The 144,179-nt window shown below is 45.1% G+C and overlaps 3 protein-coding genes across 5 annotated transcripts in view; 1 reads left to right on the top strand and 2 right to left on the bottom strand.

Annotated features, from left to right (window-relative positions):
• The window catches only part of LOC137350646 (zinc finger and BTB domain-containing protein 47-like), a 298,101-nt gene extending 288,463 nt beyond the window's left edge, over positions 1-9,638 (top strand). For all 3 annotated transcript variants that reach the window (XM_068015458.1, XM_068015450.1, XM_068015441.1), the window contains exon 6: positions 4,134-9,638. In XM_068015458.1, the coding sequence (XP_067871559.1) occupies positions 4,134-4,522 (389 nt within the window). In that variant the 3' untranslated portion in view covers positions 4,523-9,638. The remainder of the gene's footprint in view (positions 1-4,133) is intronic.
• Positions 9,639-26,515: 16,877 nt separating this feature from the next.
• klhl40b (kelch-like family member 40b) lies at positions 26,516-38,537 on the bottom strand. The gene is made up of 6 exons (XM_068052183.1): positions 37,404-38,537; positions 35,837-35,997; positions 32,964-33,071; positions 30,437-30,622; positions 28,267-28,413; positions 26,516-26,627 (listed from the first exon to the last, which is right to left on the bottom strand). Exons 1-6 carry the CDS (start codon positions 38,535-38,537, stop codon positions 26,516-26,518), a joined length of 1,848 nt encoding a protein of 615 aa, XP_067908284.1.
• Positions 38,538-63,274: 24,737 nt separating this feature from the next.
• On the bottom strand, positions 63,275-120,086 carry hhatlb (hedgehog acyltransferase like, b). Its single transcript, XM_068052169.1, has 11 exons — positions 119,981-120,086; positions 115,956-116,023; positions 106,687-106,800; positions 103,142-103,336; positions 99,402-99,611; positions 97,064-97,235; positions 96,214-96,358; positions 91,532-91,567; positions 88,727-88,928; positions 72,065-72,209; positions 63,275-63,387 (listed from the first exon to the last, which is right to left on the bottom strand). The coding sequence occupies exons 1-11, from the start codon at positions 120,084-120,086 to the stop codon at positions 63,275-63,277; spliced, it is 1,506 nt and encodes a 501-aa protein (XP_067908270.1).
• Between the last annotated feature and the right edge of the window lie 24,093 nt (positions 120,087-144,179).

The raw sequence follows: 144,179 nt of genomic DNA, 5'->3' as shown, positions 1-144,179 counted from the left end.
GGGAAGGCCAATAAATAAAGAAAAAACAAGTCTTGTGTTTATAGAGTGCCTTTTACGTCCCAAAGTGTTTCATAACCAGTGGAATATTTTTTGAAATGTATTCACTATTGTAATGTCGGGAAACACTGCCGCCAGTTTGAGAACAGCAAGCTTCCACAAGCAGCAATGACCAGATGACCTGTTTTGTTGATTTGGTTGGTTGGTGAGATCCTTATAATTTTTGGCCGCGTGTATTTCATTTGAGATTGTTTTGTTCGTCTAGTTTGATGTTGGTTTCTCATTTTCCTGTCAGTATTGTTATGAGCGGCTTCTATATTTTTAAAATATGTTTTAACTTGTGGAAATGGATACATTTGGAAGCCTGAAGAAAATCTGGACTTTGTTTTTTCTTTCGGGTCATTGAAAGGACACTTGACTGAAAACACTTACTGGAAGAATCAAGGAGTGCTTAAAAACAAGCTCTACTGGAGATCACCTGCTTTAAGATAAATAAACAACAGGAACCTTAAACTAAGGGGCGATGTTTATAGAGAAGCCACATGTCAAGGTTTATGGAGGTCAGGAGGTTGACTTTCTGTTTTGGGGTTTGGCTTGTTTTCAGTTCAGGTTGGGGTGTGAACTGTTTTGAAGACAGTTGGTGGTTTGGCCTGCCAGGAAAAAAAGAAACTCCAGCTCATTTTGCCTGCACCTCTCTCAGACCCTGAGAGGTCCAGTGTGTCAGCTTCTCTTTCTCCCTGTATTTGGAAAACACTGCAATTCAATTGTGTGCTGGCTGAAACCCCTGATGCCGCATTTCTCCTGGGAAGCCTAACAAACTATATCTCAACATCTCCAGAACGAACTGCTTCTGAAAAGATCCCAGTGACCTGTCACCGTATACCCAGATGCCAGACCAAAATGGACAACTGACATCTTATCTCTTTTTTTTCGTAAAGAATTAGCAAGTATTTGGCCACAGTATTTTTATTTTGTCTTTTCCTTGTAACAGACTGCTGCAGAGAAAATTTCTGTATTTTTTTGCTATGTTTGAGAGTTTGTGTGTGGGGGTTTTAAAAGGGAACTTTCATATTTCAATCTGTTAATGCTTTGCTTCATTGCTGGATAAGTCTTGTTTTATAATAAACTGGTAACTTTGTTATTTATTAAAGAAACCTGGTTGATATAGTTTATTCTGGGATAGAGTACAGCGTATGATTGACTGCATCGGTAACTGGGTATACGTTTAAATATATGGTGTGACCTGTGGAGAAGTGGAACTAGAAAAGACAGTGTACTTCTCCCACCTCAGTCGTAACAGTATGGTGAACTGAGAAGATTATACTTCTACTTACCATCTTGTTTGCTGGAACAACAGACAAACCCTGCAAAATGTCCCGTTTAACCTTCCGCTTGACCACCAGTGTAGCACTGCATTCCCAGTTCCCTGTCTGCCCTGTTAGATGAATGCATTGCACTATTTTGAGAAAGAGCAGGAAGTTTTTCCCAGTGTCCCAATATTTATCCCTTAACCAACATAACTTTTTTTTAAAAATTGGTCAATATCTCATTGTGGGATCTTGCTATGTACAGATTGGTGGCCACATTTCCTGCATTACAACAGTGATTATGCTTCACATGTACTTCATTTATTGTAAAGAGCTTTGGGATGTCCTGAGGTCGTGAAAGGTATAAATGCAAGTTCTTTATTTCTTTCCTCACTAAGCCACCAGAGAGAGATACACAGCTCAGTGTTGCACTGAGACATTCGCACCAGTTTGTCAGCTGATCTCAGCCAGACTTGCATTGAGGAGTTAGTGATGCTTTACTCCCACATTTGCTTTTCTATGCTGGAAATTGTCGCTGAGAAAGCAACACTTACTGGATGTGATGCCTCACAGTGTTGAATAGTCAGAAGTTCATTATGAAGACTTTTTTTAATTACTTAATGGGATATGGCCATTGCTGCCAAGGTCAGGATTTATTATCCATCCCTAGTTGCTCTTGAGAAGGTGGTGTTGAGCTGTCGCATGGAAAAGCTGCAGTCTGTGTGATGAAGGTGCTCCGATAGTGCTGTTAGGAAGGGAGTTCCAGGTTTTTGACCCAGCGGCAATAAAGGAACAGCGATGTATTTCCAAGTCAGGATGGTGTGTGACTTGGAGAACTTGCAGGTGGTGTTCCCATGCACCTGTTGCCCTTGACCTTCTAGATGGTAGAGGTCGCGTGTTTGGAAGGTGCTGTTGAAGAAGCCCTGGTGAGTTGCTGTAGTGCATCTTGTAGATGGTACACACTGTAGTTGTAGTGCACTAGTGGTGGAGCGAGTGAATGTTTAAGATCTGATTTACCAGGGTAACATTTTTTTAAATAAGAATTGTATAAAAGTCTGACATTCCAGAGCTGCTGATGGATGAGGCAGAGTGGCCATGATGAGATTTTACATTAATCGCTACAGCAAGTGTTATCTTCCTTAAATAGATTTAGGCGCAATAAGGGATGGTAAGCTACCCAAGCTCTTTGCTAGATTAAATGGTTAGCAGAAATGTTTTTTTATAGAAAAAGAATGTGACACTTCTGTTGCATGGAGACAAGCTGGGTTGTTCTCAGGGCAAAGAAGGTTAAGGGAAGGTTTGATGGAGCTGTTCAATATCCTGAAGGACTTTGATAGGGTAAATAAGGAGGAACTGTTTCCAGTGATAGAAACATCAGTAACCAGATAATTGGTAAAAGAACCAGGAGGGAGATGAGGAGAATTTGTTTTCGCACAGTGAGTTGCTGCCTGAAAGGGTGGTGGAAACGGATTCAGTAATAATTTCCAAGGGAATTGGATAAGTGCTTGAAAAATAAAAGATGCATAGTTGTGAGGAAAGCACAGGGAAGTGCGACTAATTGGATAACTCTTGCAAAAATGCAGCATAGGCATGATGGGCCAAATGACGTCCTTTTGTGCTGTGTCATTCTGTGATATAATTAATAACTATGTAATGCTGGGTCATGATGGAGGTGGTTTATCACTTCACAGTGCTGTTTAATCAGTAATCGTGTACTCGCCATGTTGAGCCCTTCAGTGTTTGAATGCCAGTGAATCCAGAGGCAAGCTCAGTCTGCTGTTTCTGGTCTAACAATCCGTCTTACCTCATGGCTACTTCTGATCCACTTTGCTTAATTGTATTAGATACCTTTGGTTCATGTTTTTAGTACCCATTCTTGGGATGTGGCCGTCACCAGCAGGGCCAGCATTTATTGTCCATCCCAAGTGCCTTAAACTGGTAGTCGGCCTCCTTGATCTGCTGGGAACAGTAGACCACTTCGGAGGGCAGTTATAATTCAACCACAGTGGTGTGCGATTGGACTTGTGTCTTGGACAGATCAGGTAAGGATGGCAGGTTTCCTTCCCTAGAGGATATTAGTGAACCAGTTGGCTATTTATGATAATCCACTAGCTTCATGGCCACCTTTACCGACACCTTTTTATTTCCAGCATCTTTTAACTGCCACGGTGGGATTTTAACTCGTTCACAGGAACGAGCAGAGAAGGCTGAGGGGAGATATGATTGAGGTATACAAAATTATGAGGGACATTGATAGGTTAGATAGGAAGATGTTTTTTCCCTTAGCGGAGGTGTCAATAACCAGGGGGCATAGATTTAAGGTAAGGTGCAGGAGGTTTAGAGGGGATTTGAGGAAAAATGTTTTAACCCAGAGGGTGGTTGGAATCTGGAACGCACTGCCTGAAGAGGTGGTAGAGGCAGGAACCCTCACAACATTTAGGAAGTATTTAGTTGAGCACTCGAAACACCATAGCATATAAGGCTACGGGCCAAGTGCTGGAAAATGGGATTATAATAGTTAGGTGCTTGATGGCCGGCACAGACACGATGGGCTGAAGGGCCTGATTCTGTGCTGTATAGCTCTTATGACTCTAAGGGGAAAAAATTATATGACAATGGGAAAAGACTAGGGGAGTGGGACTAGTTGGAAATCTTTCGAAAAGCTGCTACAAGCATAATGAGCCAAGTGGTGTCCTCCTGTGTTGTGTCATTCTATGTTCTCTGGATGATTAGTCCAATAATTTAACCACTATGCTACTGTACTCTGGCAGTAACAGATCACTGATTGCTGACCTTAAACCCAAAAATGAATCTTTCCTTTGCTTCCAGGGGAGAAACCGTACATCTGTGAAATCTGTGGCAAGAGCTTCACCAGTCGACCAAACATGAAACGCCATCGCCGGACGCACACAGGCGAGAAGCCGTACCCGTGCGACGTCTGCGGTCAGCGCTTCCGCTTCTCCAACATGCTGAAGGCGCACAAGGAGAAGTGCTTCCGGGTCACCAACCCCATCACTGCAGACAGCAACCCCCTGAGCCTCACTTCTGCCACGCCTCCCAATTCCAGCAACCCCCTCATCTCCCATCCCCAGTCACACCCTCACTCCCTTCCTCTACCTCTCCTCCACTCCCTCCCTTCAACTCTCCCCCCTCCTCCACACCTCCCGCCACCACCTCCCCTCTTTCCAGCCGGACGGATAAATGCCAACAACAATTGAATGGCTGTGGTGTTTTTTCCTCTCCAAACGAAAGAAGAGACAAGTGACTGTAGCAAACAGTCAGAAACGCGCACCAGGTGTGACGCTGAATATATTCTGTTACCTGGAAGGAATATAACCAAAGGGGCGTACTTAACAGATGGGGACTAAGAGTCAAACAACCTTGAAAAAAGATCATGACTGATTTATGTAACAAAAAAACTATTTTGGTGTATTATTTACAGTAAGGATGTAGACAAAGGATTTTTGTTTTTAATGTCATATAGGACTAAAGGCTGTTATCAAGTAGTCTGAACGATTTTTAAAGGCATCTATAGACTTAAACCGCTCTCACTAAAAAAAAAAAACTTTTGTGTTCAAATTTTCAAATATCCCTGCAGCATATAATGCAAGAAGGACATGTACAGATTTAATGCAGAGTGCAACCGGAGAGCAAAGAAGTTAAGCAAACGGCCCTTCATAAATGTATTCATATACTTAACTAGCAAGGTATTGTGGGATTCTTCCCCTTCCTGCTCTTTCTCCCCCCACCCCCCAACTACCTCCCCATCCCTTCGAGCCTCCAATCTGTAACTTGCTATTTTTTTAAACAAGTGTTTAGTTAAGTAAAGCAAGCTGTGCTTGTGTGTAGCAAGTTTAACCATATACTGCGGCGCGCCTAACAAATTTGACGTTTTAGCAGCCATTGTTGTGTATAAGTGAACCGGAACAGTGTTTATTTTACCATGGACTGTTGGCCTACCACAGTAGCAACTGCGGTGAGAAGCTAAGAATTGGTGGAACCGAGAGGTTCCAGCTTGTGGTCAAGTACAGAAACCAAAGAGAGGAGGACTGGCAAGATCAGTCACAGAAGTAGGGCTTCTCCCTTAGGCTGTTAGGGACCTGGATGGATTGTAAAAATGTGCTTCCCTCCACCAACACCACCCCGTTTCCCCCAACCCCACCTAGGCCAGTTCACCTTACTGTCTGTTTTGCCTCCAAAATTTGTGAACATCTTTGGGGAACCCTTTCTACTTTCTTCAGAAGACCAAGTTAGCACTTGATGATCATAAGCACTGTAGCTTTTAATAGGAAAGCAAAGCTAATAAATGTGGAAACAAACCTTTTCTTTCAATTATTTGAAGTGTAGTGGAAGGACAGACCATTCCAATAGATCTCTCAGAACTGATCAGAGGAGTTTGAGGCCTATTAGTCATAAAAAGGGCGGCGCAGTGGTTAGTACCACAGCCTCACAGCTCCAGTGACCCGGGTTCAATTCTGGGTACTGCCTGTGTGGAGTTTGCAAGTTCTCCCTGTGTCTGCGTGGGTTTCCTCCGGGTGCTCCGGTTTCCTCCCACAGCCAAAAGACTTGCAGGTTGATAGGTGAATTGGCCACTATAAATTGCCACTAGTATACGTAGGTGGTAGGGGAATATAGGGACAGGTGAGGATGTGGTAGGAATATGGGATTAGTGTAGGATTAGTATAAATGGGTGGTTAATGGTCGGCACAGACTCGGTGTGCCGAAGGGCCTGTTTCAGTGCTGTATCTCTAAATCTAAATCTAAAAAATGAAATTAGTTATTGCCGTTCTGGAGGAAATGCAGTAATTCTGTGCTGCGCCAAATAGGAATGGATGTAATGGACTGGTCTGAAAAGCAGCACGCAGTAGAAGTCCAACAAGGAGCATCAGGGTGTAGAAACGACAGCAACAAGAAATATTGGCGAATGTTGCAGCTGGTGTCAGGGCTTTTGTTCTGTTCATCGCCCTTAAACCTTGAGAGATCCGGGGGAAAAAGAAAGACAAGATGATGAAGTTCTCTTGCAATTTGTTGCCTTAAAGGACTCGTGTATTGAGTTGCAAAGTTAGGTAGACATGGTCGAGCTAATAGTACATATGGTTGCACAGCACAGGGATGTTTCTATCCCTCGTCCTGCTACCATCATCAAATGTAGCTGAAGTTCAGTCATCTAAACCATATGATGGGTTTAGATCTAAGGTCTGGTCAAATTAGAAGTGTGACTTGGTGCCAGAATTGGGAGTTCTCTTTTGTGTTTGGAACTAAGGGATACCAGTAGCCCAGTTACATCAGTGGCTTGCACTGTGTCTGATGTAGGAGTTTCAACACATACTTCAGTGAGTATTTCAGATAGTGCCTTCGTCATTACATCGCTAATCTAGGATTAAAACCTCCTTGATTTAGTTCCCCCCTGACCAAGGCCTTTTTTTTTTTTTACTGGCAAAGATCCAGTATACTTGTAACCCTACTTACAAGAGCGAGTGAACACTTGTGATTGATGGTTGACAGGTGCTAGACCCTAGTCGAGCTTTTGATTTGGTAACCCTTCCAGTAACTGTTCAGGTGGGTTGTACGATAAATCTAGGGGTATGAACTGCATTGCTGCCGCATCCTTCCTGTTACAGAATCCTGTTTGCCTGCGACAACTTGACTTCAAAATTGGTGTGGTTCTGAAAAGTGCACTTTTGTAAGAAGTATTGAGGGAGGAGAACAGATAGGTGCAGTCTTCCATTGGCAGGCCTGATACTGCTGCTGCACATACCTTACCGGAACAGTCTTATGCTTGACACAGCTCTCTGGTTGTGGGAGGTTTTCACAATCCACGTGTAGCTCTTTCAGAGGAGTCCCTGAAAACCTAACCATTTCCATGTGCTGCCATTTTAATTTACTTCTGTTCTGCTGGTCTAATGGGTATTGGCATCCCTTCAAACTTGAACACTAATCTAGATTTTTAAAGCATTATTATGAGGAGAGTTGTGGGCAATCTCACTTACTTCAATAGGCCCAACTAAAGCTGCAGTAATTGCTTCCTTTGGGGCTTACAAGAGGCCTTGGATTTCAGAACGACTTTGAGTTGAATCAGGTGCACACTACACTACATCCCTGTCACAGGTTAATCTTTGTGCAATTATTAAATCTCCCACCCCCAGACTTCTCTACCCACCCTTAAGACCGACCAAGTGGGTCATGAAGCAGGATTGAAAAATAATAATTCAATTGAAATAATTAAATCAGGAATGATTACTCAATTTAATTGATGGTAGGCTGCTTTAACAATATAAATCACTATTTTGCACCCGGGTGGGAGCTTGGGGGTAAGAAATTCTCTGTTTCTGAACTGCAGATGTTAGAAAAATCATTACTACATTTAATGGTAAGTACCAGCGGAGCAAAGTATGTTTGCAAGTGCACTGTAAGTCACAAGCTATTTTTGTCACAGAATTTAAAGTGCAGTATTTGTCATTGTACAGAGGAGAGGAGGAATATGTCAGTTTAAGCATCGCAGTATTTTTAATGTGCTCTTATCGGATACAGACTTTAAAATATTAAATAAAATAAAAAGTTGGTTATTGTAAAGACATAGGACTTTTTTAATATTAAATGTTTTTGATACTTTTGAATTCTGCCTATTTTGCTCATCAAAGAGAAAAAGGAAATTAAGGACAACTGCACCTTTTAGCAATAGCAATCTATGGGATGGGCGTCCTTCTGCTTATTTCAGTATTGATGATTCAGCGCTTTTTTGCCGATTTTTTTTTTTTTAATTGCAATTTAACGTTCTAACATAGGAGCCCTCGGCTGTTTATTAGTTTGTAAACCTGCTAAATCTCAGTCTCATCAGTGCAGCGCAAGGTTGTAGAGTGCTGGCCTGTTATAGGATCCACCACAGTGGCTGCAGACTTTCTTCCAAGTTTGCAATTTGGGACAAAGCTATGAACGAAGGAGAATTGTGGGATCCTTTGCACAAAATGGTACAATGTGAATCATTCAGTTCCGCTGTTCCTTTTCCTTCAGATCCTGGAATTTAATTTGTATGGAACTTTCACTTATATATAATATATATACATATATTCACTAATAGCCACATGCTATTCCGCCAGAGGGAGTGGTGATATTCTGTGCTTCCTTTTGCAGTCTTCATCTCTATTAACTTTTTTTATTCCCTGCAATACATATCTCAATTATTTTTTTGTTTTTTTACAAATGTTTTGACAATTATCCCAAAGAAAGCAAAAAAATGACCATTGGCCGTTACAAAGCAAGAGAAATCTGTACAGGCAAATTATGTATTGTACCCAAGCGCAGTTACCAAAACTGCAGCTGTGTGAGTCTCAGTGACACCTTAAAGAGGACTTCATTGGTCTTTTCAGAGGCGCTACCTGTGAACATCACATTTTTGCCACAATTGATTTTTTTTTAAATAACATTTTAAGCACCGGTTCCAATTGCAACAAGTTCTGGAACCCATCCCACTGTTGATGAGGCTGTATTATCATTCCGTTCTTATGGAAGTACTTCAAGTTGACATGCTTTGTCCTGCCGAACTCCTGAGGCGATATTGAGTATAGGTTTGGTCTCCAGCTTTGTTCGTGAAGGTATTTTTTGTTAAAAATAACATTAAGTTCAAAGGCTGTTATTATGGTCAGCGTTTGAGAAGGCGGGGTTAACCAAAACCAGGTTAATGGCGAATTGGAACCTTTTAACCCTTTGTTGACATCCTTATTTTGCAGTGAATGTTACTTTTGCTGTACAAAACAAAATCATGGGTGAATTGATAAGCTTCGTTTAGGTAAGCTGTAATTACTCTGAAATCTTGCACCTTATCCCTAATACTCCTTCCTCCAAAGGACCACAGACGAGGGGGAAAAGAAACACTGCTTCATGCTGTAGTTATTCCACTATCTTGCGGAAAGATTTTCTTTTGAAGCGAGATTGTACTGATTTAGAAGGCTGCGTAGTACTACCTCATTCAGGTAGTGTTGTACAGCTTGTTGAATAGGGGAAAATGCTACAGTTAATATTCAGTGGATACATGGCCAAAATTTAGCTTGGCCCATTTAGTAAAGCATTAGGTTTAAGAAAAAAAAATAAAATCAAATTTGTGTATCAGTCATAAGTATGTTAATTCTATATTTTACTACATAAACACAACGTCTTAGTTATCTTGTGTACATAGCATTAATGTAGAATGTTGTAGTCTTGTGGTTTAAAGGAAGATTATGTCCATAGGTGCTACAATTACTAGTCTATATCTGTCATTTATGTATTGCTTAGTGCATAGTGTAGTCAGGATTTGCTGTCTAATTCCTGAGAAATAAATTCTTTCATTATAATAAAGTATGGTTTATGACTTGTATTTTAAAAATTATAGTTGTCAATCAACTTGGAGCTTATCGCAATCTTTGCACATTCTACCTCTAATTCAAAAGCCACTAATTCATCCTTTCCTGGGAGCTTGAAACTATAGATTTCCTTACCTCCCTCAGTCTTTTCTCCTTTCTTCAATCTTCAGTGTTTTTAAAACCCAAACTAGCCATATACTAATCATTAACGCAACAGCAAAACTTAGTGGATGCTGGAAATTTGAATTAAAACAGAAAATGCTGAAAGTACTCAGCAGGTTAAGCAGCATTTGTGTAGAGTGGAACAGTTAACATTTCAGGTCAATGACCTTTCATCAGAGCAGGAAGAAGTTGGAGATGTAACAGATTTTTGTTCTACATTGGAGTCTAGGGTAATGGGGGATAGACAGGAAAGTGGATTTGAGGCCACAATCAGATCAGCCATGATATTCTTGAATGGCAGAGCAGGTTTTGAGGAGCCAAGTGGACTTCTTCCTGCTCTTATTTCTTGTGTAGTAGGTTTAATGCAAATACAATGCAGGGAAAAAGGGAGGGGAGGAAAGAACAAAAGGGAAGGTCTGTGGTAGAGTGGAAGACATACAAATTAGGAGCAGGTGTAGGCCATTCCGTCCTTCGAGCCTGCTCCGCCATTCTATGAAATCATGGCTGATCAGAAGATTTTAAATGAGAAAATGGATATTGGTGCAAGGCAACAGGAGGTGGTAAAGGGACAAGTAAAGAAACGTCTGGAGGAGGTGTAAATGGCAACAGCAGGTTCTTTACCAGAAGCTGCTTTCCAAAAATATGGGGGCAGTGTTTATGATCAGAAATTGTTAAACTGTGCTGTGGCTGGAAGATTATAAAGTACCTAATCGAAAGATGAGGTGCCATTCCTCAAACTTTCATTGAGCTTCATTGGAACAGTGTTCCAAGGCCGAGGTCAGACTGGGAGTGGGACGGAGAATTAAAATGTCAAATAACCAGAAGATCGGGGTCACACTTGTGGACTGAAGAGAGGTGTTCAGCGAAACAATTCATCTTCTGGTCTTCCCAGTGTAGAGAAAACAGCATCGTGAGCAGTAAATGCCATATACTAAATAGGAAAGAAATACCAATACATTAGTAATGGTGGAAGCAGATGTGGTGAAAGGGCGGATGTTGCTTCTGTGTTTGCATAAGAAACTATCAGGTGTGATTAAGGAGTGGATTCATGCATTATGGAGGGAATGTCATCCTGTTGAATCTGGCGGAAATGGTGGAGGATGATGCGTTGAATATGGAGTGCTGATGGGGTGGTAGGTGAGGATAAGTATTACTGTGCTGGAAGGAGGGGAAGGGCTGAGGCCAGAAGTACAGGAAATAGAAATTATGTATTGAGGGCCCTGTCGACCACCATGGAGTGGAATCCTTGGTTGAGGAAAAAGAAAAACATATCAGAAGCACTGGAGTTGAAGCTGGAATCGTCAGAACACGTGACACAGGCTGAGAAATTTTGAGAATAGAGTCCTGAGAAGAAGTTGGGTGGGAGGAAGTAGCTGTGGTCAGTGGACTTATAACATACTAATTCTCAGCCTATCCCCAGAAACTAAGATCAAGAAATTGAGGAAGGGAAGGAAAGGGTCGGCGATGGACCATGTGAAGACGAGTGATGGAAATTGGAAACTAGTTGAGATTTTCTAGTTTAGAGCAAGAGCAGGAACAGGCACTGATACAGTCATCAATGTAACAGAAAAAGAGGCGGGGTGGGGGGGTGGGGGGAACCTGAGTAGGACTGGATCAAAGAATGTTCCACATATGCCATGAAATGGCAGGTATAGCTAGGACTCATATGGGTTCCCAAAGTGGCACCTTTTGGAGGAAGTGAATGGAGTCAAAGGAGAAGTTGTTCAATGTAACAAGTTCAAACAGGTGGAGGGGGGTGGTGGTGAATGGGAACTGGTTGGGTCTTTGTTCAAGTAGGAAGTGGAGAGCTCTCGGGCCATCCTGATCGGGGAATTGAGGTGTAGAGGGAGTGGACATCCATAGTGAAAAGGAAACTGTTAAAAGTGGCAGAGGGCCAAAGTCAGAAGAATTGCAGATGTAGGTCCCAATGCACTTTTTTCCCCTGTAGTTGCTGGGATTTTCCCAAGCTGCTGTTCTTGAGTTTCGGCAGTGAGCTTGGGCAGGCAGTATATCTGAACCTTATTCTGATCTTTCCAGATGTCTTTCACTTCCCAACAGTCATCACTGGACGACGATCAGAAGTGGAAACCCTGACTTTCACAAATTTGTTAGCTCGGTGATACTGAGGTCAATTGTGTCACTACAGCCACCCCAGCTCAGATCAACTAATTCTGCGGGCCTTCCTTATCTGTCCTCAACTTCTAAAAAGAAAAAAAAGTGTATTTTTCAGGGACTCCTGCCAATATCTGTGAGGGTTGTTGCCCTTGATCACGATGAATGACACCAACTGGATCGAGCACCTGTGCTCCAACCCCTTGGTCAAATAGCTGACTGGCAATCACTTTGTACATGCCTCATTTTGGTAGCCAACCCTTCGATTCCGATTGGACTGTGTGAACTTGCTGTGTTGTGTCCTGAAGGTTTGTTCTGGGTTCTGCGAAGCTGAGGAAGGAGTCGAGCCACATTGAGCAAACATAAAGGAACCTGATTAGCTAATTCTTGCAGGATTTAATCAGAAAGTGCCATTCCCTTGATTTTTTATTTTGTTACTTTGTACAGAGCTGTTCTGAAGGTGGGAAATGGTGTTCCTCAGGGATCGTCGCTGGGACCACTGGTTCACCGTCTACATCAACAATTCGGACTTGGGGAATTTTGAATACAATTTCAAAATTTGCAGGTGACACCAAATTTGGGACTGTACTCTATACTGAGGAAGACTGCAATAGAATACAAGACGACGTGAAAAAAACTTGCAGAATGGGTGTGTAATTGACAAATGAATTTAAATGTAGATAAGTGTGAGGTGGTTCAATTTTGTAGGAAGAATAAGGCCACGTACTGCTTGGATGTTATCTATATGGACTTTAGTAAAGCCTTTGACAAGGTCCCGCATGGCAGACTGGTACAAAAGGTGAAGTCACACGGGATCAGAGGTGAGCTGGCAAGAGGGATACAGAACTGGCTCGGTCATAGAAGACAGAGGGTATCAGTGGATGGGTGTTTTTCTGAATGGAGGGATGTGACTAGTGGTGTTCCACAGGGATCAGTGCTGGAACGTTTTGCTGTTTGTAGTATATATAAATGATTTTGAGGAAAATGTAGCTGGTCTGATTAGTAAGTTTGCGGACGACACAAAGGTTGGTGGAGTTGCGGATAATGATGAGGATTGTCAGAGGATACAGCAGGATATAGATCGGTTGGAGACTTGGGCGGAGAAATGGCAGATGGAGTTTAATCCGGACAAATGTGAGGTAATGCATTTTGGAAGGTCTAATGCAGGTGGGAAGTATACAGTAAATGGCAGAACCCTCAGGAGTATTGACAGGCAGAGAGATCTGGGCGTACAGGTCCACAGGTCACTGAAAGTGGCAACGCAGGTGGATAAGGTAGTCAAGAAGGCATACGGCATGCTTGCCTTCATCGGTGGGGGCATAGAGTATAAAAATTGGCAAGTCATGTTGCAGCTGTACAGAACCTTAGTTAGGCCTCACTTAGAATATTGCGCACAAATTTGGTCGCCACACTACCAGAAGGACATGGAGGCTTTGGAGAGGGTACAAAGGAGGTTTACCAGGATGTTGCCTGGTCTGGAGCGCATTAGCTATGAGGAGAGGTTGGAAAAACTCTGATTGTTTTCACTGGAACGACAGAGGTGGTGGGGTGACATGATAGAGGTTTACAAAGTTATGAGCAGCATGGACAGAGTGGATATTCAGAAGCTTTTTCCCAGGGTGGAAGAGTCAGTTACTAGGGGACGTAGGTTTAAGGTGCGAGGGGCAAAGTTTTTAGAGGGGATGTGCGAGGCAAGTTCTTTACACAGAGGGTGGTGAGTGCCTGGAACTTGCTGCCAGGGGAGGTGGTGGAAGCAGATACGATAGCAACGTTTAAGAGACAACTTGACAAATACATGAATAGGAAAGGAATAGAGGGATATGGGCCCCGGAAGTGCAGAAGGTTTTAGTTTAGGCAGGCATCGAGATCGGCGCAGGCTTGGAGGGCCGAATGGCCTGTTCCTGTGCTGTACTGTTCTTTGTTCTTGATAATGGTTTAAATGTGCTGGAGGAACAAAAGCATCGAGGGGTACAGGTGCACGAATATTAAAAGTAGCAACGCAGGTTTAAAAAAAACTAGCACTGGTGTTCATTTCTAAAGAAGTAGAATTGAAAATCAGGCTACTCTTGTTAAACTTGTATCTATCAAACCTTGGTTAGGCAACACTGAGTGCTGTGCAGAGTTCTGGTCTCCATATTAAAAAAAGATAGAGGCATTGGTGAAGGTGCAAGAAAGATTTACAAGGATGATGCCAGAAATCAGAGATTATAATTATCAGGAAAGATTGAACAGGCTAGGCCTTTTTATCTGTAGAAAAGAGAATGCTGAGGGGTGACCTGATCGAGGTCTCTAAAGTTACAAAAGGGTTTGATAGGGTACACATAGTGGTGGTATTTCCAGTTGTGGGTGGGTGGTAAACCTGGATCCATAAATATAAGATGGGCACTAAAAAGTCCATTGGGGAATTTGGGAGAAGTTTCTTTACTCAGTGTGGTGAGAATGTATCACAAGGGGTAGTTGAGGCGAATAGCATAGATGCATTTAAGGGGACACTGATATGTAGGAGAGAAGGCAATGCTGATTGGGTGAGTTAAAATAGGGTGGGAAGAGGCTCGTATGAAACATTAATACCGACAGACCAATTGGATCGAATGGCCCATTTCTATTCTGTAAATTCTGTGCAACACTTTTCACATCCTCAGGGTGACCTAAAGTGCTTTACAGTCAATGAAATACATTTGAATAGTCATGGTTATAATGCAGCAGGCAAATTTGTGCACATCAAGGTCCCACAAGCAGTATTGTAATAATGACCATATAATCTGTTTTTGTTGATGATTGAGGGGTAATTATTAGCTTGGGCGTCAGGAAGAACTCCCCTGCTCTTCGAGTAGTGATGTGGGATCATTTACCTTCATCTGAGAGGGAAGACGGGGCCTTGATCTAATGTCTTATCCAAAAGACTGAACCTCCAACAGTGCTGCACTCTCTCAGTACTGCACTTGGAGCATTGGCCTAAATTTTATGCTTCTGTCAAGAGTGGAACATGAAGCCCTTCTTACTCAAGTGAGAGGACTACCCATTGAGCCATGGCTAGCACTAGCCATTAAATTACTTTGAAAGTACATATTCCTTTTAAACACTGACAGCCTTATTTCAGCTGTGTATACTTATCTGCGTTCCTTAGACCACTGAACTCCAACATCTCTCAGATTGTTTGTGGCTCAGTGTCTTTTTATTTATTTACGTGGGGTTGCAATGCATGTTGTATTCAGTTGAGAAGTGCAAGTGAATTCACTACCATGTGGCTGTACGCACTTACACTGTTTAAATATTAGTCTAATTTCTGACAGGAAAGTATCACTCGTTGCTCATAACAGCTCCTTATAAATTCTACAAGATTTCTTTGCTGACTTCTATGACCATATCCAGCATGGTAACTGATTTAATGCATTGAACTCATGACTATGGCAGAGAAAACAAATGTTCTGTTTAATTCATTGTTGGGGCAAGTAGTTTGGGCAGTGCGACATTTGGCAATCCAACCCGAGAAGTCTGTTTCCTGCCCAAGTACACCTATTGGCATAACTTGTACTAGAGGCTATGTACAACCCTGTGTTTGTGCAGTTGGTCACTTGATCTATTCATCACCAGTGCTGTGACTTTTTTTTAAAGTAACAATTTTTAGAAAGTGTTTGGAAAACAGCATGAACAATATATTTGAGGTATACAAAATTATGAGGGGCATAGATAGGGTAGATAGGAAGAAACCTTTTTCCTTAGTGGAGGTGTCAATAACCAGGGGGCATAGATTTAAGGTTAAGGGGGAGGAGGTTTAGAGGGGATTTGAGGAAAAATGTTTTCAGCCAGAGGGTGGTTGGAATTTGGAACACGCTACCTGAAGGGGTGGTAGAGGCAGGAACCCTCACAACATTTAAGAAGTATTTAGATAAGCACTTCAAACGCCATAGCATACAAGGCTACGGGCCAACTGCTGGAAAATGGGATTAGAATAGATAGGTGCTTGATGGCTGGCATGGACACGATGGGCTGAAGGGCCTGTTTCTGTGCTGTATAACTCTATGCCTCTATAATGACTTAAATTTATATAGTACCTTTATTGTAAAACATCCCAAGGCACTTCATAGGTGTGTTATCAAATAAAATTTCATACAAAACCACATGAGATATTAGGACAGGTGACCAAAAGCTTGGTCAAAGAGGTTGGTTTTAAGGAATGTCTTAAAGGAGGTAGAGAGGCATAGAATCATAGAAAGTTTAAGGCACAGAAAAGGCCACTTGGCCCATCATGTCTGTGCTGGCCGAAAAACAATCCACCTGTTCTAATCCCACCTTCTAGCATTTGGTCTGTAGTCCTGCAGATTATGGCACTTTCAGGTGCATATCCAGACTCCTTTTGAATGAGTTGAAGGTTTCTGTCTCAACTACCCTTTCAGGCAGTGAGTTCCAGACTCCCACCACCCTCTGGGTGAAAAGGTTTTTCCTCATCTCCCCTCTAATTTTTCTACCTATCACTTTAAATCTATGCCCCCTCGTCATTGACCCCTCTGCTAATGTAAATAGACCCTTCACATCCCCTCTATCCAGGCCCCTCAAAATTTTGTACATTTCAATCAGATCTCCTCTCAGCCTTCTCTGTTTCAAGGAGAACAACCCCAGCCTCTCCAATCTTTCCTCATAGCTGCAATTTTCCAGTCCTGGCAACATCCTCGTAAATTTCCTCTGTACCTTCTCTAGTGTAATTACATCCTTTCTGTAATGAGGTGACCAGAACTGTACGCAGTACTCAAGTTGTGGCCTAACCAATGAGTTGTACAATTCTAGCATAACTTCCCCACTCTTATATTCTATACCTCGGCTAATAAAGGGAAGGATTCCATATGCCTTCTTAACCACCTTTTCGACCTGTCCTCCTACCTTCAGGGATCTGTGGACATTCATTCCAAGATCCCTTACTTCCTCCACACTTCTCAGTATTTGCCCATTAATCGTGTATTTCTTTACCTTGTTTGACCTCCCCAGATGCATCACCTCACACTTGTCCAGGTTGAATTCCATTTGCCACTTTTCTGCCCATCTGACCACACCTTCAATATCTTCCTGCAGCCTACAGCTATCCCTCTCGCTATCTACCACACCATGCCAATCTTTGTGTCATCTGCAAACTTCTTGATCATGCCCCCTACATTTACATCCAAGTTAATACCACACAGGGGACCCAGGACTGAGCCCTGTGCGACACCACTGGAAACAGCCCTACAGTCGTTAAAACAGCCATCAACAATTACCCTTTGTTTCCTGCCACTGAGCCAATTTTGTATCCACTTTGCTGCATTTCCCTGGATCTCATGGGATTTTATTTTTTTAACTGGTCTGCCATGTGGGACCTTGTCAACAGCCTTGCTAAAAATCCATGTAGACCGCATCAACTGCATTACCCTCATCTATCTTCCTTGTTATTTCATCAAAAAATTCAATCAAGTTGATTAAACAAGATCTTCCCTTCACAAATCCACGCTGACTATCCTTGATTAATCTGTGCCTTTCTAAGTGACAGTTTATCCTGTCTCTCAGAATAGATTCCAATAATTTGCCCACTACTCAGATTAGACTGACTGGCCTGTAATTATTCGGTCTATCCCTTGCTCCCTTTTTAAACAGAAGTTCAACGTTAGCAATTCTCCAATCCTCCGGCACCACACCTGTATCCAGTGAGGACTGGAAAATGATGGTCAGACCTTCTGCTATTCTTCTGCAGAGGTTTAGGAAAGGAATTCCAGAGCTTTAGGAGCTAGGCAGCTGAAGGCATGGCAGGCAATGTGCAATGATGAAAATGGGGGATAGACAAGAGGCCAGGATTTGAAGAGCAGAGAGATGTCAGGATTCTGACAAAAAGTAATCGACTTGAAATGTGAACTCTGTTTGTTTCTGTCTTCACATGCTGCCAGACTTGCTGATTATTTGTTTTTTATATCTTGGATGGTTGTAGGGTTTGGAGGAGGTTACAGATACTGGGAGGGGTGAGGCCACGGAGGGATTTGAAAATAAGGATAAGAATTTCTAAAGATGCAGACATCCTCTGCATTGGGCACGCGACAGTTTTACATGGAGGGTGGGCATGATCTCAAAGCTCTATCAAATTCAGGATCAGAACAATCCAACGGTTAAGCTGGTGGCTGGAACTCCAACAAAGAGATTTGGAGAGTTGCAATTTCACTCGAAGCCCAAGTTGGGTGAGTTTAGTTTAATTTTGTCAATTCCTGAACCAACCTGGAGGGGAATAGGAAGAAAGAAATATCGTAATCTCCATTCAAATTGTTACGGATGGTCAATTGTCAATTTGACTTCTAATTTTTACTTCAAGACCGTTCTCCCCGGTGTCCTCGTCAATATTTATCCCTCAATCAACATCACAAAAGCAGAATTCCTGGTCATTATCACAATGCTGGTTGTGGGAGCTTGCTGTGCGCAACTTGGCTGCTGCATTTCCTAAATTACAGCAGTGACGACACTTCAGATCTACTTCATTGGCTGTAAAGTGCTTTGAGACATTTGGTGGCCATGAAAGGTGCTATATAAATGCAAATCTTTCTATATGTCTAAGATTTGGCCTCTAGCTCCGTTAAATCCAGTATAGAAACCAAAGTTTAAATTATTCCCTTTCCTTTCTTTCTATTCCCTGTCTGTAAAATAAACGTCAACCCACCAAAGACCTAAATGTTCATTCCTATCATCTCTGATAATAGTGACGCTACTTTCCACAATTAAGTTTCCAAAATGTTCTTTACTCGCGACTGAGATTTTCCCACTGCTGTGACTGACTAGTCCCTTGACTGTGTTCACCCAATTCCCCAGCCCTCCACTTATTGCCATTCAGTAGGTCAGTTTGTATAAGAGCGTGGGTGGGGAGATGGTGGCGTAGTGATAATATCCCTGGACAAGTAATCCAGAGGCCCAGGCTAATGTACTGAGACATGGACCGGGATTTTACCTTTGGCGGAAGGCAGCTGTCCGCTGACTGAAAAGTCGGTTGCAGACCCACTTCCACCTGGCCTGGGGATCCGACCCGCATTTTGCGGGTCCCCGGCCTCTAACTGTTCTGAGGCGGAACTTACGCTTGAGGCAGGAAGTCCCCAATTGGCGGGCTGGCAGCTCTTAGTTCCAGCAGCGCCACTGGGAGCAGTGGCCACTGCTGGGACTGCAGCCCTGCTTCATGACAAAGATGTCAGGGAGCCTGGGACCAAGGTAATTTTTTGTTGCCTCACTGGGGGTGATCAGTCAGGCTCCAGCGAGGCAAGGGTGGTCAATTGGGGGTTGGGGGGACGTGTTGGGGCAGCAGAGGAGGCCCTCTGTCAGGCACAAGGTGCCCGATCATGAGGGCCCCCCACAGGCCGTCGGAGAGCTGCCTGCTTTTAACGGGCAGCTTTTCTCGGGCCTGGGCTGCCTGCTTAACACTGGTGAAATCCCCGTGGCTGCGGGCGGAGACCCCAAAGTGGCCACTTAAGGTCCTTGATTGGACTGGGGCGGGCGGGCTGTTATTTGCCGCCGCCGCCCTGCATAAAGTGGCAGGAGCGGGTTGGAAGGCCCCCCCGAGCTTCCCGTTCCATTTTACCCCCCACCTCCATCTTCCTGCTGTTTGGGGGGACTTAAAATTCCGGCCATGGGTTTAACTCCCACCATGGAAAATGGTGAAATTTGAATTCAATTAATATACCTGGAAATAAAAGCTAGTCTAATGATGGCTATGAAACCATTGTCAATTGTTGTAAAAACCCATCTGGTTCACTAATGTCCTTCAGGGAAGGAAATCTGCCATCCTTACGTGGTCTGGCCTACATGTGCCACCAGACCCACAGCAATATGGTTGACTCTTAAATGCCCTCTGAAATGACCTAGCAAGTCACTCAGTTGTATCAAACCACGAAAAACTCTAAGAAAAGGAATGAAATCACATGGATCTAGGCACTGGAAATGACCATATCATCCCTGCAAAGTCCTCCTTACTAACCTCTGGGCTTGTGCCAAATTGGGAGAGCTGTCCCACAGACTAGTCAAGCGGCAGCCTGATAGTCATACTCCAGAATCATACTTAACAAACAATGTCCCAGAAACCACTATCACCATCCCTGGGTACGTACTGTCCCACGGGCAGGACAGACCCAGCAGAGGTGGCGGCACAGTGATACACGGAGTTGCCCTGGGATTCCTCCGGATCCCATTAAGTCTCAAGGCATCAGGTCAAACATGGACAAGGAAATCTCTTGTGGATTACTACCTACTGCTGCCCCACTGGCTGATGAATCAGTGCTTCTCCATGTTGAACACTAATTGGAAGAACCACAAAGGGTGGCAAGGGCACCAAATGTACTCTGGGTGGGGGACTTCAATGTCCATCACCAAGAACGGCTTGGTAGTACCACTACTGCCCAAGCTGGCTGAGTTCTAAAGCACATAGCTGCCATACTGGGTCTGCGGCAGTGGGTGAGGAAACCAACAAGAGGGCAAAACCGACTTGACCTCAACCTCCCCAATCTACCTGTCGCAGATGCATCTGTCCATGATAGTAGCGGTAGGAGTGACCACCGCACAGTCCTTGTGCAGACGAAGTCCCCTTTTCACAGTGAGGATACACTCCATCGTGTTGTGTGGCACTACCACTGTGCTAAACGGGACAGATTCAGAACAAATCTAGCTACTCAAAACTGAGCATTCATGAGATGCGGTGGGCCCTCACCAGCAGCTGAATTGTATTCAACCACAATCTGTAACCTCATGGCCTGGCATATGCTCCACTCTACCATCACCATCAAGCCAGGAGACCAACCCTGGTTCAATGCAGGAAGGCATGTCAGGAGCAGCACCAGGCATACCTCAAAATGAGAAGTTAACCTGGTGAAGCTACAACACAAGACTACTTGCATGCCAAACTGCGTAAGCAGCACGCGATAGACCGGGCTAAACAATCCCACGATCAACAGATCAGCTCTAAGTTCTGCAGTCCTACCACATCCAGTCATGAATGGTGGTGGACAATGAAACAACTGACAGGAGAAGGAGGCTCTACAAATATTCCCATCCTCAACGATGGCGAAGCCCAGCATATCAGTGTGAAAGACAAGGCGGAAATATTTGCACATATTTTCAGCCAGAAGGGCTGAGTGGATGATCCATCTAGGCCTCCTCTTGAGGTACTCAGTATCACAGATGCCAGTCTTCAGCCAGTCTGATTCACACCACGTGCTATCAAGAAACGGCTGAAGGCACTGGAGACTGCAAGGGCTATGGCCCCTGACAACATTCCGGCAATAGTACTGAAGACCTGTGCTCCAGAACTAGCCGTGTCCCTAGCCAAGCTGTTCCAGTATAGCTACAACACTGGCATCTACCCTATATCTTGTACACAAATATCAGGACAAATCCAACCCAAATTACTGCCCTCTACTTCCGATCATCAGCAAAGTGATGGAAGGGGTCGTCAACAGTGCTATTAAGCGGCACTTGCTCAGCAATAACCTGCTCACTGACGCTCAATTTGGGTTCCACCAGGGCCATTCAGCTCCTGACCTCATTATGGCCTTTGTCCATACATGAATAAAAGAGCTGAACCCCAAAGGTGAGGTGAGAGTGACTGCCCTTGACATCAAGGCAGCATTTGACAGAGTATGGCATCAAGCAGCCCTAGTAGGTCAATAGGAATCAGGGGGGGAAACTCTCTGCTGTTTGGAGTCATAGCTAGCACAAAGGAAGATGGTTGTGATGGTAGGAGGTCAATCATCTCAGTCCCAGGACATCACTGCAGGAGTTCCTCAGGTAAGTATCCCAGGCCCAACCATTGTCAGCTGCTTCGTTTTCCCTCCATCATAAGGTCAGAAGTGGGGATGTTTGCTGATGATTGTGCAATGTTCAGCACCATTCATGGCTCCTCAGATACTGAAGCAGCTGTATCCAAATGCAACAAGACCTGGACAACATCCAGGCTTGTGCGGATAAGTGACAAGTAACATTCGTGCCATACCAGGGACAGGCAATGACCATCTCAAACAAGAGAGAATCTAACCATCTGCCCCTGATGTTCAACGGCATTACCATCGCTAAATCCCTCACTACCATCATCCTGGGCATTACCAATGAACAGAAACTGAACTGGACCAGCTACATAAATGATGTGGCTACAAGAGCAGGTCAAAGGCTGGGTAACTCACCTCCTGACTCCTCAATACCTGTGCACCATCTATAAGGCACAAGTCAGGAATGTGATGGAATACTCTCCACTTGCCTGATGGGTGCAGCTCCAACAACACTCATGAAGCTTGACACCATCCAGGACAAAGCAGCCTGCTTGATTGGCACCCTATCCATCACCAATATTCACTCCCTTCACCACCGACGCACAGTGGCAGCAGTGTGTACCATCTACAAGATGCACTGCAGCAATTCACCAAGGCTCCTTAAATAGCACCTTCCAAACCCATGACCTCTACCACCTCGAAGGACAAGGGCAGCAGATGCATGGGAACACCACCACCTGCAAGTTCCCCTCCAAGCCACACACCATCCTGACTTGGAACTGTATCGCCGTTCCTTCACTGTTGCTGGGTCAAAATCCTGGAAGTCCCTTCCTAACAGCACTGTGGGTGTACCTACACCCCAAGGACTGCAGCAGTTCAAGAAGGCAGCTCACCATCGCCTTCTCGAGAGCAATTAGGGATGAGCAATAAATGCTGGCCTAGCCAGCGACGCCCGCATCCCATGAACGAATACAAACGTCAGAAAGGGCCATTAGGCACATCCGACCAATTTCTTCCCCAAGCCACGTACACACTGATCTATCATGGTTTCTATCTAACTCTCATTAATCTGTGAAAAGGTTCTGGAGCACTTCTTCCTGTCTCGGTTTGGGCTGAAGGAGTTAGCCGTGTAATATGGGCCAACCCCTGAAGGGAGGATAGAAGTGCTTATAAAAGGAACACCTGTAATCTGGTGGTTGTGGTTCTGGATTAGCTGCATAAAGGCTGCAAAATTCAACTGCCAGTGTGGCAAGTTGTGAAATTGAACTAAATGAATCTTGTAATCAGAAAATGACCTTGAAAGCTGCAAGGTTGTTGTTAAAAACCCAACTGGTTTATTAATGGTCCTTCGTGCAAGGGAAGCTCCCACTCTGGCCTCTATTTGACTCCAATCGACTCCTGTGGTGAACTCTTAATGCCCTCACACATCTTGGACACGGAAATAAATACTGCCTTGTTAGTGTCATCCAACAAATTTTTAAAAATCTCCAATACCTTTTAAAATGCTCATGCTTGTTTCTAAACCCCTCTGTGGGCTTTGCCCTGCCTATCTCTGTAATCTCCGATGACCTTCTGATATCTCTCTGCTCTTCCAATTCTGACCTCATGAACATAAGAAATAGCAGCAGGAGTTGACCATTCGGCCCCTCAAGCCTGCTCCGCCATTCAATAAGATCATGGCTGATCAGATCATTGCCTCAGAATCACAGAATTATTACAACAAAGAAGGAGGCCATTCGGCCCATCATTTCTGCACTGGCTCTCCAAATGAACAATTCACTTAATTCCATTCCCCTGCCTTCTCCCTGTAACCCTGCACATTCTTCCTTTTCATATAACTGTCTAATTCCCTTTTCAATGCTTCAATTGAACCTGCTTCCACCACGTTCTCAGACAGCACATTCCAGACCTTAACCACTCGCTGCATGAAAAAGTTTTTCCTCATGTCACTTTTGCTTCTCTTACCAAATACTATAAATCTGTGCCCCCTTTCACGAGTGGGGACAGTTTCTCTCTGTCTATTCTGTCCAGACTCCTCATGATTTTGAACACCTCTATCAAATCTCCTCTCAGCCTTCTTTTCTCCAAGGAAAAGAGTCCCAACTTCTCCAATCTATCTTCGCAAATAAAGTTCCTCAACCCTGGAACCTGAATGCCTTTTGAAAGTCCATGTACACCACATCAACAGCATTGCCCTCATCAACCCTCTCTGTTACCACTCAAAAAAAACTCCAGCAAGTTAGTTAAATATGATTTTCCCTAATGAAATCTATGCTGGCTTTCTTTAATTAACCTGCATTTGTCCATGTGACTATTAATTATGTCCCAAATTATTCTTTCTAGAATTTTCCCCACCACTGAAGTTAAACTGATTGGCCTGTAGTTGCTGGGCTTATCTTTACACCCTTTTTTGAACAAGGGTGTAATATTTGCAATTCTCCAGTCCTCTGGTACCACCCTCAAGTCTAAGGAAGACTGTAAATTTACGGCCAGTGCCTCTGCAATTTCCACCCTCACTTCCCTCAGTCTCCTTGCATGCATCTCACCCGGTCCTGGTGCCTTATCCACTTTTAAGTACAGATCGCCTATCCAATACCTCTATCAATTTTAAACTCTTCAAGTGTCTGAATTACCTCCTCTTTCAACATTGCCTGGGGTTGCATCTTCTTCCTTGGTAAAGACAGATACAAAATATTCATTTAATACCTCAGCTTTGCCCTCTGCCTCCATGTGTAAATCCCCTTTTTGGTCCCTAATCGGCCACACTCCTCCTTTTACCATCTATTTATATGTCTATAGAAAACTTTGGGATTCCCTTTTATGTTAGCTGCTGGTCTCTTTTGATACTCTCTCTCTTTGCTTATTTGCTTTTTTACTTCCCCTCAGAACTTTCTATTCAACCTGTTTCTCAATTGTATTTTCTACCTGGCATCTGTCATAAGCACACTTTTTCTTCTTTATCTTAATCTCTATCTCTTTTGTCATCCAGGGAGCTCTGGATTTGTTTACCTTTCCCCTTTGAGGGAACATACCTCGACTGTGCCCGAATTATCTCTTTTTTGAAGGTAGCCCATTGTTCAGCTATCGTTTTTTTTGCCGACCTTTGACTCCAATTTATTTGCCCCAACTCCATTCTTACCTCATTGACGTTGGCCTTCCCCCAGTTAATTATTCTTACTCTGGATTGTTCTTTGTCCTTTTCCATAGTCAGCTTAAACCTTATGATACAATGATCGCTATCCCCTAAATGCTCTCCTCCTGCTACTTGATCCATTTAGCCCACCTCATTCCCAAGAACCAGGTCCAGTTGTGCCTCCTTTTTCATTGGACTGGAAACATACTGTTGTAGAAAATTTTCCTGAACACGCTCTAGGAACTCTTGCCCTTTACACTACTATTATCCCAGTCTATGTTTGGATAATTAAAGTCCCCCAATATAACTACCCTATAATTTTTGCATGCCTGTAATTTCCTTGTAAATTTGTTCCTCTACATCCTTCCCACTAGCTGGTGGCCTATAGACAGCACCGAGCAACGTAACTGCATCTTTTTTTGTTCCTTAGCTTTAGCCAAATAGATTCAGTCCTCGACCCCTCTGGGACATCCTTTTTCCCCAGCACTGCAGTGTTCTCCTTAATCAATACTGCCATCTCTCCCCCTTTTTTCCCTTTCCTATCTTTCCTGAACACCTTGTATCCAGGAATATTTAACACCCAGTCCCGCCCCTCTTTGAGCCAGGTCTCTGTTATAGCCACAACATCCTATTTCCACATGGCAATCTGCGCCTGTAACTCACCAGTCTTATTAACCACACGCCGTGCATTCACAAACATGAACCCTGATTTAAACTTCATTACTTTCTCCCTTACTCTGACCCCACCTGATAACTTACTATTCCCTATTCTAGTACTATCTATCTCTCCCAGTATTCTGTGCACCTTGGTATTCCTCTCTGATATTTCCTCCTGGTTCCCACACCCCTGCCAAGTTAGTTTAAACCCTCCCCATTAGCACTAGCAAATCGCCCTGCACGGAACTCAGTCCCAGCTCTCTTTAGGTGCAACCTGTACAAGTTCCATCTCCCCCCTCGACTCCACCTTTCTACCTCCCTCCATAACCCTTGACTGCCTTGAGCATTTTGAGCTATTTTGATCGCTCCAGCATTGGCGGCCGTGTCTTCAGCTGTCTCGGCCCTAAGCTCTGGAATTCCCTCCCCAAGTCTCTCTGCCTCTCTACCTCTCTCTCCTCCTTTAAGACACTCCTAAAAAATCTACCTCTTTGACCAACCTTTTGTTAATCTGTTCTCATCTCCTCATGTGGCTCGTTGTCTAATTTTGTTTGGTAATACTCCTGTGAAGCCCGCTGAGACGTTTTACTACATCAGAAGATGCTATAAAAATGCAAGTTGTTCTTGTTAAATATTAAGTTCTACATTAATCAACTTGTTTGCTTTCTTCTGATGACACTTACAGGACCTCACCGATATTAGGACAGAACTGCTCCATGTAGCATTCCCGACATTAACTAATATATTTTACCGATATATAATCTACTACTCTCTGAAAAGTTTTTCTTTTTGCAAAATAATTCTACAATCATCATCACTGCAAAAATTTCACTTAGACATATTCAAAAATTATAGGAACAAATGTTTGTTGGAGAGTAGTGTATTTAATAACAGAACATCTTTGTTACCAGTTTAGCAATACAGATATAAATCAGTTCTAAAATGGCTTAGCTAATTGTTTTTTTTTTAAAAGTGCATTATCCCCATCTTTCAAAATTCAGTTAAAAATGCCTCATGCCCCTTCAATTTTAACCCAGCTGCTACATTGGAGTAGCATTGAGTTTATAACTTGTTCATTCGTAAAATATTTAGTCGTACTGGAAGGAAGGTTGCTGTTGCAGCATAGGGGATCTCTCTGAGAATACCAAACCACTCCTCCTTATCGTCATCATACCTGAAAACAAAATAAAAATTAGTATCTTTAGCGGAGAAGAAGACCATTCAACCCACTGTGCTAGCTCTTTGGAAGAGTTATCCAATAATCCTGCTCCCTCCTCCTCTTCTTTCCCCATAGCTCTGCAAATGTTCTCCTTCCCATTTAAAATATTGCCAATGTGAAATGGGGAGAGGGCAGTGTCTTTCTCCCCACCCAATCCCCACCAGCCACCATGACGTTGGAGATGTCATATTAATATTTTCCAGTGCCCCGCTCAGCTCCCAGCTTGGGTACGGTTTTGATCTCCAGAACATAAGAGAAATAGTCTTGCCCTAGAGGTACAGCAGAGAAAAACCATGAAGTTGATCCCTAGCATGAATATAGGAACAGGAGGAGGCCATTCAGCCCTTCAAGAATCTTCTGCCATTCAATGAGATCATGGCTGATCTGCGACCTAACTCCATATACCCGCCTTTGACTAACAAAAGACTATCAATCTCAGATTTAAAATTAATAATTGATCAAGCATTAACTGCCACTTGTGGAAGAGAATTCCAAACTTCTTCCAGCCTTGGTGTGCAGAAATGTTTCCTGATTTCACTTCTGAGAGGTCTGGCTGTAATTTTTAGACCATGTCCCCTAGTCCTAGACCCCCAACTAGCAGAAATAGTTTCTCTCTATCAACTCTATCTGTTCCCCTTCATATCTTGAAAACTTCAATCAAATCACCCCTTAACTTTCTAAATTCCAGGAAAGAATAAATGAATGGTTTAAGTCACCAGGAAGAAATGAAAATCTGGGCCTTGAAAGGAGGCGATGAAAGAATGTCGATAGAAATATTGATAAATATTAATCCAGAACAGTACTTCATGATATGCCAAGATACCAGAACGGAGGCACAGGATAGAACTAGAAAAAGGAAAGCTTGGAGTTGATGGGAAGAATTCCACCATGGATAAAGTAGTTAATAATAGGAATGGGCTTTCGATAGGGTCGAGAAGGGCCTTACACTCATTCAAGAGACAGATAATAGGGTGGAGAGGGGTGAAGGAATGTAACTTGTTCTGGATAGCTGAGCTGAATATGGGTCATTGTTATGTTAATAAATCTAATAAGGAATTCGGGGGCAACTTTTTTACCCAGAGATTGGTTATAATGTGGGACTTGCTACCACATGGAGTTGAGGCAAATAGCATAGATGCATTTAAAGGGAAGATGGATAAATACATGAGGGAAAAAGGGATAGAAGGTTACGTTGATAGAGCTAGATGAAGAGGGGTGGGAGGAGGCTCGTGTGGAGCATAAACACCAGCGTAGGCCTGTTCGATCAAAGGGCCTGTTTGTGTTGTAAATTGCAGGTAATTCTATGAATGATCTCACTCACCTCTGTATTTTGTGATATGTCTGACTGACTTGTAAGTGAAGTCTAGAAGGGATGGAGGCTATTCCTTCTCTCTTCCCTCAGTCTTTTGGAGAGTCAACCTCGCACTCAACATTCATCATATAATCAGCTTCAAAAAGCTAGAAGGTGGAAATGCCATTTGCCAAGTTAAGGAACTTGGGGAGGAATATCCTAATTCTGCTTGGGTGTAATGTAGATGGAATCTTTGAGGGGGGCACATTTTGTAAGTTGTAGTGCATGGTGCTTTAAACTTACTTCCATATGTCATTGATTTCAGTTGGGACAAAATCTCCCGATTCAGATTGCACCATAGTAAATCCACCAATTGCATACAGGCAGTTCGACAGGGTGACCAGGCTCAATGAGCTGCGCTCCTGAGGGAACTCCGCCTCCTCTTTCCACCTAGAACATAGAGAAGGGGCCAGTCAAACAGAAAGCAGCATAATGCCCAGAAAATGCCACCTTTACCCTTTTCAAATCAACTACAGTGCAAATGAAAGACTTCTTAGTGTCGGGGTGTTCTAGGGCAGCAGCTGGATTGAGTGGAGTCTCACAGATCAGCCTTCATTCCCTCTCACTGCAACACCTAAATTCCTAATCTTAGCCAGGCTACTGGACGGATGGTTCTGCTTGGTTTATTTGGGAGGAGTCGGGAAAGTCACCACCAAACACTTACTGGTATCAGCCAGTAGCCTCAGAAGGTTGAGGGTTCAAGTCCCACTCCAGAGACTTGAGGCCACAGGCCAGGCTGATGCTCCAGTGCAGTACTGAGGGCGCACTGCACTGTCAGAAGTGCCATTCTTCAGATGGGATGTTAAACTGAGGCCCTGTTTGCTCTCTCAGGTGGACATAATAGATCCCACAGCATTATTTCACACCTCATCCTTTCCAATGTTTATCTCTCAACCAACTTCACTTAATGGTCAGATAATCTGCTTATTTTTAATCACATTGCTGTTTGTGGGAGCTTGCTGTGCACAAAGTGGCTGCCACATTTCCTACGTTACAACAGTGACTACGCTTCAAAAGTATGTTATTGGCTGTAAAGGGCTTTGGGAGGTTGTGAAAGACACTATATAAATGCAAGTTCTTCCTCTCTTGTTGAGGTCTTGAAGTGAATCTTGCGGAGCAGCTCAGCATTGCTCTCTCCCCCTTCGTCTTCAGTAGTACAAGGCCTGTGAGACCTGCGTGGAGTGATATCTCGATGACCCAGTGTATTTGTCCCTGTCTGCTGCGGGGTCATATACAAAGCAGGAAGGCGACTGTTTGTGTGAGTTAGCCAGGGTGGCAGCTGAGTGAAGCTACATGACAGGTTTTAGCACCCATGCGACTTTGGAGAAGGGAACAAAATCAGCCTGGGTTTCACTAGTGGTGCCGACTGTGGTTGGAGACATTCCTTGAGTTTTCATCACATCACCTCCCACTTTGAATCACCGCCCAGTCAACAGCCTTTTCCACATATCTCCAAGATTTTTGTAACTAATCGTCAAATCCCCCATCATCACCATTGACCAGAAACTGAACTGGAGTAGCCATAAAAGTACTGTGTACACAAGTGCAGGTCAGAGGCTGGGAATCCTGCAGCGAATAACTCACCTCCTGACTCCCCAAAGCCTGTCCACCATCTACAAGGCACAAGTCAGGAGTGTGATGGAATACTCTCCACTTGCCTGGAATGGGTGCAGCTCCAACAACACTCAAGAAGCTCGACACCATTCAGGACAAAGCAGCCCACTTGATTGGCACCCCATTCACAACCATTCACTCCCTCCACCACTGAAGCACAGTGGCAGCAATGTGTGCCATCTACAAGATGCACTGCAGCAACACACCAAGGCTCCTTGACAGTACCTTCCAAACCTGCGACCTCTACCACCTAGAAGGACAAGGGCAGCAGATGTATGGGAACACCATCACCTGCAAGTTCCTCTCCAAGTCACACACCAGCCTGACTTGGAACTATATCGCCGTTCCTTCACTGTCGCTGGGTCAAAATCCTGGAACTCCCTTCCTAACAGCACTGTGGGTATACCTACCCCACAATGCAGCGGTTCAAGAAGGCAGCTCACCACCACCTTCTCAAGGGCAATTCGGGATGGGCAATAAATGCTGGCCTAGCCAGCGATGCCCACATCCCATGAACATAAATAAATAAAGGGGTTCAAAGAAAATGAGAAAGAAATCCTTTTGTAAATTCCCTGACAATACTTCTTCTGGGTTCAAGCAGCGGTGACCAGGAGATTAATTTCAGCATTCCTGGTGATACCAGGGAAATCCTGGATTGGCAGCCCCAGTTCCCAGTGCTGGTGAACATTGAGCTGGACTGTGAGAGGACTGGATTGGATTCAGCTTGGAATTCCCTTTGGGATGAAAGTCTGCTATTCTGCAGTCTAGGTGCTAAGATACAGTACAAGAAATCTCTTACTTGTTTGCAGTTATATCGTACACCTCGATGCTTCCAGTCAGCCCACTGTCCGTGACCCCTGTTGCCACCCAGATTTTGTCTCTGTGGACTGATGCTCCAAACAAGGAACGGGCTGTCTTCATGGGGGCCAGCTCCTTCCATTCGAATCTCTGGGGGTTATACACGCACACCTTGTTCAAGCACTTCCTGAAATCAATAGATGTAGAGTCAGCAAAACATCTAGTTTACGCCCTTACTGTATCAACCTGTTTATCAGCACGGAAACAGCCCCATTGATAGAGGTATTCAAAATCATGAGGAGTCTGGACAGAGTAGACAGAGAGAAACTGTTCCCACTCCTGAAAATATTGAGAATGAGAGGGCACAGATTTAAATTATTTGGTAAGAGAAGCAAAACAAACATGAGGAAAAACTTTTTCATGCAGCGAGTGGTTCAGGTCTGGAATGCGCTGCCTGAGAACTTGGTAGAGGCAGGTTCAATTGAAGTATTCAAAAAGGAATTAGACTGTTATATGAAAAGGAAAAATGTGCAGGGTTACGGGGAGAAGGCGGGGAAATGAACTGAAGGAATTGCTCTTTCAGAGAGCCAGTGCAGACATGATGGGATGAATGGCCTCTTTCTGCACTGTAACAATTCTGTGATCCATCCTGGTGTCAGTTGTGGCTTAGTTGGCAGCACACTTACCTCTGAGTCAGAAGGTTGTGGGGTCAAATTCCACTCCAGGGAGTTGAAAACAAAATGTAGACATCACTGACAAGGCCAGCATTTATTGTCCATTCTTATTTGCCCTTGAGAAAGTGGTGGTGAGCTGCCCTTCTTGAATGGGCGGCACAGTGGCGCAGTGGTTAGCACCGCAGCCTCACAGCTCCAGGGACCTGGGTTCGATTCCGGGTACTGCCTGTGTGGAGTTTGCAAGTTCTCCCTGTGTCTGCGTGGGTTTTCTCCGGGTGCTCCGGTTTCCTCCCACAAGCCAAAAGACTTGCAGGTTGATAGGTAAATTGGCCATTATAAATTGTCACTAGTATAGGTAGGTGGTAGGGAAATATAGGGACAGGTGGGGATGTTTGGTAGGAATATGGGATTAGTGTAGGATTAGTATAAATGGGTGGTTGATGTTCGGCACAGACTCGGTGGGCCGAAGGGCCTGTTTCAGTGCTGTATCTCTAATCTAATCTAATCTAATCTAATACAACATTTCAGAGGGCAGTTCAGAGTCGCCCACATTGCTGTGGGTCTGGAGTCACATGTAGGCCAGACCGGGTAAGGACGGCAGATTTCCTTCCCTAAAGGGCATTAGTGAACCAGATGGGTTTTTACAACCATCCAGTAGTTTCATGGTTACCATTAGTAATACTAGCTTTTTATTCCAGATTTATTTAATCAAATTTAAATTCCCCAGCTGCCGTAAACTCATGTTTCCAGATCATTAGACCAGGCCTCTGGTTTACTATTCCAGCAAGATAATCACAATGCCGCCATACCACTTGGCGGAATGCTGCACTGTCAGAGGAGGAGTGTTGAACCAAGGCCCCACATCCCCCTCTCAGGTGGATGTAAAAGATCCTAAGGTTCTATTTCGAAGAAGAGTAGGGGAGTTCTCCCCAGTGTCCAAACCAATATTTAACCTTCAATCAATATCTAAATACAAACTATCACAGTGCTGTTTGTGGGAGCTTGCTGTGCGCAAATTGGCTGCTGCATGATCACACTTCAAAAGTACTCAGTTGGCTAAAATGTGCTTTGGAATGACCTGAGGTCCTGGAAGACACTGTATCTGTGTGTTTTTCTCCTCATCCATGCCCGTTTTGTTCCTCTCTTTCAAGCCTCTTTGAAAAGAATTGATCTGCTTCAACAAGTGAGCAGTCTACATTCTAACCAGCCTGTGTAAGGAATCGTAAGTCTTCCTGTGCAGTGCTGAATTAGCCGATCTCAGCAGGTGGGGAGTTTGTAGTCTGAGAGAGAGGACGATTTACCACCCAGACCAAGCACAGGAAACCCTGGCTGCCATTTTCACTCAACTGAACAGTAGAGGGATTCTGATCCTGTCATCCTCAGTGTGAAGTTGCCAGTGGAACTCTTGTAACAACCTCTTTGTATGTTACTGTGAGGTCAACTTTAATAGACCAGAACAGCCTGTAAACCACTGAATTCAGCAATAAAATAAATTCCTTTTCATGAGATAGCTGGGAAACAGTGATGAGGTGGTCCCAAAAATGGGTATTAAAAGTCTGAAGAGATCGTAGGAGTAAGCGAATTGAGGAGGCTGGGAGGTCGACAGTTTTGAAGTCTTGAGGAGGAATGAATGGTCGGAGAAGATGCGATGAGGTTAGACCTCAACATAGTGATCTTCTTTGAAGGAAGAATTTCTAGATTGTGTTGTCCATCTCGTTGAGTGAAGCTGCTGCATTTCAGGAGCTCATCGTACAGATTAGTTAAAGGCAGATATGGACTGAGCTCTATCTTATATCGACCTCAGCTTTGCTGTGTTATTTGAAAGGAATATTTAATGAGAGATACTGTACTTACTTATCTTTTCCTTTCCCTCCTATTACATACACCAGTCCATTGTGAGACACCACAGAATGGCCGTACACTTCATATGGAAGTGGATCCGCTTCTCCCCATTTAAACGTGCTACCAATAGAAAGAGATTGTATTTAGCAACATGTATAAGGAATCTTCTGCGAAGAAGCTTTTCCTGGGGAGCATGCCTGTAATAACAGGGGGTCTCTGAGGGTCTGTCAGTATTTACAGAGGGTCTCTGGGAGTGTGTCTGTATTTACAGGGGGTTTCCAGGGGTTTGTCTGTATTTACGGAGGGTCTCTGGGAGTGTGTCTGTATTTACAGGGGGTTTCCAGGAGTTTGTCTGTATTTACGGAGGGTCTCTGGGAGTGTGTGTGTATTTACAGGGGGTTTCTGGGAGTGTGACTGTATTTACAGGGGGTCTCTGGGAGTGTGACTGTATTTACAGGGGGTCTCTGGGAGTGTGACTGTATTTACAGGGGGTCTCTGGGAGTGTGTCTGTATTTACAGGGGGTCTCTGGGAGTGTGACTGTATTTACAGGGGGTGTCTGGGAGTGTCAGTATTTACAGGGGGTCTCTGAGAATGTGTCAGTATTTACAGGGGGTGTCTGGGAGTGTGTCAGTATTTACAGGGGGTGTCTGGGAGTGTGTCAGTATTTACAGGGGGTGTCTGGGAGTGTGTCAGTATTTACAGGGGGTCTCTGAGAATGTCTCAGTATTTACAGGGGGTGTCTGGGAGTGTGTCAGTATTTACAGGGGGTGTCTGGGAGTGTGTCAGTATTTACAGGGGGTCTCTGAGAATGTCTCAGTATTTACAGGGGGTCTCTGGGAGTGTGTCAGTATTTACAGGGGGTGTCTGGGAGTGTGTCAATATTTACAGGGGGTCTCTGAGAATGTGTCAGTATTTACAGGGGGTCTCTGGGAGTGTGTCAGTATTTACAGGGGGTCTCTGGGAGTGTGTCAGTATTTACAGGGGGTCTCTGGGAGTGTGTCAGTATTTACAGGGGGTGTCTGGGAGTGTGTCAGTATTTACAGAGGGTCTCTGAGAATGTCTCAGTATTTACAGGGGGTGTCTGGGAGTGTGTCAGTATTTACAGGGGGTGTCTGGGAGTGTGTCAGTATTTACAGGGGGTCTCTGAGAATGTCTCAGTATTTACAGGGGGTCTCTGGGAGTGTGTCAGTATTTACAGGGGGTCTCTGGGAGTGTGTCAGTATTTACAGGGGGTGTCTGGGAGTGTGTCAGTATTTACAGGGGGTCTTTGAGAATGTGTCAGTATTTACAGGGGGTCTCTGAGAATGTGTCAGTATTTACAGGGGGTGTCTGGGAGTGTGTCAGTATTTACAGGGGGTGTCTGGGAATGTGTCAGTATTTACAGGGGGTCTCTGGGAGTGTGTCAGTATTTACAGGGGGTCTCTGAGAATGTGTCAGTATTTACAGGGGGTCTCTGGGAGTGTGTCAGTATTTACAGGGGGTCTCTGGGAGTGTGTCAGTATTTACAGGGGGTCTCTGGGAGTGTGTCAGTATTTACAGGGGGTGTCTGGGAGTGTGTCAGTATTTACAGAGGGTCTCTGAGAATGTCTCAGTATTTACAGGGGGTGTCTGGGAGTGTGTCAGTATTTACAGGGGGTCTCTGAGAATGTCTCAGTATTTACAGGGGGTGTCTGAGAATGTGTCAGTATTTACAGGGGGTGTCTGGGAGTGTGTCAGTATTTACAGGGGGTGTCTGGGAGTGTGTCAGTATGTACAGGGGGTCTCTGAGAATGTGTCAGTATTTACAGGGGGTCTCTGGGAATGTGTGTATTTACAGGGGGTCTCTGGGAATGTGTGTATTTACAGGGGGTCTCTGGGAGTGTGTCAGAATTTACAGGAGTTCAGCAGGATTTTGTTAAACAGTCCTGGGTGTATTTTAGTATCTGCATGTATGTTTCGGTGACTGTCTGGTCTTCTATCTTTTAAATGTATTCAGAGTAGACCACATCTCCTATGGTTCTGGGTGTGCTTACTGCTTTTCCTCTTATAGTTAATGTTTCATAAGAAAGCTAAAAGGAAACTTAACAAAGGTTTTTAGTAATGAACAGTTTTGCTCGAGGTAACAGGTCGCAGATTCTCTCTCAAATGGAGGACCCTGAGCTTTGTTTAAAGTTTTGCCAGCTATTTATTCAGGTTAAAGTAACAGGTGGAGCTCCCATGTGGCTTAACAAAAGCAGTGTGAGCCTGAGGCCTGCAGACCAGCAACATCGCAACGGAGGGACCAATTGGTACATTTTTATAGTTCCTATCACAACCGCCAGACGTCCCAAAGCATTTCGAAGCCAAATAAGTATTCTGAAATGTGGTCATTGTTGACATGTAGGAAAGGTGGTCATTAATCTGTACACACAGTCCCACACACAGCAATGAAATTCATGTCCAGAATATCTGTGTTTTTTTACTATAGGTGTTGGGTGATGGGTTAAATATTGGCAAAGTACTCCCTCTGCTCTTATTCGAATTGTGCCATGGGATCTTTCAGACAGCCCTTGGACTGATCGCTTCGTCCGAAAGGCAGTATCTCCAACAATGCAGCACCCCCTCGGTACTGCACTGGAGGGTCAGCCTGGATTATGGGCTCTAGTCTCTGGAGTGGGGCTCAATCTCACAGTCTTCTGATTTAGATGTGAGAGTGATACCAAGTGAGCCACAGCTGACACATGTATAACAGACACATCTATGTGACTCAGCCAAGCATCAGTTTCATTGAGTTATGCCACTGGGGGATCTGTGCCTGTTATTTTAATCGCAATGAAACACTGGTAATGTTTTAGCCAAATGCTCAGGATGTTCCTCCATGGAGAGTCCATTACCTTGTATTTCTGCCCTGTTCATATAAACCTACTGTCGGTCATAGCACATCACAGTGTCCAGCATCTTCTCCCCTTCATTCACTTCCTTCCCTCCAATAACGTAGATGGCGTTTTCAGCTTCACCCAGACCAAAGAGACACCGTGGAGAAGGCAAGGGTGGCATTCCCAGCCAATCAGAGTCCAGATGATCAAACTGCTCACGGGTCAAGATACAGTATTAGAAAGAAAGAGCAAATTTGCAGTTACATAACGTGCCTGAGGGCACTCAGAATGTCCTCATGCCCAATAAATTACTTTTGAAACACACTTGTTTTTGTTTTGTCGCCAAACACTTCAGCCGCCTTGCCCACAGAAGGCAGGAGAAACGTTTTTATCCAGAGAGTGCTGAGAATGTGGAACCCACGACCACAGGCAGTGGCTGAGGTGGACAGCGTTGATGATATCACATCGTATCCATCATCAGCTCCAGATCTCTTGGAAACTCCTCGTGAACACTGACCTCACTTTGAGATGTAGGATTGGGCCCTGGAGCTAACACTAACTGCCTCACACCCTCTGTCCCATCCCCTTCCTCCCCCACACCCCCTCCAACACCCCTCTGTCTAACACCCCCACTCATTCTCCACCTGCTCCTATACCTTCCCCCCCCCCCCCCCCCCCAATCCCCATCCCCCTCCCCACAGCTTCCTCGGCTGTTCACCTGTTCTCTTTATCTTTCACTTCTCTCATTATGCCTCCTTATATCTCAGGCTAATATTACTTCTGCCATTTAACTATCTCCTTGTTTCCACTTTAAAGATCATTCAATCACTTTTCTTTTCTGTGTAATTATACTTTTTAAATATAAATACAATTTAGATTTTAGCCTGTTAATGATGTATTTCTGAGAGATCTAGAACAATTGATGAACTGTAGGAGGCGTCACTATTTCCCCCAGATTAACCAGTTTTGCACATAAGGAGAGATTTTAATCAGAGGCTTGTCTCTGGAAGCTTTGTTGAACAGCAGTTAAAGTATTGTAACAAATACAATCCTGAGCACAGAGGAAGCACAATTCATTGTTAGGGGATTGAATTTCATCTCAACTTGCAGATCAAGTTTAAGAACTAGAACTAAGTCCCTAGCTCAAAGGCACTGAGGCCAGTTGCAGCAGTCCCCTCAGCGCAGGCTGGGAATCAAACCTGGGATCTTCCCTAACATAGCAAACATTTACCCACTGTGGGAGTTGCTCACAATCTTTTCTCAATTGCCTTCCCCTTTATGTGCAGGCTTAAATTCATGTCTTAGTGTTAGATAGACTTTACAACGCAGAAACAGGCCATTCGGCCCATCAGGCCCATGCTAGTGTTTATGCTCCACACGAGCCTCCTCCCATCCCTACTCTAACTCTTTTAGGATAACCATCTGTTGCTTTTCTCCACTTGTTATTTTATCTAGAGCCCCCTTAAATGCACCTTGGGTATATTTGAGTTAAATTCTAAATATCACTTTTCAAAGAACTCCCTCCCTCCTCCCTTTCCCTGCCCTGTGCACTTTACATATCACCAACATCACAGACAGGAATGAAGTGAGTTCAAAGCAAAGCTTTGACTTGCCTACCTGTAAGAAGTAGGAGTGGAGCGGGTTTTCCTTATTGTCTTCAATGTAATAGAGGCCACCGGTGACAAAGATCTGGTTCTGCTTGGTCACTATGCTGACGTGGTTTTTGGGAATCTTAGTTGAGATGGAGGCAAAATAGCACTCGTTGGTGGTGGGATCATAGGCCACGGTAGCCTCATCATTGATCATGAAGATCAAGTCTTTCACAAACATGCCAAACCGTAGGTTTTCATTCAAGATGCCGGGGGCCAGCTCTTCCTCTTCCTCCTCGGCCTCACCGCCGGCTGCGTCTTCTCCATCTTTCGTTCTCGTGGCAGTTGCCTTCTCTTTCTTGGTCTTTGCCGGGGGCAGTCTGCCCTCCTGGGCGTCTTTCACCAACTGAATCTTCTTGACGAGCTCCGGGTTTGACTTGACCATTTGGTTCGCCTCGACGTGCTCCTTCAGGTACTCCTTGGGCATCAGGCAGAAGCGTATGCAGTCGAACAACTCCGGCAAGGCCTTGACGTGGCTCTCTTCATGGGCTGCCCAACTTATCACCGCCTCAAAGACCACCTCTTCCTTTTCCACATTGAGGGAGTCGCTGGCAATGATGGCGATCATCTCGTTGGGGGTCAACTGGAGAAAGTCCTGGTCCTTGCTGATCAAGTTGAAGTGCTCGCAGGCAAAGTCCCTGGCTGCCACAGCCAACCTGGGACAGTCCAGCATCAGCCCTAGCCTGAAAATGGCCAGACAGTTGCTGAGCCCCAGACGTTTCTGCAGGTAGGAGATACAGACGGTGAAGATGGACGGGATCTGGAACATGTTGGCCGCCGTGAAGATGTCCTGCACGTTGTTGTCACTCAGCTTGACCTCAGACGTGTAAATATAATGCAGGAGAACCTCGACCATTTCTGGTTCCACATCCTCCAGGGCGATCTCCCGCTTCTTGCTCTCCTCAAGGTCCGAGAGGAACATGGCTCGGAAGTAGGGACTGCAGGCTGCCAGCACCAGCCTATGACATGGAAACTCCTTGCCCTTAACCTTCAGGATACAGTCCACAAACTTATTGTCCTCCAGCAGGTCCCGGAGCCCCTCCTGCAGCAGAGTCTGCTGGTAAATACGTGGCTCCTCTACTGGATCTATAGGAATCGCCATGGCCGATAGTGAAAATCTGGGAGAGACGAGACTGATCTGAAGCTGTTCCCACCAGCCTGCGTGTGGTTGATTTGATTGCCTGCCCAGCTGTCCCACTCACCACACATTCCTGTCGGGGTTATATATAGGAGCATCAGCACAAAGTTCAGGAATTCAGTCTGGGGGTGGGAGGTGGAAGATGATCCCAGTCCCAATCAGCAGAGGGACCTGTCAATCAGTCAGGCTGAACAACTGCAGGACCCCTGACTGGGACAATCTGTCCAAAAGCATGAGTCATTTTCATCCCTGCTTCCCTCCACCTCATCTTCCCCAGCCTCATTGTGCTTATTTCTTATTAAATCACTGAAGGTTCTAGTAGAGAGGAACATGGTGCGAAATACAAAAAAAAACTTGAATTTATGTAGCGCCTTTTCAAGTCTCATAGTGATTTACAGCCAATAAAGTACTTTTGAAGTGTAGTCACTGTTGTAATGTAGCGAACGCAGCAGCCAATTTGCGCACAGCAAGCTCCCACAAACAGCAATGGGATAATGACCAGATAACTTGTATTTTGTTAGCGATGTTAATTGATGGATAAATATTGACCAGGAAACCAGGGAGAACACCCACCCCCCTCACCCCCCACCCCCACCGCTCTTCTTCGAAATGCCATAGGACTTTTCTGTCCACCTGAGAGGGCAGATGGTTTAATATCTCATCCAAAAGATGGCACTTCTGACAGTGCAGCACTCCCTCAGTCCTACACTGCAGTGTCAGCCTGGATTTTCATGCTCAGGCCTCTGGAGCGGCACTTGAACCCATGACCTTCTCACTCAGGGGGGATGGTTGGTATCCTTCCATCTATGAAAGACGAAGGACACGCAGCCAACAATCCATTGAGGTGGGGTGTCTTCTCTTGGTGCACCTTTGCTGATGGCTGTGAAGCTCGATCCGTGAGAGGCAAGTTCTGACACAAGTGCCGCACGTGAAGCTGCCAAGTGACGTTGGTGCCTGTTGCTAAGCTGCTGTAGCAACTAGTCACCGTGGTAGTGAACACCAGTCCACAGGATGTGTCGCCATTTCCCTCTTTCACCAGCTCGTGACTCCCAGGTGCAATAGTCACCATTTAGGGCCTTCATGTCAGGCTTGCAGGCGTCCTTAAAGTGGAGCTCAGGGGGTAAGTGTGCGACCAGCTGAACCACCGTTAACTTCACTTGGCGAAAGCTTTTCACCTGTGCTTAGTTTTTAATTCTGGAATCCTGATTTTTGTATGAGAGAAACACTGATTTGTGTAAATCAACCAGTCTTTCTACTCTGGATCTGAATTGAATTTTCCTGATGAATATCTGATCCGGTGGAAAACTGAGTTGGCTGGTTCTGGATGGAATGTTCTAGAAAATTAGCCATTAGCTTATTTGGCCTGCACGTTGTTTATGAAGATTCTCTGACTCACTGTTTGCTCTTTTACATTTTACGAGGCAGAGTAATTAGAACCAAGCTAAATCCCTCCAGTGACAATGTATTGTTATTATTAATCTTTATTTTTAGTGCTTGAGAGCAAGCATAGCCATCTGGGACCTCCTGTCATACATTTATAACAGAGTTTCTCTGTCATTTGGGTCATTAGCCCTTGTTATGAGTACACCCAAAGTTAATGAAGTAAATTAACCTTTTTTTTATTACCTCCCATTTTTGCTGGGCCTCTTCACTTGAAGATATTTCCTCTTACTGGAATATTGTACCATAGGCCCCTGTGTGGTGGGGGCTGAGGGCTATTCCACTGCAAAGGCCATCACGATTCAAGCATGCCCTCGCCTGGCCGGTTTCAGTTTCCATCAGTCAAGAGTAAGGACGTTTAGGAATTATTTTTCCCCTTCATAACTTGAGGGACTGAGGCTCATTGTTACCACATCAACTGCTGCCCTGCCTAAGATCAGCTAACTCCACATAGACCCGAAATTCAGCATGAGGTTGTACGGTCTAGTGTTGCCAAGCCTCAAGGATTGTCCTGGCGTTTTCAGAAGTTAAAGATATATCTCCAGGGCACTGCCACCAGAAAGTCAGGACAAAAATCATTAGAAATATAAAAACAAATATTGTTTTCTTCCATTTTCTTTGAACAATTGTGCATTTTATTAATTATAAAAATATAAACAATGGGGAGAAAATAATGTCTGACACAGAGTCAAAAATCGTGCAACAGAAGAGTGTTTGCTTCCCATTGTTCACAACGATGGACTCAGCACCTAGGGATGATTTACTACTTTAAAGGTGCTACGTAATTGTAAGTTATTGTTGTTGTGTCGGTCAGCCAGAGTTAAGGGTGGGGTAGTCGGAGACAGGAAGTCATGTGATGAAGCCTCCACAAATAGACCCAACCAGGGTTAGCCTCTAGTGTGGCTAATTCTCACCCACTTCCTGTTTGGGCCTTGAATTCCTTGGTTCACCCCCATAAAACAACTCTGGATATTTCATTGTGTGGAAGATGCTTTAAGGCGAATTAATACCTGTAAACCTTGGAAATAGACAAAATTCTGAAAGCACGCAACAGGACAGTCAGTGAAATGAACTGGAATAGACTGGTTACTGTCTCACCTGAAATATTAACCTCTCTTTCCTCTTTCAGGTGCTGAGGGACATTTTCTGTTGGAATGGCAGTTAGTTGCACCAGTTCCAAGCTGTGTCTATGTGTGTCTATATGTCTGTTTGTGTGTGTCAGTATGTATGTGTCCATGTGTATCAGTGTGTTTGCCTGTGTGTCAAGGTGTGTGTTTGTCTGTGTCAGTGCGTGTGAGTCTGTGTGTATGTATCAGTGTGTGTCTGTATATGTCTGCATATTAGTGTGTGTCAGTGTCTTTGTCTGTATCTGTATGTCAGTGTGTGTGTCTGTGTGAATATGCCTATGAGTATATCCGAGTCTGTGTGTGTCAGTCTGTGTGTGTTTGTCTGTGTGTGTGTGTGCTTGTCTGTGTGTGAATATGCTTGTGAGTGTGTCTGTGTATATGTCAATGTGTGTCTGTATGTCAGTGTGTGTGACTTTTTATTATTCGTTCATGGGATGTGGGCGTTGCTGGCCAGGTCAGCATTTATTGCCCATCCCTAATTGCCCTTGAGAAGGTGGTGGTGAGCTGCCTTCTTGAACTGCTGCAGTCCATTTGGGGTAGGTACACCCACAGTGCTGTTAGGGAGGGAGTTCCAGGATTTTGACCCAGTGACAGTGAAGGAATGGCGATATAGTTCCAAGTCAGGATGGTGTGTGGCTTGGAGGGGAACTTGCAGGTGGTGGTGTTCCCATGCATCTGCTGCCCTTGTCCTTTTAGGTGGTAGAGGTCACAGGTTTGGAAGGTGCTGTTGAAGGAGCCTTGGTGAGTTGCTGCAGTGCATCTTGAATATAGTGCACACTGCTGCCACTGTGGGTCGGTGGTGGAGGGAGTGAATGTTTGTAGATGGGGTGCCAATCAAGTGGCTGCTTTGTCCTGGATGGTGTCGAGCTTCTTGAGTGTTATTGGAGCTGCACCCATCCAGGCAAGTGGAGAATATTCCATCACGCTCCTGACTTGTGCCTTGTATAAGGTGGACTGGCATTGGGGAGACAGGAGGTGGGTTACACACCGCAGAATTCCCAGCCTCTGACCTGCTCTTGTAGCCACAGCATTTATGTGGCTGCTCCAGTTCAGTTTCTGGTCAATGGTGACCCCCAGGATGTTGTAGTGGGGGATTCAGCGATGGTAATGCCATTGAATGTCAAGGGGAGTTGGTTAGATTCTCCCTTGTTTGAGATGGTCATTGCCTGGCACTTGTGTGGCGCGAATGTCACTTGCCACTTATCAGCTCAGCCCTGGATATCCAGGTCTTGCTGCATCTGGACATGGGCTGCTTCATTATCTGATGAGTCGCGAATGGTGCTGAACATTGTGCAATCATCAGCGAACATCCCCACTTCTGACCTTATGACGGAGGGAAGGTCATTGATGAAGCAGCTGAAGATGGTTGGGCCTAGGACACTACCCTGAGGAACTCCTGCAGTGGTGTCCTGGGACTGAGACGATTAACCTCCAACAACCACAACCATCTTCCTTTGCGCTAGCTATGACTCCAATCAGCGGAGAGTTTTCCCCCTGATTCCCACTGACTGTTGTTTTGCTAGGGCTCCTTGATGCCATACTTGGTCAAATGCTGCCTTGATATCAAAGGCAGTCACTCTCACCTCACCTCTTGAGTTCATGTTTGAACCAAGGCTGTAAAAAGGTTAGGAGTTGAGTGGCCCTGGTGGAACCCAAATTGAGCATCAGTGAGCAGGTTATTGCTGAGCAGGTACCACTTGATAGCACTGTCGACAACCCCTTCCATCACTTTGCTGATGATCGGGAGTAGACTGATGGGGCGATAATTGTCCTGCTTTTTGTGCACAGGACATAACCTCCCCGGCAATTTTCCACATTACCGGGTCGATGCCAGTATTGTAGCTGTTATGGAACAGCTTGGCTAGAACAGGGTTAGTTCTGGAGAACAAGTCTTCAGTACTATTGCGGGAATGTTATCAGGACCCATAGCCTTTGCTGTATCCAGTGCGTTCAGTCGTTTCTTGATATCACGCTGAGTGAATTGGATTGGCTGAAGACTGGCATCTGTGATGCTGGAGACCTCAGGAGGAGGCCGAGATGGATCATCAACTCGGCACTTCCGGCTGAAGATAGATGCAAATGCTCCAGCCTTGTTTTTTTTGCACTGATCAGCCATGATCTTATTGAATGGTGGGGCAGACTTGAGGGGCCGAATGGCCTGCTCCTGCTGATATTTCTTATGTTCTTATGTGCTGGGCTCCTCCATCGTTGAGGATGGGGATATTTGTAAAGGCTCCTTGTGTTAGTTGTTTAATTGTCCACCACCACTCACGACAGGATGTGGCAGGACTGCAGAGCTTGGAGCTGATTAGCTGGTTGTGGGATCACTTAGCTCTGTCTATCACATGTTGCTTCCACTGGTTGGCATACATGTAGTCCTGTGTTGTAGCCTCATCAGGCTGACACCTCATTTTGAGGTATGCCTGGTACTGCTCCTGGTAGGCCCTCCTGCGCTCTTCATTGGACCAGGTTGGTCCCCCGGCTTGATGGTAATGGTAGAGTGGGGGATATGTCGGGCCATGAGGTTACAGATTGTGGTTGAGTACAATTCTGCTTCTGCTGATGGCCCACAGCACCTCATGAATGCCCAGTTTTGCATTGCTAGATCTGTTCTAAATCTATCCCATTTAGCATGGTGGTAGTGCCACACAACACGATGGTGTGTATCCTCAATGCGACGACGGGACTTTGTCTCCACAAGAACTATGTAGTGGTCACTTCTAACAACACTGACATGGACAGATGCATCTGCGACAGGTAGATTGGTGAGGACGAGGTCACGTATGTTTTTCCCTCTTGTTGGTTCTCTCACCACCTGCCGCATACCCAGTCTAGCAGCTGTACCCTTTAGGACATGGCTACCGACCCACTCTTGCTGATGGACATTGAAGTCCCCCACCCCGAGTACATTTTGTGCCCTTGTGCCCCCTCAGTGCTTCTACCAATTTGTGTTCAACATGGGAGAAATACTGATTCATCAGGAAGTTTCTTTGTCCACGTTTGACCTGATGCGATGAGACTTCATTGGTTCCAGAGTCAATGTTGAGGACTCCCAGGGCAACTCCCTCCCGACTGTATACCACTGTACCGTGGCCACCTCTGGATATACCCAGGGATGGCGATGGTGGTGTCTGGCACATTGTCTGTAAGGTATGATTCTGTGAGTATGACTATGTCAGGTTGTCAACTATCCATGATAATTTCATGATCACCACTAGACTAGCTTTTAATTCCAGATTTATTAATTGAATTAAAATTCCACCATTTGCCATAGTGGGATTCGAACCCATGTCGCCAGAAAATTAGCCTGGGGGTGGGGTGGGGTGTGGGGGGGGGGTGGCGTTTGGGTTGCTAGTGATATTACTACTACACCACTACCTCCACTGACTGGCAGTGTCTGTGTCAATGTCTGTGTAAGGTGGGATAGGTACAATTCAACAGTTTCAATAGCATGTAATCTGACTGTTGAGCTGAGATTTTCTAAGAAGCTGCTCACCAATTGTGTGGGTTATAATTGTATCTCATAGAGACCTATTTCTAATTCCAGTGCAGCCTGAGGTAAATAATTACTCATTTCCAAAAATATATCCCAGTTTCTGACAGGCACAATATGGTAACATTTCAATGTGTAAATACAGATTTTCTTCCCTTAGTTTCTAGGATCACTCACACATGTGGCCAACTTTGTGTGTCAGCCTAAACAGTGAGGGCCATTTCACCATGGGAGGCATCATATGCACACTGATCCTGTCCTGGAGTTAGTGGACAGAACAGGATTCCCAGCCAGTTTCCACCTTCCATTCTAGGTCAATAACAGTGCCCCTGTTGCAGCATTCTTGGTGCTGCAGTATCTGTGACCTGCTTACCCAGCACAAACCAGGGATTCAGTCTGAACCCTGATGTAAGGCTCAGTGTTACACTACATGCTTCATTCACACATCAATGTAACTTATGCAAGCTACACATTTTTTCAATGAGACACTAAACTGAGGTACTCTCTGCCTTTTTAGGGGTGAGTAAATGTGGTGGTCTAGTGGTATTGTCACTGGATTAGGCACCCAGAGATGTAGGATATTGTTTTGGGATCATGGGTTTGAATCCGGCCATGAGAGAGGATGAAAATTAAATTCAACTTAAAAATCTGGAATTAAACACTAGTTAGTGTTACAGAACTGTATTTTGTGACCATGATACAGTAGGTTTTAGCATAATCATGGAAAAGGACAAAGATAAAACAGGAGTAAAAGTTCTAAATTGGGGGAAGGCAAAGTTTAAGAAACTGAGAGGCGACCTGGCGAAAGTGGACTGGAAACTGTTATTTGAAGGAAAATCAGTGGCAAGCAAGTGGGAGGCATTCAAAAGTGTGATATTTCAGGCACCTTGTAGGCATGTACCCACTCAGGGTGCGACTGCCAAATTGAGAGCCCCCTGGTTCTCTAGAAGCTTGCAGGGTAAGTTAAAGCAGAAAAAGAAAGCTTATGATAATCGCAAAAGTCTTAATACTTTAGAAAGCCTAGTGGAGTATAGAAAGTATACAAAATTATGAGGGACAGAGATAGGGTAGATAGGAAGAAGCTTTTTCCCTTAGCAGAGATATCAATACCCAGGAGGCATAGATTTAAGGTAAGGGGCAGGAGGTTTAGAGGGGATTTGAGGAAAGATTTTTTTCACCCAGAGGGTGGTTGGAATCTGGAACGCACTGCCTAAAGAGGTGGTAGAGGCAGGAACCCTCACAACATTTAAGAAGTATTTAGATGAGCACTTGAAACACTTGAAACAAGGCTATGTGCGAAGTGCTGGAAATTGGGATTAAAATAGATAAGTGCTTGATGGCTGGCACGGACACGATGGGCCGAAGGGCCTTTTTCTGTGCTGTATAATTCTATGACTCAATAAAATGCAAGGGTAAAGAAAAAAAAGAAATTAGAAAAGCAAAGAGCAGACATGAAAAATTATTGGCAGGTAAAATCAAGGAAAACCCAAAGATGTTTTATCAGTACATTAAGAGCAAGAGGATAACTAAGGAAAGGGTAGGGCCTTTTACAGATGGACAAGGGAACTTATGCATGGATGCAGAAGATGTGGGAAGTGTTCTTAATAAGTACTTTGTCTCTGTCTTCACAAAGGAGAGGGATGATGTAGACATTGTAGTTAAAGAGGAGGAGTGTGAAATATTAGATACGTTAATCATAATGAGAGAGGAAGTACTAGAGGGTCTGACATCCTTGAAAGTGGATAAATCACCAGGGATGGATGGATTGCATTCCAGGTTGTTAAAGGAAGCCAGGGAGGAAATAGCGGATGCGCTGAGGATCATCTTCAAATCCTCACTAGATACAGGAGGTACCAGACGATTGGAGATCTGCGAACGTTGTACCATTGTTTAAAAAGCGTGTGAGGGATAGGCCAAATAATTATAGGCTGGTCAGTCTGACCTTGGTGGTGGGTAAATTTTTAGAATCTATTCTGAGGGACAGGATAAACTGCCACTTAGAAAGGCATGGATTAATCAGGGATAGTCAGCATGGATTTGTTAGGGGAAGGTCGTATCTTACTAACTTAATTGAGTTTTTTGAGGAAGTAACAAGGAGGATTGATTAGGGTAGTGCAGTGGATGTGGTTTACATGGACTTTAGTAAGGCAGTTGACAAGGTCACTCATGGCAGACTGGTCAGTAAAATGAAAGCCCATGGGATACAGGGGAATGTGGCAGGTTGGATCCAGAATTGGCTCAGAGACAGGAAACAAAGGGTAGTAGTTGACAGATGTTTTTGTGAATGGAAAGCTGTTTCCAGTGGCGTTCCACAGGGCTCAGTGTTGGGTCCTTTGCTGTTTGTGGTACATAGTAATGATTTGGACTTAAATGTGGGAGGCATGATTGGGAAATTTGCTGATGACACAAAAATTGGCTGTTGATAGCGACAGTGAAGAGGATAGCTGTGGACTCAAAATGATATTAATGGTTTGGTTGAGTGGGTGGAAAATTGGCAAATGGAATTCAATCCAGAAAAGTGTGAGGTAATGCATTTGGGGAGGGCAAATAAAGTGAGGGAATACACAATTTTGATATTGAGAGGGGTAGAAGAAGTGAGAGACCTTGGAGTGCATGTCCACAGGTCCCTGAAGGTGGCAGGACAGGTAGATAGAGTGGTGAAGAAGGCATATGGAATGCTTTCCTTTATTGGCCGAGGTATAGAACACAAAAGCAGGGATGTAATGCTGGAACTGTATAAAACACTGGTTAGGCCACAGCTGGAGTATTGCGTACAGTTCTGGTCACCACATTACAGAAAGGATATAATTGCTCTGGAGAGAATACAGAGGAGATTTACAAGAATGTTGCCAGGGCTTGAAAATTGCAGTTATGAGGAAAGATTGGATAGGCTAGGGTTGTTTTCCTTAGAACAGAGGAGGCTGAGGGGTGACTTAATTGAGGTGTACAAGGTTATGAGGGGCTTAGATAGAGTACACAGGAAGGACCTGTTTCCCCTAGTGGAGAAGTCAATTACCAGGGGGCACAGATTTAAGGTGATTGATAGAAGGATTAGAGCGGACATGAGGGAAAACATTTTCACCCAGAGGGGGTGGAATTCGCTGCCAGGAACGGTGGTGGAGAGAGAAACCCTCAATTCTTTTAAAAGGTACCTGGACATGCACCTGAAGTGCTGTAACCAGCAAGGCTACGGACCAAGTGCTGGAAGGTGGGATTAGATTGGGCGGCTAGTTTTTTTGGCCAGCACAGATATGATGGGCTGAATGACCTCCTTTTGTGCTGTAATTTTTCTATGGTTCTATGAGGCCCTGGAGGGATTTGAAATCAGAGATGAGAATTTTAAAATTGAGGTGTCACTTAGCCAGGAGCCAATGTAGGCCAGCGGGCACAGGGGTCATGGGTGAACGGGACTTGGTGCGAGTTAGGACAAGGGCAGCAGAGTTTTGAATGACCTTAAGTTTATGAATGATAGAATATGGGAGGAGTCAGGAGTGTGTTTGAATAGTCAAATCAAGAGGTAACAAAGCCTTGGATGAAGGTTTCAGCAGCTGATGAGCTAAGGCAGGAGTGGAGTCGGGCGATGTTAAGTGGAAATAGGTGATCTTAGTAATAGTGAGGAAATGTAGTTAGAAGCTCACCTCGGGGTTAAATGTGACACCAAGGTTGTGAACAGTCTGGTTCAGCCTCAGACAGTTGCCAGGGTGACAGATGGAGCCAATGGCTAGGGAATGGAGTTTGTGCTGGGACCAGTAGCTTCAATCTTCCCAAAATTAATTTGGAGAAAATTTTTGCTCATCCAGTACTGGATGTGAGACAAGCAGTATAATGGTTATATCATTGCTGTTTGAGGGAGCTTGTGTGTGCAAATTGCGTGCTGCATTTTCGACATTACAACAGTGGCTACATTTGAAAATATACTTTAATAAAACACTTCGGGATGTCCGGAAGTAGTGAAAGGCGCTTTTATAAATGCAAGATCTTTCTTCTATATAATCTAGATATAAAACTGGTAATCTAAGGACAATACCATTAGCAGGTTGTGTTTGGGAAAGAGGGTCTTTTACTGAACTAAACTAAGGATGTGGTTGTTGCTATTGATAATTCAGGAATATCTCCGTGATTTATCATTTTTCAAAGTAATTGGTTTGCAAATATTGCAAATATGCCTGGGTTTATAAGATTTCATTTTGAATTTATTCACAGGATGTGGGCGTTGGAGCAAAGCAAAACGTTTGTTCTTCTCCAAAACAAAGCTGTCTGTTTAGTTATGCTAATATATTCATTTACTTCTTTCCACATAACGCACAGAAAACTTGCTAAAAATAAATCGGTGTAATTGTCACATGCTTTACTTTTCCATTTTAATTAACTTAAGCTGCAACACAAAAAAAAATCAAGCGGCGCCATTATAAATTGATGGGTTACCATGGATACTAAGCAAAAAATGTCAATTGTATTAAGATACTTAACACCCAGGATTGGCTTTATTGCCTCATTAACTCTGCAACTCTGACAGATATTGCTTAATTAGAAATGTAAAAAGAGAATCTGATGTTTTCTGAAAGGCAAGGTGGATATATTTTGAAAGCTGGGAATTCTTCCTCTCGAAGAGGTCGGCTAATTCTAAGACAAAGCTCTGGGGAGCTTTTATTTTTCCCATTTATCTGAAACATTCCATATTTTGCCAGAAGGCACTGGTAGACTAAATAGTCACAGTGATGGACCGCTCCCATCCATCCAGTCATGTGGCTCTGGGAGGATAGGGTACTAGGGTGGGGGTGGGGGAGGGGAGCGTGCAGAGTAACACCTACCTGGTTTTAATTGGCACATCCTGACTTTAAACAGTGTCGCAGAGAAAGGTGGCAGAGGTGCCCCTGGAACTGTGCCCTCGCAAACAAGGGAGTCACAGCATTCCAGAGACGAGGGGGGATAATTAAACTGAGAAGCAGCAGCAACAGCAGTTGGTGGAGACTGAATCTACCTGAGTTGCACTGGGGGAGTCACGATCCAATATCATGGATACAGAATATTGCAACCAGATTGATTGAGGTGACAGAGGGACTGGGTAATGAAGAGCGATGATGTAATTAGCTACATTCTCACTGGATAAAGAACGTTGCGAGGTGATATGATTGTTTTCGGATTCCGAAGGGATTGGATAATCTAGACCATGACAAGCTATTGTCCAGAACAGCAGAACCAGCGGACATCACTTACACATCAATAGAGGCAACTTCAAAACTCATCTGTGGAAAGAATATTTCAGTGAGCGAGTGGTCAATGTATGGAACAGGTTGCCTGGGAAGATGCTGGAAGCAGCTCAGATTGATTCATTCAAATGCAAATATGATAAATTTCTTTCAGAAAATAATACTGTGTGATACAATGCATGAGTAATTTGAAACGTGACTTTAGGTAAATATTGCAAGCTCTCCACCACCAGGGAGTTTACATCACCTCATGTCTGCTTTTCTTGTAGACTAATTGATGCAGATCGATTGCTGTGGTTAGTCAACAACTCCCATTATTGTTGTATCATGTGATAATCAGGATAGTAGAAAGTGAAATCCATGAACCTTAGTTTTTTTTATGTCTAACAATCCTTATGTTTCACTGTGGAATTTTGTAACATGCTGGTCACAGTAACTGGATCAACTCATAAATTCCATGATCCATTTAACGCCGATTTCCTCAGTGGTGACGAAACTCAAAAGGAAAGATTTACGGCACTAAATCAAACTTTCTCAAAAACATCTTTGAACCCCTAGCTGCCAGTTCCAGCAGAGATCACTGGATAGTCATCAGGAGTGTAAAACCTGACTTAATATTATTCTTCCTATCTCAGGGACAACAGCAACTTGACTTTATATAGCGCCTTTAATTTAGTAAATCATCCCAAGGTGCCTCACAGGAGCGTTATCAAACTAAATTTGACCACTTTCCCAGCAGGACATTTTGGGGTTGCTGCATTCTCTTTGCCACTCTTTGCATTTGTTATCATTCCTCCAACATCCCACAACATAGTTTGTCTCACTCAGGCCACCATACCATCCCCTTTGCTGTGAGAGTGACCAACATGAACAGGTGTCGATAATCCTTCTACTGGAGGAAGGGAAACCTTGGAAATTTCTCCTTAATGAGCAGTTAACCAGCAAAAAACATGAATCCAGAATTAATGTGCATTACATTGGGCAACAGTTAGTACTAGCTTCATTCGCACTAACACACAGAATTACTATACTGTAGAGCACACTTACACTAGCTTCAAAGCACAAAGCAAATTAACCCCCTCCCCCCAATATATTAGGAAGCTCCTTTCACTGACAATGGAGGGAATTAAATTGTTTTCTTTGTAATTATCTTACACAAGTTATGCTTTCATAGCTCAGGTTACCTTGATGGGTTGCATTACATCGTAACATGTTTAATTAATCCAGTAACAATGCTTTTTTAAGTCTTCAGGGAGCCAAAAGTAATAACAAATCTCTCTTTTAAATTTGTTTAAAGATGCAAGACTAAACAATTTAACTCATCTCATCACATCACTTGCATTTGGCAGCATTATAACAAAAATGAGATAGTCCTACTAATTATTCCTCCAATCAAAGAGAAGACGGGAACAGGAGAAGGCCATTCAGCCCCTTGAGCCTGTTACGCCATTCAAGGAGATCATGGTTGATCTGCGACCTAGCTTCATATGCCAACCTTTTCCTCATATCCCTTAATACCTTTGATTACAAAAATCTATCAATCTCAGTTTTAAAATTAACAGTTGATCTGATATCAATCACTTTGTGGAAGAGAGTTCCAATCTTCAACCTCTCTTTGCGTATAGAAATGTTTCCTAATTTCACTCCTGAAGGGTCTGGCTCTAACTTTTAGACCATGCCACCGAGTCTGAGACTCCTCGACGAATGGAAATAGTTTCTCTCTATCCACCCTATCTGTTCCCCTTCATATCTTGAAAACTTCAATCAATCACCCCCTAACCGTTTAAATTCCAGGCAATACAACCCTGGTTTGTGTCATCTCTCCTCATAATTTAACCCTTGGATTCCAGGTATCATTCTGGTAAATCGATGCTGCGCCCACTCCAAGGCTAACATATCCTTCCTAAGGTGTGATGTGCTGGAGAAGAGGTTTGGCAAACTCTTGTTTTTTTAAAATCATTAAGGCATCACTCCTGAATGCTTGCCTTTTAGTTCAGGCTGATTATGTAAATATCAATTATGATGCATAAGTCTAATTTTTCACTGCAGTCTTATGCAAATTCAGAACTACCTTGATAAATTCTCCGGTAACTTGCATCATCTTAACTGAAACTCCATTAATTCATTCCCTTCTTAGTCTGAACCTTGACCTCGGCACAGGCTGAGCCTAATCTCTTTGACAACATCCATTATCTAGGCTCGGTTTGTAGCCTTCTCACCACTGAGTCAGAAGGCTATGGGTTCAAGCCTCATTCTAGAGACTAAAGCACCTTGCTGTATGCAAATTGATTGCCATGTTCCTACATTGCAACAGTGGTTACACTTCAAAAACTGCTTCATTAATTTTGGGGCTTTCGGAGGTCATGAAAGACACTGTATAAATATAACTAACTTTTCTCTTCCTCCCTATTTCCATGCAACCTTAATTTTTTTTAATCCTCCTCCCCAAAAGATGCTGACACATGCTGGAGTTCTGGGTGTGAACTGCATTCCAATACCACATCAGAATGGTCTCATGACTGAGATCAGGTCGTGTCTGACAGCAGGCTCTCCATCACCCAGCTTTTATCCAATTCATTCAGCTCCCTCCGTTCCTCCAACCCTGTCATGTACACTCCTCAGTAATTTACACATAACTAGGTGGGAATCTGTGTTGTGAGGAAGATGCAAAGCAGCTTCAAGGGGATTTGGACAGACTTAATGAGTGGGCAAGAACATGGCAGATGGAATATAATGTTGAAAAATGTGAGGTTATCCACTTTGGTAGGAGGAATAGATGTGCAGAGTATTTCTTAAATGGTAAGAGATTAGAAAGTGTCGATGTACAAAGGGACCTGGGTGTCCTTGTCAATAAGTCACTGAAAGCTAACATGGAGGTGCAGCAAGCGATTAGGGGAAGGCTAAAGGTATGTTAGTCTTTATTGTAAGAGGATTTGAGTACATACGAATTAGGAGCAGGAGTAGGCCACTCGGTCCTTCGAGCCTGCTCTGCCATTCAATAAGTTCATGGTTGAACAGATCACTCTACATTTCCACCTACCCCCGATAACCTTTCACCCCCTTGCTTATCAAGAATTTATCTACCGCTGCCTTAAAAATATTTAAAGACTCTGCTTCTACCGCCTTTTGAGGAAGAGAATTCCAAAGACTCACGACCCTCTGAGAGAAAAAAGTTCTCCCCATCTCTGTCTTAAATGGGCGACCCCTTATTTTTAAACAGTGACCCCTGGTTCTAGATTCTCCCACAAGGGGAAACATCCTTTCCACATCCACCCTGTCAAGATCCCTCAGGATCTTATATGTTTCAATCATATTGCCTCTTACTCTTCTAAACTCCAATGGATTCAAGCCTAGCCTGTCCAAATTTGGACAGGAGTAGTGACGTTTTGCTTCAATTGTATAGAACCTTGGTTAGACCGCACCTGGAGTACTGTGTGCAGTTTTGGTCGCCTTACCTTAAGAAGGATATTATTGTCATAGAGGGAGTGAAACAAAGATTCACCAGACTTGTTCCCGAGATGGTGGGACTGTCCGATGAAGAGAGATTGGGGAATCTGGGCCTGTATTCTCTAGAGTTTCGAAGAATGAGAGGTGATCTCATTGAAACCTACAAAATACTTAAAGGGATAGACAGGGTAGATGCAGGTAAGATGTTTCCCCTGGTTGGGGAGTCTAGAACCAGGGGACACAATTTCAAAATAAGAGGGAAACCACTTAGGACAGAGATGAGGAGAAATTTCTTTACTCAGAGGGTTGTGAATCTTTGGAATTCTCTACCCCAGAAGGCTGTGGAAGCTCAGTCATTGAGTATGTTCAAAGCAGAGATTGACAGATTTCTAAATACAAATGACATAAAGGGATATAGGGATAATGTGGGAACAAGGCATTGAAGTGAATGATCAGCCACGATTACATTGAATGGCGGGGGAGGCTCAATGGGCTAAATGGCCTACTCCTGCTCTTATGTTCCTATGATGAACATATGATTTGTTTCTGGATCTTGACTGATGCTTCTTTCATCCATTTTTGAGGTGTGGGCATTACTAGTAAGGCCCATCTAATTGTCCTTGAGAAGATGGTGGTGAGCTGCCTTCTTGAATCGCTGCAGTCTGTATGGTGCGGGTACACCCACAGTGCTGTTAGGAAGGGAGTTCCAGGATTTTGACCCAGCGACAGTGAAGGAACGGTGATATAGTTCCAAGTCAGAATGGTGTGTGACTTGGAGGGGAACTTGCAGGTGGTGATGTTCCCATGTTTCTGCTGCCCTTGTCCTTCTAGTTGGTAGAGGCTTCAGGTTTGAAAGGTGCTGTCGAAGGAGCCTTGGTGAGTTGCTGCAGTGCATCTTGTAGATGGTACACACGGCTGCCACTGTGCATCAGTGGTGGAGGGAGTGAATGTTGAAGGTGATGGATGGGGTGCCAATCAATTTGGGTGCTTTGTCCTGGATGGTGTTGAGCTTCTTGAGTGTTGTTGGAGCTGCTCCCATCCAGGCAAGTGGAGAGTAGTCCATCACACTCCTGACTTGTGCCTTGTAGATGGTGGACAGACATTGGGGAATCAGGAGGTGAGTTACTTGCCGCAGGATTCCCAGCCTCTGACCTGCTCTTGTAACCACAGTATTTATGGTCCAGTTAATTTTCCGATCAATGGTTACCCTCCAGGATGTTGATGGTGGGGGATTCAGTCATGGTAACGCTGTTGAATGCTGCTCTACAATAAGAAAGATAATAGTGGCTTACACAGCCTCGGAATGGGCCTCATAGCCAATAACTCTATTTTGAAATGTGGCTTTTGTTAGGTTAGGCAAACTCGGCTTGCAACTTGCAACACGGAAATGTCCTACAAATAGAAAACGAGGTCAATCGTCAGTTAATCTGGTGATAGCTGAGGGATGCATTTGAACCAGGGGTTCTCCATCATTGTCTTTGAAGAGTACCTCAGGATCTTTTACACCCACTGCAACTGGAAGATCTTGTTTGAAAGATGGTACCTCCATTTCAATGTGTTCCCTCAGTACTGCACTGGAGTCAGCCTAGAACATGTGCTCAAATCTTGCAGTGGGGCTTCAAGCTTTAGCCTTGGCAGTGAGAGCACTATCACAACAGTTGTAATGAGGAGGTAGAAGGTGCTTAAAGGAACCGGGTTAATCCAATTGCCCATTTTCCATCCCTCCCTCAGGTGAAAAGCCTCATGCCCATCTGACACAGCCCATCTCAGAAGAAAAGCTTGCATTTACATAGCGACTTTCACAACCTCAAGTGCTTCACAGCAATGAAATACTTTTTGAAGTGTAGTCATTGTTGCAGGAAACACAGCAGCCAATTTAAGCACAGCAAGTTCCCACAGATAGTGTCGTGATAATAACCAGATTTTGTTTTGTGACATTAGTTGAAGGGTAAAAATTAGCCAGGACACCGGAGAAAACTGCCCTGCTCTTCAAAATAGTGCCATGGGATATTTTACATCCACCTAAGAGGGCAGGCAAGGCCTTGGTTTAACATCTTACTTGAAAGATGCACCTCTGACTGTGCAGCAGTCCCTCAGTACTGTGTAGGTAATGTTGGCCTGGTGTTGGTGCTCACAATTGTGACTGACTGGACAATTGAGAGATGTGAGAACATTGTGACATTATGTTGTCGATTCAGCAGACAGCCTTATGCTAAAATATCCAGACCCATTCTATCATCACACCTCAGGACTGTTTCCTTTTATTGTGCTGAGTTTGCACAACTTGTACTTTGCCAGGTTTACTGACACTCCCTTATTTAGTAGGTCTCTCCTCTGGCTTGGCAGCATTGTTGAGTCCGAGTCAAGCTTACTCCAGCCAGACAGTAAAAATGTGATGAAAATGGGGCTATCTCAACAATGGTTGTCCATTTTATTAACAACAACTCACGTTTATATAGTTATATAGTGCCTTTAATGTAGGGAAACCTACAAACAAGGTGCTTCATAGGAGCATTATCAAAATAAATTTGACACCGAGCCACATAAGGAGATATTTGTGGAGATGCACAGAGTTAACGTTTCAGGTCAATGACCTTTGGTCAGAACTAGTGAAGGGTCATTGACCTGAAGCATTGGCCCCGATATTGGCTGGGGCGGGTTTTCTGAGCCGGAGGTGGAGTTTCAGATGGATATTTGGGGCCCAATCTCCGGAAGGCCGATCCTCAATCCCAGCAGGGCTCCAATCCCCAATTCAGGGTGTCTTTGAGAGACTTGCAGCTAATATAAAAGGGAATCTAAACATCTTCCATCAGCATATAAACAGTAAATGTGTGGTAAAAGAAGTGGAGCCAATTAAGGAGCTAAAAGGGGATTTGAGGCAGAGGGCATAGCTAAGGTACTAAATGAGTACTTTGCATCTTGGACCAAGGGGAAGATGGGCACAAATCATTGAAGGTTGAGAAAGCAATTAATAAAACATACGGGATCATGGGGTCGACTAATAGGAGTATGGAGTAGAGAGGAGAAAACACTAGTTCAGCCTCACCTGGAGTATTGTGTCCAGTTCTGGGCAGCACACTTTAGGAAGGATGTGAAGGCATTGGCGAGGGTGCAGAAAACTGATGACACAGTACTCCTCCATGTTGAACACCACTTGCAAGGGCACAAAATGTACTCTGGGTGGGGGACTTCAATGTCCATCACCAAGAGTGGCTCGGCAGCACCACTACTGACCGAGCTGGCCGAGTCCTAAAGGACATAGCTGCTAGACTGGGTCTGCGGCAGGTGGTGGGGAACCAACACGAGGGAAAAACATACTTGGCCTCGTCCTCACCAATCTGCCTGCCACAGATGCTTCTGTCCATGACAGTATTGGTAGGAGTGACCACCGCACAGTCCTTGTGTGGACGAAGTCCCGCCTTCACATTGAGGATACCATCCATCGTGTTGTGTGGCACTATTACTGTGCTAAATGAGATAGATTTCGAACAGATCTAGCAATGCAAAACTGGGCATCCGTGAGGTGCTGTGGGCCATGAGCAGCAGCAGAATTGTACTCAACTACAATCTGTAACCTCATGGCCCGGCATATCCCCCACTCTACCATTACCAACAAGCCAGGAGACCAACCCTGGTTCAATGAAGAGTGCAGGAGGGCATGCCAGGAGCAGCACCAGGCATACCTCAAAATGAGGTGTCAACCTGGCGAAGCTATAACCCAGGACGACTTGCATGTCAAACTGCGTAAGCAGCATGCGATAGACAGAGCTAAGCGATCCCATAACCAACGGATCAGATCTAAGCTCTGCAGTCCTGCCACATCCAGTCGTGAATGGTGGTGGACAATTAAACAACGAACTGGAGGAGGTGGCTCCACGAATATCCCCATCCTCAATGATGGGGGAGGCAAGCACATCAGTGCGAAAGATAAGGCTGAAGCATTTGCAAAAATCTTCAGCCAGAAGTGCCGAGTTGATGATCCATCTCAGCCCCCTCCTGAAGTCCCCAGCATCACAGATGCCAGACTTCAGCCAATTCGATTCACTCCATGTGATATCAAGAAATGACTGAAGGCACTGGATACTGCAAAAGCTATGGGCCCTGACAATATTCCGGCAATAGCACTGCAGACCTGTGCTCCAGAACTTGCCGCACTCCTAGCCAAGCTGTTCCAGTACAGCTACAACACTGGCATCTACCCTGCAATGTGGAAAATTGCCCTGGTATGTCCTGTACACAAAAAGCAGGTCAAGTCCAACCCGGCCAATTACCGCCCCATCAGTCTACCCTCAATCATCAGTAAAGTGATGGAAGGTGTCATCAACAGTGCCATCAAGTGGCACTTGCTCAGCAATAACCTGCTCACTGATGCTCAGTTTGGGTTCCGCCAGGGCCACTCAGCTCCTGACCTCATTACAGCCTTAGTTCAAACATGGACAAAAGAGCCTAACTCAAGAGGTGAGGTGAGAGTGACTGCCCTTGACATCAAGGCAGCATTTGACCGAGTATGGCATCAAGGAGCCCTAGCAAAACTGAGGTCAATGGGAATCAGGGGGAAAACTCTCCGCTGGCTGGAGTCATACCTAGCACAAAGGAAGATGGTTGTGGTTGTTGGAGGTCAATCATCTGAGCTCCAGGACATCACTGCAGGAGTTCCTTAGGGTAGTGGCCTAGGCCCAACCATCTTCAGCTGCTTCATCAATGACCTTCCTTCAATCATAAGGTCAGAAGTGGGGATGTTTGCTGATGATTGCACAATGTTTAATCCTCAGATACTGAAGCAGTCCGTGTAGAAATGCAGCAAGACCTGGACAATATCCAGGCTTGGGCTGATATGTGGCAAGTAACATTTGTGCCACACAAGTGCCAGGCAATGACCATCTCCAACAAGAGAGAATCTAACCATCTCCCTTTGACATTCAACGGCATTACCATCGCTGAATCACCCACTATCAACATCCTCGGGGCTACCATTGACCAGAAACTGAACTGGAGTAACCATATAAATACCGTGGCTACAAGAGCAGGTCAGAGGCTAGGAATCCTGAGGCGAGTAACTCACCGCCTAACTCCCCAAAGCCTGTTCACCATCTACAAGGCACAAGTCAGGAGTGTGATGGAATACTCTCCACTTGCCTGGATGGGTGCAGCTCCAACAACACTCAAGAAGCTCGACACCATCCAGGACAAAGCAGCCTGCTTGATTGGCACCCTATCTACAAACATTCACTCCCTCCACCACCGGCGCACAGTAGCAGCAGTGTGTACCATCTACAAGATGCACTGCAGCAACGCACCAAGGCTCCTTAGACAGTACCTTCCAAACCCGCGACCTCTACCAACTAGAAGGACAAGGACAGCAAATACATGGGAACACCACCACCTGCAAGTTCCCCTCCAAGTCACACACCATCCTGACTTGGAACTACATTGTCGTTCCTTCACTGTCGCTGGGTCAAAATCCTGGAACTCCCTTCCTAACAGCACTGTGGATGTACCTACCCCACATGGACTGCAGCAGTTCAAGAAGGCAGCTTACCACCACCTTCTCAAGGGCAATTGGGGATGGGCAATAAATGCTGGCCTAGCCAGTGACGCCCACATCCCATGAATGAATAAAAAAAAAAGATTCACGAGAATGGTTCCAGGGATGAGGAACTTCAGTTACGTGGATAGGTTGGAAAAGTTGGGGCTGTTTTCCTTGGAGAAGATTAAGAGGAGATTTGACAGAGGTGTTAAATATCATGAGGGGTCTGGACCGAGTAGATAGAGGGAGAAATTGTTCCCATTAGCGGAAGATCCTGAACCAGAGGACACCTATTTAAGATGATTAGCAAAAGGACCAAAGGCGACATGAGAAAAAACATTTTTTATGCAGTGAGTGGTTACGATCTGGAATGCACTGCCTGAGAGTGTGGTGGAGGCAGATTCAATTGAGGCCTTCAAAAGAGAATTGGATGATTATCTACAGCAAAAAAATTTGCAGGGCTACAGGAACAGGCCGGGGGAGTGGGAGTAGGTGAGTTGCTATTTTAGAGAGTTGGCATGAACACGACAGGCCAAATGGCCTCCTTCTGTGCGATAAGCATGTTATGATTCTATGGCGGGCTCTGACCCCAGGGATGCAAGTAGCTTTGGGGGTGTTGAGGGGGAGGTGGTTGAGAGGACATCTCCTGACCCGGAAGCACTGCTGTAAGGTCACTTGCCTTCTTCCTGAAGCCTCCCTTGAGCTGCTGGGTTTTACAAAGCCTGGGAAACTGGACAGGTCAGGGTTAAAGCTGTATGGAATTTAACTGTGAGGCTCCCAGCATCATTATAACAATGGTCAACCTGCCTCCTGAGAAGTGGGTGGTGACTGCCTGCCCCTTGTCCCACCTCCGTTAAACCCAGACGTTAGAGGTTGCGTTTGAGATTTAAAAAATTTCTTACATCTCACCCAACACCAACCCACCCATTTTTGGGGATTAAAATTCACCTCATTATCTGTGTCACTCGCTTCACAGATGCTGCCTGACCTGCGGAGTATTTCCAGCATTTCCTGCTCGTTTCAGATTTCCAGCATCCGCAGTATTTTGCTTTTGTGTGAGGAGATATTAAGATGTGATCAAATGCTTAGTCAAACAGGTCGGCTTTCAGGAAGGTAGTTCTAATTAAAACTATAGGGAAGCATTAGAGCAAGGGCAGCCCCCCCTACTGGCTGCATGAGGGACCATTTTACCTACATTTGGTTCAGGGCTATGAATTCTGACTGAAATGGTCACCATTGTGGTCAACTCAGTGGCGACAGCTTTATTCTCTGCTTGGACAAGCCAAGGTGTCTGAAGGAAATTAAAGTTTCCAGCCCCTTGACTGATCTCCAGTTTGGGTCTATTTTTATCTGACTAGACACCACTTCTATTGGCCTCGGTCCTGAGTCCCACTTTGTTTAAGCTCCGATGTCTGGGAGCAATGTTTATCTTCTATAATCCTCTGTTGTCAGAAGTGCCCTTTCAGAGGTGAAAATGATGAGTATCTGACCAAACTTAACCCGTTATAATTGTGGGAAAGGCATCAGTCCTTTCTAGCGTGTCTTGCCTTTGTCACTCGGCTCTCTCGGATTATGACCAGCTTCTGAGACTCATCCAAATGACTCATGGATGGGTCTTATTCCCTGACAAACCATAACTGTATTATTACACAATCACATTCCGTACATTTTAATCTCAAGGCAACACCAGCCTCACTTCATGTTTAGCCTCGTGTGTGAGACTGAGACTGAAAACTGTGACTGGAGATGAGGAATGAGATTGAGGCCTGGGAACTGGACTTGAGACTGGGGAATGAGAACTGGGACCATGACAGAGACTGAGCTGAAGACTGCGAAACTCAGCCTGTCCTGCAACCTTCAACTCCCTGACTTGTCCTGCTTTCTCACCCTGAGTTAGTTCTAGTACTGCATCCCTCCATGAACACCTCAAGGTTGGTAGAATTTATCATGGCATAAATGGATGCCTGAGATCAGGCCTATGCTATTGGCTGGGGATGATGCACATCATTTTTAGTTTTTTTTTTAGTTTTAGAGATACAGCACTGAAACAGGCCCTTCGGCCCACCGAGTCTGTGCCGACCATCAACCACCCATTTATACTAATCCCATATTCCTACCACACCTGTCCCTACATTTCCCTACCACCTACCTATACTAGTGGCAATTTATAATGGCCAATTTACCTACGGACTTGAGAAAATGAAAGGGGAGAAAATACCTTTAAAACCAGGAGCTCTTGGTCATTTCTCAATTAACTGGCTGCAGAACCAGTAATAGGACATTGGAATTAGCCGTGTGTGATGAGGTTGATAAATTGCCTAATGAGAATTAAAAACTGCTCATAGCTTCCTGGGTGGCAGTGTTAAGGTATCAGCAGTTAATCAACTGGTAGTACTCTTCTTTCTCAATTAGAAAGTTGTGGGTTCAAATCCCACTCCAGGACCTGCGTGCAAAGTTCTCGGCTGGTGCTCCAGTGCAAAATTGAGGGAATATTGCACTGTCAGAGGTGTATTGTAAACCATCTGTCCTCTCAGGTGGCAATATTTTGAAGAGCACCAAAGTTCTCCTTAGTGACCTGTGAAAATATTTATCACTCACCGAACATCTCTATACAGTTGATTTGTTCATTATATCATTGCTGTTTGTCGGAGCTTGCTGTGATTAAATTGGCTGTTGTGTTTCCTACATTATAACAGTGACTGCATTTTGAAAGCACTTGTTCAATTGCAAAGGGTTTTTCTTTGTAAGTGGGATTGGTCCTATTAGGAGAGGAAGGGAGAACACTGGGGGGGAAGGGGGGAATGGAAGGGATCGAGGTCAATATAAAATAAACAAATCAAGGTGAATCTTGACATCTTGACAAATACATGAATAGGAAGGGAATAGAGGGATTATGGGCCCCGGAAGTGCAGAAGGTGTTAGTTTAGGGGGGCATCAAGATCGGCGCAGGCTTGGAGGGCCGAATGGCCTGTTCCTGTGCTGTACCATTTTTTGTTCTTTGTGAAGGGTGAGGTGTTTGGAGGTGAAAGGGCTCAGAGAACTCAAGAAAGAAAAGACACACACTGAAAAACTAAGGATTGAATCCAATTTTACATTTATTTCTCAAGTGTGTGAAGTGCTTATAAATGAGTTTATTAACCAGTGCAGTCTAAAGGAACAGTGAGACTGGGAGGAATAGGTCATGCTCATAGTCCGTTAGCTACAGTTATCCTTCACACACACCTGAGGCACAGTGGATTTGTCTTACAGAAACTTCAGGATTGAATAGAATAAATTAAATCTTTGACAATAATTAATTACTTGCATGCTGCAAACACTTGGACAGAGGAAAAGCTCACAGTCAAATAACTAGAAGCAATTATCTTTCACCAACTGCTTTCGTCTTTTGATCGACTCCATCGCTGTCGTTCAACACCCATAAATTTCCAAGTGGCCTTCCCAGCAATTGTGTGTGTGTGTGCCGTTTCCCCACTGCGCCCCTGAAAACAGGCTATGGGGGTGGGATGGGGTAGAGTGTGGGAGTCACCCTGGATCACCATGACTGACGAGCACTGGAGAACCCACTGGAAAATGCCTGCAACCTGGTAGTGCGTGTTTCCAGGATTTTCCGCCGCCTGAATTCTTTTTTAAAAACTCAGCAAGTTGTGATCTGGGATGCGCTGCCGGACAGGACCTGGGGGGGGGGGGGTGGGTGGGAGCAGATTCAGTAGCAACTTTCAAAATCGAACTGGATATATACTTGAAACGGAAAACAAAATTCAGGGTTATGGGGAAAGATCGGGGGAAATGGGCCTAATTTGATAGGTCTGTTGAAAGAGCTGGCAGAAGCACGATTGGCCTCCCTTTGTGCCATCTTGTTCTCTGTCCAGTGAGCAGGCGGTGGATGGGTGGGGTGGGGGGGGAAGCAGAACTCCTTACAAGGCCACTGTTGCCTGGGAGATGGGAAGTTCTAGTGAGAATCTTGACACGAGACCAGCATGCCTGAGTCAGACAGGCCCCAGCCTATCTCCGGAGCCCAATGCGCAAGGGCAGGGGAGGGGAGGCAGACTGACATTCGGCTGAGTGAGGCCTCACTGGTTGGGATAGAGTTAAGGTACAGATCAGCACCCAGTCCAACTGAATGGGGGGAAACAGGTTCAAAGGGCTGAATGGCCTCCTCCTGCTGCTATGTCCAGGTCAAAGGTGCTGCTAAAAACAGGGCCCCAGGACCTGGAGGCTCATCCGTTCCAAGCAAGAGATACACAACAAATTGAGTCTTATACAAACACTGTGGAATTGAGGGAAGGAGAGGAATTGATCTCTTTGGCGATGTTAACAGTTTAATTGGATAATTGCTTGTTCCTAGAATCAGAAACTTCGTTTTCTTTCTGCATCTGATGAATGGTCTATTTGACAGCTGATTCTCTGTTGTTTGAAGCTTTTCTCTATTGTTTTCCTTTTCACTTTTGGTGAGTCCTCTAGTCCACCTTCTCTTTGTCAGCTTCCAGTGCCAGCTGACGTTCGTTCTCCTTGATCAACTGGACTCCACAGTAGGTCACAAACAGGATACTCAACGGGCTCACGGGAAATCCTGACATTGTATTTTTGAAGAAAAACAAACACAATTTCGAAAGAGCCTCAAGTTGGGTTATAGAAAATGAGCTATTTTACTAAAAGCCTTCAGCTTGGAGCGGGACCAGTCACATTGGTTCCTTCAAGAACTCTTGGGCCTGGTATGGCAGGATCCAGCACAGAAGGCCATTTGGCCCTATGCACCTTTACTGGAATTGGGACTGACTGCAGAGTACAAGACGGAATCTTTAAGGCTAACACTGATTTATTTAAAGAAATACGCACGGACAATGAAGGAGAGGGAATGGAGAGCGAGCACATGCAATACCAGCTGAAATCATTCTTTAAAACACAGACATGTCATTATTACTCTCTTCCCCTTGCCTCCTCTCCCAGTCATCAATTCCACACTTACTGGCATTCCACCCACACCCCTGCCCCCAATTACCCCATATTTTATTCAAATGGGCATTAGTCTCGTGGCAGCCTAGATAGTGAGTGCAGGCAGGCTATTGAACTAGGGAAGGTATCACCCCCCTTCATCACCCAACATCCATGCACATGTATTTTCCAGCAGGGCTTACTCAAAAACAAGAATGGAAAGTGAAGCTCAACATTCTACCCTAATGTTACAACTACAGGCTGCACACCCATACGAGCCACATTAATTCATTCAGTTCGAGTAATGCACCAATAGAGATCTCATGCCCAGCCGCAGCATTACGAATGATTAAACCAAATGTTTCATAGAAGATTTGATGAAAATTCACTTCTGAATCAACTCAGAGTGAAGCCACCACCTCTAGGGGATAATCTCCAAGTTAGATTTGATCAGAATCATTCTTCCCTTGAATTCTCTGATGTAAATTGGCTTGCAGTTTGTAGCCCAAGTCAACAGCTGTGGTGTAAGTAGGAGACAAGACAAGAGGGAATCATTGAGATAGATTCAATTGTAAAGGCTAATAAGCAGGATATTTTGGGATATAGTATATGAATACTTGGGGACATGGTATATGTTAAGTGTAAGATGCTTGGGAGATTTTGGACTTATGGTTCCGAAAGCTCTCCACCACTGGGCTTTCCTTACCTCATGCCTGGGTCCCTTGTAGACTAATTGATAGAGACTGATTGCCATAATTAGTCAACAACTTTCATTATCATTATATCATATGACTACCCGGATGGTAGGTGAACTTGATGAACCTTTCGTCTTACAATTGCTATCATTTATACCATAAGTAACCTGATAGAAGCTATGGTCGAGTTGGAAGTGATTCACAGACACTATAGGATGTCAATTTTGTCTCAGTGGTATCACTCTCTCATCACTCCAACTCATTTGGAGTCAAGGGGATTCAAATCCTACTCCAGAGATTTGAGAACACACGAATTAGGAGCAAGAGTAGACTACTCAGCCCTTCAATCCTGCTCCGCCATTCAATAAGATCCTGGCTGATCTGATTGTAACCTCAACTCCACATTCCCACCTACCCCCGATAACCTTTCACCCCCTTGCTCGTCAAGAATCTATCTACCTCTGCCTTAAAAATATTCAAAGACTCTGCTTCCACCGCCTTTTGAGGAAGAGAATTCCAAAGACTCACGACCCTCTGAGAGAAAAAAATTTCTCCTCATCTCTGTCTTAAATGGGTGACCCCTTATTTTTAAACAGTGACCCCTAGTTCAAGATTCTCCCACAAGAGGAAACATCCTTTCCACATTCACCCTGTCAAGACCCCTCAGGATCTTATATGTTTCAATCAACATAATCTATGCCAACAGTCACACTGTAGTACCGAGGGAGTGCTGCACCTATGGAGGTGCCGTCTTTCAGGTGAGACGATAAACCATTGGCCTGCTGCCCCTCAGATGGACATAACAAATCCCACGGTATTATTTTTAGGAAGAGCAGGGCAGTTCTCTGTCGTGTTCCAGCCAATATTCCTCACCCACCATCACAAACAGATCATGTGGTCATTGTCACATTGCAATTTGTGGGAGCTTGCTGTGCAGAAATCTGCAGCCACGTTTCCTACATTAGAATGGTGAGTAAACTTGAAAGGTAATTCATTAACTGTAAAGTGCTTTGGGTCATCCTGAGGACGTGAAAGGTGCTATATAAATGTAAGTTCTTTCTTTCTATCATATAAAACATCCTTCAGTACTCCTGCCCGTTTCTCTTCTCCCTTTATAAGACAGCCTGCAGGTGTTGCTCTGGGAAAAGAATGTCAAGCACCTCCCCTCAGTGGCATCAGAAATTTCTACTGGATCTGTGCCAGGCTTATTTCAGGACCAGCTTCTCCCTTAACATCTGCTGTATCCTTCACCTCAACCTCCAACCACAATCTCTCGTGCTCTCCATTTCGCTGTGATCCCTCCCGGTGGGACAATCTCTCAGTCCTTGTACAAATAACAGTCAGGATTTTACCTTCGCCCCTATTATTGACTTTGGGAGGGTCAGTTAGAAGGACAAGCAACCTTGGAGAGCGGCAAGGAGAGGGTAAGGAGGAGCTGAGGGTAGGCTCACCTCTGTAGCTTTTGCCCTGCCCACTTGGAGATGTGATTCCTGTCACCTTGGAGATGGCTTCTGATGATATGTCGCCATGGAGATACCTGACAATTGTGCCAGCTTCATGATTATCCACACATAACCTATCATTGCCCAGTGAGGCTCTTGCCTCCCAAAGCTACCCATTGGGAGGTCAGTTGTCAATGGTGAATAGTGGCAGTTTCAGATCAGCAAGAAGTCGAGAGGAAGCACAGTCCAGGTTTGTGAGTCTGCTTGATTACCAATGAGAGCGCGCAGGTCAAACCGATCAAAAAATTCTCATGATTTGTCACAATTTCCTCCTGGAAAATCTCACACCCAACACTCAAAATATGCCACCGTACCACACATTGGAATGATGCGTTTTCCTGGGTTGCAATTTGCAATAAATAAATTCTGTCTTTCCTCCCTAGGTTTAAAATTCTGGAAAATTCTTCCCCGACCTCCTCAGGTGATTGAAACCAGTCTAGGAGGCTAACTTGATGATGTCTGTGTCAACATTTATCACTGCCCTCAGCCGTGGTCTACATTGGGCCATCTGCAGCTTCATGCCCCAGGACAAACCAGTTGGTGGATGAGCAAGGAGGGCTGTCCCTCCTCTATCGTTAATGTTTTGCGATGCCAATGCTGTGTTGCTGTGCTGCACGCAGGGCTAATCCTTTCTCTTTGCTACCTTAATAAAGTGGTGCTGGGTCAAAGCAGAAAAGGAGTTGCCATTGTGGATTGTGAGGCGTACAGCACTCAGCCATGGTCCCGGGTAGCTGGGGTTGATCTGGCTGAGGCTGCATTGCGTTAGGAAAGCATGGGTAGGGTGGATATCCTGCTGAAGGTGGTCCTGGAACAAAGAGGGAATAATGATGGGGGTGGGGAAGGGGTGCAGCAGCATGTTCAGGTATATAATTTGAAAGAAAAAAACATGATCTCTGGGATCTGGTCCAAATTGGGTGAAGGGACTGGATCTCTGGTTCTAGAATCTGATTTGTTAGAGTACAAATACATTTTAGGGGGGGTGCATACTCACAAATCTTTGAAGATGGCAGGGCAAGCTGAGAAGTCAGTAAATAAAGCATAAGGGATACATGGCTATGTTGATGTAGGCAGTGAATACACAAACTGAGCAGTCATGCTAAACCTTTATAAATCTCTGGTTAGGTGTTCACTGGAGTATTGTGTACAATTCTTGGCACCACACTTTTGCAAAGATGTCAAAGCCCCAGAGAAGGTGCAGAGGAGGTTTAGCAGGAGGATACCAGGGATGAGGGAGTTCAGTTATATGGAGAGACTGGAGAAGCCGAGACTGTTCTCCTTAGAGCTGAGAAGGTGAAGGGGAGATTTAATAGAGGTGTTCAAAATTATGGGGGGTTTTGATAGAGCAGGTAGGGAGAAACCATTTCCTCCAGCAAATGGGTCAGTATCTGGAGGACACAGTTTTAAAATATTTAGTTAAAAGAAATGATAAATTTCTTCACAGTGAATTGTTAAGATCTGGAACACACTACCTGTACTCAAGATGTGGTCTAAATAAGGCTTTGGATTGCTATAGCAAAACTTCTGCCTCTTTATACTCCAGCCTTCTAGTTTTAAAGGCTATCCTTCCGTTAGTCTTTCTGATTGTTATCTCGACAACTATATTTTAGTGATTTCTGATTACAATCCCCTAAATCTCTTTGGCCTTTTACTGTTCCTAGCTTTTCAGCATTTAAAATATTCAGGTTCATCCTCTTTGATCCAAAAGGGATGAATCACACTTACCTGCATTGAAATCCATCTGCCACAGGTTCACTCACTCGCTAAATCTGTCAATGTTCCTTTGTAATTTTATGCTCCTGTCTACGCTACTTACTATGCCACCAATCTTTGCGTCATCGGCAAACCTGGACATATGGTTCCCTATTGTGTTTCTGTCACTAATAAAAGTAATGAATAGTTGAGGCCCTTGCACAGATCCTTGTGGAACACCACTCGTCACTTCCTTTCAATTAGAGTATACATCCATAATCCCTACTCTCGGTCTCCTACCACCTCGCCCTCTCCCAACGAGGCCAATGGTTTGCCTTCAAGGCCATGAGGATTATGGATATTACTCTGCTGGTATTATATGTACAGTCAGTCATTCATCTTTCAATATCAAAGGTGGTGGTCAGAATGTCAGCTCAATTGTTGCAGTAATCACATCATATGGAATGCAAGTGGTTTAACAGAAAAAAAAGTCAGGTTTCAATGACTGACCAGATCTATTTTCCTGGGATTGAGCGTCTGCAGATTGAGCAGTGGATCCAGGAAATGGCAGGCTGGAGATGTTGATTTTTCAGGTGACACTTCCTCAGTTGCCATTTATATTCAGCACCAGCCATGAGACGGCCCTCATAGTAGAAGGTGCCTCATACAGTCGAGACCATCTACATCAGCTACCATAACCAGATTCTGAGGATTTGTTTGCTCCATGGTGTTTGAACAGTCCCCAGTTATTTTCTGGATACCTTTCTGTTCTGCTCGATTGAACCCATTGGGTTATACACAGCTCTTTGCAGCTTTCAGACAACTTGTCTGTTTTCCTGGACAGTTGCATACTCATGGCTTTTCTTGGCACCAACGATCATTCATTGAAAAATATCAAACCAACAGGAAGCAGTTGGCAATGCGGTGAATCATGTTTTGGGATATAATAGGCTCGAATTCCAAATAAAGCCATTTGCACTATGTCAATTAACCGTGCTAAACATGGCAATTTCTTTTTTATTTATTCATTCACAGGATGTGAGAATCACTGGCAAGGCCAGCATTTATTGCCCATCTCTTATTTCCCTTGAGAAGGTGGTGGTGAGCCGTCTTGTTGAACCGCTGCTGTCCATGTGGGGTAGGTACACCCAGAGTGCTGGTAGAGAGGGAGTTCCAGGATTTTGATCCAGTGACAGTGAAGGAACGGCGATATAGTTCCAAATCAGGATGGTGTGTGACTTGGAGGAGAACTTGCAGGTGGTGGTGTTCCCATGCATCTGCTGCCCTTGTCCTTCGAGGTGGCAGAGGTCGTGGGTTTGGAATGTGCTCTCTAAGGAGCCTTGGTGAGTTGTTGCAGTACATCTTGTAGATGGTACACACTGCTGCCACTGTGCGTCGGTGGTGGAGGGAGTGAATGATTGTAGATGGGGTGCCAATCAAGGGGGCTGCTTTGTCCTGGACGGTGTCGAGCTTCTTGCATGTTGTTGGAGCTACACCCATCCAGGGAAGTGGAGAGTATTCCATTACACTCCAGTCTTGTGCCCTGGAGATGCAGAATTCCCAACCTCTGGCCCACTCTTGTAGCCACGGTATTTATGAGGCTGGTCCAGTTAAGTTTTTAGTCTATAGTAACCTCAATATGTAAATGGTGGGGGATTCAGCGATGGCAATGCCATTGAATATCAAGGGGAGATGGTTACATTCTGGGCTGAATTTTACCACCCCTTGGATATCGGGGGTCATGGCAGGCGGGGGCGGGGCCCAGAAAATACTTCCAGAAGAGGCCCGCCACGACCCCCAATGCTGGGAAGGCTCCGCCATATTTTACCGGTGGCGGCGAGGCCTCGGTGCGTCTCCCCTACTGCTCAGCGGCGTCTTAATTTTAATATTTAAATAAATTTTAATTAATTCAAATCAAATTACCTTGTCCCAATAGTCATCCCAAGTCAATATTCCAGCCAGTGGCCGGAACTCCCGCTCCTTTAGAACGCCGTTCGGAGATCCGAGGCGTGAGACTCGTGGGGAGCGGGAGAAGTGAAATTATCAGGGTGGGTGGGGGTGCAGGGAGACCTATTATTAGTTGTGGGGATGATGGTAAGGGGTTGAGGGTCAAAAGGTGCTGAAGTTGGTGGGTGGGTGGGGGGCGGGGGGGGGGAGGAGGAAAAGGAGTTAAGAAAATCAAAAAGGTGCTTTTTGGGGGGGGGGGGGGGATATATCCATTTATTACATGAGGACTCAGTAGTGGGGGAGGTGGGCGAGGGCAATCAAAGTTGAAATCAAATTTTTCTGCAGGCTTTACTGAAACGGGACCTTTAAAAATTTAAATGAGTCTGAAGGACCTGAAGCCATTTAAAAATGATGCCGTTGCCGGGGACAAAGTGCCCGCCCCCTTTATATCATCAGAGATGGGCGCTCCTCTCCCCCCAAGCTAATGGAGATACCGTGTGTAATATAGCGGGGTCTCAGCACGGGCAGACTGCCATCTTCAAAGCATGGCGCACTCATCAAATTCAACCATCTCGCCGGTTGGAGGTGGTAATTGCCTGGCACGAATGTCATTCGTCACCAAGGCTGAATGTTGTCCAGATCTGGCTGCATGCGGCTTCAGCAGCTAATGAGTTGCAAGTAGAACTGAACATTGTGCAATCATGAACAAACATCCTCGCTTCTGACCTTATGATTGAAGGAAGGTCATTGATCAAGCAGTTGAAGATGGTTGGGCCTAGGACACTACCCTGAGGAAATCCTACAGCGATGTCCTGGGACTGAGATAATTGGCCTCCAACATCCACAAACATCTTCCTTTGTGCTAGGTATGACTCCAACCAGTGGAACGTTTTCCCACAGGTGGGAAATTGTTAGAGGAAGAAGGACGAAGGTCTGCCTAGTTCACCTTCAAGCATCCTGATAGTGATATTGGGGTTGTTGACTAATTACAGCAATCAATCTCCATCAATTGGTCTACAACAAACTCACTGGATATTATCTGGTTAGAATGTGATTGAGGATAGTAGGGGACAAGATCAGAGACCAATTAAAAACTGTGGACATGATGGTCCATGGAAACACGATGTCAAGGATATAAGGTTAGACAGGAATTTAGGGCAATGCTCAGTTTACCTTTGTGGAGCAGGGGAGTGAGTGATGGATTTAGGAATTCCCTACACCAGCAGGTTAAATGGGTTGGGTGGAGTCATGTGTGTGCAGATTTCACAGAATCTACAGAAGGAAGACACTTAACAGCAAATGACTTTCCCATTCTGTACCATCTTGTTAAAGTTTGTTGCATGGAACCAAAACAAATGTTAATACCATGTGACCAACAATTGCAGCTCCATCCAATCAAAATGTATTTTTAATTGTGTGCCATCGCCTGCGGGGTTCATTTCTTTAACATAAGTGGCTCCTTTTTGCCCACTAAGGTTGGACAGTGAAATAATCTCAATTGATCTCCAAGCAGTAGACTGACCAATCACAGGCATTAAGTTTAGCCTGACCTACCAGAAAACAAAGTGTTGTGACTGTGCTAACTTCAAGTGGTTTAATCTCCAGCAGTCTGAAGTTAAAGCTGTGTGCTTGAGCAAGAGAGGGAGAACATGCGAGGGTGGGTGGGGGTGTGGTGGGTGGGCGGGGCAGGGTGGTAGGTTAGGGGGTGGAAAGCACGTGCAAGTGTAGACAGAGACAGAGAGAGAGACAGAGAGAGAGACAGAGAGAGAGACAGAGAGAGAGACAGAGAGAGAGACAGAGAGAGAGACAGAGAGAGAGCAAGTAGCAAGAGAGCAACTAGCGAGAAGACAGGGGAAGGATTTAAGGAGAGGACCCTCAGCCATATGTTCAGCTTCAACAGCAGAGACTGCTGCTGGAAACTGGCATGTGAATGCCAGGAGGAGACACAAATAGGCTCGTGTCTTACACCCTCCCACTCCATTTCATCTGTCTCACCATGGCCAGCTGGGTGAAGTACTGCAGTGGTGTCTGCTGCCTGTACAACTGTACCATGCAAGGTAGTGATAGGAGTCAAGGCCAATTGGTAGAGCACCAAATGAACAGCACCACCAGACTCAATCTACCAGCTCAGCCACTGTGCTCTGGAGAGGTACTACTGGATGTCTTTGGTCTGGAATGGATCAACAAATGTGGAGTTTCTATTGTGCCACCTTTGTCTCTCTCTTGGCATCCTGGCAAATGCCTGGGAGCAGACCATCCACAGAACTATAGAAGCTTAAGCCCATCCTGTCTACAACAGCTCTTTGCTACAGTAACCCAATACTGCAATCCACTACCTGACAGGATGATAGACATTTGCAGCACAGAATCGAACCCGCCTGATACAGGAGGTGGATCCATGAGAAAATGGGTGATGATATATAGCAGCCTAAATAACTTAAATGAAATGCTGTTAATTACCTCACTCCACAATAAAACTTACCAGTGAGGATCAACCTTCTAGCAACCAATACAGCAAAGTCAACACTGTTCAGTGAAAGGATGTTGTATAAAATAATAGCCCAGAAGTTTGCAGCACCAAATAGTCCTCTGATTCGTCGTGACATTGCCTCAGACATTTGGTTAGCCTGGGGGGGCAAAGAACAACCACATCAGATCACAACAATGGCAAAAACCAATTGACTGTTCAACTGAGGGTGCTGGACACACTACACAGTCTACAGCCACTGGGGTCTAAGGTTATGGTCACAATGGCAATGATGGCAATTGTCAAGTAGTTTTTATTTCATTTGTGGGATGTGGGTGTCGCTGGCTAGGCCAGCATTTATTGCCCATCCCCAATTGCCCTCGAGAAGGTGGTGGTGAGCTGCCTTCTTGAACCACTGCAGTCCTTGGGGTGAATGGCTCTCTCTAACAGAGATTATGCCTGTGAAATGTCACTGTGTAGTGTCATGATTGAGCTCATTCAAATCCTCTGCTGCCCCTGTCTTTACTCACACCAGGTTCAGTTTACCCATCTCCCCTGTGTCGCTGACCTACATTGGCTCCTGGTCAAGCAACATCTCAATTTCACAATTCCCTCTTTTTTTTCCAAATCCCTCCGTGGCCTCGCCTCTCCCCATCTCTGTAATCTCCTCCCACCCAACAACCCTCTGAGGTCTGTGCACACCTCCAATTCTGGCCTCTTACGCAACCCCAATTACCATTGCTCCACCACTGGTAGCCATGGCTTCAAGTTGCCTCGGCCCTAAACTGTGGAGTTCCATTGCTAAAACTCTCTGTTTCTCTATTTATCACTCCTCCTCTAAGATGCTTCTTAAAACACATTCTGTCACCTGTCTTAATGGCTCCTCATGTGGCTCGGTGTCAAATTCTGTTTGATAACGCTCCTGTGAAGCACCACAGGACGTTTTTCTACATTAAAGACGCTATATAAATGCAAGTTGTTGTTGTTATTGGACTAATAATCCAGGGAATGAGAGTTCATATCCGACCATGGTAATGAGAATTTGAACTCAATTTTTTAAAAAAGGTTAATGTATCACGAAGCTGTCAGATTGTTGTTAAAGACCCATCTAATTTACTAATGTCCTTTAGGGAAGGAAATCTGCCAGGCCTCAACTATTTACTATCGATATTAATGACTTGGAGGAAGGGACAGAGTGAAGTGTATCCAAATTTGCTGATGATACAAAAATAGGTGGGAAGACATGTTGTGATGAGGACACAAAGAATCTGCAAAGGGATATAGATAGGTTAAGTGAGTGGGCAAAAACTTGGCAGATGGAGTTCAATGTGGGAAAGTGTGAGGTAATCCACTTTGGTAGGAAGAATAAAAAGGCAGATTATTTAGATGGAGAAAGACTACAAAATACTGCAGTACAGAGGGATCTGGGTGTTCTTGTACATGAAACACAAAAAGTTAGCATGCAGGTGCAGCAAGGAATTAGGAAGGCAAATGAAATTTTGCCATTTATTGCTAGGAGTTATTTATTGCTAGGAAGTCTTGTTACAACTGTACAGGGTATTGGTGAAGCTGCACCTGGAGTACTGTGTACAGTTTTGGTCCCTGTATTTAAGGAAGGATATACTAGCATTGGAGGCAGTTCAGAAAAGGTTCACTAGGCTGATTCCTGGGATGAAGGGGTTGTCTTATCAAGAACAGCTAAACAGGTTAGGCCTTTATTCATTGCAGTTTGGAAGAATGAGGGGTGATCTGATTGAAATGTACAAGATTCTGAGAGGGCTCGACAAGGTAGATGTTGAGAATATGTTTTCACTGATGGGGGAATCTCAAACGAGGGGACATAGTTACAGAATAGGGGAGCACACATTTAAAATTGAGATGCAAAGGAATTTCTTCTCAGAGGGTGGTAAATCTCTGGAATTCTCTGCTCAGAGTTGTGGAGGCTAGGTCACTAAATGTATTTAAGGAGGTAGATAGATTTTTGAAATCTCGGGGAGTCGAGGGGTATGTGGAACAGGCCCAAAAGAGGAGTTGAGGCCTGGGACAGATCAGCCATGATCTTATTGAAGGCAGGGCAGGCTTGAGGGGCTGAATGGCCTGCTCCTATTTCTTATGTTCTTGCCCAGTCTGGAGTGTGTGACTGCAGACCCACAGCAATGTGCTTAACTCCTAATCACCCTCTAAGTGACCCAGCGAGACAGACACTCAGTTGAGCAAAGTGTTACATGAAGCAGTTCAAGAAGACAACCCACCACCAGCTTCTCAAAGAAATCTAGGGACAGTCCCCCCTGGTGAGTGGGTCAGTTATCAGAGGTCATTGATTGAAAACCATTGGCAAAAGATCTAGAGGGGAGATGACCATCATTTTCCAATCTCCCTGATTACGGGCATGGTGTAGGAGGACTGTGGACTGTTGTTTAAAAACAGAGAAAGGGTTAAACCGATTAATTACAGGCCAGTCAGCCTAACCTCAGTGGTGGGCAAATTATTGGAACAAATTCTGAGGGACAGTGTTAATCTTTATTTAGAAAGATTAATCAGTGGCAGTCAGAGAAGGTTGTGGCTAACTTGATTGAATTTTTTTGAGGAACAAGGGTGGTTGATCAGGGTAGTGCGTTTGATGTTGTCTATATGGGTTTTAGAAAGGCTTTTGATAAGGTGCCTCATGGCAGACTGGTCAACAAAGTAAAAGCCCATGGGATCCAAGGGAGAGTGGAAAGTTGAATCCAAAATTGACTCAGAGGCAGAAGTTTGAAGGCTGTTTCCAGTGGGGTTCCGCAGGGCTCAGTATTTGTTCCCTGTTTTTTTGTGGTATATATCAAACATTTGCACTTGAATGTAAAGATGTTAAGAAGTTTGCAGATGATACAAAAAAATGACCATGGGTTGATAGTCAGGAAGAAAGCTGTAGACTGCAGGAAGATATCAACAGACTGGTCAGGTGGGCAGAAGAGTCACAAATGGAATTCAGTCTGGAGAATTGTGAGGTGATGCATTTGGGGAGAAGAAGCAAGGTGAGTGAAAAATAGTAGGATACTGAGAAACAAGGAGGAATAGAGGAACCATGGAATGCAAGTCTACAGATCCCTGAAGGTAGCAGGACAGTTAGAGAAAGGTGGTTAAGAAGAATATTTTCCTTTATTGGCCAAGGCCTACAATATTAGAGCAGGGAGGTTTTGTTTGAACTGTATAAAACACTAGTTAGGCCACAGCTAGCGTACTGCATATTGTTCTGGTGACCACATTACAGGAAGGATGTGATCGCATTAGAGAGAGTATAGAGGAGATTTACGAGGATGTTGCCAGGAATAGAGAACTTTAGTGATGAGGCTGGGGTTGTTTAATTGCGGTGTATAAAATTATGAGGGGCCTAGATAGAGTGGATAGGAAGAACCTATTTCCCTTAGCAGAGAGGTCAATAAGCAGGGGGCATACATTTAAAGTGATTGGTAGAAGGATTAGAGGAGAGTTGAGGAGAAATATTGAGGTTATGTGGCATAGAGGGCTACAGACCAAGAGCTGGAAGGTAGGTCTAGACTGGATAGCTCTTTTTTCAGCTGGCACAGACATGATGGACTGAATGGCCTCCTTTTGTGCCGTAAATCTTTCTTTGATTCTATGAGCGCAAATCTTTTTACTCAAAGTTGTTGGGATCTGGAAAACTACCTGAAAAAGTGGTGGAAGCGGATTCCACAAATAATTTTCGAAGGAGTTGGACAGATACTGGAGGATGAGGAACTTACACAGTTAGAGACAAAGAGCAGGGGTTGTGGGACTAAGCATGATTACTCTTTCAAAGGCACAACTGCTCGAATGGCTTCCTTCTTTGTGAAGTCTGGTCTCTAATACAGGCTTTGCCAGTGACCTCCCCATATCACTGAATGATTTTTTTTTTAAGAATTAGAATTAGAACATTACAGCGCAGTACAGGCCCTTCGGCCCTCGATGTTGCGCCGACCTGTGAACCATCTGACCTACACTATTCCATTTTCATCCATATGTCTATCCAATGACCACTTAAATGCCCTTAAAGTTGGCGAGTCTACTACTATTGCAGGCAGGGCGTTCCACTCCCCTACTACTCTGAGTAAAGAAACTACCTCTAACATCTGTCCTATATCTATCACCCCTCAACTTAAAGCTACGTCCCCTTGTGTTTGCCATCACCATCCGAGGAAAAAGACTCTCACTATCCACCCTATCTAACCCTCTGATTATCTTATATGTCTCTATTAAGTCACCTCTCCTCCTCCTTCTCTCCAATGAAAACAACCTCAAGTCCCTCAGCCTTTCCTCGTAAGACCTTCCCTCCATACCAGGCAACATCCTAGTAAATCTCCTCTGCACCCTTTCCATAGCTTCCACATCCTTCCTATAATGCGGTGACCAGAACTGCACGCAATACTCCAGGTGCGGTCTCACCAGAGTTCTGTACAGCTGCAGCATGACCTCGTGGCTCTGAAACTCGATCCCCCTACTAATAAAAGCTAACACACCATATGCCTTCTTAACAGCCCTATTAACCTGGGTGGCAACTTTCAGGGATTTATGTACCTGGACACCAAGATCTCTCTGCTCATCTACACTACCAAGAATCTTCCCATTAGCCCAGTACTCTGCATTCCTGTTACTCCTTCCAAAGTGAATCACCTCGCACTTTTCCGCATTAAACTCCATTTGCCATCTCAGCCCAGCTCTGCAGCCTATCTATGTCCCTCTGTACCCTACAACATCCTTCGGCACTAACCACAACTCCGACCTTAGTGTCATCCGCAAATTTACTAACCCACCCTTCTACACCCTCTTCCAGGTCATTTATAAAAATGACAAACAGCAGTGGCCCCAAAACAGATCCTTGCGGTACACCACTAGTAACTAAACTCCAGGATGAACATTTGCCATCAACCACCACCCTCTGTCTTCTTTCAGCTAGCCAATTTCTGATCCAAAGCTCTAAATCACCTTCAACCCCATACTTCCGTATTTTCTGCAATAGCCTACCATGGGGAACCTTATCAAACGCCTTACTGAAATCCATATAGACCACATCCACGGCTTTACCCTCATCCACCTGTTTGGTCACCTTCTCGAAAAACTCAATAAGGTTTGTGAGGCACGACCTACCCTTCACAAAACCGTGCTGACTATCGCTAATGAACTTATTCTTCTCAAGATGATTATACATCCTGTCTCTTATAACCTTTTCCAACATTTTACCCACAACCGAAGTAAGGCTCACAGGTCTATAATTACCAGGGCTGTCTCTACTCCCCTTCTTGAACAAGGGGACAACATTTGCTATCCTCCAGTCTTCTGGCACTATTCCTGTCGACAATGACGACATAAAGATCAAGGACAAAGGCTCTGCAATCTCCTCCCTAGATTCCCAGAGAATCCTAGGATAAATCCCATCTGGTCCAGGGGACTTATCTATTTTCACACTTTCCAATATTGCTAACACCTCCTCCTTGTGAACCTCAATCCCATCTAGCCTAGTAGCCTGAATCTCAGTATTCTCCTCGACAACATTTTCTTTCTCTACTGTAAATACTGACGCAAAATATTCATTTAACACTTCCCCTATCTCCTCCGATTCCACACACAACTTCCCACTACTATCCTTGATTGGCCCTAATCTAACTCTAGTCATTCTTTTATTCCTGATATACCTATAGAAAGCCTTAGGGTTTTCCCTGATCCTATCCGCCAATGACTTCTCGTGTCCTCTCCTTGCTCTTCTTAGCTCTCCCTTTAGATCCTTCCTGGCTAGCTTGTAACTCTCAAGCGCCCTAACTGAGCCTTCACGTCTCATCCTAACATAAGCCTTCTTCTTCCTCGACAAGCGCTTCAACTTCTTTAGTAAACCACGGCTCCCTCGCTCGACAACTTCCTCCCTGCCTCACAGGTACATACTTATCAAGGACACGCAGTAGCTGCTCTTTGAATAAGCTCCACATTTCGATTGTTCCCATCCCCTGCAGTTTCCTTCCCCATCCTACGCATCCTAAATCTTGCCTAATCGCATCATAATTTCCTTTCCCCCAGCTATAATTCTTGCCCTGCGGAATATACCTGTCCCTGCCCATCGCTAAGGTAAACCTAACCGAATTGTGATCACTATCACCAAAGTGCTCACCTACATCTAAATCTAACACCTGGCCGGGTTCATTACCCAGTACCAAATCCAATGTGGCATCGCCCCTGGTTGGCCTGTCTACATACTGTGTCAGAAAACCCTCCTGCACACACTGGACAAAAACAGACCCATCTAAAGTACTCGAACTATAGTATTTCCAGTCAATATTTGGAAAGTTAAAGTCCCCCATAACCACTACCCTGTTACTCTCGCCCCTGTCGAGAATCATCTTCGCTATCCTTTCCTCTACATCTCTGGAACTATTCGGAGGTCTATAAAAGACTCCCAACAGGGTGACCTCACCTCTCCTGTTTCTAACCTCGGCCCATACTACCTCAGTAGACGAGTCCTCAAACGTCCTTTCTGTCGCTGTAATACTCTCCTTGATTAACAATGCCACACCCCCCCCTCTTTTGCAATCTTCTCTATTCTTACTGAAACATCTAAATCACCCTTGTGGGAGAGCTGACCTCACAACTAACATCACACAAAGTGGTGAACTGCCTTCTTATAAATCACTGAAGATTAATTATAATCAACTAAACTGCTGGTTCTTAAATGTGTACACACTGTCACATTTCACAGGTGCCACTCCCGTCCAGGGATGGACACGGTTAAGAAAAATTTTAAAGTGGCGAATTAAAAAATTTTTTTTAATAAACCCTTAAGCCTTGCTCAAAGAATCAAAAATATAGTCTAATATTTAATATAATTCAAACAACAGCTTTGCAAGATAGCACTGCCATTTGACGTGATGACATCATCCAATGATTTCATTCAGCAAATGAAAACACTAAGTTTCTTTTATTTGATGTCCCAAAATGTTTTCTCGACTGGCATTCTCTTCCTCCTCCTGTCTTTCCTCTCTTCCCAATGGAAAGGCTTTGGGCTCTATCCCTCCCCCTCCTCCAGCATGACTATTACTACCTTCGCCCCGACTCTCCCAGAAGAAAACTAAAGCTGTTTTCCAATCAGATTTTGATGGTTGTGAGTGTGCATTTCTGTATTGTGTAGGGGAGCACAGTGATTACATTACTGGACTAGTAATCCAGTGACCTAGACTAACAAGCTGGAGACACGAGTTCAAATCCCACCACGGCAGCTGGGGAATTTAAAGTCAATTAACTAAATAAATCTGCAATAAAAAGCTGGTCTCAGTAATGATGACCGTGAAACTATTGGTAAGTTGCAAAAACCCATCTACTTCACTAATGCCCTTCAGGGAAGGAAATCTGCCATCCTTACCTGGTCTGGCCTTTGTGATTCCAGATGTACAGCAATGTGGCTGACAGAACTGCCCTCTGAAATGGCATTCAGTTGTTTCAAGGGCAATTAGGGAAAGACAATAAATGCTGGCCTCGCCCATATCAGTGACAGAATAAAAGCTTGTAACTCAGCAAGTTCTGAGCTTTCTTTTTGATTACCATTTCCCCACCCCTATTTTCTCCCCCTCTCTGCTGTACGCCATGGGCACTTTGGTATGTTACATTTCCATAGGACTCTGCAGCCCTCCTGTTCCTCATCCAAGTCACTGTTCTTTACAGGTGAGTAGGTGGACCTGTGAGTGGCTCTCTAGCAGAGCAAGACTACACCTTCTTCTGGCAGGGCAGGGATCCTGAAGAACCAAGACAGCATGGAGTGGGCTTCGCCATCAGAAACTCCTTGCTCAGCATGATAGAGCCTCCCTCAAATGGCTCGGAACGCATACTGTCCATCCGACTGCTCACCACCTCTGGTCCAGTACACCTACTCAGCATCTATGCTCCAACACTCTGCTCCGCACCTGAAGCTAAAGACCAGTTCTATGAACAACTCCATAACATCATTAGCAGCATCCCCAACACCGAACACCTATTCCTGCTGGGGGGCTTTAATGCCAGGGTTGGGGCCGACCATGACTCATGGCCCTCCTGCCTTGGGCGCTATGGCGTTGGAAGGATGAATGAGAACGGGCAGAGACTGCTTGAGTTGTGTACCTATCATAACCTCTGCATCACCAACTCGTTCTTTCACACTAAACCCTGTCACCAGGTTTCATGGAGGCACCCAAGATCACGTCGTTGGCACCAGCTAGACCTCATTGTCACAAGGCGAGCCGCCTTAAACAGTGTTCAAATCACACGCAGCTTCCACAGTGCGGACTGCGACACCGACCACTCCCTGGTGTGCAGCAAGGTTAGACTCAGACCAAAGAAGTTGCATCATTCCAAGCAGAAGGGCCACCCGCGCATCAACACGAGCAGAATTTCTCACCCACAGCTGTTACAAAAATTTCTAAATTCACTTGTAACAGCCCTTCAAAACACTCCCACAGGGGATGCTGAGACCAAGTGGGCCCACATCAGAGACGCCATCTATGAGTCCGCTTTGACCACCTACGGCAAAAGTGCGAAGAGAAATGCAGACTGGTTTCAATCTCATAATGAAGAGCTGGAACCTGTCATAGCCGCTAAGCGCATTGCACTTTTGAACTACAAGAAAGCCCCCAGCGATTTAACATCCGCAGCACTTAAAGCAGCCAGAAGTACTGCACAAAGAACAGCTAGGCGTTGCGCAAACGACTACTGGCAACACCTATGCAGTCATATTCAGCTGGCCTCAGACACCGGAAACATCAGAGGAATGTATGATGGCATGAAGAGAGCTCTTGGGCCAACTATCAAGAAGATCACCCCCCTCAAATCTAAATCGGGGGACATAATCACTGACCAACGCAAACAGATGGACCGCTGGGTTGAGCACTACCTAGAACTGTACTCCAGGGAGAATGCTGTCACTGAGACTGCCCTCAATGCAGCCCAGCCTCTACCAGTCATGGATGAGCTGGACATACAGCCAACCAAATCGGAACTCAGTGATGCCATTGATTCCCTAGCCAGCGGAAAAGCCCCTGGGAAGGACAGCATTACCCCTGAAATAATCAAGAGTGCCAAGCCTGCTATACTCTCAGCACTACATGAACTGCTATGCCTGTGCTGGGACGAGGGAGCAGTACCCCAGGACATGCGCGATGCCAACATCATCACCCTCTATAAAAACAAAAGGTGACCGCGGTGACTGCAACAACTACCGTGGAATCTCCCTGCTCAGCATAGTGGGGAAAGTCTTTGCTCGAGTCGCTCTGAACAGGCTCCAGAAGCTGGCCGAGCGCGTCTACCCTGAGGCACAGTGTGGCTTTCGTGCAGAGAGATCGACTATTGACATGCTGTTCTCCCTTCGTCAGATACAGGAGAAATGCCGTGAACAACAGATGCCCCTCTACATTGCTTTCATTGATCTCACCAAAGCCTTTGACCTCGTCAGCAGACGTGGTCTCTTCAGACTACTAGAAAAGATCAGATGTCCACCAAAGCTACTAAGTATCATCACCTCATTCCATGACAATATGAAAGGCACAATTCAACATGGTGGCTCCTCATCAGAGCCCTTTCCTATCCTGAGTGGTGTGAAACAGGGCTGTGTTCTCGCACCCACACTTTTTGGGATTTTCTTCTCCCTGCTGCTTTCACATGCGTTCAAATCCTCTGAAGAAGGAATTTTCCTCCACACAAGATCAGGGGGCAGGTTGTTCAACCTTGCCCGTCTAAGAGCGAAGTCCAAAGTACGGAAAGTCCTCATCAGAGAACTCTTCTTTGCTGACGATGCTGCTTTAACATCTCACACTGAAGAATGCCTGCAGAGTCTCATCGACAGGTTTGCGTCTGCCTGCAATGAATTTGGCCTAACCATCAGCCTCAAGAAAACGAACATCATGGGGCAGGATGTCAGAAATGCTCCATCCATCAATATTGGCGACCACGCTCTGGAAGTGGTTCAAGAGTTCGCCTACCTAGGCTCAACTATCACCAGTAACCTGTCTCTAGATGCAGAAATCAACAAGCGCATGGGTAAGGCTTCCACTGCTATGTCCAGACTGGCCAAGAGAGTGTGGGAAAATGGCGCACTGACACGGAACACAAAAGTCCGAGTGTATCAGGCCTGTGTCCTCAGTACCTTGCTCTACGGCAGCGAGGCCTGGACAACGTATGCCAGCCAAGAGCGACGTCTCAATTCATTCCATCTTCGCTGCCTTCGGAGAATACTTGGCATCAGGTGGCAGGACTATATCTCCAACACAGAAGTCCTTGAAGCGGCCAACACCCCCAGCTTATACACACTACTGAGTCAGCGGCGCTTGAGATGGCTTGGCCATGTGAGCCGCATGGAAGATGGCAGGATCCCCAAAGACACATTGTACAGCGAGCTCGCCACTGGTATCAGACCCACCGGCCGTCCATGTCTCCGTTATAAAGACGTCTGCAAACGCGACATGAAATCGTGTGACATTGATCACAAGTCGTGGGAGTCAGTTGCCAGCATTCGCCAGAGCTGGCGGGCAGCCATAAAGACAGGGCTAAATTGTGGCGAGTCGAAGAGACTTAGTAGTTGGCAGGAAAAAAGACAGAGGCGCAAGGGGAGAGCCAACTGTGCAACAGCCCCAACAAACAAATTTCTCTGCAGCACCTGTGGAAGAGCCTGTCACTCCAGAATTGGCCTTTATAGCCACTCCAGGCGCTGCTTCACAAACCACTGACCACCTCCAGGCGCGTATCCATTGTCTCTCGAGATAAGGAGGCCCAAAAGAGGTGGAGAGTGCTGGTAAGGTGAAGCAATTACAGGAGGGGGGGGGGGGGGCATCAGAGCCTAATCCTTTCCCCTCCCCTCCCCTCCAACTTACCAACACCCCCCGCCCTGACACACACACACACTTTCCAGACCAAATCAAGAACAACTTGCATTTATATAGTACTTTTAACATGGTAGAACATCCCTAGGCATTTAGCATGAGCGTTATAACAGGACGGGTCACTGAGCCACTTAAGGAGCTATTAGGACAAGTGATCAAAAGCTTGGTCAAAAGAGGCAGATTTTAAGGGCGCTTAAAAGGAAGAGAGGGAGCCAATGGAACAGCACCATTCCCTTTGGATGGCCATCATGGGAATCCTACTGCTGAGCCCAGTCATCTCAGAACAGCCAATCAAAATCTGGAACCTTCCAGTCAGTCAGACAGAAAGGAAAAGAAAGGAAAAGAAAGGAAAAGAAAGGAAAAGAAAAGAAAAAGAAAGGAAAAGAAAAGAAAAAGAAAAGAAAAAGAAAAGAAAAAGAAAGGAAAAGAAAGGAAAAGAAAGGAACCAGTACATACGACATAAACACTAGACACAGCAAGCTCCCACAAACAGCAATGTAATAATGACTCAATAACCTGTTTTTTTTTAAATAAAAGTATCAGTTTTACAGCACAGAAACAGGCCTTTGGCCCGTCATGTCTGTGCTGGCCATCAAGCACCTATCTATTCTAATCCTATTTTCCAGCACTTGGCCGTAGCCTTGTGTTGTAGCTATGGTGTTTCAAATGCCCATCTAAATACTTCTTAAATGTTGTTAGTGTTCCTGCCTCTATCACCCCTTCAGGTAGTGTGTTCCAGATTCCAAAAACCCTCTGGGTGAAAAAAAACTTTCCTCAACTCCCCTCTAAACTTCCTCCCCCTTACCTTAAATCTATGCCTCCTGGTTATTGACCCCTCCGCTAAGGGAAAAGGTTTCTTCCCATCTATCCTATCAATGCCCCTCAATTTTGTACTTCAATCAGGTCCCCCCTCAGCCTTCTCCACTCCAAGGAAAACAACCCCAGCCTATCCAGTCTGTCTTCATTGCTGAAATGCTCCAGCCCAGGCAACATCCTGGTGAATCTCCTCTGCACCCTCTCCAGTGCAATCACATCCTTCCTATAGCGTGGTCATCAGAACTGTACACAGTACTCCAGCTGTGGCCTAACCAGCATTTTATTCAGCTCCATATAACCTCCCTGCTCTTATATTCTATGCCTCGACTAATAAAAGCAAGTATCCCATATGCCTTCCTAACCACCTTATCTACCCGAGCTGTTGCCTTCAGTGATCTATCTATACAAGCACCCCAAGGTCCCTCTATACTTCCTAGCGTCCTACCATCCATTGTATATTCCCTTGCCTCCCAAAATGCATCACCTCACACTTCTCAGGATTAAATTCCATTTGCCACTGTGCTGCCCATCTTACCAGCCCATCTTTATCATCCTGTAATCTCAGGCTTTCCTCCTCACTATTTACGACACCACCAATTTTCCTGTCTGCGAACTTACTGATCATACCTCCTGTTTTCACGTTTAAATCATTAATATACACTACAAACAGCAAGGGTCCCAGCACCGATCCCTGCGGTACACCACTGGTCACAGGCTTCCACTTGCAAAAACAACCCTTGACCATCACCCTCTGCCTCCTGCCACTAAGCCAATTTTGAATCCAATTTGCCAAATTGCCCTGGATCCCATGGGCTCTTACCTTCTTAACCAATCTCCCATGTGGGACCTGATCAAAAGCCTTACTGAAGTCCACGTAGACTACATCAACTGCTTTACCCTCATCTACACATCTAGTCACTGCCTTGAAAAATTCAATCAAGTTAGACACGATCTCCCCCTGACCAAGCCATGCTGACTATCCCTGATTAATCCTTGCCTCTCCAAATAAAGACTAATCCTGTTTCTCAGAATTTTGTCCAATAATTTCCCTACCACAGACGTTACAGGCCTATGAGTCTAATTACCTGGTTTATCCCTACTACCCTTCTTGAATAATGGTACATTTGCTGTCCTCCAATCCTTTGCTACCTCTCCTGTGGCCAGAGAGGGTTTGAAAATTTGTGTCAGAGCCCCTGCTATCTCCTCCCTTGCCTCACCCAACAGCCTGGGATACATCTCATCTGGGCCTGGGGATTTATCCACTTTTAAGCCCGCTAAAACCGCTAATACTTCCTCCCTTTCAATGCTAATTTGATCAAGTATATCACAATCCCCCTCCCTGATCACTGCACCTACATCGTCCCTCTCCATAGTGAACACAGATGAAAAGAAATCATTCAAAGCCTCACCTATGTCCTCCAGATCCACACACAGATTGCCTCTTTGATCCCTAATGGGCCCCACATTTTCCCTGGTTATCCTCTTAATATACTTAGAAAAAGCCTTGGGACTTTCCTTTATCTTGCCTGCCAGTGTTTTTCATGTCCCCTCTTCACTCTCCTAATTACTTTTTTTTTAGTACCCCCCTACACTTTCTATACTCCGCTAGGGCCTCCGCTGTTTTCAGTGCTCTGAATCTGCCATAAGCCTCCTTTTTTTTCCTGATCCAATCCTCTATATCTCTTGACATCCAGGGTTCCCTGGACTTGTTGGTCCTACTCTTCACCTTTACGGGAACATGTTGGACCTGAACTCTCACTATTTCCTTTTTGAATGACTCATAGGAACATAGGAAGATAGGAACAGGAGTAGGCCATTCAGCCCCTCGAGCCTGTCCCGCCATTCAATGAGATCATGGCTGATCCGCGGCCTAACTCCATATACCTACCTTTGGCCCATATCCCTTAATATCTTCGCTTAACAAAGATCTATCAATCTCAGATTTATAATTAACAACTGTTCTAGCTTCAACTGCTGCTTGTCGGAGAGAGTTCCAAACCTCTACCACCCTTTGTGTGAAGAAGTGCTTCCTAACATCTCTCCTGAACAGTCTGGTCCTAATTTTTAGACTATGTCCCCTAGTTTTAGAATCTCCAACCAGTAGAAATAGTTTATCTTTATCTAGCCTGTCTTTTCCTGTTAATATTGTGAAGACTTCAATCAGACCACCTCTTAACCTAGCGAAAACAGGCCTAATTTGTGTAATCTCTCCTCATAACTTAACCCCTATAGTCCAGGTATCATTCTTGTAAACCTACATTGCACTCCCTCCAAGGCCAATATATCCTTCCTAAGGTGTGGTGCCCAGAACTGCTCACAGTACTCCAAGTGAGGTCTAACCAGGGTTTTGTACAGCTGCAGCATAACCTCTGTGTCTTTATACTCCAATCCTCTGGATATAAAGGATAGCATTCCATTAGCCTTTTTGATTATTTTCTGCACTTGTTTGTGGCATTTTAAAGATCTATACACTTGAACCCCCAAGTCATTTTGGAAATCCACTGTACTTAATCTCTTCCCATTTAGAAAGTACCCTGCTCTATCCTTTTTTGGTCCAAAATGGATAACCTCACACTTGCCCGCATTGAAATCCATCTGCCACAGTTTTGCCCATTCACCGAGTCTGTCAATATCTCCTTGCAATTTTATGCCATCATCCAGACTGTCTACAATGCCGCCTAACTTTGTATCATCAGACTCCCACTGGTCTGATGTAGACTTTCCTACAAGAAGCTGCTCCCAGTCCACTTTGGCCAGATCCTGTTTTATCATACTGAAATCTGCCTTCCCCCAATTCAGTACTCTTATTTCCAATCCCTCTATGTCCTTTTCCATAAGTACCTTAAATCTTAGAGTTATGGTCACTATCCCCGAAATGCTCCCCCAGTGCCATTTTACCACTTGTCTGGCTTCATTCCCTAGGATTAAAGTCCCGTACCACCCCTCCTCTTGTAGGACTCTCTACATACTGGCTCAAAAAGCTCTCCTGAATGCAGTTGAAGAATTCACCCCCTTTAAGCCTTTTGCACTAATACTATCCCCTCTATTATAGGAGAAGTTGAAATCCCCTATTATTACCCTATTATTTTTGCACCTCTGAGATTTGTCTACATATCTGCTCCTCTACCACTGCCTGACAGGAGGCCTGTAGCACACTCCCAGCCAAGTAATAACCCCCTTTTTGTTTAAGTTCTACCTAAATGGCCTCATTAGAGGAACCCAAGATATCATCCCTCCTTACTGCAGTAATTGTCTCTTTAATCAACAGTGCAATGCCACCTCCTCTTTTACCCCCTCCCCTATCACATCTGAAGATTCTATATCCTGGGATACTGAGCTGCCAGTCCTGCCCTTCCCTCAACCATGTCTCAGTGATAGCAATAATATCATAGTCCCATGTGTTAATCAACGCCTTCAATTCATCTGCCTTACTAGTAAGACTCCTTGCATTAAAATAGATACAATCCAGCCTTTCATTATTTGCTTGTGCCTTAACAGGTCTATATTCACTCTGCCTTCCAGACTGACTTAGTTACTCTTCTATATTTGACTGTGCATCACCCCCTACTGTAACTCCACTTTGTATCCCATCCCCCTGCCAAATTAGTTTAAACCCCCGCCAACAGCACTAGCAAACCTCCCAGCAAGGATGTTGGTCCCGTTCGGGTTCAGGTGCAACCCGTCCAACTTGTACAGATCCCAGAAACAGGCCCAGTGATCCAAAGAATTTAAAGCCCTCCCTACTGCACCATCTCCTCAGCCATGCATTCATGTGCTGTAACCTCCTATTCATATACTCACTAGCCAGTGGCACCGGAAGAAACCCAGAGATTACAACCTTTGAGGTCCTACTTTTTAATCTGCTGCCTAGCTCCCTAAATTCTTTTTGCAGGACCTCATCCTTCTTTCTACCTATGTCATTGGTACCAATATGGACCACGACCTCTGGCTGTGCACCCTCACCCTCCAGAATACTCTGTAACCGCTCGGTGATATCCATGACCCTTGCACCAGGGAGGCAACATACCATCTTGGAATCACATCTGTGACCACGTCTGTGACCATGCCTGTCTGTTCCTCTAACCACAGAATCCCTACTACTATTGCCCTCTTGTTCCTTTTCCCCCATCCCAGCACAGCTGAGTCATCCATGATATTCCAGTTATGACTCTCAGTGCACTCTCCAGAGGAACCCTCTCTCATCAGTACTCAGAACTGAATACTGGTTAGAAAGTGGGATGTCCTCTGGGAACACCTGCACTACCTGCCCTGACTTCTCTGTTCATCCGGCAGCCACCCAGTCACCTCCCCGACTGTGCTCGCCTAGGCACTGGCTTGACTACGTAGTCCTCCACCTCGCGGATGCACCACAGTGACACCAGCCACCAGTCGCGCTCCGAAACCCGAAGCTCAAGCTTCTGCAACCAGAGACACTTCCTGCAGACATGTTCGGCAAGGTCACATGGCATGTCCACGACGTCCCACATTGCACTTGGCCAAGCTGCCCTGCCATTACTTAACTTTACATTGAAAACTTGCTAGTGTAATAACTTACCAGCTATTTACAATCAGCTTTTATCCCCTTTTTAAAAAAAGTGATGTGGGTTGAGAAATAAATATTGACCAGGACACCAGGGAGAACTGCCCTGCTCTTCTTCATAATAGTTCCATGGGATCTTTTGGTCCCACCAAGAGGACAGAAGGTGCCTCAGTTTAGCATCGCATCCGAAAGAGGGCACCTCTGAAAATGCAGCATTCCCTCAGGACTACATTGCAATGTCAGCCTAGACTTTTGTGAAGTGGGATTTGAACCTGCAATTACCTGAGTCAGAGGTGAGGAAGCTACCCACTGAGCCGCAGTAAATACCAGATCTGAAAGGCTCATCTCCACACTGGACAGTGCATGTGCCAACGGAGCCAGGATTTCCCAGCTTCAAAGAAGCAGGGAAAAAATATTGCTTCTCAACACACTAGCGAGTGTTCCAAACTCGGGTCTTACCTCAACTGATGCAAATGGTTCACGCTGGAAGAACTTTTGCACCCAGAGTTCAAAGTTGAGGCCAAAGCAGTTACACACGGACCAGATATAGACCACACTGCCTGGGCCCAGCCACAGTGTAGTGACTAAGAAGGTGCAGACCGTTGCCAGCAGTTCCTTCAGAATGTTGTCGTGGTCTTCTCCCAAATAATCATAGACGTACCTGGGAAAAAGGAAAAATCGGACGTGACGGTGCTCTGATCCAGAGATTTCCCTGCCTAATCTTCCTGCTCACTAGGGCAGACCACCTGTATCTCAACCAAGTGGCCTTGGCAGCAGGCATCAGCAACCCATTCAACCATGGGGGGCATCCAGTGTAGCCGAGCACTTTACAGGAAAGACGGTTGGGAGTAGAGGGGAACGGTTGTGGGTGTCAGGGTTCATCACTGGATGGAGAGGAGCACTGGCTGGAATTTCACCACCACATCATCCCAGGGCCACCCATTCCAGCTGTAGCCCCAACTTGCTGTCCGAGCAGAGCCCAGCCGACCAAGGGATCAAACCTGGCACCTGCCACACCAAGTGTGGTGTGTTTAGATATTCCATCTCCAAGGGAAGCCATACCAAAGCTATTAACTCCAAAAGAAAGACTTGCATTAGTACAGTGCCTTTCAAAACCTCGATGTCCAAAGTGCTTCACAGCCAATGAATTAGTTCTGGAGTGTAGTCACTGCTGTAATGTAGGAAACACTTAATTTGCACACAGCAAGCTCCCACAAGCAGCAATGTGACGATGACCAGATAATCTGTTGTTTTTAAAGTGATGTTGGTTAGGCTATAAATATTGCCCAGGACTCTGGGAAGACCAGCTCTGCTCTTTTTCGAATCGTGCCCAGGGATCTTTTACATCCACTTGTGAAAATAGATGGGACCTCAGTTTAAGATTTTATCTGAAAGAAAGCACCTCTGACAGTGCAGCACTCCTTCAGTACTGCATTGGAGTGTCAGCTTTGATTTTCTGCTCAAGTCTCTGGATTTGAAGCCACTACCTTCTGACTCAAACATAATAAACAGCAATTAAATCTTCCAGATGGTTTGGTATGAAGGATTTCTAGATTGTGTGTCAGGGGTGGAGTGTGATGTGTCACAGGACTTCTGTTTGTCACCAAAAAAAGTTTAGAGAAGGTGCAGAGAAAATCAAATAGAATGTTACCAGGGATGAGGGACCTCAGTTAACCTCAACTTTGTGGAGGGACTTCAGAAGCTGGGATGTTCTCCTTAGAGCACAGAAATGTTCAGAGAAGAATTAATAAAAGGTGTTCAAAACTGTAAAGGTGTTTTGATAGAGTCGATAATGAGAAACTGAGTAACCAGAGGGGGGACACACACACGCACGCACACACAAATTTGCAGGGCGAAAGAATGTGACGAACTGGATAGCCCTTTCAAAGAGCCAGCACAGGCATGATGGACCAAATGGCCTTCTTCAGTGCTGTACACTTCTATAAAAGTACCCAGACTCTGATGATCGGACATTACTGTCTTTGATGTCTCACCTTTCTGTAACCCCCCCCACCCCCTCAACTATCTGCTCCTCCTGTAAGCAAATAAAGTACCTGTTCAGTTTGACTATGAATTACACAGCTGCACGCTGATCCCTCTAGAGCACGGTTGTCCAACCTTTTCGGGCAGAGGGCCGCATTACGAGTTTTGCTCAGCCCGGAGGGCCAGTGAGCAAATTTCAAAAGATAAAGGCATTAAAAATTTATCTTACAAATAAAAACATAAATGAGAAGACTAATTTATTGACTTACTTTCTCGTCACTATACTGAAAACTGATTTAGTAACATACCTGTCAATATTTTTGCTTGCATAAGTAGTCAATCTCTGCCCGCATACATGATGTAGCGATTCAGAGTATTCTGGATAGATCTGTCACGAGAGACCTTGATCTCTCTCCCCACTCTGAGTGTGTCTGTCTCCGTTCCCCCTCTCTCTGCCCACCTTCTCTCTCTCCCTCTGCTCCCCCCTTTCCCCCCCTCTCCCCTCTCTCTCTGGCCCACCCCTCCCCCCCCCCGTCCATTGCAGAGAGTGGGAGCGCTCAGCAGATAGTTGATCAGTTTTTAAAAAAATCACAGGTCAGTTTCACAGCTGACAGATCCGGACAGCGGGAACAGCAGTTTCTGAACTCTGGACAGATTCAGTGTTTTACGGCAGCCTTTTAAAAATATTCCACATCTGTCTGAAGTTCAGAAACTGCTGTTCCCGCTGTCAGGATCTGTCAGCTGTGAAACGGACTTGCGATCTTTTTTCAAAACCGGTCTAACAATGCGGAATTTCTCATTTCCGGTCATGGAACCCCAGCGAGGATGAGGAACAGCCTGGGAACAGTTTAGAACCGTAGGCCGAATGTTGGACAACCCTGTGCTAGAGGGTTTTGTAAGGAACATGCGGTGTTCTCTGCAAACCATGATGAGCTCCTGGTCTCTCAAGTTGAGACTTCCACAAAGAGTTTACTTAGACAGCATCTAACAGCCCTACAACCCCCAGCAATAAGAGCAGGGGAACACCAACACCAGCAGCTCACTCACCATCCTGACTTGGACATATCTCGCCATTCCTTTATGGTTATACTCCCACAATCCTGGTGTTCCCTACCTAACATCATGATGACACCCTCGCCATAAATAGTGGCTCAAGAAGAAACTTCACCATCTTCTCAGGTCAACTAGGAACGGACACTAAATGTGGCCTTGCCAGTGTCACCCACATCCTGGGAATGAATTTAAAAAAACGAAGAATGAAAACAAAAGTGCGTTACTTACTTGCACAGCCAGTCATTTATCCCTCTGTCAAAGTGCCTGAAATATAAATCATACAATTAGTGAATGTTATGAAATATTTTTAATTTGTTCTTTCTCCCACCCACACATTCTCATTTGTATTCTTGTTTCTTCAAGAAGACATAAAAGCAGAGCGACGGAAGCTCTGCTTAATGGGTTGCACCTATTCCACATGGACTAGCCACAATTTATTCTATCTACCCAACCCATTCCACCTGCTGAGGGAACGCTCTGCAAAATGCTTTTGAAGTCAAGAAGTAGTCAGTCTGGCGGTTTCACCTTGTACCGTTCCTGTATCATCACTGGATCAAAACCTTGGAACTCCCTCCTCAAGATCACAGGAGGAGGGGTCTTCACCATGCTGTCCGCAGCCAGTCAACAAAGAACAAAGAAAATTACAGCACAGGAACAGGCTCTTCGGCCCTCCAAGCCTGCGCCGATCCAAATCCTCTATCTAAACCTGTCGCCTATTTTCTAAGGGTCTGTATCTCTTTACTTCCTGCCCATTCATGTATCTGTCTAGATACATCTTAAAAGACGCTATCGTGCCCGCGTCTACCACCTCCACTGGTAATGCGTTCCATGCACCCACCACCCTCTGCGTAAAGAACTTTCCACGCATATCCCCCCTAAACATTTCCCCTTTCACTTTGAACTCGTGTCCCCTTGTAATTGAATCCCCCACTCTGGGAAAAAGCTTCTTGCTATCCACCCTGTCTATACCTCTCATGATTTTGTACACCTCAATCAGGTCCCCCCTCAACCTCCGTCTTTCTAATGAAAATAATCCTAATCTACTCAACCTCTCTTCATAGCTAGCGCCCTCCATACCAGGCAACATTCTGGTGAACCTCCTCTGCACCCTCTCCAAAGCATCCACATCCTTCTGGTAATGTGGCGACCAGAACTGCACGCAGTATTCCAAATGTGGCCGAACCAAAGTCCTATACAACTGTAACATGACCTGCCAACTCTTGTACTCAATACCCCGTCCGATGAAGGAAAGCATGCCGTATGCCTTCTTGACCACTCTATTGACCTGCATTGCCACCTTCAGGGAACAATGGACCTGAACACCCAAATCTCTCTGTACATCAATTTTCCCCAGGACTTTTCCATTTACTGTATAGTTCACTCTTGAATTGGATCTTCCAAAATGCATCACCTCGCATTTGCCCTGATTGAACTCCATCTGCCATTTCTCTGCCCAACTCTCCAATCTATCTATATTCTGCTGTATTCTCTGACAGTCCCCTTCACTATCTGCTACTCCACCAATCTTAGTGTCGTCTGCAAACTTGCTAATCAGACCACCTATACTTTCCTCCAAATCATTTATGTATATCACAAACAGTGGTCCCAGCACGGATCCCTGTGGAACACCACTGGTCACACGTCTCCATTTTGAGAAACTCCCTTCCACTGCTACTCTCTGTCTCCTGTTACCCAGCCAGTTCTTTATCCATCTAGCTATTACACCTTGGACCCCATGCGCCTTCACTTTCTCCATCAGCCTACCATGGGGAACCTTATCAAACGCCTTACTGAAGTCCATGTGTATGACATCTACAGCCCTTCCCTGATCAATCAACTTTGTCACTTCCTCAAAGAATTCTATTAAGTTGGTAAGACATGACCTTCCCTGCACAAAACCATGTTACCTATCACTGATAAGCCCATTTTCTTCCAGATGGGAATAGATCCTATCCCTCAGGAAGCTCATCACCATCCTCTCTAGGGATCACATCCCATGAATGGATACAAAAAAAAGATTCTCCTTTGAGCAGAGAAATCCAAGGGGAGATTTGATGGAGGTGTTTACAATCATGAAGGACTTGTATATAGTAAATAAATAAAGCGGCTGAAAGATACAAATTTAAGATGATCCAGTTGTGAATGGTGGTGGACAATTAGATAACTGACAGGAGGAGGCTCCACAAATATCCCCATCCTCAAAAGATGGGGGCGACCAGCACATCAGTGCGAAAGATAAGGATGAAGCATTTGCAACAATCTTAAGCCAGAAGTGCCAAGTTGATGATCCATCTCGGCCTCATCCCGAGCTCCCCAACATCAGATGCTAGGCTTCAGCCAATTCAATTCACTCCACAGGCGAACGACTGAAGGCACTGGATACTACAAAGGCTATGGGCCCTGACAATATTCCGGCAATAGTACTGAAGACCTGTGCTCCAGAACTAGCCACGCCCCTAGCCATGCTGTTCCAGTACAGTTACAACACTGGTATCTACCCGGCAATGTGGAAAATTGCCCCGGTATGTCCTGTACACAAAAGGACAAATCCAATCTGACCAATTCCCACCCTATCAGTCTACTCTCGATCATCAGCAAAGTGATGCAAGGTGTCATTGGCAGTGCTATCAAGCACCACTTAAGCAGCGTAATCTGCTCACCGATGCTCAGTTCAAGTTCCACCAGGGCTACTTGGCTCCTGACCTCATTACAGTCTTGTTCCAAACATGGACAAAAGAGCTGAACTCAAGAGATGAGGCGAGAGTGATTGCCCTGGATATCAAGGCAGCATTTGACCAAGTATGGCATCAAGGAGCCCTAACAAAACAGGAGTCAATGGGAATCAAAGAAAACTCTCTACTGGTTGGAGTCGTACCTAGCACAAAATTTTGGTGGCAGAAACAGAAAGGCAGATTATCTGAATAGCGATAGATTGGGAAAGGGGGAGGTGAGGTGAGACCTGGGTGTCCTTGTCCTGGGTGTCACTGAAAGTAAGCTTGCAGGTGCAGTAGGCAGTTAAGGCGGCAAATGGTATGTTGGCCTTCATTGCGAGAGGATTCGAGTACAAGAGCAGGGATGTCTTGCTGCAATTATACAAGGCCTTGGTGAGACCACATCTGGAATAGTGTGTGTAGCTTTGGTCTCCTTATCTGAGGAAGGATGTTCTTGCTATGGAGGGAGTGCAGCGAAGGTTCACCAGACTGTTGTATGGAGAGATTGGGTCAATTAGGCTTGTATTCGCTAGAGTTTAGAAGCATGAGAGGGTATCTCACAGAAACCTACAAAATTCTAACAGGAGTGGGCAGACTAGATGCAGGAAGGATGTTCCCAATGGCGGGGGAGTCCAGGACCAGGGATCACAGTCTATGGATAAGGGGTCAGTCACTTAGGACTGAGATGAGGAGAGATTTCTTCACCCAGAGTGATGAACCCATGGAATTCTCTACCACGGAAAGCAGTTGAGGCCAAATCATTAAATATTTTCAAGAAAGAAAGAGTTAGATATAGTTCTTAGGGCTAATGGGATCAAGGGATACGGGGAGAAAGTGGGAACAGGTTACTGAGTTTGGATGATCAGCCATGATCGTATTGAATGGCAGAGCAGGCTCGAAGGGCCTAAGGGCCTACTCCTGCTCCTATTTTTCAATGTTTCTAAAGGAAGATGGTTGTGGTTGTTGGAGGCCAATCATCTCAGTCCCTGGACATCACTGCAGGAGTTCCTCAGGGTCGTGTCCTGAGTCCAACCATCCTCAGCTGCTTCATCAATGAGCTTCCCTCCAATATATGGTCAGAAGTGGGGATGTTCGCTGATGATTGTACATTGTTCAGCACCAGTTGCGACTCCTCAGATACTGAAGCAGCCCGTGTAGAAATGCAACAAGCGCTGCACAACATTCGCAAGTAACATTCGCGCCACTAAAGTGCCAGGCAATGACCATCTCAGACAAGAGAGAATCTAACCATCTCCCCATGACATTCAACGGCATTACCATCGCTGAATCCACCATCAACATCCTGGGGATTACCATTGACCAGAAACTGGACCAGCCATATAAATACAGTGACTACAAGTGCAGGTCAGAGACTGGGAATTCTGCAGCAAATAACTCACCCCGACTCCCCAAAAATTGTCCACCATCGACAAGGCACAAGTCAGGATGGAATGCTCTCCAATTGCCTGGATGGGTGCAGCTCCAACACCACTCAGGAAGCTCGACACCATCCAGGACAAAGCAGCCCGTTTGACTGGCATCCCATCTACCACCTTCAACATTCATTCCCTCCACCACGGACGAACAATGGCAGCAATGTGTACCATCTATAAGATGCATTGCAGCAATGTACCAAGGCTCCTTCGACAGCACCTTCCAAACCAGCGACCTTTACCACCCAGAAGAACAAGGGCAGCAAATGCGTGGGAACGCCACCACCTGAAAATTCCCCTCCAAGCCACACACCATCCGGACTTGGAACTATATCGCCGTTCCTTCACTGTCGCTGGGTCAAAATCCTCGAACTCCCTTTCTAACAGCACTGTGGGTGTACCGACACCACATGGAATGCAGCGGTTCAAGAAGGCAGCTCACCGCCACCTTCTCAAGGGCAATTAGGGATGGGCAATAAATGTTGGCCTAGTCAGCAATGCCCACATCCCATGAACAAATAATAAAAAACACTGCTTGGTCTCTTGCAACATCAGCTTCCTTGAACATGGCAGGTGGGAAATCTCCTTGCTTACAACGATGGGCCTCAATGGAACAGGGATTAATAGCGGTCATTTTTTTTTGCTGTAAATCCCTGAGCTCCCGACCCTTGGAGCAACACCAGCCTCAGTCAATTTTTCTTTTTGGTACAGGGACAAGTGCAAAGCAACAAGATAAAGTGAAATTTAAAAAAAAAATGCCACTTACGTTTCAGCAAAAACATATAGCATGGTGATGCATTTTGGCGGTTTGGGCGGATCGAGGTAATCGATCCTGGCCACTGTCCCGACCACTCCGAACATCACTGCCGCCTTTATCCAGTCATACACCAGGTTGAAATAAGCTAAACAAGCTGTACAATCGGGTAGGGGGAGAAAAGGAAAGACAAGACTCGTCAGTAAAAGTCTTTGGGCTCCATCAGCGCATGGTTTGATTTTAGAATGTTTGGTGGGTGCTTTTATCCATCTGTGTATTTAAGTGGCTGTGGTTGTGGGAGGGAGAGGAGCTCCTATGCAAACTGTGGTAAGGCTTGGGTTGGTAACCTCATATTTATCTTATTGCTGTTGTGGGGCCTTGCTGTGTGTAAATTGTTGGTGTGCTTCCCTACATTACAATGGTAACTACACTTCAAAAGTATTTCATTGGTTGTGTATTTCTTTTATTTTAAAGTAATGAATATCTTAAAAGTCTTTTTTTTTTTAAAAAGTGGTTTTGGGGGAGAATTCTTGTTTCAATGGTATAGCTTGATGGGAGAAAGAGAGAGAATAGCCCAAACTCAGAACAGAAGGCGAGGGAGAGCTGAGTGGGAGGCTGGAGGAAGTTGCAGTGACAGGGTGGAGCAAGGGCAATGCCAAAAGGCCACGGAGGGATTTTTTTTTTTAAAAAGTGAGGATTTTCAACTCCATGTGGTGGGGGAACGCAGTGTCACGGAGATCAGGGATAATGGTCCAGCATGACTTAAGTGTGGGACATGGACTGTGGAGCTCTGATAAAGTTGGAGTTTGGGAGACTGGCGAGGAGGGCAATGGAGAAACTGACGATCTATCTGGTGACCTACCTAATGCCCAGTCAGAAAGGCGTGCCACCAGCTTCAGGTCTGAAGGGATGGTCAGAATGTAGAGGTAATGGAAGAAGACATCCACAAGGATTATTACAACAAGGTGCAGTAAAGCAGATTTCCTGATGTTCCACATCTCATTCTCTTTCCGAATGAACTTTGGTTGGTTTACCTGTGGGACACGAGGCTCAGAATAAGAGAAACTTCAGGAACAGAAAACAGTCATGAGGGGTCAGCAAGTCCAAACCCATTAGATAGATCTCAACCCTCACCCCAACATCTCCTAATTCCCCTTCACGTGTGCGTGACCCATTTGTTGCAGTCCCTTTAATATTGCCGCACAAGTATCTTAAAAGGAACCGCTGCTTGTGCACGGCCTGTTTGTTCCCGGTATGGCACATTCCTGATTGCTGCGCAGCTTAGCGGAATGCTGACCCTCACCACCCACCGTAGTCCTGATTTTACAATGGAGTACAATCTGAGGCGGACATGCTCATGGCATCTGACGCAGACCTCCAATATTCCTCAGTGGTCTGCTTCCATTCCAAGACTCCACAGAACCACCAGGATAGGACCCAGGAAGATGTAGGACCTCCAGTCCAGTAGCAGAAGTCCCTCACCTTGTTCCCAAGGGAAACTGCAGAAGCCCCTCACCCTGTTCCCAAGGGGAACTGCAGAAGCCCCTCACCCTGTTCCCAAGGGGAAACTGCAGAAGCCCCTGCAAATACCACATTTTGATAGGTGCAGACAGATTCCTCCCCCTCACCCAGGAGGAGTTTGGGTGGTCAGCCGGCAAAGCATGCCCACTGGTGGTCTGATATACCCGATTGACGAACTGGTCTATTTTGAGGGCTGGGCTTTGTTAGCATAGGATCGGTGAACTGCAGGTTCAAAATGCAACATCAGGCAACCCCCATGAAATATGGGAGGCAGGATATCCTAGTGAGTCATGACCCACATTATTTCCAAGGAGCCCAGGAGGAACATTCTTGTTTCCCCAGTTCTGGGAAAATGAAGAAAAAAAAACCTACCTTCTGGGATCTTCTTCAGCTGAAAATGCACAGCACATGAAGCCTGAAAATCTAATGGAGGGAGATGGGTGGTCTTGCATTTGTATTATGACCAGCACTCATTGAGTCAACTGCATGCATAACCCTAACACACAATGCCGGAGGAACATAGCGTCAACCTTGGCTCAGTGTTAACACTCTCACCTTGAGGTTAGAAGGTTGAAATTCCACTCCAGACTTAAATATACAATCCAGGCTGAAACTGCAGTGCAGTACTGAGGGAACCCACAACCTTCTTCCCAGCCTCACTAACGCTGACACCACTGCACAGACAGGGGAGGAACATCCTAGGATCTTGCTGCGTTGTGCGGCTCAGTATCATGCAGCAGTGAATTGACTAAGTCATCCAGTGTGCCAGTCTAAAAACCACTTCAGAATTTCACAAAAATTAATCTATAACCATTTATTACTATTGGGTGATGAAACTTAAAGCATTTAAGAGGGACTGTGCTCCTCCAGTGCCTCCTAAACAGGAGCATAAAAAACTGGAGTTGTTCCACACATACGCAAGTTGATAAAATGATTTGCCGGAAACTTCCTTGGAGTTGCTTGGTGGCGCTTCTGGCCAAGTTAAGGCAGCAGAGCCAAAATAGGTCCAATGGAATTTCCAACCATTGGTGAGGCAGAGTGAGTAGCCCTCTTGGCTTTGAGGCAGGAGGCTGTGGATTCAAGACCATTGTTCCCTTTAAAACGTATTTGTTCTGTGCAGCCTGTTTTCTCCCCCAGTGTGTGGTCCCTTTAAATTTTCTTTGCATGGCTGTGCACACGCATTATTTATTGCGAAACAAGACCTGCATGGTTCCTTTTAGGCTGCTGCACAGTCGCACACCCACGTAGCTGAGCGGTAACATTGCTCAAGACCCAGCAGTGACTTGGGCATATAATCCGGAATGACGCTCCATTGCAGTACTAAGGGAGTGCTGCACTGCCGGAGAAGACTCCTTTCGGATGAGACGTTAAACTGAGGCCCCATCTGCACTCCGGTGAGTGTAAAAGATCCCATGGCATTCTATTGAAGAGCAAGAGGGTTCTCCCCAGTGTGCTGGCCAATACTTATCCCTCTACCAACATCACTAAGAAAAACAATTATCTGATTGTTATCTCATTGCTGGGATCTTGTTGTGTCACATTTCCTATGTCACAATAGTGACTAAATTTCTAAAGCCCTTCATTGGTTGTAAAGCGCTTTGGGACATCTGGAGGTTGTAAAAGGCACTATATAAATGCAAGCCTTTCTTTAATCTCCCATGTGTTGTTTCAAAGCTTACCTGAGAGTAGAACTGATCGAATGTCATTACAGGTCCAAAGAAGAAGAAAGGGAGGTAGAAGTTGTATATCAGCAGGTCCAGGATTGAGTAGTTCCCATCTTTCTTCTCCACATTTTCCAAAGCAAAGCTCATACATCGCATGATGGTGAAGCCACTTCCTCCGTAAAACAGGAGATCTGAGAGCTGGAAGGTGCCAGTCACAAACCCGGTCTAGGAGGAGATGGACCAGATAAGGGTTCAGATGGGGCAAGTTTGGCCCCATGCAAAACTAACACTTTAGGAACAATTCTACAGGAAAGAGACTAATGGATGGCAGACTCCAGCAAGATCTGGCCTGTTAACACGTGGCAACCCTACAGAACTTATCACAGCAAGGGTTAAAATGAATTTCATTTCACTGAATCTTTTGTTTGGGAGGACGCTGTCAGGACGAATTGCATTCCTTATGCAGCAGGTAAGCTAGTTGGAATCTGTAGAGATAGGCAGTGCGTTACCCTGTCAGAACACAAAGCAGCAAGGCTTCAGTCTAAATAACACTGCTGCACTTTACAGAGACAATGGGGAAGTAGCTATAGGCAGCTTAAGGGAAGCAAGAGGGTAAACATACTGTTCTGATGAAGGGTCACTGACCTGAAACGTTAACTCTACTTCTCTCTCCACAGATGCTGCCAGACCTGCTGAGTATTTCCAGCATTTCTTGTTTTTATTCCAGATTTCCAGCATCTGCAGTATTTTGCTTTTATTTTGGCAAACATACTGCTCTTAGTGTGAGCCAGTGTCTCAACAGATATTATGATCAATCATTAATGCTCATTAGGTTACACCAGGAAGACAGGTACAAAAAGCTTTGGTTTGGAAATCTTGTGGGATGAATGCAACAGTGTAAAGAATGGAATGGTCACTCCTGGGGAAGGTACATCCCAGAGCAACTGCACTTGCACCCAATTGTTGTAGACATTCCCATCTCTCGTTCCACCGCCACCACATTTGGTTTTTTGCCTTCAGAAATAAGGGGCCTTCTCATTCCTGCAACCAAAATGAACCGCTGCACAATTCACTATATTAAATTTCCGTGCCATTTAATTGGTCCAATTTTCCAGCCTGTTTCTTTCTTTCAGTATCTTTTGGTGCAGTCCTGCACATTATTAGTTACACCTCCCAATTTGATATCCTCTACAAATTTCAACATCCTTCTAATTCCCGAGACCAAATCATTTATGTATGTGGTGAACAGTGGTTCCAGGACAGATCACTGAGGGACACCACGTCCCGCCAGTCTGAGAAATTACCCTCAACTCCTATCTCACCTCCTTATTTATCCATGGCATCTCATTCTTGGGTTCATTATCAGTTTTTGAACGGTATATATTCCTGCTGAATGTGAGCGATCTCTGTTAAATATTGCCCAATGTGGTCCCACCTCTTTGCCAATATATTTTCACCAGTTTACCTTCCTTACCTCCATCCTCATTGCCTCATTGTTGGCTTTTTTCCCCAATCCTTCACTTTCAGTCTTTAATGACCTGGGTCTCTATCAGTATCATAAGTTGGAGATTCTCAAACCCACCAGTGTCCCCCTCCCCAGATGAATCCAATGAAGTTATTGGGGGGGGGGGGGGGGAGGGGGGGAAAAAGGGATGTGGGGAAAATAGGACGCTAGCTGTAACACTTGTCATATTGTGCACATTTCTGCTCTCCATATTACTCCATAAAAGAAAAGGTATATATGCACTGGAGAAGATGCTAAGTAGATTTACAAAGATGATACCAGATATAACTATCAGGAAAGTGAAGGTTGAAGGGTGACCAAATAGAAGTCTTTAAAATTACAATAGGTTTTGATGAGGTAGATGTAGAGATGTTTCAACTTGTCGGGGAGACCAAAACTAGGGCCCAAAAATGTAAGATAGTCACGAATAAATCCAATAGGGAATTCAGGAGAAACTTCTTAACCCAGAGTGGTTAGAATGCATGAGTAGTTGAGGTTAATAGTGTAGATGCATTTAAGGGGAAGCTAGATAAATACATGAAGGAGAAAGGAATGCAAGGTTCTACTGTTAGGGTTAGAAGAAGAGGGGTAGGAGGGGTCTTATGTGGAGCTTTAAACACTGACATTGACCAGTTGGGCTGAATGGCCTGTTTCTGTGCTGTAAATTCTATGTAACCTGCAATATTTTGTCCATTAGTGGTGTAATTAAAAGAAAAGTGCTTGCCTTCTTGTACACACCTCTGCAACATAAATTTCCTCACTCCCCAAACTAAATGAATAAATGGCAGCAAGCCGCTGCCCCATCCTCCATGGCTCAGCTTCAAAAATATATTCAAAAGGTTCTTCGCCCGAAGTCCTGCAGCTCTGTGGAGCGTCTGGATTTTTTGTTCCTTGCATCGAAGTCCTCGTGAACCATCAGGTTGACCCGATGTTTAAACGGAATAGATAAATAGCCTTACTTTACACTGCTTCAAAGATTATTATATTGCCCAGTAATCTGCACCTTCTGGAAAGTCTACTTTGCCCCGCTTGAATTGTGCGTACTTGCTTGCTTGGTATCGAGATAGAGATTGACAAATCAGGGTATTGAAGGATAATGGAGCAAAAGTGGGTAAATGGAGCTGAGGTGTGGATCAGACATCATCTAACTGAATGGAGGCAGAACAGGCTCATGGGCTGAATGGCCTCCTCCTGCAATGTTCCTAGTCAAGTCATTAAAACATTGGGTAAATGTGCCGTTTAGGTTATGAAAAGCCCGTATCCCACTGTACTTTCAGTGCAACTACTTGTTTTCATATTATAAGCCTTTATTCAGACCTGATTTGGGAACTGCCATTTGAACACTGCCAGTTAGCTATTACTAGCCTCCTGGTTTAGCATCATTACAATGTTTCAATGAGAGGTGATTTCATATTGTGGGACTGCTTTCAAAGGCAGGGCTGTAACATGAGTGGGGTATGGATCCCAAAATTGCATTCAGTGTGTTAAAGGTTACTATTCTGCACACCTACCTGGACCAATGGAACCCACTCACCAAAAGTTAAATCAGATTTCGCAAGAGAAAAACATGAATCACAGAAGATTAACATTCAGGTACAGCAAGCAATTAGGAAGACAAATGACATGTTACCTTTATTGCAAGGGAATTGGAGTAAAAGAGGAAGGAAGTCTTGCTGCAATTCTATTGGGCCTTTGTGAGACCACACTTGGAGTACAATGTCCAGTTTTCGTCTAAGAAAGGATATACTTGCCTTAGAAGGGCAGCAAGGAAGGTTCATCAGATTGATTCCTGGGACGAGCGGGTCATTCTTTGAGGAGAGATGGAGTAGAATGGACCTATACTCTCTCGAGTTCAGAAGAATGAGAGGTGATGGTATTGAAACGTATAAAATTCTTAGAGTGCTTGACAAGATAGACAAGGTGAGATTGTTTCCCCTAGTTGGAGAGTCTGGAACTAGTGGTCACAGTCTCAGGATAAGGGAGCAGCCATTTAGGACTGAGATAAGGAGGAATTTCTTTACTCGGACGGTTGTGAATCTTTGGCATTTTCTACATCGAGGGCAGTGGATGCTCAGCCATTAAGTACAATCAAGACTGAGGTCAATAAGGTTTTTTGGGCTTTAAAGGAATCAAGAGATAATAGGCAGTGAGCAGAAAAGTGGAGTTGGAGTAGAAGATCAGCCATCGAATGGTGAAGCAGGCTCAAAAAGGTTGTATAATCTACCCCTGCTCCTATTTCTTATGTTCTTACCTGCCAGGAACACACAGGCTCTATTTTGAATGTTGCTAAACTGCACAGGCCAGCAGCAAAACACAACCATTTCTGTTTAGCTAAGCCAACGGAGTAGAGCAAAATGCAGTGGAGCAGGATTAACATGAGGTATGAGATGCCCATTGTAGCCAGGACTGCAAGCATCCCATAAGCCATAAAATATACGGATCTGTGCTGTGAAAGAGAGAACATTGGTAATACAGTAAATAACCACATCAATGAAAAAAAATACATTGTTCAGTGAATCAGAACTGCACCTCAAGAATGAACACACGCACATGAAAAGATAACAGGACCTGGAATATGTGAAACCTCACTCAGGGTCCCAGTGTATGAGGTTTGATCACAGTGGGTGGCAGCACTCGAATCGACGCTGACTGAGAAACTGGAGTCCCTGTGGGGAGGGAGGGAGGGGGATGGTTCACGCCTCATGCAGGGCTGCATTCCTGCGCGGCTTGTGGATGTTTTATATCTGACATAGGTACGATGGGCCAAATGGCCGCCTTCTGTGCTATATCATTCTATGAAGTGCCTCACAGTTTTCTATTCAAGCTTCCACTCTCCCAACCTGCAACTTTGCCATCGTCAGACAGGCCTGGCTCACAAAGTACTTTCCAACATAGTGGACATGAGCTGTTTTTTTTCCCAAATTACTTTGATAAGCTAAGAAATGCCTTAAGAATTGAGGCAAACCCAACTTCCATTCAGCATATCAATCACCGTGTGGCTAAACAAGGCTTATAAGCATTAGTAAATATTAGTCTTTTTTCTCAAATTCATATTGTGGATAAACGGTCAAAAGAATCCTGAAATGTGCTCCTGACCTTCACATCATGAATGTTCTGGTTTACTAGGGGACAACATAACCCATTCAAATTCAACTGGGCAATTTGCAGCATCTCCATGCCCATTTAGGTCAAGGTGGGGAAGACACAAAACTGGTCTGCTCACCTCATTTGCATGATTTCAGGGCAAGAACCTGTGCCTCCAGAGCTGGTCACTTCTCAACGCTGCCGGTGTGGTCTGAATATAGCAGGTGGTGCTGGCAACACTGTTTTCCTATCATGTGGTATAGGCAGCCTGCTTGCTCTTAAAGGCAGGCTGCCTCTTCAAGGGAAGGTTTTAAAAAAAAAAAAGACTACTGCAGTGGAAATTCTTGAAAAAATTAACACCAGGGCACACAGATGGATCCAGACTGACAGACACGGCGCTGGAGCCATTAGTGGTGCAAGTGGGTAGAGGAGATATACCATGGTCCCGAAGTTGGGTAGGAGACCGTCAAGGACCACCCTCAGAAGGGAGTGGGATCAGGAGCCAGGAAGGTCAGCTCCTGGAGTCTATACCCGAGAACCTGGCAGCAGTGCCACAAGTAGTCTAATGACTTCACAAGGGAAGTCAAAGTCAGTGAATGCATCTTCACATGGCCTCTCCTGCCCACCACCGCCAACCTCTCACTGCTCAATGCACCACATCCCCATCACTCACCCAGCAGCTCTCCCTGGCACTCAGGACTCACGCATAACATCCAGATACTCCACCTCACCCTCACAACCTACCAATGCTGCCAGCCTCGCACTGCCTCCACACACCTTCAGCTATTCAGCTACAGAGAGGCACATCACCCGAATACAGTGCAACGCAAATCACTGACATTCTGCCCTCTTGCATGCAGGACAAGATGGCACACAATAGAAGGGAGCAGCGCAGAGCTGGTGGGGGTCAAGGACGCTTGTATCTCCTGAGCCCTATGGAGGAGATGGTCGCCGGCATTGAGCTGGCTGTGACGGGGCCGGTGACTGCTTTATGCCCTTTTTCAACTCCCAACACATACTCATCCTGCTATCTGACATGAGCAAACTGCTGATGGTGTGACCACGGACCTCTTACTTTCCACCCCACACCCACCCCCCCCATCACACCAACCTTCCCGCGTGGAGTTCTTGTTTTCAGAGACCCAGGAACTGTTGCCTGCCCAGCCAAGGCAGCCCAAGGAGGAAGGGAGAGAACAGCAGCACTGCACTGATGGAGAGGCCCAGTCACTTAATCTGATACTCGCAGCCACCAGCTCAGATACTGGCACTGCCTGTACCTTGGAGGGTAATGCAGAGTTGGGATCAGCACATGGCGAGTCACCAGGCATGAGTAGTATACAGCCAGGCCCGGGGTAAGGGATGGTTTATCTGCCAGCTCACCGGAAGGTGAGGTCGCAGACGAGTTTTGCTACTCATGAGGACCTTGATGGGTGGCATAAAGGAGCATGCTGATGGGCATGCACACTGAGGTGCTGGGTATATTGAAGGAACTGCCAGAAAGCCTCCTGTCACTGTCAAGGAGCATGGAATAGTCTGGTTCCAACTGGCAGAGGGCATGGTGCAGAGGTTGCCCTCTCCACAGCCTCTGCTCATTTCCCTGTTGTGCTGCAGACCCAGAGGCTCTGGCACTGCTACCCCCAGACAAGTTACAGCCTTTGTGCAGACAGTTCACCCACTCCTCTGTCCTATGAGGATGTAGCAACACTCTGTCGACTCCAGGAACTTACCAAAACACCTCAAAAACATTCCAGAGTATTTTCAGACACTTTCCAATAGAAAAAAATTACATAAATTACCTGTAATCTGGATGCCTGGCCCTTTAAATAATGCTATTGCAGGGCCTAGCTTGCTTGACGCTTCTTTTATCAGGAATGGACAACACAGGCCTGGCCAGGATCTGCGTTGACCAATTTTGGTTTCATGGTGACACATCAGCTGGTTGGGCTGTGTGACATCAGGATTGCACCATTTCCATGGGTTCAGACACAAGCAGAGGTCGGGGCAGCACGTGCCCTTATCAAAGGAGAACACCGTGTGGGCTGTGCAGGTAGTGGCCCATGGTATTGCCCACCCTCGGGAAATCGAGGTAAGTCTGCGCAGTGTTTGCAAATGAATTTCTCGCCCGCTATGTTATTATACCCCATAATATGACTTGCTGCACAGCAGCGGAGCCTGGACAGCTCATATCTACCAAGAAAAAAAAAGACTCAATAATTTCCATCTTCGGTGTATATGATGCAATCCTCAGCATCACATGGAAAGACAGTCACCAATGAAGCAGTTCTTTCCAGGACAAACATACCAAGCCTGCTGGCGCTGATCAAGCAAAGGAGGCATGGCTGGCTTGGGGACATGTGTACGGGATGGAAGCTGGCCACATCCCCAAGGATATGCTATATGGAAAGACAGCCCGTGCCAAGAGACCAGCAGGGCACCCAAAGCTCCAACTCAAGGTTGCTGTTAGAAGAGACAGTGGGATCACACAAATGGCCTGGTGCAGTTCGGGTAGCATCGTGATTGACGCAGCTTTCTGACGTCTGTTTGTGCTTATCCCAAAAATTCCATTTCCCAATCAAGTCCTCAGACATTGCTGAGTTTAAAATTCAACACCAACATTGATCCCACGCTATCTGCCTCTTCAGTGTCACTCACATTCCAGGAACAAATAATAGTTTGAACAAACAACTGAAACAGAATAGTAACTGTACCCACCTGAGGTATAGTCATGGAAATGGCTTTGCCAAACAGAACATGACCAGATAAGGCAAAAAGAATGTAGTTTCGGAATTTGGTGAACCACATAACCCATTCAAAGTCAGCAATATCCTGAAAAAAAAAAAGAGGGAAGTGAATACCTGGTCCAGCCATTCATGGCATTATCCGTGGCTCAATGGACAGACTCTTGTCTCAAAGTCAGAAAGTTGTGGATTCAAGACCCACTTACACAGGATTTGCAGCACAGAAACAGGCCATTTGGCCCAACAGGCCTGTGCTGGCATTTATGCTTCACATAAGCCTCCTCCCACCCTTCTCCATCTAATCTGATCAACAAATCTTTCTATTTCTTTCTCTCTTATGTGCTTATCTAGCTTCCTCTTAAATACATCTATGCTCTCCGCCTCAACTACTCCATGTTGTAGCGAGTTCCACATTCTCACTATTCTTTGTGAAATAACGTTTCTCCTGAAAGGCCTATTGGATTTACGTGTCTACCTTATATATGGTCCCCAGTTTTGGACACCTTGGGATCTTGGGCTTCATAAATAGAGGCATTGAGTACAAAAGTAGGGAAGTTATGCTGAACCTGGATAAAGCTGTGGTTAGGCTCCAACTAGAGTAGAGTATTGTGTCCAGTTCTGGTCACAACACTTGAGGAAGGATGTGAGGGCTCTTGAGAGGGTGCAGAGGAGATTTACCAGAATGGTTCCAGGGATGAGGGATTTTAGCTACAAGGTTAGGTTGGAAAATCTATTTCCTATTTCCAGCTGTTGTGCCCCCCCCCCCCCCATTTACTGGTGCTCTCCCCCAATCCCCCCGTTTACCAGTGCTCTCCCCCAATCCCCCCCATTTACTGGGGCTCTCCCACACCTCTTCCATTACTGGCACCCTCTAATCTATTCCAGAAAGCCAGCTGGTGAAGGATAAAACTTGAGCCCATCTTACACACTTCTATTTGTTGAGTTACACATACACCTTCCAATCCAAACAAGCACAGTTTTAGTTTGTGTCCATATATAGGGCCCACAAGTGAATGCTTAGTTAATACCCACCACCTGCATACAATTAAACACAATGAGAAGATTTGAGAACCTTGGTTCGACCGCACCTGGAGTACTGTGTGCAGTTTTGGTCCCCTTACCTTAGGAAGGATATTATTGCCATAGAGGGAGTGCAACAAAGGTTCACCAGACTTGTTCCTGGGATGGTGGGACTGTCCTATGAAGAGAGATTGGGAAAACTGGGCCTGTATTCTCTAGAGTTTCAAAGAATGAGTGGTGATCTCATTGAAACCTACAAAATACTTAAAGGGATCGACAGGGTAGATGCAGGGAAGATGTTTCCCCTGGTTGGGAAGTCTAGAACCAGGGGACACAATTTCAAATTAAGGGGGAAGCCACTTTGGACAGAGATGAGGAGAAATATCTTTACTCAGAGGGTTGTGAATCTTTGGAATTCTCTACCCCAGAGGGCAGTGGAAGCTCCGTCATTGAGTATGTTTAAAGTAGAGATTGACAGATTTCTAAATACCAATGACATAAGGGATATGGGGACAGTGTGGGAAAAAGGCACTGAAGTGGATGATCAGCCATGATCGTATTGAATGGCGGGGCAGACTCGATGGGCTGAATGATGGCCTACTCCTGCTCCTATGTTCCAGCAACACTCAGGAAGCTAAACACCATCCATGACAAAGCAGCGCACAGTGGTAGCAGTGTGTACCATCTACAAGATGCACTGCAGCAACGCACCAAGTCTCCTTCTACAGCACCTTCCAAACCCGCGACCTCTACCATCTAGAAGGACAAGGTCAGCAAATGCATGGGAACACCACCACCTGCAAATTCCCCTCCAAGTCACACAACATCCTGACTTGGAACTACATTGCCATTCCTTCACTGTCGCTGGGTCAAAATCCTGGAACTCCCTTCCTAACAGCACTGTGGGTCTACCTACCCCACACGGATTGCAGCGGTTCAAGAAGGCAGTTCACCACCACCTTCTCAAGGGCAATTAGGGATGGGCAATAAATGCTGACCTTTCCGGGAACGCTCTCACCCCATGAAATGAATAAAAAGAAAGGTCTCCACGGAGAAGACTCGGAGGGCGGTGTTCCGGACCTATAAATATTTTTTTTTTTTTAAACTTACCTCTGGTGAAAAAACTGAAAAAGTGACGTCGCAGGAAAGCTGTGACCTGATTGGCTGGTAGGGAATTTGTACTGAATTTGAAAATAAAACATTGATAAAAATTGATTAAAACCCTAATTAACTAATTAATAAGTAGAGTAACTAAACCAGAGGGAGGAGGAGATAGATTACTGTATTTAGCATTTAATATTTATAGTAGGAATCTAGCACGAGGGACCATATAGTTAATTGTAACATAATTTAGTCAGGATTTAAGAAGTATTTATTTATTTTAAACTCATTTATTAATTAGTGCTAGAAATGTCAGTTAGAGGGGTAAAGTGCTTCACCTGTGAGATGTGGGAGGTCTGTGACGCTTCCAGCGTTCCGGACGACTACATCTGCAGGAAGTGTACCCAGTTGCAGCTCCTCACAGACCGCATGGATCGGTTGGAGCAGCAACTGGATGCACTAAGGAGCATGCAGGTGGCAGAAAGCGTCACAGACAGGAGTTTTAGAGAAGTGGTTAGACCCAAGGTGCAGGCAGATAGATGGGTGACCGCTAGAAGTGGCAGGCAGTCAGTGCAGGAATCCCCTGTGGCTATCCCCCTCTCTAACAAGTATACTGTTTTGAATACTGTTGCAGGGGATGGCCTATCAAGGGAAAACAGCAGCAGCAGCCAGAGCAGTGGCACCACGGCTGGCACTGTTGTTCAGCAGGGAGGGACAAAGCGCAGAAGAGCAATAGTTATAGGGCACTCTATAGTCAGGGGCACAGATAGGCGCTTCTGTGGACGTGAAAGAGACTCCAGGATGGTATGTTGCCTCCCTGGTGCCTGGGTCAAGGATGTCTCTGAACGGACACGGGCATTCTGAAGGGGGAGGGTGAACAGCCAGAGGTTGTGGTACACATCGGTACCAACAACATAGGCAGGAATAGTGATGAGGTCCTGCAGGGGGTGGTTTGGGAGTTAGGTAGAAAGTTAAAAGACAGGACCTCTAGGGTTGTAATCTCGGGATTACTCCCTGTGCCACATGCCAGTGAGGCTAGAAATAGGAAGATAGTGCAGCTAAACACGTAGCTGAACAGCTGGTGTAGAAGGGAGGGTTTCAGATATCTGGACCATTGGGTTCTCTTCAGGGACAGATGGGACCTGTACAAGAAGGATGGGTTGCATCTAAACTGGAAGGGCACTAATATCCTGGCTGCGAGGTTTGCTAACGTCACTTGGGAGGGTTTAAACTAGTGTGGCAGGGGGGTGGGAACCAGAGCAGTAGGACAGCTAGTGAAGTAAATGAGGAGGACATAGTAAATAAGGCCAGTAAGACTAAGAGGAAGAGCAGGCAGGGAGATGTTGCTGAGCACAGCGGGACTGGTGGTCTGAAGTGCATTTGTTTCAATGCGAGAAGTATAACAGGTAAGGCAGATGAACTTAGAGCTTGGATTAGTACTTGGAAATATGATGTTGTTGCTATTACAGAGACTTGGTTGAGGGAAGGACAGGATTGGCAGCTAAATGTTCCAGGATTTAGAAGCTTCAGGCAGGATAGAGGGGGATGTAAAATGGGTGGGGGAGTTGCATTACTTGTTAAGGAGAATATCACAGCTGTACTGCGGGAGGACACCTCGGAGGGGTCATGCAGCGAGGCAATATGGGTGGAGCTCAGGAATAGGAAGGGTGCAGTCACGATGTTGGGGGTTTACTACAGGCCTCCCAACAGCCAGCGGGAGGTAGAGGAGCAGATATGTAGACAGATTTTGCAAAGATGTAAAGGTAACAGGGTTGTAGTGGTGGGTGATTTTAACTTCCCCTATATTGACTGGGACTCACAGTGCTAGGGGCTTGGATGCGTCAGAATTTGTAAGGAGCATCCAGGAGGGCTTCTTGAAACAATATGTGGATAGTCCAACTAGGGATGGGGCCATTCTGGACCTGGTATTGGGGAATGAGCCCGGCCAGGTGGTCGAAGTTTCAGTAAGGGAGCATTTCAGGAACAGTGACCATAATTCCATAAGTTTTAAGGTACTTGTGGATAAGGATAAGAGTAGTCCTCGGGTGAAGGTGCTAAATTGGGGGAAGGCTAATTATAACATTATTAGGCAGGAACTGAAGAATTTAGATTGGGGGGGCGGCACATCTGACATGTGGGAGTCTTTCAAACGTCAGTTGATTAGAATCCAGGACCGGCATGTTCCTGTGAGGAAGAAGGATAAGTTTGGCAAGTTTCGGGAACCTTGGATGACGCTGGATATTGTGAGCCTAGTGAAAAAGAAAAAGGAAGCATTCATAAGGGCTAGAAGGCTGGGAACAGACGAAGCCCTTGAGGAATATAAAGACAGTAGGAAGGAACTTAAGCAAGGAGTCAGGAGGGCTAAAGGGGGTCATGAAAAGTCATTGGCAAACAGGATTAAGGAAAATCCCAAGGCTTTTTATACATATATAAAGAGCAAGAGGGTAACCAGGGAAAGGGTTGGCCCATTCGACAGAGGAGGGAATCTATGTGTGGTGCCAGAGGAAATGGGCGAGGTACTAAATGAGTACTTTGCATCAGTATTCACCAAAGAGAAGGACTTGGTGGATGATGGGTCTAGGGAAGGGAGTGTAGATAGTCTCGGTCACGTCATTATCAAAAAGGTGGTGGTGTTGGGCGTCTTGCAAAGCATTAAGGTAGATAAGTCCCCAGGGCCTGATGGGATCTACCCCAGAATACTGAGGGAGGCAAGGGAAGAAATTGCTGGGGCCTTGACAGAAATCTTTGCATCCTCATTGGCTACAGGTGAGGTCCCAGAGGACTGGAGAATAGCCAATGTTGTTCCTTTATTTAAGAAGGGTAGCAAGGATAATCCAGGAAATTATAAGCCGGCGAGCCTTACGTCAGTGGTAGGGAAATTATTAAATTATTAGAGAGGATTCTTTGGGACAGGATTTACTCCCATTTGGAAACAAATGAACTTATTAGCGAGAGACAGCATGGTTTTGTGAAGGGGAGGTCATGTCTCACTAATTTGATTGAGTTTTTTGAGGAAGTGACGAAGATGATTGATGAAGGAAGGGAGGTGGATGTTATCTATATGGACTTTAGTAAAGCCTTTGACAAGGTCCCTCATGGCAGACTGGTACAAAAGGTGAAGTCACACGGGATCAGAGGTGAGCTGGCAAGATGGATACAGAACTGGCTCAGTCATAGAAGACAGAGGGTAACAGTGGATGGGTGTTTTTCTGAATGGAGGGATGTGACTAGTGGTGTTCCGCAGGGATCAGTGCTGGGACCTTTGCTGTTTGTAGTATATATAAATGATTGAGGAAAATGTAGCTGGTCTGATTAGTAAGTTTGTGGACGACAAAGGTTGGTGGAGTTTGTTGAGGATTGTCAGAGGATACAGCAGGATATAGATCGGTTGGAAACTTGGGTGGAGAAATGGCAGATGGAGTTTAATCTGGACAAATGTGAGGTAATGCATTTTGGAAGGTCTAATGCAGGTGGGAAGTATACAGTAAATGGCAGAACCCTTAGGAGTATCGACAGGCAGAGAGATCTGGGCGTACAGGTCCACAGGTCACTGAAAGTGGCAACGCAGGTGGATAAGGTAGTCAAGAAGGCATACGGCACGCTTGCCTTCATCGGTCAGGGCATAGAGTATAAAAATTGGCAAGTCATGCTGCAGCTGTACAGAACCTTAGTTAGGCCACACTTAGAATATTGCGTGCAATTCTGGTCGCCACACTACCAGAAGGACATGGAGGCTTTGGAGAGGGTACAGAGGAGGTTTACCAGGATGTTGCCTGGTCTGGAGGGCATTAGCTATGAGGAGAGGTTGGATAAACTCGGATTGTTTTCACTGGAACGACGGAGGTGGAGGGGCAACATGATAGAGGTTTCCAAAGTTATGAGCGGCATGGACAGAGTGGATAGTCAGAAGCTTTTTCCCAGGGTGGAAGAGTCAGTTGCTGAGGGGCAAAGTTTAGAGGGGATGTGCGAGGCAAGTTCTTTACACATGGGGTGGTGAGTGCTTGGAACTTGCTGCCGGGGGAGGTGGTGGAAGCAGGTACGATAGCAACGTTTAAGAAGCATCTTGACAAATATATGAATAGGATGGGAATAGAGGGATTTGGGCCCCGGAAGTGCAGAAGGTTTTAGTTTAGACAGCCATCAAGATCGGCGCAGGCTTGGAGGGCCGAATGGCCTGTTCCTGTGCTGTACTGTTCTTTGTGAGTGTAGATAGGCATTTTAATCATGGAAAGCTACACAGCTGATCCACATTTTGTCCTCACTTACTTAGAAATGGAATACACTGGATGATTTTCCTTTCTCCAGCCCGGGGTCTAGAAATAGCACTGATAATGCCTCACCTCCAGTAGTCAGGTGATTCAGCACAGGATGTAGATTGAACAGGAGACCTTCCAATTGGTTCCCTAATGGGTAGTGAGGGAAGATGTTGGGAGAACTTGTCCTGCAGAGCCACTTACTGGCCAGGGCATGCAACTACACCGTGACAGTTGACATAGCAAACTTGAATAGGAAACGTTGATACAGCAATAATGAAGATCAACACTAGGAGAGAGGGAGAGGGAGAGGGAGAGGGAGAGGGAGAGGGAGAGGGAGAGGGAGAGGGAGAGGGAGAGGGAGAGGGAGAGGGAGAGGGAGAGGGAGAGGGAGAGGGAGAGGGAGAGGGAGAGGGAGAGGGAGAGGGCTGCAATTTTTAACAAAACACAATTGAGAATAATCAAAAAAAGATTCTAAAAAATGGAGTGCAATTTCAGAGGATTTATGCATGCTTTTTATTTTTCAAAAATTAATCTTTTCTGGTTTCTGTTCAAATCCCTCCATGGCCTCACCCCTCCCTATCTCTAACTCGCCACCTGCCCGTCGACCCTCCGAGATAGCTACACTCTTCCAATTCTGGCCTCTTGTGCAACCTTGGTTTTAGACCACTCCGCCATTGGTGGCTGTGCCTTCAGTTTGAGAGAGTGGCGGGAAGGGGAGAGAGTGCGGGACCAGCGGGCAGTTTGAGAGAGTGGCAGGAAGGGGAGAGCGAGCCCTTGACATCAACACAGCATTTGACCGATTATGGCATCAAGCAACCCTAGCAAAACTGAAGTCAATGGGAATCGGGGGAAAACTTCCCGTTGGTTGGAGTCGTACCTAGCGCAAAGGAAGCTGGTTGTGGTTGTTGGAGGTCAATCACCTCAGCTCCAGGACATCACTACAGGAATTCCTCAGGGTACTGTCCTAGGCCCAACCATCTTCAGCTGCTTCAATGATCTTCCCTCAATCATATGGAAGGATGTGAATGCATTGGAGGCAGTTCAGAGGAGGTTTACTGGAATGAGTAGGTTGTCTTGTGAGGAAAGGTTGGACAGACTGGGCTTGTTTTCACTGGCGTTTGGAAGAGGGGAAACTTGATTGAAGTTTATAAGATCCTGAACAGTCTTGACAAGGTGGATGTGGAAATGACGTTTCCTCTTGTGGGCGAGTCCAGAACTAGGGTGCACTGTTTTAAAATTAGGGGTCACCCTTTTTGGACAAAGATGAGGAGAAATGTTTTCTCTGAGGGTTGTGCAACTTTGAGGTCGATAGATTCTCATTAGGCAAGGGAATAAAAGATTATCAGGGGTAGACGGACGACTGGAATTCAAAACACAAACAGATCAGCCATGATCTTATTGAATGGCGGAGCAGACTTGAGGGGCCGAATGGCAGACTTCTGCTCCTTATTTGTATCATATGCTCGTATAAGGTCAGAACTGGGGATGTTCGCTGACGATTGCGTAATGTTCAGCATTATTTGCGACTTCTTAGATCCTGAAGCAGTCCGTGTAGAAATGCAGCAAGACCAGGACAATATCCAGGCTTGGGCTGATAAGTGGTAAATAACATGTGTGCCACACAAGTGCCAGGCAATGACCATCTCAAACATCTCCCCTCGACATTCAATGGCATTACGATCGCTGAATCCCCCACTATCAACATCCTGGGGGTTACCATTAACCAGAAACTGAACAGGAGTAGCCATATAAATAGCATGGCTACAACAGCAGGTCAGAGGCTAGGAATCCTGAGGTGAGTAGCTCACCTCCTGACTCCCCTAAGCCAACTAGAAGGACAAGGGCAGCAGATGCATGGGAACACCACCACCTGCAAGTTCCCCTCCAAGTCACACACCATCCTGACTTGGAACTATATTGCCATTCCTTCACTGTCGCTGGGTCAAAATCCTGGAATTCCCTTCCTAACAGCATTGTGGATGTACCTACACCACATGGAATGCAGCGGTTCAAGAAGGCAGCTCACCACCACCTTCTCAAGGGCAATTAGGGATGGGCAATAAATGCTGGCCTAGCCAGCGACGCCCACATCCCATGAATGAATAAAAAAAAAGCAATGCTGTTGAGCTTCAATTGAGAAATCTGAGACGGGAGCCTCACACTGTAAGGAAGGCAGATTTGGCCAACAACATAAAGAAGCATTTCACAGCCGTTTCCAGTGGCAGGAGGGTCAGTAACCAGTGGACACAGATTTAAGATAATTGGCAAAAGAACCAGAGGGAAGACGAGTAGAATTTTCTTTGAAAACAACACGCAGTGTTTTATAATGATCTGGAATGCAACGCTAGTAAAAGGTGGTGGAAGCAGATTCAGCAGTAACTTTCAAAATGCGATTGGATATATATTTAAAAAAGGAAAAGCTTGCAGGGCTATGGGGAGAGGGCGGGGGTGGGTCTTTCAAAGAGTCAGAACAGGCATGATGGGCCAAATGGCCTCCTTCTATGCTGCATTTCATGATCTGACAGAAATGAAGGGATGCTTGGTGAGGACAGGGTAGGGCTCGACAGCGATGCTTCTATGGAGGAATAGCCTTATGACAAAATCGACACAGATCACACATTATTAATGACCGGGTACTAGCTCTTGTGCACCCACATCCTGGTGGGCAGCTGATGTCGTCAGAAGGGGAGGGGAGAAAATTAACTGAAAAAAAGAGCAGTCAACGGGGTATGTGAGGATTCAGCACAGCACAGACCCTTTGAGATCGATGGCCAGTAACACTCTTTCACAGAGTCCGGTGCCTCAAGGTGACCTAGCCAACTCGATAAGCCAGTGAGGCAAATCTCTAACAAATTCAGGGACTTACCATTTTCCGACCAATGTAGGACCAGCCACGCTTGACACTCTGCTTAAAACTCTGCTTGCTCATGTTATCTGCGGGAAGACAAGAATTAAATACATGGTATAAAACAAACACGAGCCTGAAAGCAAAGATATCCTTAAAAGAATGGCGGTTCCAAGGACGAGCTTTTGACAAACTCTGTTTCGTTTCATGCAGTAGTAAGAATAGAAAAGCAGTTTTGTTTTTATAAAAGGCACGAAACTTATAAATGTGAACGTTCAGAGGGCCTTGGGCTGTACTCGTACAAGGAACAAGGAAAGTTACAGCAGGCAATTACTAAGGCAAATGGTATGTTGGCCTTTATTGCAAGGAGATTGGAGTACAGGAATAAGGAAGTCGTATTACAATTGTACAGGGCTTTGGTGAGACCACACTTGGAGTTCTGATCTCCGTATTTAAAGGAAGGATATACTTGCATTGGAGGCAGTACAACAAAGCTTCACTAGATTGGTCCCTGGGATGAAGGGTTGTCCTATGAGGAGAGGCTAAATAAAATTGGCCTTTACTCTGGTGTTTAGAAGAATGATCTCATTGAAACATAGAAGATTCTGAAGAGGCTAGATAGGGTAGACAGAGGTTGTTTCTCCTGGCTGGGGAATCTAGAACACAGGGGCATAGTCTCCAGATAGTTTGGCATCCCTCCAACTATGAAAGATGATGGACACACAGCAAACAATCCATTTCGGTGGGGTGTCTTCTCTTGGTGCACCTTTACTGATGGCTGTGAAGGCTAATCCTGGAGAGGCAGATTCTGCCACAAGTGCTGCAAGTGAAGCTACCAAGTGACAGTGAGTTGTTGTTTTTGACCTGTTGCTAAGCCGCTGTAGCAACTGGTCATTGTGGTAGTGCACACCAGTCCACAGGATGTGTCACCATTTCCCTCTTTCACCAGCTAGTGACTCCCAGGTGCAATAGTCGACATTTAGAGCCTCCATGTCATGCTTGCAAACATTCTTGAAGCGGAGCTTTGGGCTCCCACTCGTCGTCCGGCTACCTCACCATACAGAAGGTCCTTGGGTATACGACTGTCTTCCATCCTGCGGATGTGTCCGATCCACTGAAGCCGCCTCTGTTTGATTATTGCCAACACACTTGGTAGCTCTGCCTTTGAGAGGACTATTGCATTTGTGATTGTTATGCCAGGATATACCCATAATGCACCGCAGACAGCGAAGATGGAAATTATTGAGCTTCTTTTCCTGGTAGCTGTAAGTCACTCATGTTTCACAGCCATACAGCGAGGTGCTGAGAACACAGGCCTTATAAACTATCAGCTTAGATAAATCTCAGGATAAGAGGTCAATCACTTAAGGACTAAGATGGGGAGAAATGTCTTCATTCAAAGGGTTGTGAATCTTTGGAATTCTCTATCCCAGAGGGTATTGGCTACTTCATCACTGAATATAGTTAATGCTGAGATAGGCAGATTTTTGGTCTCTCAGGGAATCAATGGATATGGGGAGTGGGCAGGAAACTAGAGTTGAGGCAGAAGATCAGCCATGATCGTATTGAATGGCAGAGCAGGCTCGAGGAGCCGAATGGTCTACACCTGCTCCCATTTCTCATGTTCTTAAAAGCCAAACCAGCCATGATTCCTTTCACCACAGGACCCTCCTACACACTCTTCCCCACGCCCTACCCAAAGCTTGCAGTACTGATAAAAACATCTCACACCATCTTCCACTCTGACTCCCTCCCTTTCTCCAAACTCTGGAATTCCTCACCTGTGTTACTCTTCCTAACCTCCTCAGGCCATCAAAATCCAAGCTAGGATCTCCTAAACATTACTTCCTGATATACCTCAACATTTTTTTCAATGTTAAAGATGTCCTTCAACCTGCTCCTAGGTTTCTGAATAATAATCAAATAAAAATTCACAGAATTTATAAGATGTTTCATTTCAGTGCATTGGGCCAAAACACTTGTTCATAAAGGCTTCATTAACTTGTTAAACTCTTCAGATTCTGAATTTTTCTAGATGCTATTTTTGCAGCATAGGTTAGTGCATTTGTGTTCATTTTTAGTTCTCCTACTGCAACACAGTTATTAACTTGACTGTATGATCTACTGCACTAAAATTAGCATGAGCAAATAAATCCTTCTGAAGCACTACAATTCCATGTAAACATATTTGCTTCAACTGTGAGAACCACAGGTAACTGCAACTTTGAACTGATTTTTATAAGATGGGACAGTTTGGGATGATATTTCAAAAAAAGCCACCTGCCCTGTCAAGGCAGTTCCTTCCACAGACCCATGTGCCAGTCAGTCAATCAGGAGCTCTGCCAATTTACCCACTGAAAGGGTTCATTCGAACTTGGCAATATTGGGAGCGAAAGATTTTTGATAGGCAAGGGCATCAAGGGATGTGAAGCAAAGGTGACCAAATGGAGCTGGGATGCAGATCAGTCATGATGTAAGTGAATGGCAGAAGAGGTTTGAGGGGCCGAATAGCCTGCTCCTAATCTTCGGAGGAAAAATTCAGTATAAATGCTCCCACTTTCCATAGGTAATCAAGCAAAATTCCAGAATACTCATCCAACTCCATGTCAACTGTTCAACTCTGGGCTCCTGCCTCCACACAATACTCTCGCTCTCCTTCTTCCAGAAGGATCAGTAGCACAACAGGTAAGATGTGCCTGCTTATATCTATGCCCATTCCTCTAGCCTCCTATCCTTGGTCCAGACAGGCAGTTAACACACTGGGAATGTACTGTACAGACCGAGAGTGTCATTGGCAGGCTTATGCCCTCGTGGATGCAGTAAATCAATAAAAGCTCCTTAAATATATTTTAATGCCCTGACCACATACAGAAGTGTCGGTGGCAGTGAAACATGATCTTTTAACACTGCAGCAATACAAGACATGCAGTGCAATGGATTCCACAACACTGGTTCAGCTTGGTATCACCGTCTGGTAGAATGCGTCAAACCCAAGCTACCAGCTTCAAGGAACAGAACAAGTGAGAAATGTTTTTAAGAACAAGAATATTCAGGACCAGGAAATGTGATTTGACCGAGTGGGTAATCCTGGTATCTAGGACAAGGAAGGGCAGCAAAGCCATAGGACGCTGATTCACCTGTATGGTGTCAAGCATGGGAAACTAGAGACAAGGAGAGACTTGGGACTGGAGCCGAGCAGGCAAAGAGGAGTTTAATTTAGGCTCGTTTTCCGTAATGATTGGTTTTGGTCAGGTGATTAGGGAAAAACTGTTTCTTCTGACTGGGGAGTCAGAACACAGAGTGACGATGTAACGCAGAGTGATAACTTTACCCCAGTGGTTGCTGGAAGCAGGGAAAGTCTTGTAGAAACGCTAAGCTTTGTGTTGCACTCTATTAAGTGTCCAATCTGAACATCTTTGAGCAGGCAGATGCCTAGCAGACGCTGCAGCATCTTCAAGTGGGAGAGAGATTGGAGATGAGAAAATTGAAGGGAACTGTTCCAGGTGATCAGTCTTTACCGTGTACAGGGGACACTGGCAGTGACCTGGGAGAAGACGATTTGCCTGCCTCCACAATTGCAGAGCGTCAGGCAAGGGAGATGGAGGGGAGAATACAATTACAGGAAAAACTAGAAGAATGGGGATTACAAAATTAATGGTCAACTGTGTTTGAATTTGGAGTTCAGATACAGATCAGCCAAGAGTTAACTGAATGACAGAATAGGCTCAATGGGCTGAATGGCCTCCTCCTGTTCCTATACTTTGGATATGGAGTTTCAGGTGACACTGTTTGGGAGAGACTTGTAATGTGTCTGTGAAGGTTTTCTGCCACTATGCAACGGTCTATGCCAATATTTATACTCCATATGAGCCTCCTCCCACCCTCCATCTAATCCTATCAACAAACAGACATGTCTATTCCTAATCACTGACTAAACTATTAAGACACACAAAGAGAATCATTTTGAGGGGAAGGGGAGGGGGAAGAAATGAAGAAGTGGCAGGAATGACAAATGAGTGTTGACTGATCAGTCTCCTTCCTGTTACCTGTTGAGGCTTCATAGATCCAACTTGCTGCCCACAGAATGGCCAGGGACAACACCAGGGTGTAAAGGCACAGCTCCGCCTTGGGTAAAGCAGTCTTAAGACCCATATCTGCAGATCACCAGCTCCAGGGAAGGAAGACCAGAACTGGGGAAGGAAATGGAGAAAAAGAATCAGAAATTACAGTAGGATTGAAACTGAAACAAATTGTGATGATGGCGGGTTTTGGCTCTCTAGCACCCTGCTTTTTAAATATAGCAAGTCTAGGAATTAGCGTTGGCCATGATAGGTAACAAATACTTAATGCGTTCATTCGGGATTCCTCTGCCCACGATTTTAATGGCCGGGTTAAACCATTTAAAATAAACAGGTTATAACACCTGTTCCGTAACATCTGGGCCGACATTAAATATCTGTTGATTAAATTTTAGGCTTGTATTTTTAATCAAGTATATAGGAGACACACACACACACACGTATAAAACAAACAGGGAAAATGTCCAAGTGCCTGTGGAGTTTATAGTGTTCCCAATTACAGAGTACACTTACCAAATGGAGGTATGTCACATTTAAATCTAGTGCTGCTAGTTCCCCTGAAAGCAGTTAACAAATCACCTTGAACTTGTATCCAAGCATCTTCTCCCATGGCACCTTAAAAGGAACATGAAGTGAAGCCTTTGCTGTGCAACTGGTGTGGGCTCAGGCAGGAATCTGCAACATTAGGCTACCATTCTGTCAACTAGTCAAGGAGATCAGACATCCAGACATGCATCTGGGTCCAGATCCAGGGAGATCATATTTAGCTCTGTATCACATCTCAGCTAACGAACTGACCCTTGGCATTGGTCCATAGTCTTGTCTTACGGAAAGGTGCACTACAGCAATCATTAAAAAGCAGTAATGTGCCTGTAGACAGGGAAAATCCGGTGACTAAAGGACAAAGAATTCTAACTTCACACATAACACCAAGGTGAAGATATACAGTATTACCAATGGGATAATCTGACAACAGCTCCAAACCTCTGTCTTCAAAACAGGCTCAAAGAATTGGTCAGAAATCATCAAACCTGCCATCATGCAAAAAAAAAAAAAATTCATTCAAGGATTTGGGAGTCGCTGGCTAGGCCAGCATTTATTGCTCATCCCTAACTGCCTTTGGGAAGGTGGTGGTGAGCTGCCTCCTTGAACCACTGTAGTCCTTAGGGTGAAGGTACACCCACAGTGCTGTTAGGAAGGGAGTTCCAGGATTTTGACCCAGCGACAGTGAAGGAACAGCGATACAGTTCCAAGTCAGAACGGTGTGTGGCTTGGAGGGGAACTTGCAGGTGATAGTTTTCCTATGCAGCTGCATCCATGGTGATAGAGGTCGCAGGTTTGGAAGGTGCTGTGAAAGGAGCCTTGGTGAGTTGCTGCAGTGCATCTTGTGGATGGTACACACTGCTACCACCATGCATTGGTGGTGAAGGGAGTGAATGTTGAAACATAGAAAATAGGAGCAGGAGTAGGCCATTCGGCCCATCGAGCCCGCCCCACCATTTATTATGATCATGGCTGATCATCCAACTCTGTAACCTGTTCCCGCTTTCGCCCCATACCCTTTGATTCCTTTAGACCCAAGAGCTATATCTAACTCCTTCTTGAAAACATATAATGTTTTGGCCTCAACTGCTTTCTGTGGTAGTGAATTCCACAGGCACACCACTCTCTGGGTGAAGACATTTCTCCACATCTCAGTCCTGAAAAGTTTACCCCGTATCCTTAGACTATGACCCCTGGATCTGGACTCCCCCACGATTGGGAACATCCTTCCTGTATCTACCCTGTCAAGTCCTGTTAGAATTTTATAGGTTTCTATGAGATTCCCCCCTCACTCTTCTGAACTCCAGCGAATATAATCCTAACTGACTCAATCGCTCCCCATACATCAGTCCCGCCATCCCAGAAATCAGACTGGTAAACCTTCACTGCACTCCCTCTATAGCAAGAACATCCTTCCTCAGATAAAGGACTCCAAAACTGCACACAATATTCCAGGTGTGACCTCACCAAGGCCCTGCATAATTGCAACAAGACACCCCTGCTCCTGTACTCAAATCCTCTCGCTACATAGGCCAACATAGCATTTGCCTTTTTTACCCCCTGTTGCACCTGTATGCTTATCTTCAGCGACTGGTGTATGAGAACACCCAGGTCTCGCTGCATATTCCCCTCTCTCTGTTTATAGCCATTCAGATAATAATCTGCCTTCCTGTTTTTGCTACCAAAGTGGATAACCTCACATTTATCCACATTATATTGTATCTGCTATGCATTAGCCCACTCACTCAACTTGTTCAAATCACCTTGAAGCCTCTCTGCATCCTCCTCACAACTCGCCCTCCCACCCAGTTTTGTGTCATCTGCAAATTTGGAGATATTACATTTAGTTCCCTCATCTAAATTATTAATGTATATTGTGAATAGCTGGGGTCCTAGCACCGATCCCTGCAGTACCCCACTAGTCACTGCCTGCCATTCGGAAAAAGACCCATTTATCCCTACTCTTTGTTTCCTGTCTGCCAACCAATTTTCTATCCATCGCGATACACTACCCCCAATCCCATGTGCTTTAATTTTACACGCTAATCTCTTATGTGGGACTTTGTCGAAAGCCTTCTGAAAGTCCAAATAAACCACATCCACTGGCTCCCCCTCATCAACTCTACTAGTTACATCCTCAAAGAATTCTAGTAGATTTGTCAAGCATGATTTCCCTTTCGTAAATCCATGCTGACTCTGCCCGATTCTACCATTGTTCTCTAAGTGCTCTGCTATAAAATCTTTGATAATGGACTCTAGAATTTTCCTCATTACCGACGTCAGGCTGACTGGTCTATAATTCCCTGCTTTCTCTCTGCAGCGAAGGTTTACCAGACTAATTCCTGGGACGGCGGGACTGACGTATGAGGAGAGACTGAAGTGGTGGATGGGGTGCCGATCAAGCAGGCTGCTTTGTCCTAGATGGTGTCGAGCTTCTTGAGTGTTGTTGGAGCTGCACTCATCCAGGCAAGTGGAGAGTATTCCAACACACTCACTGGTGGACAGGCAGTAGGGAGACAGGCGAGTTGCTCACCAAATTGACAACCTCTGACCTGTTCTTGTGGTCAGGTAGTTAAATGGCTGGTCCAGTTAAGTTTCTGGTCGATGGTAACTCCCAGAATGTGATAGTGGGGGATTCAGCAATGGGAGATTAGATTTTCTCTTGCTGGAGATGGTCATTACCTGGCACTTAGGTGGTGTTACTTACCAGCCCAAGCATGGATATTGTCCAGGTCTTACTGTAGATGGGCAAAGGATCGCTTCAGTATCTGAGGAACTGCAGATGGAACTGAACACTATGCAATCAGCAAACATCCCCACTTCTGACCTTATGATGGAGGGAAGGTCATTGATGAAGCAGTTGAAAGTGGTTGTGCCTGGGACACTACCTTGAGGAACTCCTCCTGCAATCAACATTAGACCTAACTCCAGTATTCCTCCTCCTGATGGATAGAGTCACATTGTGTGTGGGGATATGGAGAGTTCTTGCTAAAAAGTCATGTGCAATGATCAAAGGCTCCTGTAAGCCAAATCAAAGAAGGTTAAACATTTCCTTCTAAAGCTTGATCCCAGGTACTTGACATTAGAATAATTAGCTATTCCCCTGGCTAGTTTACTTCAGCTGTTTCCACTAACTGGCATTGTCGCAAACATAAGACCTATCCAGGAGACTAGACTATCAGACCAATAACTCCAGACCTGTAGCGATGTTGCCAAATCAATTCGCACTCATAGAAAAATCATTGTAAATCATTGCAGCTGCTGCGATATCTCCATCTCAATCTGTCATCCAGTCACCGATATGGTTTCAGAGCAAAGAGGTCATCGTCTCAACCTCAGGCTCCAGAAACTCACTCATTCTCTTGACAGCCATCACTAAATGGCAGTCGGCCCAACATTCCTGGAGTCATCAATGAGATGACTTTTTACAGCAGTGATGGACGTTGGGGATATTTGGCTTCACCAGAACTCACAAGCATCAAGTCATAGCAAATGGCCTGTCATTTAACAAAAAAATAGTCACAAATATGCAGGGATTCCTCTAAAGGGAGTGTCCTTGGCCCAACCAGTTCTAAAACACAATCTGATCGGTCTATAATTATTTGGAAGATCTTTGTATTTAAAAAAAAAATTTAGACAGGGTATATGCAAATTCACTATCTGCATCTTTAAAAAGGAACTCCTTTTCTTTTTCCAACTGCTGATCAGATCCATCCAGGTTTTTAAAATGAGAGTTGGCAAGCCTTCTTTATTGGTACCACTGCCTCCACTCAGATTAATCAGGTCTAAGACTGTTTGGTGACTGGGTGGCGATAAAGTTAATATAGGACAGTCTTCAGACAGTGTTAAGAGGCGAAGTCATTAAATCTGATGGCTGACCTTTCAACGGATGTACATGAGAGGAATATATTGAATGTTTCAACATTGCCACCTTTGACTTTTACTGCAACTCTACTTTAGCTCAGTTAAATTTGCTTATGATGTTGAACTCGCTGAGGTACAAGGCTGTAAAGAGTTAATACTGAAGCCCGTGAGAGACCCCACCCACTGTATGAGCAATGATGTACACGAGATAGGTGCGAGAAAAAAGTATAGCAACACAAAGGATGCTAGCTTAGGTGGCTTGTAGAGAGTGTATATAGTAACTGTAAATAAGTGTTGTTCGTTAACCTTTACCAGAGTCTAAGACTTTCTCTGGAACGCCCTACAATGTTACTAATACAAAACCAACAATGCAATATGATGGCAGTGGTAGAACAGCAGTAAACAGTGGTGAAAGTGATCAGGAGAATTTGAAGGTCTTCTTAACTTTGGAAGGAATGAGAAGTTTAAAGATAAATACTGGTCTGGTACAGTAAGAAAACTACTTACCTGTAGAAGAAGCTGTGGAGAGTCAGAGCATAGAAATACAGGCTGCACCACTGAACAGAAGCATGGTAGCCTGTAAGTAGAATCCAGTGAGCAGGGTGAGTCACAATATCAACAGTCGGGGCTTGTGTTTAAAGCCTTTGGAAAGCTTGTGGTACTTTTCTAAAGGCATTGTGCTCAGAAAGTTGAAAGAAAAAAAGCAGGGAAAAACCCAATGCTTCACTTGGACTGAATGCAAGGGTGAAGCACGGGAAACACCTGTAAAGTGCGGGAACATCTGAGAAGTGTGAGGTAACACCCAAGAACAGCCTTAACCTCCATTAAGGCAAGCAAGCCTGAAGAAAAAACTGAATTTTTCAAAGAAAATGGAAAACCCTAGAAAAGCCTATTAAAATAGTGGGGAACTCACACAAAACAGCTGGGCCACCTGCATTAAGGAAACAAAGCCTGAAACAAAAACAAAAAAAACTGAATTTATTGAAGGAAAAAACCCTAGAAAAGACTAGTAAAACAGTAGGGAACTCTCAAAAACAGCTGGAGACCTCCATTAAAGAACCAAGCCTGAGAAAAAATAAGCAGAATTTCTTAAAGGGGAACACCCTAAAAAGTCTATTAAGAAAGCAATATGGATCCAAAATTGGGAATGCCAGAGAGTTTCCAGAATCAAGAGGGACCCAATCATATTCAAAATTGGCTATGAAGAATGAAGTTGCTAAGGTTTAGAATTTCTTCGCAACTCCATACAAAATCTGAAGTAGAACAAGCGCATTCAGTAGGTGCAATTACAGACTACATAAATTCAAAGAGGTACTCCAAGCCTTTGATAAATATTTTAATATCTGTACCAATAAAAGCTTGGAAAGAGCCAAATTTAATAAGCAGGTGCAGATGTTTGGCAAATCTATAGACTCCTATATTAATGACCTGTATAGATTGGCAAAAGGTTGTGAATACAGCGAATTAAAGGCAGAACTAATCAGAGACCGGATAGTTGTTGGCATAGCAGATGAATCCTGGTCAGACCTGTTACACTGGGAAAGGCCATTCAAATTGTAAGACAGGCTGAAGTTTGCAAACAGAATAGGGACATAATATGAGCTGAAGACAAGCTGGGGTTGAGAAGGAGTCTAATGCCTCTCCAACTGGTTAAGCCAAAGTCAGGGAAACACTTTGAGGAACAGAAAAATCATACAAGTGAGAAGGTGCATGAAACAGGAAAATCTTGCCAACGTTGTGGAGCCAAGAGGTCCCACAGATGAGAGCTGTGCCCAGCAAGTAAAGCTGAGTGTTTTAAGTGTGGAAAAACTGGACACTATGGGACGATGTGCCACAAAAACTTTCTGCGCTTAAAAAGGTACAAAGCAGAAGACCTTCACACATAGAGCAGTGAATCAAGTACAGCAATACCCACAAGAGAAAGAACCAGGAGTTTTCTTGGGAGAAATCAGTAATCCAGACCAAGATTTTGGGCACCTGGTGAATGGACACCTCATGAATTTTAAGCTTGACAGGGGCTAGCGTCACGGTATTGTCTGACCAAGAGCCTTGGGTGAGGAGATGTTACCAGCAATTGACAGATACACAGTGTTACGACTGAGGTGAGAGGAGTGCGCTGTCTTTTCTAGTTTCACTTCTCCACAGGTCACAATATATATTTAAACGTTTACCCAGTTACCGGCGGTCAATCATAGACTCTACTCTTGATCCCAGAATAAAATACACCAGCCAGGTTTCTTTACTAAACAACAAAATTATCAGTTTATTTTAAAACAATACTTAACCAGTAATGAAGCAAAGTAGTAACACAGATTGAAATATGAAAGTTCCCTTTTTACCTAGGCGAATAAAGGAAAGAATATGCCTTCTTAACCACCGTATCAACCTGTCCTGCTACCTTCAGGGATCAGTGGACACTCACTCCAAGGTCCCTCTACAATTCTCAGTATTTTCCCATTAATCATGTATTCCTTTGCCTTGTTTGATTTCCACAAATGCATCACCTCACACTTCTCCGGGTCGAATTCCATTTACCACTTTTTTGCCCATCTGACCAGACCATCTTCCTGCAGCCTACAGCTATCCTCCTCACTATCTACCACATGGCCAATCTTTGTGTCGTCTGCAAACTTTTTGATCGCGTCCCCTACATTTACGTCCAAATCGTTAATATATACCACAAAAAGCAGGGGACCCTGTACTGAGCCCTGTGGAATGCCACTGAAAACAGCCCTTCAGTCACTAAAACACCCGTCAACAATTACCCTTTGCTTCCTGCCACTGTCAATTTTGTATCCACCTTGCTGCATTTCCCTGGATCTCATGGGATTTTTTTTTTTTTTTTTTTTAAACCAGTCTGCCATGTGGGACCTCGTCAAAAGCCTTGTTAAAAATCCATGTAGACCACATCAACTGCACTACCCTCATCGATCTTCCTTGTTACTTCTTCAAAAAGATTCAATCAAGTTGGTCAAACAAGATCTTCCCTTAACAAATCCATACCAACTATCCTTGATCAACCTGTGCCTTTATAAGTGACAGTTTATCCTGTCTCCCAGAATAGATTCCAATAATTTGCCCACTACTGAGGTTAGACTGACTGGCCTGTAATTATTCGGACTATCCTTCACTCCCTTTTTAAACAGAGGTACAACGTTCGCAATTCTCCAATCCTCCCACACCACACCTGTATCCGGTGAGGACTGGAAAATGATGGTCAGACCTTCTACTATTTCCTCTCTTGCTTTGTTTAACAGCCTAGGGTACATTTCATCTGGCCCTGGTGATTTATCAACTTTCAAGGATGCTAATCCCATTAATACTTCCTCTCTCCCTATGTTTATCACATCCAATACTTCACACTCTTCCTCCTCCACTACAATATCTGCATTGTCCCCCTTTTTTGTGAAGACAGACACAAAGTATTCATTAAGAACCATACCAACATCTTCTGCCCCTACACATAGGTTACCTTTTTGGGCCCTACTCTCTCTTTAGTTATCCTCTTACTCTTAATGCATTGATAAAACATCTTTGGGTTCAGCTTGATAATATTCTTTCATGCCCCCTCTTTGCTTTCCCAATTTCCTTTTTGATTTCAACCTTCCACTTTCTATATTCCTCTCGGCTTTCTCTGGTATTGAATTCTCTGTCAGACATAAGCTTTCCTTTTCTGCCTTCTCTTACCCTGTAGGCTCCTAGACATCTATGAGGCTCTAGATTTGGCTGTCTCACCCTTTTTCTTTGTGGGAACAGGTTTACTCTGAACCCCTTGAATCTCCCCTTTGAATGCCTCCCACTGTTGACACTGATTTACCTTCAAGTAACTATTTCCAGTCCACTTTTGCTAAATCACTCCTGTTGTTTAGTAAAATTGGCCTTGCCCCAATTGAGAACTCTTAACTCCTGTTCTATCTCTGTCCTTTTCCATTATTATGTTAAAACTGACGGAATTATGATCACTACCACCAAAATGCTCTCCCACCTGCATTTCCTAAAATTAAGTCTAAAACTGCAAACTCTCTTGTTGGACTTGCTACATACCGGGCAAAAACGTTCTCCTGGATGCACCTCAAGAATTCTGCTGCCTCAATTCCTTTCATATTAAAACTATCCCAGTTAATATTGGGGTAGTTAAAATCCCTGCCCTATTGTTCTTGCCCTTTTTTGTTCCTTAGCTCAATTCAAATGGCCTTATTTGATGAACCTCCCAACGTATCATCCCTCCTCACAGCTGTAATAGTTTCCTTGACCAAAATTGCCACTCCCACTCCTTTCTTATCCCTCTCCCTATTGCGTCTGAAAACCCTGTAACCAGGAACGTTGAGCTGCCATTCCTGTCCCTCCTTAAGCCATGTTTCTGTAATAGCTATGATATTGTACTGCCACATGTCTATCTGTGCCCTCAGCACATCTGCTTTATTTGCTATACTCCTGGCATTGAAATAAATACCCTTGAGCACTGCCTAACTATTTTATTTTCTAACCTTTGTTTCCTCTGTCTTCCAGACTTATCCATTAATTTTCTGCCTTCCATTTTCATTTCTGATTTTATCCCAACTGAGTCTACCCTCAGGTCCCCATCCCCCCTGCCAAACTAGTTTAAACCCTCTCCAACAGCACTAGCAAAACATCCTGCAAGGAACTCAGTTCCAGCTCTGTTCAGGTGCAACCTATCCGACGTGTACAGGCCCCATCTCCCCCAGAGCCGGTCCCAACGTCCCAGGAATCTAAAGCCCTCCCTCCTGCACCATCTTTCCAGCCACTCGTTCATCTGTCTTATACTTCTATACTCACTTGCATGTGGCACTGACAGTAATCCGGAGATGACTACTTTTGAGGTCCTGCTTGCTAATTTCTTACCCAGCTCCCTAAATTCTGACTGCAGGACCACATCCCTCTTTCTACCTATGTCGTTGGTTCCGATGTGGACCACGACTGCCGGCTGTTCACCCTCCCTCTTCTGGATGCTCTGCAGCCGCTCAGTGACATCCTTGACCCTGGCACCAGGGAGGCAACACACCATCCTGGATTCACGTCTGCAGCAACAGAAACGCCTGTCTGTTCCTCTGACTATTGAATCACCTAACACTATGGCTCTTCCACTCTTCCCTGTACCCCCTCATGCAGCTGAGCCACCCACGGTGCCATGGACTTGGCTCTGGCTGCACTCCCCAGGTGAAGCATCACCCTCCTCAGTATTCAGAACTGAATACCTGTTGGGGAGTAAGATGCACTCAGGAATCTCCTGCACTACCTGCCTGATTCTTTTTGACTGCCTGGTGGTCACCCATTCCCTCTCTCCCTGCATACTACATGTATGTGTATTTGCAAAAATGTTGGATAAAGATTTGGGGGAGATGTAGTATTGGGATGCAAACGGTTAATACCAAAGACAATGAGATCCTCCCCACTGTATGAGCGATGATGTAACAGTCATGAGATAGGCTGGAGAAGGAGGAGGTACGGCAACACGAAGGAGGCTAGCTAAGGTGGCTTGCGGAGAGTGTATACAGTAACTGTAAATAATAATGAGTTGTTAGTTAACCTTTACTGGAGTTTAAGAACTTCTCTAGAACGCCCTACAATGCTACTAATACAAACCCAACAATGCAACAAGAATCATGTTGCATGCTATTGCATCCCATTAGGAAGTCTACAATAATCTGTTTCTTTCAATTATCTTGCAAACGTGATGCAAAATCTAAAAGGGCATGTGCCAGTTTCGTGAAATGTCCTACTGCTTCTGTGCATCATCTTACACGTATCTACTGATTATAGATAGAACATAACAGCCTGAAGTATGATATTTACATACAATTGTATTGGAATTACAACAAAGAAACGGGTGCTTCGGCCCAACCAGTCTGCGTTGGTGTTTTTCAGCCATACAAGCTGTAGTCCTAAGCCCAGGTGTCCACACCATCCCCATGTGCCCTTTATCCCACTTTCCAGCAACCACCTATCTCACTCACTCTTGCATGTTGATAAGGTCTCTGCTTCAAATCATAGCAAGTTTATGGCACAGAAAGAGGCCACTTGGCCCATCGTGTCTGCACCAGCTAAAAAAAAAAAACGAGCCCCCAGCCCAATCCCACTTTCCAGCATTTGGTCCGGAGCCCTGCAGGTTACAGCACTTGAGGTGCATATCCAGCCACCTTTGAGAGTTTCCGCCTCTACGACCCTTTCAGGCAGTGAGTTCCAGACCCCTACCACCCTCTGGGTGAAAAACACTTTTCCTCATTGCCGCTCTAATCTTCCTAGCAATGATTTTAAATCTATGACCCCTAGTCACTGACTTCTCTGCTAAGGTAAATAGGCCCTCCTATCCACTCTATTCAGGCCCTTTACAATTTTGTAAATCTCAATCAAATCTTTCCTCAGCCTCCTCTGTTCCAAGTAGAACAACCCCAGCCAGGGGATTTACACATGGAGGCAGAGGGCATAGCTGAGGTATTAAATGAATACTGTGCATCTGTCTTTACCAAGGAAGAAGATGCGACCCACAAAATGTTGAAAGAGAAGGTAAGTCAGACACTAGGAGGGGTTTAAAATTGATAAAGTTTTATTAGATAGGCTGTCTGTACTTAAAGTAAATAAAGCACTAGGACCAGATGAGATGCATCCAAGGATACTGAGGGAAGTGAGGGTGGAAATTGCAAAGGCACTGGCCATAATTTCTCAGTCTTCCTTAGACTCGGGGGTGATGCCAGAGGACTGGAGAATTGCAAATGTCACACCCTTGTTCATAAAAAAGGGTGTAAAGATAAGCCCAGCAACTACAGTTTAACTTCAGTGGTGGGAAAACTTCGAGAAAAAATAATTAGGGACAAAGTGAATAGTCACATGAACAAATGCAAGTTAATTAAGGAAAGCCAGCATGGATTTCTTAAGCAAAAATCATGTTTAACTAACTTGCTGGAGTTTTTTGAGGAGGTAACAGAGAAGGTTGATGAGGGCAATGCTGTTGATGTGGTGTACGTGGACTTTCAAAAGGCATTTGATACAGTGCCACACAACAGACTTGTGAGCAACATATTCCATGAGCTACAAAAGAGACGGTAGCAACATGGATACAAAATTGGCTGAGTGACAGGAAACAAAAGTAGTGGTTAATGGATGTTTTTCAGGCTGGAGGAAGGTTTGTAGTGGAGTTCCCCAGGGGTCAGTGTTGGGACCCTTGCTTTTCCTGATATTTTTAATGACCTAGACCTTGGTGTACAGGGCACAATTTCAAAATTTGCAGATGATACGAAACTTGGAAGCATTGTGAACTGTGAGGAGGATAGTGTAGAACTTCAAAAGGACACAGACAAGTTGGTGGAATGGGCAGACAGGTGGCAGATGAAGGTCAATGCAGAAAAATGTGAAGTAATTAATTTTGGTAGGAAGAACATGGAGAGACAATATAAAATAAAGGATACAATTCTAAAGGGAGTACAGCAGCAGAGGGACCTAGGTGTATATGTGCATGAGTCATTGAACGGGTCAGGGCAGGTTGAGCGAGATAAAGCATAAAGTATCCTGGGTTTAATAAATAGGGGCATAGAGTACAAGAGCAAGGAGGTTATGCTGAACTTGTATGAGACACGAGTTTGGCTCAGGAGTCCTACTCCTGCTCCTAATTCTTATGTTCTTATTTGAGGTTTTGGGGCAGACCAGCCATGATCTTATTGAATGGGGGGGCAGGCTTGAGGGGCCGAATGGCCTACTCCTGCTCCTATTTCTCATGTTCTTATAGTGGTATTGTCACTGGACTAGTAACCCAGAGACCCAGGGTATTGCTCAAGGGACATGGGATCAAATCCCACCACGACAGGTGGTGAAATTTGAAATCAATTAATAAAAAAATCTGGAATTAAAAGCTAGTCTAATGATGGCCATGAAATCATTGTGATTGTTGTAAAAACCCATCTGGTTCACTAATGTCGTTTAGGGAAAGAAATCTGCTGTCCTTACCTGGTCTGGCAGGTAAATGCTCTTAAATGGTGCAGCAAGCCCCTCAGTTGTATCTAACCACTACAATGTGCATCTGGAAAGGCATGCTCTGATTAGGGATAGTCAGCATGGCTTTGTGCGTGGGAAATCATGTCTCACGAATTTGATTGTGTTTTTCGAGGAGGCAACCAAGAGGATTGACGAGGGCAGGGCGATGGACGTCGTCTACATGGACTTTGTCTACATGGACTATAGCCAGGCCTTTGACAAGGTCCCGCATGGTAAGCTGGTCCAGAAGGTTCGAACACATGGGATCCAGGGTGAGCTAGCAAATTGGATACAAAATTGGCTTGGCAATAGGAGGCAGAGGGTGGTAGTGGAGGGTTGTTTTTCAGATTGGAGGCCGGTGACCAGTGGTGTGCCGCAGGGATCAGTGCTGGGCCCTCTGTTGTTTGTCATATATATTAGTGACTTGGATATGAATGTAGGGGGCATGATTAGTAAGTCTGCAGATGACACCAAAATTGGTGGTATAGTGGGCAATGAAGAAGGTTGTCTAAGGTTACAACAGGATACAGATCAACTGGGAAAGTGGGCAAGGGAGTGGCAAATGGAATTTAACGCAGACAAGTGCAAAGTGATGCATTTTGGGAAGTTAAACCAGGGCAGGACATATACAGTGAATGGCAGGGCCCCGGGGAGTGTTGTTGAGCAGAGAGACCTTGGGGTGCAAGTATATAGTTCCCTGAAAGTGGCAACACAGGTAGACAGGGTGGTGAAGGGGTATGGCAAGCTTGCCTTCATCGGCCGAGGCATTGAGTACAAGAGTTGGGACGTCATGTTACAGTTGTACATTACGTTGGTTAGGCCACATTTGGCATACTGCGTGCAGTTCTGGTCGCCGCACTACAGGAAAGATGTGATTAAGCTAGAGAGGGTGCAGAAAAGATTCACAAGGATGTTACCTGGTTTGGAGGGCTTGAGTTATAAAGAGAGATTGGACAGGCTGGGTCTGTTTTCCCTGGAGCGAAGGGGGCTGAGAGGGAACATGATAGAGGCATATAAAATTATGAGAGGCATAGATAGGGTAGATAGCCAGAGTCTGTTTCCCATGGTAAGGGTAACTAAAACTAGAGGGCATAGATTTAAAGGTGAGAGGGAGGAGGTTTAAAGGGGATCAAAGGGGTAGATTTTTCACACAAAGAATAGTGGGTATCTGGAATGAGCTGGTGGAGGCAGGAACAGTAGCAACATTTAAAAGAGGTATCTGGACAGGAACGACCAAGGCATAGAAGGATATGGAATTAATGCAGGCAGGTGGGATTAGTATAGATAGGCATTATGGTCGGCATGGACGCGGTGGACCAAAGGGCCTGTTTCTATGCTGTACGACTATGACTCTAAAGTCAATAAGGAATGAAACTGGATGGACCACCCGGCATCGACAACGGCAAACCCAGCCCCGTTGACCCTGCAAAGTCCTCCTTACTAACATCTGGTGGCTTGTGCCAAAGTTGGGAGAGCTGTCCCACAAACTAGTCAAGCAACAGCCTAACATTGTCTGTAAGGTATGATTCTGTGAGTATGACTATGTCCCAGACATAGCCATCACCATCCCTGTCCCAGTGGGACAAGACATACCCAGCAGAGGTTGTAGCACAGTGTTGCCCTGGGAGTCCTCAACATTGACTCCGGACCCCATTAAGTCTCATGGCATCAAGTCAAACATGGGCAAGGAAACCTCCTACTGATTACCACCTACTGCCCTCCCTCAGCTGATGAATCAGTACTCCTCCATTTTGAACAGCAATTAGAGGAAGCACTGAGGGTGGCAAGGGTGCACAATGTACTCTGGGTGGGGGACTTCAATGTCCATCACCAAGGGTGGTTCGGTAGCACCACTACTGACCAAGCTGGCAGAGTCCTAAAAGACATAGCTGCTAGACAGGGTATGCGGCAGGTGGTGAGGAAACCAACAAGAGGGGAAATACATACTTGACCACGTCCTCACCAATCTGCCTGCCACAGATGCATCTGTTCATGAAAGTATTGGTAGAAGTGACCACTGCACAGTCACTGTGGAGACAAAGTCCCATCTTCACATTGAGGATACCCTCCACCGTCCTGTGTGGCACTACCACTGTGCTAAATAGGATAGATTTTGAACAGATGTAGCAATGAAAAACTGGGCATCCAAGAGCAGCACCAGGCATACCTCAAAATGAGGTGTTAACCTGGCGAAGGTACAACACAGGAACTACTTGCATGCCAAACAGCGTAAGCAGCATGCGATAGACAGAGCTAAGCGATCCCATAACCAACGGATCAGATCTAAGCTCTGCAGTCCTGCCACATCCAGCCATGAATGGTGGTGGACAATTAAACAACCAACTGGAGGAGGCGGCTTCACAAATATCCCCATCCTCAATGATAGGGGAGGCCAGCACATCAGTGCAAAAGATAAGGCTGAAGCATTTGCAACAATCTTCAGCCAGAAGTGCCGAGTTGATCCATCTCGGCCTCCTCCTGAAGTCCCCAGCATCACAGATACCAGTCTTCAGCCAATTCAATTCACTCCTCGTGATATCAAGAAACGACTGAAGGTACTGGATACTGCAAAAGCTATGGGCCCTGACAATATTCCGGCAATAGTACTGAAGACCTGTGCTCCAGAACATGCCACGCCCCTTGCCAAGCTGTTCCAGTACAGCTACAACACTAACATCTACCCGGCAATATGGAAAATTGCCCAGGTATGTGCTGTACACAAAAAGCAGGACAAGTCCAACCCGGTCAATTACCGCCCCATCAGCCTACTCTCAATCATCAGTAAAGTGATGGAAGGTGTCGTCGTCAGTGCCATCAAGCGACATTTGCTTAGTAATAACCTGTTCAGTGATGCTCAGTTTGGGTTCCACCAGGTCCACTCAGCTCCTGACCTCATTACAGCCTTGGTTCAAAAATGGACAGAAGAGCTGAACTCCAGAGGTGAGGTGAGAGTGACTGCCCTTGACATCAAGGCAGCATTTGACGGAGTATGGCATCAAGGAGCCCTAGCAAAACTGGAGTCAATGGGAATCAGGGGGAAAACTCTATCGGTTGGAATTGTACCTAGCGCAAATGAAGATGGTTGGTGTTGTTGCAGGTCAATCATCTCAGCTCCAGGACATCACTGCAGGAGTTCCTCAGGGTAAGTGTCCTAGGCCCAACCATCTTCAGCTGCTTCATCAATGACCTTCCTTCAATCATAAGGTCAGAAGTGGGGATGTTCGCAGATGATTGCACAATGTTCAGCACCATTCATCAGATACTGAAGCAGTCTGTGTAGAAATGCAACAAGACCTGGACAATATCCAGGCCTGGGCTGATAATTGTTAAGTAACATTTGCGCCACACAAGTGCCGGGTAATGACCGTCTCCAACAAGGGAGAATCAAACCATCTCCCTTTGACATTTAATGGTATTACGATCACTGAATCCCCCACTATCAACATTCTAGGGGTTACCATTGACCAGAAACTGACTGGAGTCGCCATATAAATACAAGAGCAGGTCAGAGGCTAGGAATCCTGGGGTGAGTAACTCACCTCCTGACACCCCAAAGCCTGTCCACCATCTACAAGACACTAGTCAGAAGTGTGATGGAATACTCTCCACTTGCCTGGATGGATGCAGCTCCAACAACACTCAAGAAGCTCAACACCATCCAGGACAAAGCAGCCCGCTTAATTGGCACCCCATCCACAAACACTCACTCCCTCCACCACCGACGCACAGTGGCAGCAGTGTGTACCATCTACAAGATGCACTGCAGCAATTCACCAATGCTCCTTAGACAGCACCTTCCAAACACATAACCTCTACCAACTAGAAGGACAAGAGCAGCAAATACATGGGAACACCAGCACCTGCAAGTTCCCCTCCAAGCCGCACACCATCCTGACTTGTAACTATATCACCGTTCCTTCACTGTCGTTGGGTCAAAATCCTGAAACTCCCTTCCTAACAGCACTGTGGGTGTACCTGCCCCACATGGACTGCAGCGGTTCAAGAAGGTGGCTCACCACCACCTTCTCAAGGGCAATTAACAATGGGCAATAAATGCTGTCCTAGCCAGCGATGCCACATCCCAGGAACAAATAAAAAAAATGGCCTCAGCTGGACTATGCGTCCAGTTCTGGGCGCCGCACTTTAGGAAAGACATGAGGGCATTGGAGAGAGTACAGAAAAGATTCACAAGAATGTTTCCAAGGATGAGGAACTGCAGTTATGAAGACAGATTGGAGAAGTTAGGACTGTTTTCCTTGGAGAAGAGAAGGCTGAGAGGTGATTTGATGGAGGTATTCAAAATCATGAGGGGTCTGGACAGAATAGACAGAGAAAAACTGTTCCCACTCATGAAAGGATCAAGAATGAGAGGGCACAGATTTAAAGTATTTGGTAATAGAAGCTAAACTGGCCTGAGGAGAAACTTTTTCACGCAACAAGTGTGTGCTACAGCCTGCCGGACTGAACATTGAGTTCAATAATTTCAGAGCATGACAGCCCCCCACTTTACTTTCATTTTTAGTCATTTTTAGTTATTTTTTCTTCCTTTTTTTTGCATTCCTTTTTACATTTTTTGCATTTATTTCATTTCATCTTAGTTTGTTCAGTTTGCTTACCCACTGTTTTTTTCAGGTTGTTTTTCTTCAGGTTTGCACTGCTGATGTTCTATATTCAGTATATTCACACCTAATCTGTACTAATGCTTTGTCTTTCAAAACACCATTAACATATTGTTTGCCTTTGCTCTGTGACCTTTTGGTCAGCTATGTGGCCTGGTCCAATCTGCACCTTCTCCTTTGTTATCTCTTGCCCAACCCCCACCTCACTTGTTTATAATCTGTGACTTTTCTAATATTTGTCAGTTCCGAAGAAGGGTCACTGACCCGAAACGTTAACTCTGCTTCTCTTTCCACAGATGCTGCCAGACCTGCTGAGTGAATCCAGCATTTCTTGTTTTTGTTTCAGATTTCCAGCATCCGCAGTATTTTGCTTTTATTAAAATCAACCTGTCCTACTACCTTCAGGGATCTGTGGACATTCACTCCAATGTCCTTCACTTTCTCTACACTATGTATTCCTTTGCCTTGTTTGACCTCCACAAATGCATCACCTCACACTTCTGAGTTGAATTCCATTTGCCACTTTTCTGAAAAACTTTAGTAATACATTCTATAGTCTCATAGTTCCATAGTTTATCATGAGGGGAATTAAATACAAAAGTAGGGAGTTTATGCTTCAGCTATACAGGGCATTGGTGAGACCACATCTGGAATACTGTGTACAGTATTGGTCTCCTTATTTAAGGAAGGATGTAAATGCGTTGGAGGCAGTACAGAGAAAGTTTACTAGACTAATACCTGGAATGGGTGGGCTGTCTTATGAGGAAAGATTGGACAGGCTAGGCTTGTATCTGCTGGAATTTAGAAGAGTAAGAGGCGACTTGATTGAAACATACAAGATCCTGAGGGGTCGTGACAGGGTGGATGTGGAAAGGATGTTTCCCCTTGTGGGAGAATCTAGAACCAGGGGTCACTGTTTAAAAATAAGGGGTCGCCCATTTTTTTCTCAGAGGGCCATGAGTCTTTGGAATTCTCTTCCTCAAAAGGCAGTGGAAGCAGAGTCTTTGAATATTTTTAAGGCAGAGGTAGATAGTTTCTTGATAAGCAAGGGGGTGGAAGGTTATCAGGGGTAGGTGGAAATGTGGAGTAATCCAAGAACTTATTGAAAGGCGCAGCAGGCTCGAGGGTCGAAGGGGCTACTCCTGCTCCTAATTTGTATGTTCGTATGTCTCAACACTCTACATCCAAAAAGTTGCTCCTCTGCTCTATCCTAAATCTTTTACATTTAATCTTGGATCTAAATGCCTCACGATCACTGTAAACAGCCTGTTTACTATTTACTCTTTCCCACCCCAATATCATTTTAAACACCTACATCAAATCACACCCCCCACCCCCATCTCTTTCAATCAAAACATCATTTGCAGGCAATCAGAGATAGTAATAGGCATCTAACATAATCCCAATGCTTTGTATCATTTTTTATTCAATCACAGGATGTAGACATTTCTGGCTAGGCCAGCATTTATTGCCCATCCCTAATTGGCCTCAAGAAAGTGGTGGTGAGCTGCCTTGAATACAACTGAGTGGCCTGCTAGACCAATTCACAGGACAGTTCATAGTCAACCACAATGTGGTGGGTGTGGAGTCACATGTAGGCCAGACCAGGTAAGGATGGCAGATTTCCTTCCCTAAAAAAGGACATTAGTGAAGCAGATGGGTTTTTAACAACAATCCAGTAGTTTCATGATCACCATAACTGACACTAACTTTTTATTCCAGATTTATTTAATTATTTGAATTTAAATTCCCCAGCTGCTGTGGTGGGATTTGAGCATTGGCTCAAGCCTATAGATTACTAGTCCAGTAACATAGCCACGGTGCTACTGTATCCTCTCAAAAGGTAATTGTTAGTCCCAGGGCATGCTGTCCCCCTCACAGTAGATAAAGAAATGTAACTCAGTTTATAGAAGACTCAAATCTCTTTATGGAAGCCTCTCTGCTATGACAAGACAAAGAGAAGGGTCCCAAAGTGTAATACAAGCTTTATAAAAAGTTAAATTTGTGAATGTGACATACAGCAAATCTTCCCTGAGGAAGACCACTCTGCCAGCTACTTTTTCAGGCACTCCTATCAGTCACTTTTCTTCAGCACAATCTGGATTCTATTGTCAAGTATTCACTGAGATTCCTAACGTCCGAGGTGCTCTTCAGTACATCCTTAAAGAGACACTGCCTTCAGGAAAAGTGGTTAAGAAGCTATTTCTTGCTTACTTGGTGAGCGAGAATAACTTTGTGCTTGACTAGAGGCAAGGCAATATGAGGGTGCTTTGACGAGATTTATTTCATTGCATTGGACGTTTGGATATAAAACAATGAAAGACTTGTCAAACACTTCTACGAAGATGATTGAGCTCTCTAAAAATATTTCACTTACCCTTACAAGTTTTATTTTCCAATTTATCTTCCATGAGTTCTACCTTCAGTTGTTAAAACAATGTTTCCATGGTTTATTAATCACGGTACCTGCATTACCCTCCCTTTGAGTAATGAATGCCTTTTCCATCTTTCCAAACGCCCAGGTTTTAGATTAATGTCCCAAGGATAGTTATCACCAAGTAATGCAACAAAATTATAGTTTAATTCAAAATGCACTCAATACCTGAAGCTTCAGCTATAGTATTCTTCAGCTTTACTTAATTAACATTGGATTTCAGTACTAAAATCGCATCATAAATAACCTCAGTCATTCTTCAAGATGTTCATTTGCATGTTTTTATAATTGATTATAAGAAAGGCCAATAAACCTGCAGCTATAGATGCTTGCTCAGGAATATAATTCATTAATGTGCTTATGTTCTGTGAGCAATACGACAACTTTCTATGCACCTGACGTTTCTAGGTTCCCTCCTCTCCCTTCTTTAAAAGCAAGATGCTGGTTCACCACTGGGATCTGTAAGGGTGCATATGTTCAGCAATTTAACAGTCCTCCATTGCTGAAAAACCATTTTGCGTTGTGTGAGTGTTTAGAAAGAATGTTCAGCCTGCAGAGAATAAGGCAAGGTAGTGTCTCGGAATGACTATTGTCCAGCATAGAGACAGGCCTTTGAACCACTGACATCAAGTCAATTATTTCTCTGACAATAAACTGCTGCCACTACCACTGTTGCAAATATTGTCAGTTACAAATCAAATGAGGACAAAGCAGCCCCGCTTGATTGGCAGCCCATCCACCCGCTCAAACATTCACTCCCTCCACCACTGACGCACAGTGGTAGCAGTGTGTACCATCTACAAGATGCACTGCAGCAACTCGCCAAGGCTCCTTCAATAGCACCTTCCAAACCAGTGACCACTACCGCATAAAAGGGACAAGGGCAGCAAATGCATGGGAACATCACCAACTGCACGTTCCCCTCCAAGCCACACACCATCCTGACTTGGAACTATATCGCCGTTCCACCACTGTCGCTGAGTCAAATTCCTGGAACTCCCTTCCTAACAGCACTGTGGGTGTACCTACCCTACATGGACTGCAGCTGTAAATTTAAAAAACCCTGAACTGTGTTTCTCAAACATTTTTGGTTGAAGGACCACTTTTCAAATGGATTATTAAATCACAGACCCCACCCTATCTAGAGGGAGGGGTTGTGAGCAGGTAGAAGAAGGGCATCAAGAACTGGGGGTGGGGGGCAGGGGGTGGTGGTTGATGGAGTTGGAAAGGGGAAGCAGGAGTCCAAGCTGGGGTGGAGAGCAGAATCACAGAGAAGGGGGAGAAGGAGCCCAGGGTGCTGGGGTATGGGTAGCAGGACCCCATTGAGGGGTGAGGTGGGCGGGGGGGGGGGGGGGGTCGGAAGCAGGAACATTGGGCAGGGGGATGTGGGGAAGAGCCAGGGGACGTTGACTGGGGGTGGGGGAGGAAAGTGGGTGAGTGAGTCTGGGCGGGTGTGGGGTTTGGGGGCAGCAGGAGCCCAAGGCAATCACTAGAGAAGAAGGGGAAGGCATCATTCACTTGCTTACTCTTGACCCAGCACTCACCTACCTGTAAGGTCACTGCTACATCACAAACCCCAGTTTTAGAGCCACACTGCCGTAATATCAAAAATTTATCAAGTCTCAGATTCAAAATTAGCAAATGACCGAACAATTGACAATTAACTGCTATTTGCAGAGTAGAGTTCCAAACTTCTATACCCTTTGCATATAGAAGTGTCTCCCAAGTTCACTCCCAAGAGAACTGGCTCCAGTTCCTAGCTCATATCCCCTAGATCGGGACTCCCCAAACCATCTCTCGCTATCCACCTCATCAGTTCCCCTTAATATCTTGAAAAATTCCATCCAATCACCCCTCACCCTTCTAAGTTTCAGGGAATACAACCCTTGTTTGTGTAATCGCTCCTAGAATTCAAAATAGCTTTCATCCATCCCTCTCCTGCCACTAGCTCCAGAGTCCCGCTTGGGGACCTTTGCCTTCTCATCTACATGCTGCCCCTTGGCAACAACACCTGCAGCAAACAGGGATTTGCTTCCACATGTAGGCTGATATCAGCGAGCTCAAGCTCTCCAAAACTATCCTTGATCCCACAATCAACTCAGTGCTGCCAGACTGCTCATTTGAAGTGAAGTCATGGATGAATTAAAATGTCCTGCAACTGAACACTGGAAAGACTGAAGCTATTGTTCCTGACTTGTCCCATAACCTCTGCTCCTTTACCACTGACTCCCCACTTCATCCCAAGCCACAGAATCCTTCTCAATCCAGGACTCAGTTTCAAAGCCTATCCCACATCAAGGCTACATTCTTCCATTTCCATGATAGAGTCTGCCTCCTCCCCACTGCAGCCTGACTAATACAATCTCATCACCTCCATTCTTGATTCCTCCAATGTGCTCCATACATTGCTCTCCAAGATGCTAAACGTGTTCAAAGCTCAGATGCTTATACCCTGTCCCATACTTACGTCTCACCTGCCGGCGAGTCCTGCCCTCGTGACTAACCGGTTCCTGATGACTCAGCGCATAGAATTTAAAACTCCCATCTCCATTATCGCAGCCTCACACCAACCTATTCCACCTCCAGTCTTACGTCCCCAGCAGTAATCTCGACTCCAATGCTGGCATTTTGTACATCTCATCTTTGATGGCAGATACTTTAGCTGCCTGTGTCAAACGATCGGGAATTCCCTCCCTAAATGCTTTGGTTTCAAAGAATCACAGAATAATACAGTGCAGAAGAGGCCCTTCGGCCCATCGAGTCTGCACCGATGCATTAAAGACACCTGACCTGTCTACCTAATCCCATTTGCCAGCACTTGGCCCATAGCCTTGAATGTTATGACGTGCCATGTGCTCATCCAGGTACTTTTTAAAGGATGTGAGGTAACCTGCATCTACCACCCTCCCAGGCAGTGCATTCCAGACCGTCACCACCCTCTGGGTAAAAAAAGTTCTTCCTCAAATCCCCCTTAAACCTCCCGTCCCTCACCTTAAACTTGTGTCCCCCTCGTAACTGACCCTTCAGCTAAGGGGAACAGCTGCTCTCTACCCACCCTGTCCTTGCCCCTCAAAATCGTGTACACCTCGATCAGGTCACCCCTCAGTCTTCTCTGCTCCAGTGAAAACAACCCAAGCCTATCCAACCTCTCTTCATAGCTTAAATGTTCCATCCCAGGCAACATCCTGGTGAATCGCCTCTGCATCCCCTCCAGTGCAATCACATCCTTCCTATAATATGGCGACCAGAATTGCACACAGTACTCCAGCTGTGGCCTTACCAAAGTTCTGTACAACTCCAACATGACCTCCCTGCTTTTGTAATCTATGCCTCGATTGATAAAGGCAAGTGTCCCATATGCCTTTTTCACCACCCTATTAACCTGCCCTTCTGCCTTCAGAGATCTATGGACAAACACGCCAAGGTCCCCTTGTTGCTCGGAACTTCCCAGTGTCAGGCCATTCATTGAATACTTCCGTGTCACATTACTCCTTCCAAAGTGCATCATCTCACTTTTCCGGGTTAAATTCCATCTGCCACTTTTCTGCCAATTTGACCATCCAGTTTATATCTTCCTGTAACCTAAGACATTCCACCTCACTGTTAACCACTTGGCCAATCTTTGTGTCATCCGCGAACTTACTGATCCTACCCCCCACAGTCATCTATTCTTCGCTTCTCTCTACTTTTTAAAAAAGCATTCACCAAACCTCACTTTTCAAACCTGCTTTTTGTCACTGTGATTCAGTACCCTCTCTGTTTGCCCCTCCCTCTCAAAACCAGCGTTAAAAAAAAACAACTTCAATACCCCTGTCCTGGTAAACGGGAGGATATTGAGAGGCGTAGAAGAAGTGAGACACCTTGGAGTGCATGTCCACAGGTCCCTGAAGGTGGCAGGACAGGTAGATGGAGTGGTGAAGAAGGCATATGGAATGCTTTATTAACCAAGGTATAGAATACAAAAGCAGGGATGTAATGCCGGAACTGTATAAAACGCTGGTTAGGCCACAGCTGGAGTATTGCGTACAGTTCTGGTCACCACATTACAGAAAGGACATAGTTGCTCGGGAGAGAGTACAGAGGAGATTTACAAGAATGTTGCCAGAGCTTGAAAGTTGCAGCTATGAGGAAAGATTGGATAGGCTGGGGTTTTCCTTAGAACAGAGGAGGCTGAGGGGTGACTTAATTGAGGTGTACAAAATTATGAGGGGCCTAGATAGAGTAGACAGGAAGGGCCTGCTTCCCCTAGTGGAGAGGTCAATTACCAGGGGGCACAGATTTAAGGTGATTGGTAGAAGGATTAGAGGGGACATGAGGAAAAACTTTTTCACCCAGAGGGTGGTGGGTGTCTGGAATTCACTGCCCTGATTGGGCAGAAAACGTCAACTCATTTAAAAAGGTACCTGGACCTGCACGTGAAGTGCTGTAACCAGCAAGGCTATGGACCAGGTGCTGGAAGGTGGGATTAGATTGGGTGGCTTGTTTTTTCAGCTGGTACAGACACAATGGGCTGAATGGCTTCCTTCTGTATTGTTACTTTTCTATGGTTCTATATTAACATCCCATCTCCATCCTGTTTCTCACCAAAACACTGTTTTCTCTGCTCCAATCCATGCCCAACACTTCTCCATTTGTTTAATCTTTCCAGTCAAGTTTCTGTCCCTCCCAATGACACCAAAATGGCCCCAACCAAAATTAACAAGTACATCGCCTGTAACTG

Source organism: Heterodontus francisci, chromosome 2 (genome assembly GCF_036365525.1).
Source record: "Heterodontus francisci isolate sHetFra1 chromosome 2, sHetFra1.hap1, whole genome shotgun sequence".
Classification (NCBI taxonomy): Eukaryota; Metazoa; Chordata; class Chondrichthyes; order Heterodontiformes; family Heterodontidae; genus Heterodontus; species Heterodontus francisci.
Note: the sequence above shows the minus strand (reverse complement) of the source record. Positions and strands in the feature narration are given on the sequence as shown.

Excerpts from the sequence above, each read along its gene's own strand:
- klhl40b (XM_068052183.1), bottom strand. The coding sequence starts at position 38,537 with ATGGCGATTCCTATAGATCCAGTAGAGGAGCCACGTATTTACCAGCAG. Across the intron at positions 35,998-37,403 it reads TCCACTCCTACTTCTTACAG|TTTGATCATCTGGACTCTGA; the intron begins GTAGGCAAGTCA and ends ACCCGTGAGCAG. Across the intron at positions 26,628-28,266 it reads GAAATCAATGACATATGGAA|GTATGATGACGATAAGGAGG; the intron begins GTAAGTTTAAAG and ends TTTTGTTTTCAG.
- hhatlb (XM_068052169.1), bottom strand. The coding sequence starts at position 120,086 with ATGGGTCTTAAGACTGCTTTACCCAAGGCGGAGCTGTGCCTTTACACC. Across the intron at positions 103,337-106,686 it reads TTTCCATGACTATACCTCAG|CACAGATCCGTATATTTTAT; the intron begins GTGGGTACAGTT and ends TCTCTTTCACAG. Across the intron at positions 96,359-97,063 it reads CCTTTCTGACTGGGCATTAG|CTTGTTTAGCTTATTTCAAC; the intron begins GTAGGTCACCAG and ends CCGATTGTACAG.